This window comes from Mustela putorius, unplaced genomic scaffold (genome assembly GCF_011764305.1).
Source record: "Mustela putorius furo isolate JIRA1106 unplaced genomic scaffold, ASM1176430v1.1 tig00000585_pilon_pilon_pilon, whole genome shotgun sequence".
In the NCBI taxonomy this organism is placed as follows: Eukaryota; Metazoa; Chordata; class Mammalia; order Carnivora; family Mustelidae; genus Mustela; species Mustela putorius.
The window spans coordinates 2,481,691-2,590,024 of NW_025421424.1; the positions used below are offsets into that span (position 1 = coordinate 2,481,691).

Below are 108,334 nucleotides of genomic sequence, written 5' to 3' on the forward strand. Positions count from 1 at the left end.
AGAGCAGGAGCGTCTGGTAAGTGTTCTTTCACTTTTACTGAGAGATACGGAAAGTGCACACCTCAGTGAACTTTCACAAACAGAACACACCCACAGAACCGAGACCCAGATCAGGCACCCTGGGAGCGCCCCGTGCGTCCTTTCCAGTCATGACACTTCCCCCAAAGGGCAACCACCAGCATGACGTTGAGCAGCATCTGTACTCATTTTCGGCCGGTGTCTTTCACTCACCTCTGTGTTTGTGAGGTCCTCCGTTGTTGTTATATAGTGTAGCTCACTTATTCTCATGCCGTGTAGTGTCCCATTCTGCAAATAGACAATGTTTTATTTGTCCATTCTACTGATAATGAACATTGGGGCAGCTTGTTTATTTCCTTATGATTTGAGAAACATTTTACATTTTATTCATTTATTCATTCATTCAGTTATTCATTTATTTATTTTTATGGAGTGATAGTTGACATATAACATTATGTTAGTTTGGGGTGTATAGTAGAACGATTTGATATTTGTACATATTGTGAAATGATCACCACAGTAGGTCTTGTTAACATCCATCATCACACATAGTTACATTTTTTTTCTTGTGATGAGGACTTTTAAGATCTAGGCTCTTAGCAACTTTTGAATATTTCATACAGTATTTTTATTTCATTTGATTTATTTATTTGACAGAGAGAGAGAGCACAAGCAGGCAGAGAGACAGGCAGAGAGAGGGGGTGAAGCAGGCTCCCCGCCGAGCAGAGAGCCAGATGCGGGCTCGATCCTAGGGCCCTGAGATCATGACCAGAGCTGAAGGCAGAAGCTTTAACCCACTGAGCCACCCAGGCACCCCTACATACAGTATTATTAACTGTAAATATCGTGCTCTCTGTTCTATCTCGTGACTTGTTTTATAACTGCAACTTTGTACCTTTTGACGCCTTTCACCAATTTCTCTGAGCCTCTGAAAACCACCACTTTGTTCTCTGTATCTATGAGACTGGCTTTTGGTTTTAGTTTCTACATGTAAGTGAAATCATTCAGTATTTATCTTTCTTTGACAGTGGCTTAGCACAATGGCTTCAAGTTCCATCCATGTTGTCTCAGATGGTAAGATTTCATTCTTATATTTTTTTAATGAGTGATTGTATGAGCATTGTGAGTGAGAGCATGTGTGTGTGAGCACATGTGTGAATTATACCACATCTTCTTTATCCATTCACCTGTCAGTGGATTCTTAGGTTGTCCCCATACACTGGCTTTTCTAAATAATGCTGCAATGAACATGGGGGCTCACGTGTCTTTTGGAATTAGTATTTTCATTTTCTTCACGTATGTACGCAGGAAACTGAATGGAATGGCTGGATCATACGGCAATTCTGTTTTTAACTTTTTGAGGAACCTTCATACTGTTTTCCAAAGCAACCACACCAATTTGCATTTCCACCAACAGTGTGCAAGGTTTCCCTTTTCCTGACATCCTCTCCAGCACTTGTTACTTCTTGGGGTAGTTTCTTAAGAGAATTTTAATTGGTTTGCTGCATGGTGTATAATACAGCCTTCTTCTCTCTCTCCACACAGAAATCTTCCATCAAGGATGTGGGATTTGAGGGGATTTTCTAAGGTGAGGGCAGAGAACTTCCAGGTCAGGTGTCAGGGGTAGTTCAGGGTGGAACAGGGGTCACTCCCAAACCAGCCACCCTAGGCAGGCTGTTTCTTTTTTTAATATCTTGAATAACTCACTCAGAATTTGTTCAACCAAAGTGCATCAAGTCATCCAGGCAGATCTAAAGGAAGAGCCCTACTGGAAATTTTCGCATTTTTTTCTTCTGTTTTTTTTCCTTCTTGAGAAATTCCATATAGTTTGGACTTGCCAGCTATAAAAATTCCACCTACTTATCAAAGGAATGGACATGTGACCCAATATAAACCATTTAAAGTTTCTTTCTCCAAAATTTGAGAGTCAAAATTTGCTTGGAATTGAGTGACCTAATGTGTACCCTAAACAGGTGGTCCATGAAGCCATACTACAGCAACTTCCAAATGGTTCCCATTTTCTACCCTTCTCAGGACCATGAACAGCCCTTCTTTTGAGTCTGCTTAGGGTTCTTTTGTTTGCCACCAAAGAATCTGAACTGTTAAAGCTCCTTTGACCAAAAGCCTCTCCCCTTTTTCCTACCAAAGTCCCCATACTGGTGATCCCTGAGGGTCAGTGAGTGAAAACATGCAAAACTGAGCTATTGTATCAAAGTATTGGGGAAAGACTATCTGCTGAGCTGAAATTAATTTCTGAAACGTGTTGTCATAGATTTATCAGCTTTCATTTAGATCCATAAAGAAACAGTATATAGAATGAGTAATTTGGGGGTTGCCTGGGTGGCTCATTCAGTTATGGTGTCTGTCTTCTGCTCAGGTCAAGATCCCAGGGTCCTGGGATCCAGCCCCGTGTTGGGCTCCTTGCTCAGTGAGGAGTCTGCTTCTCCCTCTCCTTCTGGCCCTCCCCCGCTCATGTCTCTCTCTCTCTCTCTTAAATAAATAAATAAAATCTTGGAAGAGGAAAAAAAGAATGGGTAATTTTGAATGGGGCAGTTGGACACGTGACACCCTTCCAGGTAAAAATCTCTGAGCAACTTGGAGAAAGGTGTGAGGGTAGATGATGTTGGCTGAGTGGAAGGAGGATGTTGAAGAGAGCTATTATCCACATCAGCGATTAGGTTGGTTTTAAGTCATTGTTGGTGGACAGCTATGTGGCCTCCTCTCCAGAACAAATGGTATGGGAAGTGTTTTGTTTTTGTTTTTGTTTTATTTCCCCTGATGATTATCATGTGCAACAGGTTTGAGAACCTTGAAGTCAAATGACTTCTTAGAATAATTTTATGTTGGATTTTACCTTGATACTTTCTTGTTGCTCATTTAGTTCTTTTTTTTAAGTTTTTATTTAAATTTCAGTAAACATACAGTTTTATTTTAGTTTCAGGTGTAGAATTTAAGACTCATTACTTACATATAACACCCAGTGCCCGCTGCAAGTTCTCTCCTTAATCCCCATCACCTATTTCACCCATTCCCAACCCACCTCCCCTCCAGCAGCCCTCAGTTTGTTCGTTCTCATCAAGGGTCTGTTTCATGGTTTGCCTCTCTCTTTTCTTCCCCGAACATTCATCTGTTTTTTCCTTAAATTCCATATAAGTGGAATCATATGGTATTTGTCTTTCTCTGACTTATTTCACTTAGCATTATACTCTCCAGCTCTATCCATGTTATTGCAAATAGGGAGATCTCATTCTTTTTGATGGCTGAGTACTATTCCAGAGTGTGTGTGTGTGTGTGTGTGTGTGTGTTCTTTATCCATTTATCTTCTTTTTTTTTATTTTTATTTTTTTTAATTTTTTATTTTTTATAAACATATATTTTTATCCCCAGGGGTACAGGTCTGTGAATCACCAGGTTTACACACTTCACAGCACTCACCAAAGCACATACCCTCCCCAATGTCCATAATCCCACCCCCTTCTCCCAACCCCCCTCCCCCCAGCAACCCTCAGTTTGTTCTGTGAGATTAAGAGTCACTTATGGTTTGTCTCCCTCCCAATCCCATCTTGTTTCATTGATTCTTCTCGTACCCACTTAAGCCCCCATGTTGCATCACCACTTCCTCATATCAGGGAGATCATATGATAGTTGTCTTTCTCTGCTTGACTTATTTCGCTAAGCATGATACGCTCTAGTTCCATCCATGTTGTCGCAAATGGCAAGATTTCATTTCTTTTGATGGCTGCATAGTATTCCATTGTGTATATATACCACATCTTCTTGATCCATTCATCTGTTGATAGACATCTAGGTTCTTTCCATAGTTTGGCTATTGTGGACATTGATGCTATAAACATTCGGGTGCACGTGCCCCTTTGGATCACTACGTTTGTATCTTTAGGGTAAAGATACGTTTGTATCTTTAGGGTAAATACCCAATAGTGCAATTGCTGGGTCATAGGGCAGTTCTATTTTCAACATTTTGAGGAACCTCCATGCTGTTTTCCAGAGTGGCTGCACCAGCTTGCATTCCCACCAACAGTGTAGGAGGGTTCCCCTTTCTCCGCATCCTCGCCAGCATCTGTCATTTCCTGACTTATTTATTTTAGCCATTCTGACTGGTGTGAGGTGATATCTCATTGTGGTTTTGATTTGTATTTCCCTGATGCCGAGTGATATGGAGCACTTTTTCATGTGTTTGTTGGCCATCTGGATGTCTTCTTTGCAGAAATGTCTGTTCATGTCCTCTGCCCATTTCGTGATTGGATTATTTGTTCTTTGGGTGTTGAGTTTGCTAAGTTCTTTATAGATTCTGGACACTAGTCCTTTATCTGATATATCGTTTGCAAATATCTTCTCCCATTCTGTCAGTTGTCTTTTGATTTTGTTAACTGTTTCCTTTGCTGTGCAAAAGCTTTTGATCTTGATGAAATCCCAATAGTTCATTTTTGCCCTTGCTTCCCTTGCCTTTGGCGTTGTTCCTAGGAAGATGTTGCTGCGGCTGAGGTCGAAAAGGTTGCTGCCTGTGTTCTCCTCAAGGATTTTGATGGATTCCTTTCTCACATTGAGGTCCTTCATCCATTTTGAGTCTATTTTTGTGTGTGGTGTAAGGAAATGGTCCAATTTCATTTTTCTGCATGTGGCTGTCCAATTTTCCCAGCACCATTTATTGAAGAGGCTGTCTTTTTTCCATTGGACATTCTTTCCTGCTTTGTCGAAGATTAGTTGACCATAGAGTTGAGGGTCTATTTCTGGGCTCTCTATTCTGTTCCATTGATCTATGTGTCTGTTTTTGTGCCAGTACCATGCTGTCTTCATGATGACAGCTTTGTAATAGAGCTTGAAGTCCGGAATTGTGATGCCACCAACGTTGGTTTTCTTTTTCAATATCCCTTTGGCTATTCGAGGTCTTTTCTGGTTCCATATAAATTTTAGAATTATTTGTTCCATTTCTTTGAAAAAGATGGATGGTACTTTGATAGGAATTGCATTAAATGTGTAGATTGCTTTTAAAAGTCCTGATTTTGTGTGCCATTGCTCCGCCGCTTGCCGGGAGCCGGCCTCTCCCCCCGGGGTCTATCTTCCTGTCGCTTTGGATTCACTTCTCCGCGGGTCCTACCTTTCAGAAAGTGGTTGTTTTTCTGTTTCCAGAATTGCTGTTCTTCTTCTCTTCGATCTGCCGATGGATTTTCAGGTGTTTGCAATCTTTAGATAAGCTATCTAGCTGATCTCCGGCTAGCTGAAGTAGTCTCAGCCTGCTACTTCTCCGCCATCTTGACTCCTCCCTCCATTTATCTTCTTTATCTATTTATCAGTCAATGGACATTTGGGCTTTTTTCATGATTTGTCTATGGTTGATATTCTATAGCTCATTTTTTTCTTTTCTTTTTTTAAATTATTTTTAAAAATTTTTAATGAACATATAATGTATTTTTAGCCCCAGGGGTACAAGTCTGTGAATTGCCCGGTTTACACACTTCACAACACTCACCACAGCACACACACCCACCCAATGTCCATAACCCCACCACCGACTCCTGACCCCCTCCCTCCAACAACCCTCAGTTTGTTCTGTGAGATTAAGAGTCTCTTATGGTTTGTCTCCCTCCCAATCCCATCTTGTTTCATTTATTCTTTTCCTACCCACTTAAGCTCCCATGTTGCATCACCACTTCCTCATATCAGGGAGATCATATGATAGTTGTCTTTCTCTGCTTGACTTATTTCGCTAAGCATAATATCCTCTGGTTCCATCCACATCGTCGCAAATGGCAAAATTTCTTTTCTTTTGATGGCTGCATAGTATTCCATTGTATATATATATACCACATCGTCTTTATCCATTCATCTGTTGATAGACATCTAGGTTCTTTCCATAGTTTGGCTATTGTGGACATTGCTGCTATAAACATTCAGGTGGACATGCCCCTTCAGGTCGCTACATTTGTATCTTTAGGGTAAATACCCAGTAGTGCAATTGTTGGGTCATAGGGTAGCTCTATTTTCAACTTTTTGAGGAACCTCCATGCTGTTTTCCAGAGTGGCTGGACCAGCTATAGCTCATTTTTATGCAATGATTGTTTTCCTGAACTTTTAGAAGGTAGCATGGTTCAGAGTAGTTTTTCTAACTTCCCAGATCTCCCTCTTCTCATGTTTTCCTGTAGTATTAAAAAATATGGCAACTTGTTCTCTGAGATTTCCTGGCTCTGTTCCATTCTCCAATTTCTATCTCTGCATCTTTTCCCTTTTTTGCTGTTGCCCTTGTCTTTCTGAACTTTGATTCCATAAGTTTCTAGTCAGTATGCCGCCATTCCTGGAAAAGGGCTCTGGTTTTTCCCAGTGTTCATGGTTGGCTCCCACCTTGCAAGTATGGATTGTGCACCTCTCTTCCCGACTTTGTATCCATGTTGGTAGCATGCAGTGAGCCATGATGGGAACATTTACACCATGGGAAATGGCAAACAATGCAAATTGTGTTTTTAAATCGTTAAATGGCACACCACTGACTATGCCATTCCAGCTCTTCTTACTGGGAGACTTCACACTCACTGGCACTGAAGTGGCAAAGCCACTCCCATTTTGAGCCACTTCTGTCTAATTGCCTACTTTCTGGTGGTTTCTCATTAGCTGTTTAAGAATCCTGTTCTCAGATTCTCCAACAGGTCATTGCTGCCCTCTGCTTCCTCCCTTGCAGATGTCACCATAGGTTCTATGACTATAGAACCTCATCTTATCCTCATCTGCTTGTATTGTGGGGCTCCTAGGGACACAATATCACTTAGTTTTATTACAAATGTTCATGAGATTTTGGTTTTGAAACATTGCTGTCATCTAGGCTTTGTTGTTCCATCTAGAAAGCACAGGCAGAGTAGATTTAGCATACTTCTTAAGGCTTCCAGGATTTTTAGAATGGTAAATGAGCATTGACTTCAACTTAAGGTTACCAGCTGCATAAGCCTCTAATAAGAGTGTCAGCCTGTCCTTCAAAGATTTGAAGCCAGCCATCAACTTCTCTCTAAATATGAAAGTTCTAGATGGCATCTTATTCTGATGTAAGGCTGTTTCATCTACACTTCAGTGGAGCCACCTTCACGAATTATCTGAGCTGGAGCTTCTGGATCACTTGCTGCATCTTCTACTTCAGTACTTGCTGCTTCGCCTTCCACTTTATGTTACTGCTTCTTTCCTTAAGCCTCACTAACCAACCTCTACTAGCTTCAGACTTTTCTTCTGCATCTTCCTTGCTTCTCTTAGCCTTCATGGAATTGAAGAGAGTAAGGACTTACTTTGGATTTGACTTTGGCTCTTAAGGAAACGTTGTGGCTGGTTTGATCCTTATCCAGACCCCTAGAACTTTCTCCTCATTGGCAATAAGACTGTTTCTCTTTTTTATCATTTTTATCATCCCTCATTTCACTGTAGCACTTTTAATTTCCTTCAAGAGCTTTTCCTTTGCATTTGCAACCTGGCTAACCACTTGATACAAGAGGCCTACCTTATGGCCTGTCTCAGCTTCAAAACATCTTCCTCACTGAGCTTAATTATTCTAGATTTTCATTTATAAGAAGAGCCAAGTGTCTCTTCCTTTCACTTGAACACTTAGAAGCCATTTCAGAATTTTTAATTGGCCTAATTTCAAAAATGTTTTGTCTTAGAGAATCAGGAGGCCTGAGGAGAAGGAGAAAGATGGTGAAACAGCCAGTCAGTTAAGTAGTCAGAAAACATACACTATTTATAGATTAAGTTTTCCATCACATATGGGCATGGTTTGTGGCACCCCAAAACAATTACAGTAGTAACATCAAAGACCACTGATCACAGATCACCATAATAAATATAATATTAATGAATAAGTTTGAAATATTTTAAGAATTACCAAATTGTGACACAGAGACACAAAGTGAGCAAATGCTGTTGGAAAAAGAGTGCCCATAGATTTGTTCGGCACGGTTGCCACAAACCTTCAATTTGTAAAAAATGCAATTATCTGCAAAGTGCCATAAGGCAAAGTGCAGTAAAGCAGGCACCAGAATTTTAATAGAAGTAGGAGTCCAAAGTCCTCCACTTGAGCAAAGTATTTCATTTTTCTGAGCCTGTTTACTCTGTTGAATGGCTTAATACCTGACTTTTGCTCTAGATCCTGCCTCCCCATAACCAAACAAACATTTCAAAAAGGAAAGGAAAATGTTTCCAATGGGCACAAGAGGAAACTTATTCTGCCTCTTATTCTGGGTTTGCAGGTCAGCCAAAAGCCAGACTAACCCAACTCACCATACAGAGAAAATCCCTTTTCTCATCAAGTTACAACCAAAGATGACCCACAGGTATAATGATTGTGCCCTGATGTCCTAGATCTTGGAACCAGCCAAGTTGCAGGCTGCCAAGTTCCTTCCTTTACAGCCAGATGATTCTTAATTTGTTGCTAACCATTTCATAGTACTTGGTTTTGTACCTTTGACCACATTTTACCCATTATCCCTCCAATGATGAACATCCAAATGATCTCCAACTCCCCATTTGAGTCCAGCTTTGTTTTAGTCCACAAAGTCCATTAGTATTAGCTAATCTATCCTCTTCCAATTGATTTGTGGTGCAGTATGTGTCATAAAAATGTCCATATACATGCAAGTCTGTGGCTGAGCAGCTTACTTTATCCCAGGGGTATATTCTTGCACCCGAACCACAGTGTTTTTACTACTAAGGATTTGTACAACTGGGCAAAGTTTCCCTCACTATTTTTATTTTTTTAAATTTTTTAAATTTATTTTCAGCATAACAATATTCATTATTTTTATACCACACCCAGTGCTCCATGCAATACGTGCTCTCTATAATACCCACCACCTGGTACCCCGACCTCCCACCCCCCTGCCCCTTCAAAACCCTCAGATTGTTTTCCAGAGTCCATAGTCTCTCATGGTTCACCTCCCCTTCCAATTTCTCCCAACTCCTTTCTCCTCTCTATCTCCCCATGTCCTCCATGCTATTTGTTATGCTCCACAAATAAGTGAAACCATATGATGATTGACTCTCTCTGCTTGACTTATTTCACTCAGCATAATCTCTTCCAGTCCTGTCCATGTTGCTACAAAAGTTGGATATTCGTCCTTTCTGATGGAGGCATAATACTCCGTAGTGTACATGGACCACATCTTCCTTATCCATTCGTTCGTTGAAGGGCATCTTGGTTCTTTCCACAGTTTGGCAACCGTGCCCATTGCTGCTATAAACTTTGGGGTACAGATGGCCCTTCTTTTCACGACATCTGTATATTTGGGGTAAATACCCAGTAGTGCAATTGAAGGGTCATAGGGAAGTTCTATTTTTATTTTTTAGTTTAACTTGGTTATCTGGATCTTTATTTTTTTTTTTAAGGTTTTATTTATTTATTTGACAGACAGAGATCACAAGCAGGCAGAGAGGCAGGCAGAGAGAGAGGAGGAAGCAGGCTCCCTGCTGAGCAGAGAGCCCGATGTGGGGCTCGATCCCAGGACTCTGAGATCATGACCTGAGCCAAAGGCAGCAGCTTAACCCACTGAGCCACCCAGGCGCCCCTGGATCTTTATTTTTATTTTTATATCTCAGAAACATATATCAAGTTTCTCAAAAAATCCACCTGAAACTTTTATTGGGTTGCATTGAATTTGTGGATTAATTTGGAAGAATAAAGAGAAGAATAAAAGACTCCCCTAAAAACAATGACACCAGGAGAAAATATCACTGTTTTGAGAATGGAGGTTTGTCAGAGCGATTATCAGAGCATGATGGTCAGTCTGCAACTCTTTTCAAGAACTGGGCGCCAGGATAGGGTTTTTGTGATGTACCTCTTCCTACTGCCGCCTCCAGCCATATTCCACCCCAGGCTTCAGTCTGCTCCCAAACTCATCCCTGCCTCCATCGCTACCCCCCATCAGTGCCTCCACTCCTAGCCCCCATCTCCAACACCCATCTGGCATTCTTCAGACTCCTCAGGGATTGCTCACAGCTTTTTATGAAACTGTTCTTCAGGTTCATGCTTTTACTCACTTTGCTAGTGCTTTCTGGGTTGATCTATGACAGTTTGCCATGTTGCCGAGTAGAAAAAGTTTCAACACAAAACACTATGAAAACATAAAATGGGCTAATTAAGACAAATACTTGATAATTGTCAAAATTCTGAGAGCTCAGAAAAAGAAAAGATTTCTTATATTGATAGGTTATTTTGTGACATATTATTTGTCACTGACACAAAATGACTGTGGGAACATAACTGCTAAAGTATCTGTGAAGATAGAGGTTTGACAATAAACCCAAAGAAGTGATGACAGACGATGCTGGGGTCTGGCTCACTGAGAATCATAGGCAACTGTGCCATCACTACACTGTGTCTCACTCACGCAGACATTGAATCTTCCCCACTTGCAGCTACACATCCTCTTGCTAGGTTTCTTCCCTTGGTGATACGACAAATGCAAGGTAACACCTGGAAGGGTAAAACTCCAGAAACAACAAAACCAACACTCAGGGTTTTTCTGGGAAATCTCATCAGACTCCATGCCCTTTCCCCTATTTTTCTCCAGACCTCTCACCTAATTAGATAGGAATCTATACAGACTAACTTCAAGCTTCAGTGCTCCTCCTTCATGAAACTTGAGACTCAGAAGCTTTGGAATCAAAGGTCTGAATGTCACTCTCTGCAATCATAAAAGGCAAGCCCTGGCAAGTGAGAGATTGGCTAACCAGTAACACAATCACAAGCAGTATTGGCTCCTCCTCTTCCATAGCAGAATCCACAAGCAGATGCAATGAGAGAGCTCTAGAAGTGTAACTGAGCACTGATTTCTACTCCTAGCTATTACCACAAACTAATCATATACCCACCAACCAGGGCACTTCGTCTCTCTAAGCCCCCATGACCTAATCGACTTTATAGAACTGTTGTGAGTATAGATTGCATGGGAAAGCGCTTCAAAACAGATAAAGCACCAGGTATGCTTGTATTGTATTACTGTTACTAAGAAATAAACATGGTTAATTTCCCAAAACATAAAGACATTTCTCTAGCCCTGGGCTGTCCATAGAAATAATTTGCCTAAAATCCTGGAAGCATCCTTCCTTTAGGTTGAGATATAAAGTGCAAATCTCCACTTGAATTTATCAGTCACTGGAACCTAGGGTAAATGCATTTTCCGCACATTTGTTGAGAATTGTGAGTTTCTAAGGTAGACAAGAGATGATATGGCTAGAAGGGTAGATTTACCTGGGAACGTTGTTTATAATTTGCTCTCCTAAACCAGCACTCTTGGTAGAATTACGTAAAAAGCAAACTTTGTTTTTGTAAGACTTTCCCCTGGATAGCTAAACTTTTTTTAATCTATGATAATCAATTTCTCTGATTCTTAATGCTCACCTAGCTCATGACACTCATTTTTGATTAATCAACACTCAGCTGAAAGCTGCAGCCCAGGAACTGAAAATCTCAAAGCAAAAATAGAAGTGTCTTTTCAGTTAGGAAGTATCAGAATGGGACACTTCATTTAAGTGTTTGAGAGTAAATTCTTTAAATAAAACAGCTAGATTTTGTCATCTATTTCCTTCAAAACTTGGGGCAACTAATAGAAAAAGCCAGTTACTTGATTGTACTTAAGTACAATTACTTGATTAAGTCCACTAAATTCCCTTCACAGTGGAAAGCTATGACCTGGTGGTGTTTTGTTCCCTTGTCCTCCAATTTATACTTTACATAATTGTATTCCCAGTACTTCCTGGACTTACAAGTTTCCCTTATTCCAAAGGAACAACTTAATATTAGTTTGAACCACACAAAAGTACTTTTTCAGGTCAAAACTGGTTTGAAGACTGGCTCAGATTCTGTGTAGGTCCAAATAGCTTAGATTCAAAGCCCATTTCGGCCATTTCCTAGGTCTAAAACCACAGATGGTTATGTATTTCTCCTAGATCTCAGTTTCCTCATCTGTATAATGGGTGCTATAATATTATCAGTCTCAGTTGTGAAGATTAAATGAAATAGTGCACAAAAGTACTTAGCACAGTACCTGACACATGGCAATTTTTAAAAATTTATTTATTTTTTTATAAACATATAATGTATTATTAGGCCCAAGGGTACAGGTCTGTGAATTGCCAGGTTTACACACTTCACAGCACTCACCACAGCACATACCCTCCCCAATGTCCATAACCCCACTTAGTACATGCTGACTTCAAAAACAGAAAGGAGTAAGTTTGATCTTTCCACTGGTATTCCCAGTGCTTATCACAGTGCCTGGTTTGTTGTATATCGCCAATGAAGTTTATTCTAGATTGACTGGTTTTGGTCTTCCATGTTATCAGAATGGTTTATTATGTGTCCATAATCCTGTGTGAATATTTGCATATTGGTCTCTGAGCCTAATGTTCTTATTAGTTCTATCTATTTTCTCAGTGACATGAGGAGTGTATGGGAACCATCTGGAGCACTCCAACATTCAGAGAAAAAGCAGCAGGGAGGAGTGGTAGGTGGTATGGTGAAAAACATGGGAATGTCAGGTCCTATAAGGCAAATGAATAGGGTATTTCAGGAAAGAGGGAGTGAGAAGCCTTGCCATACACTCCTGAGAGGTCTAGTAAGCTGAAAGTTTCGACCAACCATTGGATTTGGCAATGACAAAGTCATTAATGACCTTAACAAAAGGATCTTCAGTGGGATTCTGGGGACAAAAGCCTAAATGGATTGATTAAATTTAGAATAAGACCCTCCCATCAACACCACCTCCAGGGTCCAGGCGCACTTGGGGACTCTGTACTCCAGGGCTGTTTAATCTAAGACTGCTGTCTCCAAGCCAATGTGGACACAAGGCTGGGGCCCATGCACTCATTCCTGTCTCTCTCTCTCAAGGCTCAGGGCAAAGGCATGGAGCTAGTAAACAGCCCACTAACCATGCACATGCTGGACACTGCCTCAGGGCTCCAAGCCCAGGGCCTCCACCTCTACCTGTCTAGGTTCGTGGACCATGGGCAGTAGTGGACAGAGCTGAGGAAAAACTACTCCAACTTGGGTGGTCACTGCCCAAGTCTCCTGGCACCAGGCCCAATGAAGGCAGGATCTACAAGCTGTCCTTTGACACCAAGGGCTACTGGAAGAAGAAGGGGTAGGAGAGCTTCCATTCATATGTGGAAGTCACTTTCACCATCATCAATGAGACCCATAGTTTCCATGTGCCCCTGCTGCTGGACCTGTGATCCTATAACACACACTGAGGGAGCTAGTAGCTGAGCGATTGTCTCTGGCCAACTGCTGGTCATATAAGCATCAATCCTATCCCCAAGACTCACTGAGGCATTTCCACAGAGAGCACCAGGTTACACATGCTGTGGGAGTTCTGGTCCCCCAATTTCCAGTAGCACCTGAGTCTCAGGCATCAAGTCAAGTTGGTCCTAGCAAAAAGAAGAAGAAGGGGAAAAAAAGAATGAGGGGTAAGTATGTAAAACACTGAAAACAGACAATATTTTTAATGGCTTTTGCTATAGTGCAGAGCATAGATTTGGCGGTTCACTCAGTAAGACATTTAGGATCAAGAAGGAGTTTTTAAAAACGGGATTATGGGACGCCTGAGTGGCTCAGTTGGTTAAGCAGCTGCCTTCGGCTCAGGTCATGATCCCAGCGTCCTGGGATCGAGTCCCACATCGGGCTCCTTGCTCCGCAGGGATCCTGCTTCTCCCTCTGACTCTGCCTTCCACTCTGTCTGCCTATGCTCGCTCTCGCTCGCTCTCTCTCTGACAAATAAATAAATAAAATCTTTAAAAAAAAAAAAAAAAGTAAAAACGGGATTATATACTTATAAGAACAACCTAGTTAAAAGGGAAATTGAGGGGCACCTGGGTGGCTCAGTGGGCTAAAGCCTCTGCTTTCGGCTCGGGTCGTGATCCTGGGGTCTTGGGATCGAGCCCCGCATCGGGCTCTCTGCTTGGCAGGGAGCCTGCTTCCTCCTCTCTCTCTGCCTGCCTCTGCCTGCTTGTGGTCTCTGTCAAATAAATAAATAAAATCTTTTAAAAAAAAAAAAAAAGGGAAATTGATCAGCAGGAAGAGAGGGGATAACTGCAGGACGACAGTCTTCATGTAAACCAGAGGTGATACAATCAGTGCACAGGTAGTAACCTTGGCCTTAAACCTAACAAGGACTGTCCCTCTAGATAAGAAGTGGAAAGGCAGAGTGTGGGGTATAAATGCAGGCACTTTCCTAAATTTGCTAATGAAAGACAGGTAGTTCCCTTCTGATTATTTCTGTATTCTTAGTGAAACAGTAGTCAAAGTAAGCAGCTAAGAATGAGCAATTATGAGAAGAGAAAATATGATTGGCTTTGTTGGGACCGAAAGAGCCAATGGACTAGGAAAATGTAGTAGGATTGTCGGGCTATGCTGGGAGTCCATTTGAAATGTGTGGTAATAAATTGAAAACTAACAAGTCAGTACAGTACTGTGTTTTTCTTCAGTCATGCTTAGCTGTTCAGATATAGGCACAGAGTAGACCAAACTCTTTCACCAAAGTTGATGGCTTGCTTGGCCAGTCTGGCAGAGAGAGTACATGGCAAGGTGTGTGTAAGAGACTCTTTATGATGATGCACTATGGGTAATCTGAGCTGCATAAAGATAGAAAAGAAATCATTTAGAGCTATGATAAATGGCAAAAAAGTAGAGGAGCCACTGGTGGTCCCAGTGGGAGAAAAAGGTGGGGTTCTTTTAAATGAGTAGGAAAGATAGGGGTTATTAGATATTTAACTGTATGAAATTAAAATTTAGAAGGTGGTATAGACACTGTACTGGTAAGGTCAAGAGTATGGGTTTAGAGTGGGAGGCTAAAGTCATGTGGAGGACAAGAACGTGGAAGTGGGAACTTAAGCGAAAGGCTAGAGTAGATGAATTACCTATACGGAGATTAACATCTTCACGAATGTTGAGAGAATTGATGTGGAGTGGAAGGCAGTGATTCACATCCTCATGAATAAGGGGAGGAGAGCAAGACTGTCAACTGACCTCAAGAATGAAGGGCATTGGGTGGCTCAGAGTGATGGCAAGGGCTTGAAGAGAGTTGGGCTTTTGAGAGAAGAAGAGGAAAAATTCTCTAGCAGTATCAATGTCTTATATGTGCCGTATACTGAGTTCTTATGTCTTATCTTATGTCTTATATCCAGGGGGTAGATTTTGTGGGGCAGGCAAAGAGCCCAACCACGATTTGAAAGCTGTAGGTTGAGACAGAGCAAGAAACAAATGTCATTTTCAGAAAAGGAATTGGAAATAAAGAACTTAAAATTGATGACAGAACTTTGCAAAAGGCTCGGTGGTAGAGCATGGGTGCCAGAGAGAGCTGGGAGATTGGGTTAGAGCAGTAATGCACCAAGGTGTATGGAAACAAGAACCTAAACACGTGAGAAGACCCAGGAGACTTGGATTTCTGGGGGAACATAAAAGGTCTCTGTGTGCAGGAAAATGAAGTCACCTCTGATTCCCCTAAAGCAAGAACCATCTTGTTCTTCTCCATGCCTTCCAAAGAGTCACATTAGACGGGGAGTTTCACTGAGTGAACCAATGAGTAAATGCATGGCACTCATATAAGACAGAGGAAGACTAGTACTGTGAGAGAGGGGTGGAGGGAGCAATTCACTAGCAGATCAGATGGCAGGAAACTTTTCACAAAGAAGTAGAAGAGCAGAGTGGAAAGACCAGAATCTGGAGTCAAAAGACAGTCCCTTAGGTCTTTGGGAAAGTCATGTCGTCTGACTACATATCACTGGCCTCATCTGTAAAGTGGACCTTTCCTCCTCAGGAGAGCCCTTGTTACCCCTTTGTGACTCCTGTACAGCTCACTAGGAGGTTGTGTACAGCTATACATAAGAGTGGCAATAAAGAGAGGAGAGGTACGGTGTGCGCCACATCCCTCTACCTGCGTGCCTTTGCCTGTGTGTCAATATCTACTCCTAACTACATAAAAGACTGCTATTAAAAGATTCATCCTTTCAGTTTTGAAAGATGTTCCAAAGTATGCATAATGTGTTAACATAATAACAGGCAACCCCACAGAGAGCATTCTGGAACAGCAAGCAATAGTAACCCCGATGAGGAGCTAGGGTCCAAGACAGGCCAAATGGGGTTACCCCAGGATGTGTGACAACAAGGAAGATCATAGCCGTCCAAGCTGGTTGGCCGTAGGAAAAGCTACCACAAGAGCCTGAGAAAGGAATCAGAGCCATCCATTCCCTCACGTGCCTAGGATCAGGGCAGCTGTGTACAAGTTGGAGGGATGATATTTTCCTTCCACTTGCCCATGTTCTGAGTGAGAACTTTGGCCCAGTTTTAGAAGTCATCTGAGCCTCGATAAGCAGGGGCGGGGCTTCCAGAGGCAGGAGTCTCAGAGCTCTATAAAGCCCAATGGGGCCCAGCTGGGCAACTCTCCCAAGGGCTGTGAACTGTTGGCTTTGTGCTCGTTCCTTTGGAAATGCAGCGGCTGTTGACTTCAGTGAAGCGGGTCTTGCAAGTGAAGACAGCAATGCAGGACGTCTTCATCTCACCTGCTAGCCATCTTCCCACAGCCCACCAAAGGTGAGTCATGTTCACAGGGACTGTGCAGGCCACACTTTGAGAAGTGTCATAGAACCAGTAAAAGATAGGTAGATAGAAATCCTGCCATAAAGAAAAGCTCATTAGGGCGCCTGGGTGGCTCAGTGGGTTAAGCCGCTGCCTTCGGCTCGGGTCATGATCTCAGGGTCCTGGGATCGAGTCCCATATCGGGCTCTCTGCTTGGCAGGGGGCCTGCTTCCCTTCCTCTCTCTGTGATCTCTTCCCTTCCTCTCTCCTACTGTGATCTCTCTCTGTCAAATAAATAAATAAAATCTTTAAAAAAAAAAAAAAGAAAAGCTCATTAGAATCCCAGTGAAATGTTGGCGAGGCTTGTACACAGCCTTACATGATCAAGTTAACCTGTTAGGTTTTCAGTTACCTCCTCTCTAAACAGATGGTAGGTCTCTCTCAGCTAGAATTCCAGGATCCCAAATCTCTGATACCTGCTGTTCATAGATGGTGACATCTTTCACTGCCCAGCGGCATGAAACAGTGGAAATATCGGTTCCAGGGCCCCCGGCATTCTTCTTTCCACCACCGTAACCCCTTTACCTCCAGCTCCTGCCAAGACCCATAGTGCTCTGTGCCAATGGCAGTGTTGGTCAAACCAGCTGCTTCACATCATTGCAGCAAGATTCCAAACGGGCTGGGGATCAGAAGCCTGTTCCTCTGCCCTCTGATTTTGTGAAAGGGGGAATGGGGTGTTAATATAAGAGTGTATGTCTGTGTGCAATGTGTTGTGCACAGAAGCACACATGCATGCCTTGTATTTGTTTTGTTTGTTTGTTTGTTTGTTTTCATGCCTTGTATTTGTAAGCACTCCTCAGCTTGGCCCATGTGCTTGGAGCCTCCCAACACCGATGGTAATAGCTATAGCTAGGGCCTTCAATCTCCGAACCATGCACTGTACCCTGAGACTAGCCATTTCTCCCACTTCCACACTGCACTCTATGACGGCTTAGAAAAATGACTTTGACTCAGTGTCTTCCCTTGCCTGGGATCCAGACCTGGCTTCATGAATGTGTGGAGTAGGGGATGACGCTCCTTAGCCTTCTTATTTTCTTCCTCACTCTCTGCCATTGTTCATACCCTCCTTCACCCTCTTTAGACAGGCCGAATGTCCTAGCTCAGCATTTGACCTGTTCTTGCATCTGAGAGGAAAGGATTGACATGGGGTTGCTTGTTTCAGTAAGTAACAGTGGGCTGCTGCCCAGCAAGACAAACCTCAGAACTCATCCAACCTGCCCCTCCTTCAGGCATCCTTGGCTGACATTTTACCCTTTTCCAGTGTACCCACAGCTCATCCTGTTTTCTGTGGTCTGAAAGAGTATTAAGGATCTTTCCTATGAGTCTCTCTTTCTCTGTATATCGGTCTCCTCTTCTGCAACCTGCCTCAGCTCTCAATCCAACCCAAGAACTGCTCCCATCACATGGTTAACGATGCTTCCCTGCAGGTTAACGAAGAGTGGTGCCATCCGCTTGGCGGTCCCCACCTGCTTTTCACATGTGCTGTGTCCCTAATCACCTTCACTCTCCACTCTACCTTACTTGCTCAGTCATCTCCCACTGTGACTACCACCTCCTCCAACCCCGCTCCAGTTCTTTACCAGCAGAAGTTCCGCTCACCCATCAAAGTCTGTCTCAAATGTGGCCTCTTCCATGAAGATTTTTCTGAGCCTACCAACCACAGGAAATCTCTGCTTCCTCCAAACTCCGGTGTGATTTTGCCTATATTCCTCTCGAGGTCCTTATCACATTCTGAGTCCCAGCTGGGGTATGCATGTATGTGCCCTTTTATTACTCCCACTGGTCAAGGAAGTCCTCAGATCATTGACCTCCTCTTTTCTTTGTCAACTCTCTCCACCTCGGCAGCCTCTCACTCGCACGGTGCCTGGCATGTAATGGTGAATTTTGAAACAGAAGGAGAATTGGAATAAAGAAAGAAAAGCTTAATGCATATTCTTAAACCAAGCAACCTCAGAACAATACTGATACTAGATTAAATAAAGTTTCCTAGAGAAAATATACAGATAAGAAGAGCACTCTTAACTCCAGTGGTCTGATCTTTCTGGAAGCCTCTACATGCTAACTCTTCTTCAAGGCTCTAGAATCCTTTTCCAGAAATAGCCCCCTATTAAGACAGTTTCAAAAGTTAACAGGTGACTGATTCTTGGAGCCTCTCCTTGAAAGCTTAGAATTCTAACTGGAAAGAGAGGAAGGGAGAGAGAATGAGAATGCAGAATTGAGAACGAGAAGACAGAATGATAATGAGGCTGAGGGGAGAGTCAGCCAAGTGCAGGACCTCTGCTGGCTAACCATTAGCTCCAACATACTGGGTAAGATTCTCCACAAATATTTGAGAGTACAAACTCCAATTATCTGGGGAACACCAAATAAATAGGGCAGATAACTAAATTCCAAACCTCTCTTATCAGATATGGGTGAACATTTATACTTTGCCTCATTGTCTTATGATCTTGTGATACACTTTGTCTCAGCGACCTTTCTGATGGGAGAACTGGGATTTACCAGAAGTCCAGAATCCTCAGGGTGATTGACAGACACACTCAATCTGAGCTACAGTTCCTGTGTCATAGAGCTAAATGCGTAGGCCTGTGGAGCCATCCTCTCACAATGGTTAGGCATTCTATAGCTAGGTATGAGTCAAAGGACTCTGGTGGCACTCACGAGTGCTTTGGTGGCACCCAAGGTAGTGAAAGGACAGGCTATTTCTAACACATGAGTAACCATGAAGGTACTCTGAGCACAACACTTCACCAATGCTTGCCTTGATTTTTTTCACCATCTGCAAAATGAAGAGTATTAGTAAAGTAACCAGATTTCAGGTATTTTCATGTAGGAACAGTTGGAGGTGGACCTGGTGATTTCTGTACTTAAAGCTGGATGGAGAAACTCCAGAATTTCACCAAGATATTAGGAGTCAGGTATTAGGAGAGAGGTGGGTAGGTCCAGGAAAGAAACGGATTATCTTTTCCCTCTTCCACTGACCCCTCCCCCATTTTCTCTCTGCTCCCATGTAGAATTTTTCTCTGTCCTCTGTATTCGCACAGCCTTTGTTTGTTATACCATGTATTTAGCTGTTGAATATCTGCCTGTTCCCTTAGACTATGCTCTCTTGGTGGCCACAAAGGATGCCTTCTTCTCTACTGTGCTTCTGGAACCCAACACTGCGTTGGATGTGCTCCATAAATATTCGGAGGCCCAATCAGAAAAGGCAGAGAGGATGGAATCAAGCAGGAAGCTTCCTTAAAAAGTAGAAAAAACAATAGGTGTGTTCTTGTGTAGTAAGAAGAAACAAGGAGAAAAGGAGTGATGAGAAGGGCATTTTCTTTTTTGAAAGGAGCACTTTAAAACTGAATGAGATTTTTCAAGTTATGTCCTATGAGGTTTATAACATGTGTAGAAGTAAACCACATAACAACAATAGCTCAAAGGGACGGAAAGGATAAAGGAAGTTAAAGTATGGTTTTTCACTGTTCAAAAAACAGAAGTGTTAATGTAAATTAGATTACAATAAACCAAGCATGCATATTGTAATCTCTGAGATCATTACTAAAAGAAAAAAAGGAGAGAAAATGGAATAATAAATACTTGTTTAATCCAAAAGAATGCAGGAAAGAAGAAATAAACAAAGGGCGTGTGAGACAAATGGAAATAAAGAGTGAGACAGTAGATTTAATCCCATCTATATTAGTCATTACAATAAATATAATTGGACCAGTTACTCCAGTTAAAGCACCAATACTGTAACAAGGCTTGTTAAAAAAACAAACAAAAAAAGACTCTAACTATGTGCTGTTTAGGAGAGATGTGTGTTAAATATAAAGACCTGAGAGGTTAAAAGTATAAAAGGACAACAAAAGATACACCATGCAAACAGTAATAATAATAATAACAATAATAATAATAATAACTAAGGCAGCTTTCTTAATATCAGGAGAAGTAGATTTTGTGACAGGAATATCACAAAAATGAATTAAAAAGGGACATTTAATAAGGTTAAAAGTGCTAATTTAACAGAAAGATAACCACCTCACATTTGCATTCATCTGATAATATAGCTTCAAAATAGACAAGAAATGAAAGAGATGATTGCTGTATTGTATTTTGAAGAGACTGGCTGGACACCATTAATAGGATTTTGATTGTTATCTCCATTACAGGTTTTCAACCATCCCTGCTGTCCCCTTGGCCAAAACAGATACTTGGCCAAAGGATGTGGGCATCCTTGCTCTGGAGGTCTATTTCCCAGCCCAGTATGTGGACCAAACAGACCTGGAGAAGTTTAACAATGTGGAAGCAGGGAGGTACACGGTGGGCTTGGGCCAAACCCATATGGGCTTCTGCTCAGTCCAGGAGGACATCAACTCCCTGTGCCTGACGGTGGTGCAGCGGCTGATGGAGCGCACACAGCTCCCATGGGACTCTGTGGGACGGCTGGAAGTGGGCACTGAGACCATCATTGACAAGTCCAAGGCTGTCAAAACAGTGCTCATGGAGCTCTTCCAAGACTCGGGAAACACTGACATTGAGGGCATAGATACCACCAATGCCTGCTACGGTGGCACTGCCTCCCTTTTCAATGCTGCCAACTGGATAGAGTCCAGCTCCTGGGATGGTATGTGCTTCCCGAGACCTTATGTAAGAAAGGAACTGGGTTAGAGGCTGAATCCTCAGTTTTGTTTCTCCATTTCCCCAGTGGTCTCATCAGGGAGGGAAGGACAACTTACTCACACAGCTGTTATTGTCATCAACAACCATAATGATGATTACCACTTAGACTTGTGTAACTGTATACTGTTAACTAGGTAGCATGGGCACATAGTTCATTTAGTCCTTCCAACAGCCTAGGAAGTGGGTGTTATGCCTGATTTACACATGAGAAAATGGGGGATCTGATATCTTAAACAGTGTTTGGCAGGAGTGAGATGCCAAACCAAATCCAATATATTCCTATTTCTCATAAGGCTCTCCTAAGCCTCTGAGAGAGAGTTAAACAAGTTTAGGTATTAAGGGGAAAACATGCTGGTAGGAGGAGACCCAAAGAATCACAGAATTAAAAAAAAAAAAAGAATCACAGGATAGACTATTATACAGAGTATATATTCTCTTACTCCCTCGGCTACTTGCTAGGAAATTGCTTTTTGCTTAACATATTTATAAAAAGATTTTATTTATTTATTTAATTTGAAGGGCAGAGGAGTAGAGGGCAAGGGATAAGCAGACTCTGTGCTGAGCGTGCAGCCTGATGCATGATCCCACGATTCTGAAATCATGACCTGAGCTGAAATCAAGAGTCAGACACTTAACCCACTGAGCCACCTGGGCACCCCATGGTTTTTGCTTAACATATTAACATTACCTTGTTTCTTACATCTTCTCTGGATGTTATACTGGAGGAAGAACCCCCTGTTGTGATAGCAAGAAAGATCCAACGGAAACAGTATAAGTTGAGAGTTCAAAATCTAGCTCTGTTGATAACTGCTGACAAGTCCCTTAACCACTTCAAGCCTCATAGTTTTATTAGGCAACCTCCCTTGCAAGGCTGGTAAAAGGACTGTACAAGAGATCCACAGAGATTATCTGGGCAGTCAAGGCACTTTGTATGCTAAGTGGAAACTGGAATTTAAAACTGTAGAAGCCATAATTAACATTAATTATAAACTCTTAATGTTGGCAGGAACCTTGGAGATTATCTAATTCAATATTCTTTATTTCAAAGAGAAGCCAAGAAATGTTGGACAGTTTGCTGTGCAGTGTAATTCCACACACCTATTTAGTATTTTTTTTAAAGGAGGCTCCACACACAGTGTGGAGCCCAGTGAGGGCCAGAATTCAGGAACCTGAGACAGAGACCTGAGCTGAGATCACATGTCAGATGCTCAACTAACTGAGTCACCCACATGCTCCAATTCATTCAGTATTGTTTTGGAATGCCTTGAATAGCCTCACCATCAACAGTTCCATTGATTTGGAATGTTCTAGTCTCTACATCATTAAATCTGTTCTTAGAGCACTTTTCCTGCTTGGTAACCCCTACTGCCATCACCACCAATATTTCCAACCACGCAATTAGTTGGGAAGTAGAAATGAAGGGCAAGAGATAGTCACCAGCCTTTAACCAAAAATCAGAACCTTGTTTGGGAACATCATCAGCTTTAATTATGTCATTTCCAATGAGTAGATTCTGCTGAGAGGCAGGGTATTCCTTCTTTAACAGGATGTCTTGTTTAGAGGGAGGAAAAAATAAACTATTGAGATGTGAATCATCAGTCTGTACCAAAACAAAAAGCATATTTAAGCTTGAAGCTAATGGCAACCACCAAGACCAAACAAAGCCAGTGTAGATGGGATGTCTGCTTTGATCTGACCAACCATCCAGCTGGGGTTTCTCGGATGAGCAAAGGCAGTTTTGGGACTCACCAGGAAGTTCCAAATCACCCCATAGAGACAGTAGGTTTTGAGGAAAGGAAAAAGTGGCACAGCCTCAAATTGTCCAGAAGACTTCATTTTTCTTGTCTTTTTTTTTTTTAGTGGAAGTAAATGAAATGCATAGTTGAAATAAATACATATACACAAATGAGTGTAAAGCAAAGAAAAAGTTCTCTTTTGACACACTATTACCACTTTCCAGAATTTCACATTAATGGTTTCTATGTATTCTTCCAGAATTTTTCTTTGTTCTTGCAAGTATACACATATATAACTATTCAGTTTGGGTTTTTAACATTGTACATATTTTTCCTCACCTCCATGATGTCTTAGAGGTCATCCCATACCAATATGTATAAAGTCTATCTCATCTTTTAAAAGCCTTACAATATCTTTTGATGAATATGCCAAACTTTATTTAATTAGTTCCATGCTGATGGATATTTAGGTTCTGTATATTTTTTGCAATTATTAAAAAATGTTTTAATAAACATTGCATAATAGCATTACATGCTTGTGAGAATGTGTTGTAAGAATAGATTCCTAGAAAAGGAATTGCCAGATATGTTGATATAAAAGCTTGATAGAATGTGCCAAATTGGGGCACCTGCATGGCTCAGTTGGTTGTGTCTGCCTTTGACTCAGGTCATGATCCCAGTTCCCTGGGATGGAGCCCCAGGTTGGGAACCCGTGCTCAGCAGGGAATCTACTTCTCCCTCTATCTCTCCCCGATTGCTTATGCTCAAGCTCTCTCTCTCTTTCTCAAATAAATAAATAAAAATCCTTTTAAAAAAAGACTGTGCCAAATTGTTCCTCGAGATGTTGTACTAAAGTATATCCCTACGATAAGTATTGTTAAGTTTTCTAATCTTTGTCAATTTAATATGGAAAAATAAGGATTTGCCCTGTTTTCATTATAAAAATGCTTCAGTATTTTTGGATGTTCATTGACCATTTTCCCATTACATACTTTGGGGATTTTTATGAGATTTTTATAAATGAAGGAAAATAGCTTTTTGTTGGTTGTAAGTATTCTAAATACTTCCCCAGTTTGTCCGAGTTTGTTTCTGTAAAAAGTTGAATTTTTAGATTGTCAAATTTACTAATCTTTTCTTTAACAGCTTCTAAATACTTTTCTATAGTTTCCAAACTCATTCTCATTCTCTCTCTCTCTCTCTCTCTCTCTATATATATATATATATATATATATATATATATATAAAACAATACTTTTTGTCGGAGTTGAAGTTGTTACAGTACTTAAAAGAAGATTCTTGGGTTTCAGTGAATTTGGAATCCTGACTCTGAATCCTAACCATACCATCTATTAGCTGGGTGGCTTGGGCCAAGTTACTTAAAATCTTTGGACCTCCATTTTTTTGTTGATGAAGAGAGAATAACTGTGCCTGATATATAGGCTGATCATGAATGAAAGGATTTTTTTTTTGTTCACTGTTCTATCTTCAGTACTTAAAATTGTGCCTGACTCACAAGAAGCACTCTGTCTACTCGAGATTTTGGTCGTGATCTCAGGTAGAGATAATTACTTCTTGTTCTCTCATTACAGGTCGCTATGCAATGGTGGTCTGCGGAGACATTGCTGTCTATCCCAGTGGTAACGCTCGCCCCACAGGTGGGGCTGGAGCTGTGGCCATGCTGGTTGGACCCAAGGCCCCTCTGGCTCTTGAGAGAGGTCTGTAGTAAACTGTGGAAATGTGGTACCAAGAGATTGTGAACAGCTAATGCATAGTTCCCAATCCCAAGTTGGCATACCCCCTACATAGGACTGAAGTGTGGATTTGAGGATGACATCACATGCCTTCAGAAGGCTGGACTAGGGAGCCATGGGCAGGGAGGAAGGGAACAGAAGGATCGTCAAGATTTCCTCTTCTTCACCATCACATATTGGAATCATGATGCATAGAATGAGTAACATTGTTGCCGCAGACCAGGACCTTTAAGGTGCTAGACTGGCAATTGAAGATGAAAGAAGATAATTGGGTATAAAGAGAAAGGTTCTCCTTTGAGACTTTGGCATCTATTCCAGATTTTGTTAAAGCCTTAAAGGTATGGAAAGGGAAATAATAGATCTCATTTATATAAGAGCAACCATCTATTCGATTCCCTTTGAACGTGGGCGGGATGTTGAGTGGGCTCAGGCAGAGAAAAGCCAGGGAAATGTTAGTAGATGTCTCCCTATCCTCTCTGTTCCATGGGGGCTACATCATACAGTCCTGAATCCCCCTGTGTGCCTTGCCAGGGCTTAGAGGAACCCACATGGAGAACGTTTACGACTTCTACAAACCAGATGCGTCTTCAGAGTACCCGATAGTGGATGGGAAGCTCTCCATCCAGTGCTACCTACGGGCCTTGGACAGATGTTACACGTTATACCGTCAAAAAATCCAGAACCAGTGGAAACAAGGTATGGGGCTCAGAGGTCAGAACATGGGGACTCTATTACTAGGGGACAAAGAGTTGGTCCTAAAAGCTTAAGACAAGGTTTCTTCTGTCCTTCAAAAACGATCTCAAGAGCATGGCTTCATGTCCCCTTCCTCTTATACCCTTTCATGGGTCTATGCTAAAAAAAAAAGTCCATCTAGAAGCTTCCAATTCAAGTATGAAGCTGCCTCTTACTTGAGCTGCATGCAAGAGATTAAACAAGCTAGGACCAAAGCCATCAGTAGGAAACCAGTGACTGTGAGCCACCTGGGGAGGTACTGTGGTGAGTCAGTGTAACCATATCCTACTGGGGCTAAGATTTGTTTCTGTTGAAGTCAGGAGTGATTTAACTCACCATTTGTAGTTTGCTGCCTTTTAAAGCCTGGCCGTTGTTGAGAAATCTTATCTGTATTTTCAGTATAGTAAAGTGTTGCTGATTTTTCTTTGGATGATAATGTTACAAGTTAATTTTATTTTCACCTTTAGTTTCTGAGTTCTCCCGCTAAGAAAATATGGGCTGCTTGCATAATCAGAAGGGAAATAAACTTTATTTTAAAAGTTCAGAGCACTCTAAAAAAATCAAAGAGTTCTTATTATGACCAGAAGTGCATCTGTGACAGGCAGTTTTCAGTGGAAAAAGGCATGTGTGGAAGTGTCAGAGCATGGATGCTTTAGGGAGTGGCCTGAGGAGCCACTTCTTGCCCCTTTCCACTGCTCTGAGAGGGCTGCCAGCCACCACGGCTGGCCCCTACAGGTAGGCAGTGGACTTGGACTTCCCTACTTTCCATCCACTGTAAACTTGCTCTTGGCTAACTGCTCTCACCAGCTCTGTATTCTTTCAGCATTCTCATTTTGCTCCCTAACCTTATGTAGAATTTGATTGATGCTGCTTTGGCCCTCAGCTCTAAGAGACAGTCTGGGGTGTCTATAGAGTCAGAAACATCAGAACCTAAATCCAAAGCCAGCCATTTTCAAGCTGAGTAAACTTGGACACATGACCTAGCTTCACATTTTAGAGACTCTGTTTCCTCTTCTGAAAAACAGAGAAAGTAACACAACACTAGCTTGATTTGGAGGAATTATCTGTCATAAAGGTTGGCAATAGTAGACAGGAAGAAAATGCTTGTTTGTTTCCCGTCTTTCTTCATAAGTAGAGTGCTTAAGTGAATGAACAACTTACATGTGTTTGCTGAAGGTAGGAGCTGGTTCCCTGGGACACCTCATGTCCCTTGGAACACTTCGGTCTTGGAGTGTAGGTCTAAGTGGCTCATTGGCCATGGCACATCCTTGTTTTCACACTTCCTCTTCCAGCTGGCATCAATCGGCCTTTCACTCTTGATGACTTACAGTTCATGATCTTTCACACGCCCTTCTGCAAGATGGTCCAGAAATCCCTGGCTCGCCTGATGTTCAATGACTTCTTGTCAGCCAGCAGCGACACGCAGACCAGCCTCTATAAGGGGCTTGAGGCCTTCAGGTGGGTCCTCTTCGGGGAACCCTGGAGGTTCTTGAGGGCTGAGGAAGGATGAGATTTCCTTACTCCTTGAGTCTGTACCACCAGCCAACCATGGGGGTGAGAAAAGAACAATCTTCCAACACAATAGAAAGGACACCAAGTTCATACATGACTTATTGGGTTATGGTCTACATGGGGTTCCCCCATCTTTTATCTCAGGGAACACAGGGAATTTACCAGCACCTCTAGATCAAGTGGCTGGCTATCAGAAGCTTCAGAGAATAAGAAAAAGGGGAAAGGGAGTATAGCTAAAACATTTAGTCAGCAAACATTTTATGAACATCAACTATATGCCAGGCTTCATACCTAACTCTAGGGATACCATAGTAAATATGACTCCATGATATTCCAGTCTGTATAGACAGAAATACCTAGAAGTGAATAATCACAGTACAGGATGGCAGCTTGGGAGCATCAAGTCTCATTCTCAATGACCATTGTTGAATTAATGTCTTGCCTGTTGCCTTATTTTCCCGGATCTATGAAACAGAGTTAGTCCAGCTCCCCCTCTTAGAAGAATACTGTTTATTGAGAAATTACTCCAAGACATTTAGAATAGAAGAATCTTCAATACACAGTTCCCAATGGGAAGAAAATATTCCCTTTTGGTATGGTAGCTGTTTAGTTCAAGTTTTGGAGTATTCTACCAACATCTGCCCCTATTACTAATTACTACGAAGCCTGCCACTACCTGAAACATCAAAGTGAGCATAAACACTATTACGAGACCTGCCCCGTGAAAGAAAATTCTAATATATGCCAAAGATAATAGCTTAACATCTTTAACACATGGAAGTCTCATCCATAACCGAGACCCTAATAGGAAAATGAGCAGAAGATATGCCCCAGAAATTTCCTCAAAGAAGAAATGCACATTATCCCATTTGCAAATGTGCTTGCCCATTAGTAAAAAATTTAAAGAAGCTACCATTTTTCTTACATAGCCTTTTAATTTTTTTTTTTAATATTATTTATTTATTTATTTGACAGGCAGAGATCACAAGTAGGCAGAGAGGCAGGCAGAGAGAGAGGAGGAAGCAGGCTCCCTGCTGAGCAGAGAGCCTGATGTGGGGCTCGATCCCAGGACCCTGGGATCATGACCTGAGCCAAAGGCAGAGGCTTAACCCACTGAGCCACCCAGGCACCCCTCACATAGCCTTTTTAAAGATCTGAATAGTCAGATCTTTAAAAAGGAGGAGGCTCTAGGAAAATGGACAACAGTAGATGTGTGAATTGACACAAGGGCTTTGGGAAGAAGTAGGAAAACACAAAGCAAAGGCCTTAAAGACGTGCACACTTTTTGGTTCAGCAACTCCATGTGTAAGAGGAAAGAGGCAGAGTTTTAACTGGTGAGGACAGGATGGGGAGATTGGTTCAATTAGGGCACATCATATCATGACTCATTCTGCAGCCTTTAAAAATATTGCTAGAGAAGTTGATTTAATGTCATAAAGAAAATTAGTTAGGGAAGCATGTTGGATGGAATATATAGCATGATTTTATTTTCTAGTTAACCTCTGAGGGCAGGGATAGATTCCACAAGAACAACTGACCTAAGGGCTCTCTCTGAATGGTACAGCTATTAGTGACATTGGTTTTTTGTTTTGTTTTTGTTTTTTGTGCTGGTCTGTATTTCCAAATATTCTGTAAAAAACAAACAAACATACCAAAACAAAACAAACATGTGCCTAGAAGTCTCTGCAGGAGCTCTGACTTTTCCCCTTGCTGCCTCCCTCCCCTTCTGAGGTCTCTCACCTGGCCCATGCCTCTGCTTGCCTCCCAGGGGGCTAGCGCTGGAAGAAACCTACACCAACAAGGACATGGATAAGGCACTTCAAAAGGCCTCCCTGGACATGTTCAACAAGAAGACCAAGGCCTCTCTTTACCTCTCCACGCACAATGGGAATACGTACACCTCATCCCTGTATGGGTGTCTGGCCTCTCTTCTGTCCCAGTGAGTACTGCCCCTCACCCGATGGTCAAGGTCAGAGGGCTCAACCAAATTTGGTTCCTCTTCCGGTTCAGAAATTCTTAAGGAAGGAAAGATAATGAAAGAAACTTCTTTCAAAGGGACATGTGTAGACAGCTCTACTATCAGGATTAAGTAATGGTCTCCAAAGTGACAATGTATGATGTCAAGGAATGTTTAAGGTGTGCTTGGATGCAGCAAGCATGTAACAGAACTTCAGTGCATAGTTTTATCTCATCCATTTGAAATCTCTGGCCTTAGTAAAGCACAGTGGTTAAGAGAGTCTAGCTTTAGAACCCACAGCTGGGGTTTCAATACCACTTATTAGCTTTGATCTTGGAAAAACACTTCATCCCTATGTGCTTCATTTTCCCCATCTATAAAGCATATGCACGTCCCTCCTAGAATTTTGATGAGCGCTCAGTGGGTAAAGGAATTAAAACACTAGAGCTCAGCAAGTGCTCAGATACTGGTTGTTATTTCTATTGATACTCTATTTTCTGGGGTTTATAGGAAATACTTGTACTATAGTACCTGCACATAACATAGAAGATAGATATATATGAACTCAATCAAACGATTACCGATGAGGATATTGCTGAAACATTACCAGAAAACATGGAAGCCTTGAAGTGGTCTGACCTCCAAACACCAGAGTTCACTGAATTCATCTTGTCCCCATAGGTGACAAGAAGCTCCCAATTGTGTTGTGCTCAATGGGTCTTCTGTATCTTGGATTTTAGCCACTCTCCTCCTGATAAGTTTTCTTCTCTCTGGGTCTATCCCCAGGGTCTTCCAAAAGCCCCTCTTTGTGCAGGGTGCCTGGAGCCCATTTCTACTTGCAAGAGGTTGACGAGATTGGAATGTTAGGTTGGTAGCTTATTTGAAGGGCAGAATTATGCCAGCGTGCTTCTTGGATTTTGCTTTCTTTCCCCGCAGATACTCTGCCCAAGACCTGGCTGGCTCTAGGATTGGGGCCTTTTCTTATGGCTCTGGCTTGGCAGCAAGTTTTTTTTCATTTCGAGTGTCCAAGGATGCTTCTCCAGGTGAGTCCTGTCTTTTTATTAGGCCCTTCTGGTGTGATTCATCTGGTCAAAGAAACCACTCTCTTCCTCCTCACTACTGAGGCTCCCATATGGGCAGAATTATGTTGTGATTAAGAATAGAGGAACTCCCAGAAGGGATTTAAGCAATGGAGTAAGTTTGTCTCATTTATGGAGTTGAAGCATTTGGTGGGCTACTACTTGGAACTAGATTGAAGAGAAATGAAGGCGGAAGTGGGAAACCAGTCAGATTGTTCCAGCAAACAGTTCAGGCAGGAAGTAATTAATGGTGGTTTGGTTGCAATTAGTTCAAGGGAAGTTTATGGATTTGAAATTTTCAGTAAATATATGTTGATTATTTTCTGTGAGATGTAATTGCGGGTATGCACCTAAACACCCTGCGGGACATTCCTTAACTAAAAGAGTGTGTCTGCCAGTAGGTTTCAGTAACATTATGTTTGATGACCTCTATCATTTCTCGACATTCCAAGCCACACACAACACTGCCCTCCAGGGTTGGAGCCTCCACAGCACCTGGCTCTCTATCAAACTTGTGATTGGCAGCAGTGACGATGACAGTGACGCAGATATAATGATTTTGCCTTTGTTTCCCAGGATCCCCCCTGGAGAAGTTGGTGTCTAGTATGTCAGACCTTCCAAAACGCCTCGCCTCCCGGAAGCGTATGTCTCCTCAGGAATTCACAGAAATAATGGACCAAAGAGAACAATTCTACCATAAGGGTAAGAAAAGGATGAGAAGAGAGGAGATGGAAATTTTCTAAGATTCCATGCTGATGGCAGAGAGCCGGGGATTCATCAGAAGTCTGGACTACAGTGGTCCAGAGCGAAGATATCTAGACAATATGATTGGGAGAGAATCTGTTAGGCCCAAAGGGGCAAGAATTGGGTAGGAAAGCAGGAGGCAGAGTGGAGAAGAGGTGGGCAGTAGCATGTGGCTTCCCAGTATAGATTGTAGCTAACCACTCAAAACAGGATCCTGGAAAATGCAGTCCCAAGGACTTCTGGCAGATGGTCTTTAAAACTGCTCTCTATGCAACCGCTGAAGTAGACCGGACTTTGAAGCTGGATATTCAAATCTAAACCAACCTGTGATCCCCAGTAGCTCTTGGGGAAATCATTGATGTTTTCTCAGTTGTCTTATTTCTAAAATCATACCAACTTTGCAAGACTGCCACACAGATTAAATGAATTCATGTACATAAAAAAGTTCTATTATCGACAGATATTACTGTCTCTGCGCACCTGCCCCCCTTTCCCTACCGAACATAAAAGCAAAATATTGCCCAGTGGGGCACCTGGGTGGCTCAGTCAGTTAAGCATCTGCCTTTGGCTCAGGTCATGATCCCAGAGTCCTGGGATCAAGCCCCACATCACGCTCCCTGCTCAGTGGGGAGCCTACTTCTCCCTCTGCCTCTCCCCTGCTTGTGCTCTCTCTCTCTTGAATAAATACATAAAATCTTTGAAAAAAATATTGCCCAGAAAAGCAACAAAGGAAAAGGAGACAAAATAAAAGTTATGACTGGAGAGACCAGATGGTGGTTTTAATACCAAAACAAAACATATTTTCTTAAGCAAAACTTTGGACACGTGGCTTGCAATGGGATCTGAAAGGGAGATAGAGTACGTGGATCTGGGAATGTTCCAGAAAACCTAGGCCTAGTAGTCATCCATCTTCTCTGGAACAGGGACATCTTAGGTCAAAGAGGAAAAACAATTAAAGTAAAAATAGGACTTCTGAGATGAACTATGTTGAACAAAGAACAGAAATATGACAGTGAATCAGAGCCAGGGAACTTAGGGCTAAGAAGGAAGTGTCTGTTAGAAGACAGGAAGCTCTGAGGTATACATACCTCAAGGCAGGTATCCCCAGCAAGAGAGCGTGGTGAGGATTTCAGGAGAGGAAGGTCACGTTTAATGTAGGAACACGTCATACTCCTACGGTAAAATTTCTCATAACTGAGGCTTATGTACTAGATCCAAGATGACTGCCTCTGGTTCTTGGGCTGGTCCAGTGCTCTGCTGGGGCTAGGGCAGGTGGCCAGCCTCACAGCCAGGAGAGCTTCACGGTGAAGGCATCCCTGGCACTCTTTCCTCTTCCCAGCCTCACATACCTCTTTTTTTTTTTTTATTACAACTGGATACTTTTTATTTTTTTTTTTTTATTTTGCAAATTTTTTAAATTTATTTTTTATTTATTTTCAGCATAACAGTATTCATTATTTTTGCACCACACCCAGTGCTCCATGCAAACTGTGCCCTCTCTAATACCCACCACCTGGTACCCCGACCTCCCACCTCCCGCCCCTTCAAAACCCTCAGATTGTTTTTCAGAGTCCATAGTCTCTCATGGTTCACGCCCCCCTTCCAATTTCCCCCAACTCCCTTCTCTTATCTATCTCCCCATGTCCTCCATGCTATTTGTTATGCTCCACAAATAAGTTACGTACCTCTTAGTAAGTATTGCTCCTCCTCATGCCACAGTGAATTTCTCACCACCTGGCGACACAAGCAGTCTTTTCCCCGGCACGTGGTACCTGGAGCGGGTAGATGAGCTGTATCGTCGCAAGTATGCCCGGCGACCAGTCTAAAGGTGGTAAGTGACATTCTGTAGGGTTAGTGATATCAAGTTTGTCCTCTGGGAAACAGATTCAGTTCCAATAGTGTAACCAGGCCAGACAAGTTCTATAGCTCGGAAATGATTTGGGGGTGGGGAGTTTGTACCATGAGGACCACCCAGAACCGTGGGGCTCTTTGCCCTGGAAAGACAAAAGCTGGGGGAGGGGCACGTTTTAAACTCTGGAATGCAGGGAAAAGTCAACTTGTTTACCTGATCTGCTCAGGATAGGAAGCTCCCCTAGAAATGTTATAGAAACCAAATTGGCATCTATTAGGGAAACCTACAGAACCCATTCCTCCAAAGGGGTAAGGTAGGAACAAAGATGAATGACTTTAGAAAAGGTTCCTACATATTCACGAAGAAATGCAGTGTTGGGGATTCTGTTGGGGCCAGAAGCCTCACCTGGGTAAAAACAGTGAGGTTTGGAAAATCAGTGAAGGGGTTTTGGGGGTGGTTTCTTGCAAGAGGACTGCCTGAAGAGGAGATGGGAGACTTGTTGGGATACTTGTTAAAGGAGAATCAAGTGTTTAGAAGGAGAATCTTGGGGGTGTCTGGGTGGCTCAGTGGTTTAAGCGTCTGCTGTCAGCTCAGGTCATGATCTTGGAATCCCGGAATCAAGTCCCGTGTCGGGTTCCTTGTTCGGGCAGGGTGACTGCTTCTCCTTCTCCCTCAGCCACTCCTCTGTTTGTGCTCTCTCTCTCTCTCTGTGTGTCAAATAAATAGATAAAATCTTAAAAAAAAAAAAAAAAGTGGGGGCAAGGGTTAGAATCATATAGTTCATGGACCCAGACATCTACCTTCAGTTTATCTTCTAAGTTGCTAAAACAAGCAGAATGGAGGCGTGAGAAGCCATTTCTTCAACAACCTGTAAATCTTAACAAATACAGTCCCCAAATACTTCCTTTATATGTGTGTGTGTTTATTGCTTCCCTTCTCTGGATAGGTAAAGGGTAGAAGGTTTGCTGAGGGTGGGATATGGAGCTGGGGAGGAGGAGGAAGTCCACGGGGAAAAGGAGATACCCAGACAAAGCAAGAAGACCACGGGGTAGGCCGGATGCCCTCGGCCCCACGTGGCCTCCTCTAATGTGATGTTAAGTGCTCAGCAGGGTGGACAAGGGGCCTGACCGGCCAGGGCTGCAGATGTGGTCGGATTCCAAGCTCAGTATCCAGGGCTACAGACTTGGACACCGCCCCTAAGTCATTTGTGTGCCTGCTGGCTTGTAATAGGATTCTTAAGGGCAAGTCAATGGCAAAGAGGGGGCAATTAGATGTGTCAATGGGTAGTTCAGTCATCAGAAGGAGAGAGAGAGAAATTTGGGATTTTCAAGGGCAAGTTTCTAAATCAGGCTCCCTCCCTCTCATGGTCCTCAAGCATTGTACCTCTGAGGAGGAAAGCTGGGACTCTGGTCCTTATCTCGTGCTGATGGCTCACACAAGCAAGGACCTCACAACAATGAAATCTTAAACGAATGAAAGGTTTTCTGTCAGTGTGCCACTCTGTGGCGGTGTCTCTTCACTGTCCAGCCTATCCAACCCTCTCTTCCATTAGGCGGAATGTATCACAGGGTCCCTGCCCCTCTCCCCTGGCTCCTGTGACGTTGGACGCAGGTGGCTCAGGCATCCAGGCATGGAGCTGGGCTGGCAGCAGAGCCTCCCAGACCTCATGATGCAGACAGGAGATCCCTCAGCATAGTCTTACCTCAGACAAGACACAGGTACTGGGAGCACGGCCGGAGGGATGCCTGGGATGAGGCTCACACTGAATGTCCTTTTTTTTTTTTTTTGTCTCTTTAATTTCTACAGACCACGGTTCCTGGAAGATCTACAGTAGCAGAGTTTGTGCTCATGGATCCTACTTTTAAAAAGCCCACTCTTAGATGGAAATGAATTGGATTGGACACCATAGTCCCCAGAAGCAGCAGCCTTGGGGAGTGAGGGGCCGTCCTTAGCAGTCTTTTCTGCCTTTCTCAGGGCTAATGGTGGCACAGGGGTCCTCTGTGGAAGAGGGGATGCGAAGAAAGCCTAGCCCCGAAATCTTGCCCTCTGGAACTGGGAAAACAATCCAGATAACTTTGCCTGTCACGTTCCCTTGTGGCCATTATTATCATTACTAGATTTCTGTGCTGTTGTATCTTTACTCATTTCTTAAGTTTTTCCATCAGTTTCTAGATGTTACAGCTGGAACTAAGCCCATACAACACAACCCAAAAGTTAGAGAAGGAGGCAGTCCCTCACTGCATTGCTTGGGAAAACCAGGGCTCAAAACAGGCACCAGCTGACATGCTGAGGAGACCGCCAGACCCCCAGGCTCTGAGGGCCCCACTCTCCGTGACCCCCACCTGCCCCCACCACTGAGTGCTCACCTCACACACCCCGTCCCCATTCCATTCCATTCTCCAAGAAGCACAGGAGAACAAAGGTGGGGACACACGGCCTCTGCGCCCAGCTTCCTTCCCTGTTCTAAAGACGCCACCTGTAGACCCGGCCAGAAATGCCCTCAAGGGCGGCTGCAGCTCCTTGCCCAGGCCTTGCCAGTGTCTCTGGGCAAATACACACCAAGCACAGGTTAATGTAGCATGCTCTTGACTCCTCCAGCCAAAAAAAAAAAAAATGCATTTTGATACCTAGCAGGGAATTCTTCTGCTAGAGATTGCTTTGTCTCCCTTGGGTTAGGCCACTGCTTATTCCAGCACCCTCTTATGAAGTAGCAAGGGTCCATGGCAGTGGGAATTGAGCTGGGGAGGGGGGTGGGAGGGGGAGGAAGGATACCAGGTCTTTTAAAAAGCTTCCTCAGCTGCCCCGTTTTGTAGAAAAGCAGCTGGCTTCCTTTGGTGGGAAACAGGGCTGGCTTGGAGGGGGGTTGCCAGAGATAAGGGGGCACGGGGCAGAAGGGAACGAGATGCTGAGCCCGCCCACTTCACGGCTGGCCCAAGGCTGTTCATATCCCCACACGCACCAGAAAATCCAAGATAAACCCGATCTGAGTTCAGAACTCAGGAGGAGTTCAGCTGACTTCCCCAGTCCTCTCTCCAGGTGCGTGCTGAATGCCTCCTATTCCATCAACTGCCCATCTCTGCAAGCTGTAGCTCCTCCCCTGCGAGCTGCCTGGAGGCCCTTAGCCTAGATGGCATTCCCACAAGACAGCATATGCCTTCCCTAAGCTCTCTGGTGTGGTGTCAGAGTCACTGGCAAAAGCCCCTATTCACAATAAGTCTCTGGGCCTTGCCACCTATCCATACAGAGCTCACTGGGGGATCTTGGTGCTGAAACTGCCTCCATCCGCCTTAGCAACCAGGCCCTTCATGTCACCCAGTGTCTCCACTCAGGAGTCCTTTGGACACGATGTGGGAATGAGAATAAGATCTGACAATGAGGGTGTCAGGGTGCTGACGGGTTGAATGGATGCTGCCCGTGCCCCAAGTACGCCAGGTGATTATCAGCCCTGGTTCAACTCCAGGCACTCAGAACGCCATCGGTCATTGCCTCCACCGCGCAGACCGAGATTCCTGGCCCACCTCGGGTCCGATTCTTCACCAGCTTTGGTACTGAGCCCTAGGCCTTCCTATGGCAGCTCTGGGAGCACTTCATTGAAATGGATGCCTGCTGGCTGCTGAACAAAGCCCTCCCCTCCGTGTAAGGTCAACATAGGAGGGAAGGATTTCCTGTCACCCTGTCCCATGCTCACCCTCGGGCCTGCTCCTACCATCTGTTTCCTTGTCCAGATAACACTGACAGGCAAAGACTCTCCCTGCAAGGGCGTCTGGGTGGGTCAGTCGTTAAGCGTCCGACAGTCACGATCTCAGGGTCCTGCTCAACGGGGAGTCTGCTTCTCCCTCGGCCCCTCACTCCACTCGTGCTCTCTCTCTCTCTCAAATAAAGTGTTAAAAACAAAAAATAACAACAACAACAAAAACCCTCCCTGCAGGGGCAAGAAGTCGCCCTGCCTGGCTGACTTGGGGCTGGGTCTAAGAGGATGAAAGGATCACCAGCTAAAGGCGCTGAGCCGCGAAAGAGAGTGTATCACATGTCCTATTAAACCGGACGTGAAGAAGGGCCAGCCCACCACTTCTGTCACAGCTCTGCTTCCTAGCCGAGGTACATGGAATGACATGGCACTCTAAAGTGAGCTACGGAGGCAATGCCAGAGGCCCCAGAGCAACACCAAGGAAACAGCCCCCTCTGTGGGGCGCCAGCTGGATTGTGAGAATCTTGCCCTTTTTGGTCTCCGAGTTATGTGGACAGCCAGCCACAGGACGAGAGGGATGCAAGGAAACTGTCCCGGGCCTGCCTGTGCCACCCAAGGCTAGGAGGCTGTTTGGAGATGCTCAAGTAATTTGAGCCCCCAGAACTGGCTCTGACCACCTCTGAGCCCCAAGTATGGTGTGTCCAGGGAATTTCGGAGAATGAGGCCAAGAGACTGAATATTGAGCTCAAATTTTATAGGACCAGTGGCCTCAAGGGAAGGTCTCCTTAGTGCGAGGGACTCAATGAGAGACTGAGGGAGACCTGCTGTCCACCCCCAAAGGGATGAAACGTTTTAATCCCTTTGTCACTGGAGCTCTGAGGCACCCCATCCCTCTTACAGATGAGGAAACAAAGGTTTAGAATGAAATATTCTTTGAAGGCCACCCCTGCTTCCAGGTCTGCTACAGCCAGGCCAGAACACGCCCGTTTCTTCAAGGGCACTGCAGACAAGGTGCAGCCGCTGATTCCTGGTGGTTCTGGTGGACCTTTTGCTCAATCGCAGCACAAAGAGGCCAAAGTGGTGGGTTTGCACCCGCCATGCCCATCAGCTGCCTTAGTCCAAACTTCTCCGTCCAGTCGGGAGCCTCGAAAGCAGATGCCATTCAGCCCAAGGTGGGGATGGATCATCCCCTACTAATGGGGGGAGGGGAGACCCTTAAAAGCTGACGCCCTTCGGTTCAGGCGTGCCATTCTGCCCTGTTTCAGAAAAATCACATTTTTTTTAATGTCAAGTCATATACTGTCCAATCTATACTGAGCTGGCTTTGTGAGATAGGCAAATATTCTCATGCACTTTCTCTCCCTTATGAAACCTTCCCAACATCTCAGACACCATCCTCTGCTCCAATCACTCCCCTGGACTCAACAGAATTCACACACCCCACCACACCCAGGGGCCTCTGTGTGCGGTCCCTCCCAGCGGACGGGGACGTCACTGGGAATGGTCTGGGCTTTAACCCTCCTCTGGGACAAATAACCCAGCCCAGGGTCTGGCATGAAGGGCTGTGCCTCTTTGCTGATACATTTATTAACATGCGTGTATACCCCCAGAAGGAAGGGATCCGAAACACCACAGGAATCGGAGATACTGAGTTGTGCTCCCATAAAGATGCCTCTGAACAACCTGAGACAGGCAAGAGAGAGATCCCTCTTCTGAGCACACACCTAGGCGAGCTCTTTACCCACCCCTATCTCCCTCCACATCGCCAACCCTCCTGCCCTGGAACCTGCTGCAACAGCCCACGGCTGCCCTCTGGTGGATCTGCAGGGTAATAACAGAGAGACGCAGGGACTTTTGGGGCAGGCTCTTTATTAGGTGGTTATTGCTGCATTATGAAGGTCAGCCAAGGCCTGCAGAGTAAGCAGCTGTCAGCCTCAGGAACGTGGATCTCCTCTGTTGATCACAGTGGGCAGGTTTCTTCAGAAAAGCTCCCCAAAGCTTAGAAGTGGAACTGGAAAGCCTCAGTCACATGCTGCTTCCACGTTTCCAGGCTGGGCAGCAGGGAGGAGATGCCCATGACGTGCCAAGTCTCCCCATCTGACACCACCGAGGTCTGGTAGGACAGCAGCTGCACGCCTGCCTCTGCCAGGAGGCCTGGAAGTAGAGAGGAAAACCGCTGGTTGGCAGAGGGCACAGGGGAAGGAGAAGCAAGAGGCTGGGAGCGGGGCCGGAAGCCTTGGACCCCTGTGAGCAAAGATGCAGTGAGGGGTGGCGAGTGATGGTCTCAGAATCAGAGAGCGAAGAGATGGAACAAGAGGGCACCTGGCCAGCTTCTTTCACTATTCAGAGACTCTGTAGGAGCACCCTGACCATCGGGTCAGCAGGGAAGGAATGATCCAGCCACAAACTGCTTAGAGTTAGAGCAATCTCCTGACTCGCCCGTCGTAAGTTTCATCCAGACCAAGAGCAAAGGAGCAAAGCAGGGCAAGGTTCCTCTGGTCAACTGGCCAGGACGGTGAAATTAGGCCTTTTGAGGTCTGTGGACACATTCTTCCACACCTGGAAGTGCTCCAAAATGCCCAGGGCTCCAGAGTCAGGGTCCTGGGGCAGGTCCACGATGTCCGCGGACACCCTGACATGGCAGGCAGGCTGGCCCCCAGGGCCCGCGATCGGAAGAAGGAAACCTGCACTCAAAGACTAAGAGTTCCTGGGACACAGCCCTGCAGGCAGGTCTGCACGGTGAGCTTCACGACGGTGAGCAGGATGGTTAACAGGGGCTCTGGGGTTCTACCCTGCCACGTGGCTCTGCTACCTCTGAACTCTGTATCCCCTTCCCAGATGGTTCTGGAAACTGGCTTGACAGACCCTCTGTATGCTGCAGATCCAGAAATACCGAGAGACAGAGCTAAAGGAGGCCAAGGCCCATGGAGTCCAATCCCAGGAGAGAACCCCTTCTGTCACACACACCCACACACACACTCGCCCCCTCTTCAGGGACGCAGGCAAGCCCCACAGAGCCCTCCTCACCGATCATGGTGGGTAGCATCACAGGGTTAGACGGCTGGGCCCGGAACAGAAGCAGGGGCAGGCCCCTGCGGAGAGGCACTTCCGGTCTGAAGACGGCTCCGTTGAGCGCCTGCAGCACGGGCGTGGTGCCCTGGACCAAGCCCACAGCCTGGTAGGGGGCACCTGCCAGGGCCACGGTCAAGAGGCCTTCCCCAGAGCCCTGCTCCCCTGGCGCCGCAGGGTTGTGGGAGGTGGTTACCTGCAGGGAGAAGGAAAGGAGCCGCGGTCAGTCCTCCCAGCTCCATGGCCCCCACCCTCTGCATCCACCCAGCAGCCGACTGGTAGGGCTGCGGCCGGGCCAACGTGCTCATCAATTCAGGGCCGGAGAAGAGGGCAAATGGGCCAAGCCTGGGGGTCCTGAGCATCAGCTTCCTGGGACAGTGCATGGCCTCCCTCAAGGGAAGGCCAGGAGGGGTCTGCCAGGTACAGGTGAGGGCTGGGAGCTGGGAAGGAGCTGGAAAGGAGGCAGGCCTGTCCGAGGGGCTGACACAGCCGGGCCCCTCCAGCTCACTGCTTCCTGACCAGAGTCAGTGGCCTGGTGGAGGGGGGAGCAGAAGAGGGGAGACATGAGGGCTCTGCTGCCCACAGTTCCTGCTGGCTCCCACAAGCTGAGGGATGCAGACTGCGATCTAAAAAGGGAACCAGAGGGGAAGACATCGAAAGGTCAGCGTGAGGGCAGCAGAGGCTAAGAGGACACACTGCTGGCTTCCGAGGCGGCAGGCTGATTAGGGGCCTGGGGGCGGCAGGAAACAGAGCCCTGCATGGGGTCAGGCACCGCCCGCTGGGCCACCCCCCAGCTTCCCACCAGAGACAGCGCGGCTCCTCACGCTCCCCAGCCGTAAAGGGCCTCTGCTGCCACCACCTCGCACGCGCAGGGCACTTGTGCACAAAGCACTTCCACGAGCATTCAGTTCACTCTAGCAAGGCTCAGAGCAAGGCCATGCGTCCGCTTGGCAGATGGAGAAATCCGAGCTGCCCGGCCCAGACGGACCACGTCAACAGCAGGAGCTGCGCCCAGGGCTCCCGGTCCACAAGCAGGGCTGGAAGCCTGCTCTGAAAAGGCAGGGAGAGAAGGACAGCGCCGACAGGAGAGGCAAGGGGGCAGGGGGACACGCACATTGAGGCCGGCCTCTTTCACCAGCAGCTTGGCGTTCACCAAGTTCACATCCGCCTGATCGGCAGTGTCTTTCAGGAGGCCGACAATGACCGCGGGGCTTAGGCAGTTGCCAGCATTCTTCAGGGATGTTCCTGGGGACAGAGAAACTACCGTGAGGTCACTGTTGGTTAGCAACGCTGGAGCCGGCAGATCACCATCACCTAGCTTCGGGTCACAGACTCCTGACTGCCTTGGGGGCGCCAAGCCCAACTGGCCGAGGCTGTCCTGCTTCCCTCTGGAAGGCAGACAGACAGTGATTGTGCCCCATTCCCTGCCTTGTTTCTTCTGGGGATCCCCCAGCTCTGACTTGTCCTGTCACTGGCAATGCCCAGGGTCTCACCATCCCTGAGCTCAGATGCCCTATGGACCACAGGGAGGACAAGCCTCCACAGGGTTTCGGGAACTAGAGCCTTCCCCAGTCTCTCAACTACATCTGCACAGGCTGGAACCACTGTGAAAGTGGTGGGAGCCCACCCAGACCCTCAGGTCAGACATTTAGGGCCCTGTCCTCACTCCCGCTCGCCAGCTGAGCAGAGGCCCCCGAGGACCACCCACCTGCCCGAGGACCCGCCTCACTACGTCACAGAGTACGAACTGTCCCACGGTCGGTCTAGCACAGCCATCCCAACTCTCACTTTAGACACGAAGAGCCCCAAGTCAGAGAAGGGGAAGTCACGTGGCAGGTAAGCAACAGGGTCAGACCCAGCACCAAAGGTCTCATCGCTTATCTGGGACTCCCTCCACCCACCAGCTGCCTCTCCCATGAAAACTGTCTCTCGTGGAAGTTTCTTTTTGCACCCAGCACATGTCTATCTTAAAACACTATTTAAATGTGATTTATGAAAATCACATATTTCCCAGTGATTTTCTGTACCTTCCCTGTGTCCCCACTGGGTAGCAAGTGAACCACAGATAGACAGAATGTGGGACGTGGAATCACAAGGACCAGGGTCAAGTCACTTGCCAGCCCCTCACAGTGACCTGCGGCAGACACAACCCTCTTCCCCTCCCTCTGCAGCATCCCCAACTCACCCTGTGTTACCACCTGGATGGTCCCTTTGGGGGATCCAGCCCAAGCTCGCATCAGGGTCCCCAGAGCTTCTGCCAGACCAATCCAAGGCTTGGTATGTGGAGAAAAGGCACTCGTGAGGGCCTGGGCATTCACCTGCACAGAAAAGGGGAACAGAACTGAGGTCAGGAAGAGGCTGGCACAGCTCCACCTGGAGAGCAGAAGGCACAGGGCCATCCTTGTTTCGGGTGCCTGGGGTTGGGGAATGTGGAGACAACGTCCATCAGGCACCAACAAGACAATGACTTGTGCCTTTAGCTTGAGAGAGCTGTAGAGCAAGGAAAGAACACAAAAGGCTAAGACCATTCCAGATTGCCAGAAGCAGGAAAAAGGCATTTCTCTCCCCCACTGAACTGTGCCTGCTTCATGCCCTCCACAGAAGACTGGTTTTTCCTGTGCTGGGAAAGGTCTGGACAGCACAATACGAAGGTGGGTCTCTGACATAAGAGGGATATTGAGTCGCAGACTAATGGGACCTACGCTAGGTCTCTCCAAGATGCCTTCCTTTTTATTTATATGTCAACTAAAAAAAGAGAGTATGTGTTTACAGTGTCATTAATCACTTTGGCCAAATAGCACAATTTATAAAGCTGGATTCACATAACCTCAACGACCCTATCACTCTTCAAACATTGGCCCACGGGAAGTCCACCAGGAGGCATGCTGGGCAGCCGACAGGGACCAAAGCCACATGTCCTTCTAAAGTTGTTAGCTCTAGGTTCCAGACAGTTGGATCCCCACCAGGGGCTTGGTAACAAAGCCAGCTTGTCGCAGGTCAAAACTGCAATTCCATTTTGTGGTTCATGATGGTCTGGCTTCAAATTAAGCATTAGCCACTTTTGTGAGTCAGTGTGTAAAGAGAACCTAAGGATCTAAGAAGGATTTAATTCGAAACACAGGGTTTGATACAAATCAAACAGGCTGCCCATGTTGAAAACGGTCAAGGGGGCAGGGCTTCCCAGCAGACCCTTCTGTGTGGCCAGCCGCCTTGCTTGAGGGCTCCTGCGGCGGGTCTCCCCTGCTCCTCTCCAGAAGGACACAGAAAGACCAGCAGTGAACCAGGAGGTGGGATGAGGGCAGGCCAGCTGCTGGAAGCAGAGATGCAGGCCTGAGTGCCAGGGGGCTGGGCTGAGGCTACAGCAGGTGGAGGGAAATGACCTCCAGACAGCCCCCGTGGAACCTACACTGAGGATGCTCACGGCAGGTCTGGAAAGCCAGCCGAAGGGCTGCAAGAGTCAGGCGCCGTTGAGTGCATTTGATCCTATGTTCATCTGCGTCTAAGGTTCTGACACACAGAATGAGAGATTTCCCATGTGACACAAATGTCTTTCTTTCTAAAAGCCTACTGTAGGACAACCAGCCACTCTGGCCAGAGACTGAAATCTGCCCAAGCTTAATGACTTTGACTGAAAGATTTTACCTCTGCTAGAGGATAGATAACAGTCTAGTTTCATCTGGAGGAGCTGGTGGCAAGCAATCCCCTTCACATGCCACCCACCACAGTGACTCCCAAGGGCTGCAACAGTGAGGGCAGAGGCCTGCCTGGCAAAGGGCCTTGGAGGGAAAGGCCCAGCCCTGACTGGCTGGCACTGGGCACAACCCAAGCCTCAGCCTTGGTCTCAGCGTGTCACCTGGGGAGAGTAGCTCAGAAGTGATACGGGCAAAGGGAATGAAAGAGTGTCCCATGCTCTGAGGAGCCAAGAGACGTGGACCAGAGAGGGGAGAGGCACACAGATGGGCAGGCCAAGCATCATCGTCATCATTGTCATTGACCACCATCCTGTAGCTGCCACCAGGCTGGCCCTGAGGGGTCCTTCAGGGGAGGAGCTGGCTCCCTTACTCTCCTGGGGGCGGGGTGGGGGGGCGTGTTTAGAAGGCATGGTGGCCTGGGGAGCTGGGCCATCACACCAGGGCTGGCAGACTGAACAAAGCATGCTGTGTCTCTCCTACTATGGTTCTGTCCTCAGCAATGAAAATCCCCAGCGGAGGGTCAGCCAGGAAGCTCACTCACCAGTCTCAGCCCCGCCCCCGCCTCATGCCCCCGCCTCATTCCCCCGCCTCTCTCCCAGAGAGCCACACAGCTGCAGAGACGCTTACATCCTGGGCTTTTTTTGACCTCAGAGAATTCAGAATCTAAAGACACAAACTCGGGAAATCTTAATAAGAGAGAATGTGGTTCATTGCAAAAGGGTGGAGGCGGCTGGGAAGACCAAGCAAGTCTTTGTGAAGGGGTGGCAAGCCCCTAAAGGAGAGCTATGCTTGGCTTACTCATCTGTGTCCCCGAAGGGCTAGGACAGCATCTGGTACCCTCTGGAGCTTAAGGAACATCCAAAGACTGAATGGAGGAGACAGGCCTGGAAGTATAGGTCAGGTTAAGCTTGGGGAAGAAACATGCCAGGAAGGGTGCGGTGTGAGCTAAGACAAAAAGTAAGGACATTAGGCCATGATCTGAGGACAGCAAGGGGGCCTGGAGGGTTCACTGTGGGGGCTGGGACTCGCCCTGCCCAGAGTTATAGGATGGATACTGTAAAAGGAACGTTCAAGCCTAGGAGGTGAGAGAGGGCCCTGACAGGCTTCTCCAGAGGCCAGCCCTCCACCCGCCGCTCCACCATCCGGCGTCACCCAAGCCACACTCCTTCACTCCCAAGGCATGTGGAGAACAAAGGAGCCTTTCTCTGAAGCCTGGACCCTGGGAAAAGCCACAATCTCGGCAGCAACACGACAATACAGCAGGGCCAGGCCGCTCCCTGGGGCTCCCCACCCCCCACCACCGTTAGCCAACCCACAGAGGGCTGGCTCCAGAGGAGCGCTTATCTCTGGCTCCCAGGGCTGAATCTGGTCAGCACACCACTGCTTCCCAGAGTTGTCACCGTTTGCCAAAACCCAACGCCCTCCCCTCCCCTGCTCCTCCCTCTGCCCTCAGGGCCCCGGCCTCACTTGGCCGGGCTTACCACGCCTGCTAGAGATTTCCCCTTCACCATGTCCACAAACTGGATGGCGATCTCCTCCCCACAGCGGCTCTGGGCCTCCTTGGTGCTGGCGCCTAGGTGGGGGCAGCTGATGACGCTCTCGTGGTCCACCAAGGCTCGGTCCCTCGGGGGCTCCTGCCCAGGAAGAGACACCTCTCCGTTGGCTGCCGTCTCTGGTTTTGCCAGAGACGTCACGGGGTTTGAGCGACTGGCTTCCTCGTCAGTGTCCCTCCACAGCCCCGTGGACAGAGCTAGGGACGAGATTTGCCTCTCAGGTCCCCACTTATACCTATGTGCCCTTGGGTAAATTGCACCTCTCTCTGCCTTGACTTCCCCATCTATAAAATGGGTTAATACTACTCATCTCGTATCACTTTGTGCACACTATGATACGTGTAAGAACAGAAGGTTCTCAGCCCGTGGAAGCTACTGTTTCTGCTACTGGTTTTTCCCTCGAGTCTCCCCTCACCCGTGAATCCTGCCGGCACTTAAAGCTCCTCACGGTGTCAGACTTCACAGGCCCTCTGCCCAGCTGTCCCAACCTGGCTCTCACCACGACAGGTTGGCCCCTGAGCACCTCTGCCCACCCTCCAGTGTCCTCTCCATCCCTTCTGCTTACTGGGCACCACGTACTGCCCGTGAGAGGGTCACTCGGGCCCCTCCTCTGGCCACCTGGGCCTAAAAGTGCTGTCCACACAGTACCGTGGGCCACAGGAAGGCCAGGGACAGCAAGGGAGGGGTTGAGCCAGGGAACTCTTTCCCCTGGATCTGTGATGCTGGTGGCAGGACTTTGAAGAAAGGTCAAGAGGATTCGAGTGGACGTGCACTGTCCATCATTCTCTTTGGTGTAAGCAAAAGAGCAGGCAGGGAAACAGGTGAGCAAAGACGGAATCTCTGGCTCCGACAGAAAGGCAGGGACAGCAGTCCACACAGGACGCAGGAGAACGCTTCTAGCCATTGTCCTCAGGCTGCCTTTCCTCCCCACAAGAGAGGAAGGCGGGGAAAGCCAACGGAAACTGGGTAGGATGTCTTCTTGGCAACAGGATTCATTTCATTAAAGACCTGTATCAACACATTAAATCCTGCCCCAAATCCTCCACCTCAGAACAGATTTGCTTCACCTCCTCCATGAATTCCCACATGGCAGCAGTCCAGGGAGCCTGAGACCAGGGACTGGGTCCTATTTAAAATCTGGCTTTGCTGAAAGCCAACATGGCTGCCTCTCCAGTTTGCTATGGATGCTACTGCCCTTAAGCCGGAGCCCTTTGTGCACACTGGGCCCTCTGCTCAGCGCTCCTCTCCCTCCTACAGGCACTCACCTCTGTAAAGACGTCCAGCGCGGCACCAGCACACTGACCAGACCGCAGGGCCCGGAGCAGGGCCCCCTCGTCCACGATCCCTCCCCGAGCACAGTTCACCACGCGCACGCCCTTCTTGCACTGGGCGAAGGTGCTGTCGTTCAGCAGGCCTGGAAGGAGGGAAGAGCTCTCCTGCGGCCCGGGTGCCTCGCCTCTTCTCCTTCCCCACGGGCCCACAGCCTCTCTGGCCTCACCTCTCCCTTCTCAGCTGGCTCTGGGGCCAGAGTCCCTGTTCTGGATTTAGACCACTCTGTTTAGAAACATCCTAAATGTCCCTGAGCTGTGAGTGCTTTGAGTAGATCCTGGAACCAGGGAGGGAAGCAGTGGCCCCAGGAAAAAACCATGGGGTCACTGTTTGTGCACATCCAACCCGCTCCTGTGTTTCCAGCTAGCTCATCTTCCCTCCATGTGGGGCAGGTAAAGCCAGCAAAGCATCCTTCCGTGCTCGACGGACCTAGTCCCCAGGGTGTGCGGAAGGCGCAGACGGAGGGCCCACCCTTACCTGGGCAGTGGTTTCGGTGGCCAACCCACAAACCGCGACACACCTACCTGTGGTGGAGGGCAGGAGAGGCGTGTGCACAGTGATAAAGTCACAGAGAGGCCAGATCTCCTCCAGGGGCAGCTGCTGGACACCAAAGGAGGCCGAGACCTCCGGCGCAATGATGGGGTCGTACCCTACGGTCTGGCCGGAAGCGAGAGAGAGACTAAGACACAAGTGAATGTCGCTGTCCCTGATCAGTACTGGTATTATTAATAACGGTGGCTATTATTTGAGCATCTACCAAGCACTACTGCTAAGCCTTTCCAAATTCCAGCTTACAACTCACAGTAAGGGCTGCTACCATTCTGCTTTCGAGGTGAGGAAAGTTGGGCTCACACATTAGGAGGGGCAGGCCCAGAGTGCGCAGGGAGGTTTGTTTACCTCTAAGCTCTTAACCACGAACAGACACATGAGGAGCAAGTGTGCACGTGTACATGCGTGTGCGTGTGTGCGCGTGTACACGTGTGTGGCTGGATAAGGTGGAGCTCAGGAGCCCTTAGCAAGCAGGGAGCCCAGGAGAGGCAGGACAGCCACGTGGGGAGCAGCGACATGCTCAAAGGGTACGACCAGACGGGGAAGGACAGGCTGGCCACAGCTGAGACCCTGCGGGCCAAAAAGCAGGCAGGGCCCCTGACTTTTTTCACAGAATGAGAAAGAAGCAGGAGGGAGCAGGGGAGCAGAGCAGGCTTATCAAGGAGACCAAGCCCGATCGCTAGGAAGGGGGCATGCTGACACAACAGCAGGCGGAGTCTGGTCCCCTCTTGACGTTCCTTTTAAAAAGGCTTCATTCAAATGCACCCAGTCTTGGAAGGCCTAACTTGGGGGCTAGCCACATGGAGGTCTAAAGGACTAAGGATAGATCTTTTCTTTTTTCTTTTTTAAGGATTTATTTATTTATTTGACAGACAGAGATCACAAGCAGGCAGAGAAGCAGGCAGAGAGAGAGAGGAGGAAGCAGACTCCCCGCCGAGCAGAGAGCCTGATGTGAGGCTCGATCCCAGGACCCTGAGATCATGACCTGAGCTGAAGGCAGAGGCTTTAACCCACTGATCCTCCCGGGCGCCCCAGGATAGATCTTTTCAATAAAGCAGGTTTGGCGGGGACAGGGAGCAAGCACATGAAGAAGAGGGAAAGGCGAGGCATAAAGGCACCATGGATGGGGAAGGACCCAGAAGGAAGCTTATTCTGGGCTGGCCGGGGAGGAGGGACCTCTCTAAGGCTGCGGAGAAGGGAGGGAGCAAGGAAGGCCGGCAGGCAACTCTGGGGGTACAAACTCCGTCAGCCTCACGGAACTCCGGGGGTACAAACTCCGTCAGCCTCACGGAACTCCGGGGGTACAAACTCCGTCAGCCTCACGGAACTCCGGGGGTACAAACTCCGTCAGCCTCACGGAACTCCGGGGGTACAAACTCCGTCAGCCTCACGGAACTCCGGGGGTACAAACTCCGTCAGCCTCACGGAACTCCGGGGGTACAAACTCCGTCAGCCTCACGGAACTTGCCAAAGGTCATCCGATACAAGCGAGGGCAAAAAGGAAAGTCGGGAAGCCAAAGCTCAGAAGAAAGGTCATGTAGTTGTAGCGATTAATGGCAAACATTCCTTTAGCATTTACTGTGTGTTAGGGGCTTTCAACTCAGACCCAATGGATTAGGCCCTAGGATTTCCCCGTTTTACAGTTGAGGAAACTAAGGCAGAGAGGTGAGACGATTTAGCCAAGGTCGCAAAGCTGGGAGATGGTCAAGGGGGGACAAGAACCACCGTTTGGCCCCGAGAGCCTGCACCCCGAGTGCCCATCCCCCAAATGTGGGGCGAGGTCAGGAGGCTCCCAGCCCCACCTGAGAAAACAGGGGTGCAGTAGATAGCAACAGTCTTGGGTGCCGGTCACACATCTCCCCAACAAGGGCAAGGCATTAGAGATGACCACGTCCACACCAGCAGCTGGGAAGAATCCATAACCAGCCAGGAAGTATCTGGACCTCTCGTTACGGCAAACACTTAATCCACTTTCTGTGTGGCCTATGGGGGAGGCTCCCCCCAGGGCTCTCTCCATCAGCTGGGTCCACGTCAGCCACACTGACTGCGGGGACAGAGGTGGGGAAGCATTACAATCTCAAAGGCATCACTCTCCTCAAGAAGGCAAGACAGCCAACTGACCTGGACAGAACTACAGGCGCCAAGGTACAGACACTGAACCAGGAGGCCCAGACCTGAGTCCTCAGTCCGAAAAGTAAAGGAGCTGGCTGAGTGATTTCAGAGTCATCCCCTGCTCCGACACTCAACAACTCAGTGTTCCTTGAAAAGGCAGTTCCCTTAACTCTAAAAGGTTACAGGTGAATCCTAGAATGTTCAGAGGTGGCCAGGGATTGAACAAGAACAAACCAACCCCACAGAAAGCAGGTCATCTCTGTGTGGTGGAATTCATTTTTTTTTTTCTCCCTTAGGCTTTCCTGGGGTTTGAAACATTACCCCTGCTCATCCTGATTCTCTTTGCTGGGGAAGAAAAAAGTCAACTTAAAAAATAAAGGCAAAGAGTATTTCTATGTAAAATTCAGCCCTTCCAGAGAGGACACGGATGTGGTTATGAAGGAGGTATAGCTTTTGGACCATAGGGGGAGAGGCTGTAGGATCTCAAGCTCCTGACCACCACAGTTCCCGTGGCCATTCCCCTCAGCTGTAACCCACTCATTTCAGCTGGGACAATGAAGCGTCCAGGCGAGGAGAGAGGATCCCAGGACCCCTGCCCGGACTCCTCCATGTCGTCTTTGGCCACCGGCTCAGAGGCCGCCCGGAACAATGGCCCCCTTCATCTCTAATCCAGATGTTCTTTGTTCATGTGAGTAGGAAGAGGAGGGGAGATACCAGCAGAGGTCACAAAGCCGAGCCCGATGGAGGCGAGTCCACCCTACTCTGGGTCTTCCAGGCTCTCAGGAGCCAAGAAACAACATGGAGCCACGGAGAGGAAGGGTCCTGAGGGCCGAGCCGGGCCCGGTGGCCCAGTGGCGGGTGCCTGCAGCTAATGGGAAGCACATGGGCCAGAAGGAGACACGCGTCTCCCACAGTGGTCAAAAGGCTGTGACTCGGCTTGCTTTCTCTTGCTCACCTGCAGAGAACTGCAGGGAAGAATTTGACTGAGAAAACTCTTTTCATTTTTCACTGGAGATACCCTGAGCAGATGGGAGCCAAACACCGCCAGGAGCTGGGATTCTTACACCAGGAGACCATGTTGCAGAGACTGGAAAGAGTAGCATTGGGCTCAGGAGACCAGTGTCTGAGTAGGGTCCTGACATGTCCTGGGAAGGGTCAGAAGTCCCGATCCACGGAAGGTGGAACAATTGCGGATATGGACCATCCGAAGACTATCCTTATAGAGAAGCCTAGGGAGGCCCACGGAGGGGTTCCCCACTTGAACCCCAGCCTCAGGACAGACTCCTGATGCTGGGCAGCCGGGGAACCCTAGCTTTTCCAGAGGTACTCCAGAGCCACCTCCTAGTTGGAATCGTAGAAAGCAGCCTTGAGAGGCTGACCACGGCTGCCCTGGGCCCTCTGGCTTGGCAGTAGATGCCGGAGGAAGAGGGGGCCTTCATGGTAAGGAGGCTCCAACAACGGAGCCTAACTATCATACCCTCTCACCACCTCTGGTCAAGTCTTTCGGCTTAGGATTCAAACTCTCTCCCCTTCACACAATGAAATCTTAAATGGAAACCCAATCTAAAAACTGACCAAAGAGGCAGAGGTGAAGGCCCAGAAGCCCCATCACCTACTATCTTTCTCTAGGGTTCCCTCGCTGTGTCCCTAAGGTACTTTCTAGAACTTGAGGCTCTGGGACGAACTTAAAAAAAAAAAAAAAAAAAAAAATCAGTACTCGAGGGCAGTAGGAATTCTAGTTACCAGACTAGGTGATAGGAGCTGCCATCCTGGGGAGCTACTATCCTGAGTAAGGCTGAGCACAGTGACCTTTTAACCAACGTGCATCAGGAACAAAGACGGTGGTGGTGATGCAGGACAAAGGGTACCAGACGGGAGGTCAGGAGACCTGGACTTTAAGCTGGATTCCATCATTTACCAGTCCTATTATCTTGAACCTATCGTAAAAGCGTCCTGGGCCTCAGTTTCCTTGTATGTAAGCCTGGGGTAAGGATACTGACCCCACACGGGTCACTGTGAGCACAGTAACTGACACAGCAGACCTCAGTAAACACTGCTGGGCCTGAAAGAATCAGGGCCACCTGGCATCTCGGCCTCAATGTCCATCCCTCTGGGCCTACTTTGGATTCATCACAACACTGGCCTCCAAGAAACTGGTAAGAGATGCTGGCCTGCTCCTCACAGAAGACCTTCGTAAGAGAACACAAGGCTCAGCTCCTGGCTGGCTTGGGCCTGTTAGCTTAGGCCAACACATTCTAGGGGCCATGCCAGCCTGCATGAGCTGTGTCTTCAAAGTGTAGAACCTGTTCTTCAGCAACATGATTGAGAAAAAGCTTCAGGCAGAAGGAACGCCATACGGCCTCAGGCTCGGATGACTCAGACCACCAGCAGGCTACAGGCTGCCAGAATCCTCCTGAAACCCACATCTGGGCCATGTGGCTCAGAGCACGCCAGCAGGTGCTCTCAGATGGCCCATGAAGATTCCTTTCCAGGCCTGTGCCAGTTGGGAGGGGCAGCCTCGGTAGGCTCTCCTCCAACCAACCCCACCACACACCCCGGATACCGCTGGGGAGCTGGGTGGCTAAGCTCCCTAGCAGAGCTAAGGCCTAGGATCCCTACTTCCCTGAGGGACTGGATAGTGACAAAGAAAGAACAGGGGGTGGGGCACCTGGGTGGCTCAGTGGGTTAAGCCTCTGCCTTCAGCTCAGGTCATGATCTCAGGGTCCTGGGATTGAGCCCCACATCGGGCTCTCTGCTCAGCAGGGAGCCTGCTTCCCCCTTTCTTTCTGCCTGCTTCTCTACTTGTGATCTCTATCAAATAAATAAATAAAATATTTTTAAAAAAAAGAAAGAAAGGCCGGGGGGGCAGTCCATCCCCAACATCTGAGCACAAAAGCATCTCTGCCGATCGCTCCTGTCGCACAAAGGGGTCCACTCTTAAATCACGGTACTCTGGAAGGGGTCAGATGTTAGTCTCCCATTAACAGACTTACTAGAGATTAACAGCCTGGGTGAGAGCCTGGGGGAGATCCCAGGGCCAGGAAGGGAAGAGGGTAATACGGATGACCTTCACGTGCTTTGCAGCGATCCCCGAGCCAGAACGACTCAGGGCTCCCTATGCCGCCTAGGGATAGGGAGTTCTCCCAAGTTTAATTACAGAGTTCTCCCAAGTTTCTGTAACAAACCACAGTCCTTAATAATTTTGCTCTATTTCCTATGGCCACACCGAGAACTCGCTGCTAAAGACCATTTCACAGATAAAGAAACCTGTAGCCCATAGGCAATGATGCGTGCTTGGAGACATCAGAGCTTTCAAGCCACCTGCTTCTTCCTCTCTGCCAATGCTCACTGCTCTTCCTCACATGCTGGCCAAGTGTTTAACCAGGCTCGGGTGGGACACTCACTCTCTCCGTTCCATCTGGGGCCAGCTCTGGCTGCAGCTCTGTCCCCAGCTCTGTCCCCTCTGCCTTATACCTGCTGGTCCTCCTTGGATCCACTCCTCAGACGTCATGACTCTTCTACAGACTGCCCGTTAGCTATCTATCAAGTCACAATGGGGCTTCAGTGACCCCAGTGCCTTCAACCTTCCTTAGGAAGTAGACAAGAGCTTCTCACCACCACCTTCCATCTCCGGAGCTTGCAGTCTCACAGAGTATGTGAGAGTCTGACATGTACAGAGCATGAGGAAGGTCACCTTCCTTGTTCTGGAAGCCATACTTCTTTTAATGTGGCCAAAATTCACATTACCTTTTCTATCAGCCATGCCACCATTAACCACACTGCATTTTTGTCAACCAAAGGTCTCCTGCCCTAGGAAAACTTTTTAACAACACCTCTATATCGAATATGTGTTTAGTTGCTGTTGGGGCTCATTTTAGGGCACTTATGGGGATTCTAGCTAAATTTCTTATTAGCATCGCCAATCATTCTAGCCTTCTTATCTCTTAGGATCTGATTCCACGCTATTAAGAATTACCCACTTCTACCTGCTTCCTGCCCCCCAGGCCGTTGATGAAAACAGTGGAGAAGGCAGAGCCCTGCACTGTCCTATACCATCTCCCTCCAGATTGAGACAGAGCTATCCTTCAGCCAGTTACTAATCCTTTAGCACCAAGCTCATAGTCTCCATCTTAACCTCAAGGGTATCATGAAAGATCTCATCAATGTCTTACTCAAGTCCAAATTTCCAAACAATGTAAATGTCCATTCTTGAGGAAATGGCCAAATAAAAAGCAATTTGTCCACACAACAGAATTCCATGCAATAGTTTACAAATATGGTAAATTTATTTGTTCTAAGACATACATTTTTATCTTAACACCATAAATATTCTATTTTCTATAGGCATAGGATCCCTCTAAAGGCAAAGCACTGTATGCATTCCATGTAAATGCAGAGAAAAAAGTCTGAGATGATACACACCAAACTGGTGTTACCTGTGACACCAGGACTAGGGTGGTAATCAAGGAGATAAGAATCTATATTTCAATTTTTGTGAGGATTTATTCACATCTTACGTGACTAAAATACAATTTTAAAGACTTTATTTATTTCAGAGAGTACACAAGAGGGAGTAAGATCAGAGGGAGAAGCAGACTCCCCACTGAGCTGGGACCCTCATGCGGGACTCAATCCTGGGACTCCAGGATCATGACCTGAGCCAAAGGCCAGTTGCTTAACCAACTGAGCCATGCAGGGGCCCTAAATCATCCAGTTATGAAGTTATAAGAGCCCTAAGAATGACCCTGATCAATCAGTTTAATACTGGTTTTCAAAGAGAGAACAAGGGCGATTTGAAACAACCTGAGCTTAGCAAACACTTATCATTGTTTCCTGCCTGGACACTGATAAACCATCTCTTTCAAGATGGTTCAAGAATCTTCCTCCCTTGCCCTTTAGAAAACCTTGCTCTTCCCCACAGCTCAAATACCAACGGAGGAGCTCTGGATGATGTCATTCAGTCATCCGTCTGCCCCGAGGCAAAATTCATCTGGACCCAGAAAGGTTAGGGAGCTCAGTCAAAGTGCCACCTGGGCCACTCCGAAACGACCAGGACTGCTGGCAGGGTCGGGGGGTGGAGGGTGGTGGTGACCACTCCAAGGCATGTTTCCCTGCCTTACAAAGATCACATCCCAGAAGCAAGACAGCCTACAGTGAACCCCCCGGAGACATCTGGACAGAAGAACCCGCAGGGAGTGGCGAGGTGCTGCGGTGGACAAAACCACCCACCCCCTCAAAGCCGCGCCGGGAATGTGGTTGGGTGGTACCTGGTCGGCCCAGACACCAGGATTCACATTCAGGAGCAAGCACCAGACCTCTCTGAACAGAACACATGCCCCAGGGCTGAGGACCCGCCTCCCTCCTTGGGCCACTCAGAAGCCCGCCGCAGCTGCTGAGTTGCTAGCAAAGAAGGTGACCAGTCACCTCCACAACTTAGGAAATGAGGTGAGGCTTTCTTTCTGGGTAAGTCACTGGCCCAAAGTTTCAAGTTCCTGAGAATAAAGGCTCCCAGGGAGCCAGCAGAAGCCGTGGGGAAAGGGGAGCCGTGTCTTCCCCCAAGTCTCTGTGTCCTTAGCAAGGCCCTCCCGTTTGTCTACTGCACTCGGAGTGTACTTAACCGCAGGCCTCTGCTTTTTGAGGATCAGAATTCTCTGTGAGCTAAGCCTTTCCCTCAATCCCTCACAAAAGAGGAAGGAAAAGCGCTCCTTGTGAAGCTGGGCACCTGGCCAGCCCTGCACAGGAGGGCATGGCTTTGGTTTGTCCTCATGATCAGTGTGGATCCTGCGGGGCCTCCTCCCCCTCTTCCAGGGATCTAGAAAAATGTGCTGAGGCTGAGGAAAGTGGTCTGGCCAGCATAAATAAATGTGGTGGGGGAGCAGGGACAGGATGGGGAGGAAGATGCTCAATGCGGTATCACGGGAAGCCTATCTGGGCTCTTGTCTACCTTCCATTTGCTGGAGGCCTGCGCAAGAACGGACCAACTGCCGACGTCAATATAAAATTAAGGATTAATCTCTAAGGTTCCTTTGAACTCTTATGAAGCTGGGCCGACACGTAGAAAGGGAGGAAGAAGAGGAGAAAGGGGAAATGCCATTGCAGCTCTATGTCAACTTTCCTAGAAATGATCTAGTGTCAAAACTCTTCTTTCTGTTTCACGAAAGCCTTCCCGGCCGCACTTTGAACACACCATCCCCCCAAGAGCGAACAGCGAACCAGGAGAGAACAAGGAGATGTCCACAGGCACTCCTGGCCACCCCATCACCGGCCCCAACGGGTTGTCTCCTGTGGCTCTACGGCCTCCCCCTTTGCAAGGTCTCCTGAATGGGCCTCAGGGGGTGACAACCCTCCCTCGACCAAAAGAACCACGGAGTTCCCAGAACAGGATGAAAGCGGGTCCTAGGAGGAAACGAACGGGTCAGGGAGGATTTCTGAGCAATAGGTGAGGTGATGGAGCCACCACACCTTAACACCATCTCACAGCATTCACACCATCACCGCTCTGTCCGTCCGCACCGTGGCACGGAGCTAGAAGATGGATGAAGGACTGCTCTGCCAGAAGGCTGCACATTTGCTCCTGTTTCTCTGAATTATCACAGGCAACAGACACAGGCAAACAAAGAGCCCTTGTGGCAGGCGAGGAAAAAGATGGGCAGGCTGCATGACCCCACAGCTCTGCTGGGACCCAGAGCTGAGGAACCTCCCCCAAGCGCGCCCAGACTTTGAGTTCAGGTGTCCAGAACGGCAGCCAACACTCCCCTCCCCAGCGCCCACACCGACTTCATCAGGGACTCTGAAGGACGGTCAGAGCCTCCGAGGAAAAAGCCTTCACCTTCTCTCAAGCATAGCTGCCCCTCCCCAGGAAGCCCCAGGTCCGAGGGGTTCACCAACCTCTTACCTTCATCCCAAAGGACTGCATCCGGGTGGCCACCTCTCTTCCAATTCTACCCAGGCCAAGAATTCCCAGGATCTTTCCATTTAGCTCTGTTCCCATGAACTGCAACCAGAGAAGCAAAAGGAGAAGTGGCTGAAGTGAGCACCACGAGTGGGACCTCGGCCGCTGAGCCGGGAGGGACAAGGCAAGGCTGGCCACTCACCTTCTTCCGTTCCCATTTGCCGTCCTTCATGGAAGCCGTCGCCTGGGGAATCTGCCTGCAAGGACAGACACAGGCTCAGTGGGCCCATGCAGGAGGCTTGTGACATGAGGTCTGCACAGTGCCCCCCTCTGACGGTCATTCCCCCAAGCTCAGGCTGGGTCTGCAGCTCAGGGGCAGAGACACGGAGGAGGGTCAAGGGAATTCAGCAGAGGGAAACCCATCAGCGAGACCTGATGTGGAAGCCCTAGAATTTTTGTCTCCAGCTCCCAGGGGTCTGGGACAAGGCTCTGATTCTACCCCAACCACTGAGTGACTCCAGGCTGGTAAAAAGAGCCAACCCTCCAGGGCTTGTGGGTTAATGAAATGGGGGTACCGAGGGGCTCTGATAACATCACGTGCTCCAGAAGTCCAAGGATTCTTGCTTTGCTCTTCCATCCAAGGCCGCAACCTACACTCTCCACTGTATCAGCGGACAACTGAGAACTTACTCTTCCTTGGGAGTTTCTTAAGCCCCAGCGGTCTAAGGCTCAGCTGGGTGGGTGGGTGAGTCCCAAATCCATAGCAGCTCCTGTCCCAAAGCAGCTCCCTCCCCAGCCCATCTCCTCCTCTTGGTTAACATGGGGGTCCTAATGCCTGCTCTATTTCAGACACTCCATGAGAAATGCTTAAACACACTTTAGCCCATGTCAAGCTCACCCCAACTGCACGGAGAGACAACTGGGGCTTCAACCTTGTACAGCACCATCCCACCGGAAGTAGCTGAATGGACCCAGAGCTGAGGACGTCCCTGGCACAGTCAGCCTCCCAAGTACGTAAAAGCAGTCCTTCCTCCCAGCCACAAACTCAAGGGTGGCACGTGTACACGTATGTACACGTGTGCGTGTGGTAAGGAGGGGGAGACTCCAACATACTGTTTCCATGCTCCATCTCCCTGAGATCTTACGTGGGGAAGAAGTTCCATCCCGTTGCTCTGCCCATCAGGCCCCAGGAGAGGGTCCTTGTGTCAGCCATGTCCCAAGCGCAATGACTTGTCGTGAGGAAGTGCTCCCTGCTCAGCAAAGCGAGCCTGCTCCTCTGCCCCTGACCAAGGGAGACAGGGCCCAACCGCCTCCTCCCAGGCCTGGCTCACGCTCTGCCCTCCTGGGTCCACAGTGCCATCTGAGAGGGCAGGTGGCACTGGACATCCCCAGCTCCCTCCAGCTGCTCATGGGTCCTCTCCAGCCCTTAGCACTTCAGGGTGCTTGCTCACCAGGCCTCTGGGGAGGACGATGAGGTGGGCAAGGGGCTTACCGAGAACCCAGTGGCAGCCATCCTGACTTACAGAAAGAGAAGGTAAAGCAGGTGAGATGAAAGCTATGTAGGTTGCCTTCCCTTCTCTCTCTTTCTGTGTCACTGTTGTTCCCCTGCACTCCAGGAGCTTCTGCCGTCTGTTCAAAGTCCCCCAGTGTGAGGCCCATCCAGGCCCTCCCTCCACCCACATTGCTCAATGCTCTCAAGCTTCCAGCCACAGCGCCCACTCTGCTGTCACTGCCCTGCTGGGAAAGCAGTCCAAGCAGACACACGAGAAGGTACGACAGACTGGCCATACCTCCTTTTATTTATTTATTTGTCAGACAGAGAAAGAGTGCGCACAAGTAGGGGGAGCAGCAGAAGAAGGAGAAGCAGACTCCCTGCTGAGCAGGGTGTGGAGCATGGGGCTCGATCCCAGGACCCCTGAGATCATGTCACGACCTGAGCTGAAGGCAGATACTTAACTGACTGAGCCACCCAGATGTCCCGAGGCCATTCCTACTTAATAAGGTGCTTGGTTCTTAATTTTGATGCATCTCTGATGAGTGAAATTGTTGCATAAGAGGTTAGAAATGGGGCATTTCCTTGAAATCATTCCACTTTATTTTTATTTTTTAAAATTTTATTTATTTATTTGTCCTATATAGAGAGAGAGAGCACAAGCAGAGGGAGCAGCAGGCAGAAGTAGACTCCCTGCTAAGCAAGGAGCCCAATGTGGGACTTGATCCCAGGACCCTGAAACCATGACCTGAGCCAAAGGCAGATGCTTAACTGACTAAACCACCCAGGTGTGCCCTTTACCTATTCTCTTAAATAAAGCTGGTCCTGGAATAGGACAAAAATCATTCCTGGCTCCCAAGTCTTCCCTTCCATCTCCAGAAAAAGAGTAATAAGAGAATTAATGAGATGGAGAGCTACAGATCAGTCACTCAAAAACAGAAACAAAAACACCACTGAATTTGACAGCACAAGTGAAACCAGCGCTTGAGGCTTCTCCAGGGGAAATCCATCCAGCCCAGATGTTCTGGAAGATTCACACAGCCAGCTCACGGGCCCCTTCCAGGCTTGGTCCCTTCCACTGTGCACACTGGCCCTGCTCCTCCCTTTCTCCAGTTTCCTCTTCTCTTCACAGGATGGTGAGTAGCAGTGAATACTCAGGAGCTCAGGTAGAAATCTTGGGGAGGAGTTAGAACAAAGGTCAACTCCTGCAGACCCTGTCCCTGAAGGGGGGAGAACAAGTCTCGAGAGGGGAAAAGAATAATTTCTCAGCCCCAGAAGTTTCAGGCCCAAGAGATGTAGAGTCCTGGTTGCCTGGGTCCCTCCGTTTAAGGACTGAGGGTCTGTGAAGGGACCTAGCGGACTCCCTGCCCTCCCCACTGACAGCAAAATGGTTTATTCAACATCAGTCCTCAATACAGTCATTCTACTGTCCAATACGAGAAGACTCACGCCCATTCTGTGCCATACCCAGTGGTTCCTAGGCTGTCCCCCTCTACTCAAGAGGCCGACACCCCCAGAATTCCTGCTGCAAGAGCAAGACATTTGACCATCTGGATTCCCTTGTGTTAAGAATCCACAAGTAGGGGGGCGCCTGGGTGGCTCAGTTGGTTGAGTGACTGCCTTCGGTTCAGATCATGATCCTCAAGTCCCAGGATTGAGTCCCATATCGGGCTCCCTGCTCAGCGGGGAGTCTGCTTCTCCTGCTGACCCCTCTCTTCTCATGCTCGCGCTCTCCCTCTCTTTCTCTCTATCAAATAAATAAATAAAATCTTAAAAAAAAAAAAGAATCCACAGGTAAGTACAGCTTTTACTCCATTCTATCACAATAAAGATATGTAAAGCCAGCAACAGAGGTAAGCCCTGGAAGTCAGGGCAATCAGTGAGGGACACGGCCCAGCCAGGGAACCCAGAGAGAGCTTCCTAGATGAACTAACAGTCAGTCGAGCTTAATCTTGAAGAATAAGAGTTACCCAGGGGTGCCTGGGTGGCTTAGTTGGTTAACCATCTGCCTCCAGCTCAGGTCATGATCCCAGGGTTCTGGGATGGAGGCCCGCAACCAGCTCCCAGCTCAGCGGAGAGCCTGCTTTTCCCTCTGCCTCTGCCTGCCTCTTTGCCTACTTGTGCTATCTCTCTGTCAAATAAATAAATAAAATCTTAAAAAAAAAAAAAAGAATAAGAGTTACTCGGATAAAGATGATGGGGAAGACTGTAGTTAAAAATCATGTATCAATAACTCAATGTTAGTTCATTGACTGTGGCCAATTTACTCTACTAATGTCCGATATTAATAATAGGGAAGACTGGGGATGAGGTGTGTGGGCCCTTCTACTATCTTTACAACTTTTCTTTACATCTAAAGCTCCCCCCAAAAAAAGTTTATTATAAAAATCCCCATGCCATATTTCACTCCATCCCAACTAAATACAAGTTTCTGGGGTGCAGGCCAGGCATGAGCATTTTTTTAAGCTCCCAGGTGATATCAATGTGCAGCAAAGTCTGGGAACCTCTGGGGTATGAGAAGTCTCTGAGGTACAGAGGCTGGTACCTTTTGGCATTAATTCACTCAAAAATGTTCCGAACTAAATAAAAAATGTTGAGCGCTGTTTCTGTTTTCTACCTACGTGAAGTTGGATTTTTAATAATGAGTATGATAAAAATAAAGTACTGGAAAGACTCAGGGGAAAAAAAAAAAAAGATGATGAGGAGGAATATTCCAGGGAGCAGAAACCGCATGCTCAAGGTTTAGAGGTTCAAGAAGCCAGAGGATGGCGTGGACCGCAGGACATGCCTGAGGAGGAGGAAAGACAACACCACAAAGGAGCAGCCACGCCAAGCGCCCCTCCCCCACCCGATCCCTTCTCCAGAAGCCACCTGACCTTCGTGTGCCAGAACAGGGTATCAAGTGTTTCATAAAGGACGGGTGGCCTGGAAGGTTCTTGGCAGTGCACACGGTGCCCAGCCAAAGTGTTTCCACCCTTCTCCAGGTCATTTTGTTTGGGGACACAGGGACGCACCAGAGGCTGGTTCTGCTGGGAAGACGGGGACTTACCTAGCCAGGCACATGATCATCCCGCAGGTGAGCTCCGCAGCACTGAGGCTGTTCCCATTGGGGGTGCTAAAGATGGAAGAAGGAACGAGACATCAGTGGGTCCAGACCCCATATTCCCATTCCTGTCCGGACGAAACCCTCACCCTAAGCCTCCTACCTGGGCTCTCTGATGGACACCTGCCCTAATCCCAGGGCTGGAGGGAAAACCCCCACCCTGGCTTTATGTTGTCACGGCCGAGGGACTCCAGTTAGGGAAACACAGCCGGCCTCTCTCCCCAAGCTCACTTCTCCCAAGGCAGAGAAGTGCCTCACTTGATTGGGAGATACATGTGTGGCTCAGCATTTTGTTTTCCTCCTGTTTCAGGATCCACTTGCATATGGGGAACACAGATTCCCGCTGCTCGGAGCCGTCACTCGTCCTGAGGCCGCGCCCCTCTCAAATTCAGGTCAGCCCACTGCCCACACACCTTCAGCAAGCTGCCCAGCCTGGGTTCTGTCAGCAACAAAGCTGGGATTTTTATCTCCACCTGTCTGACTTCTCCTCCTATCTCTCAGCAAGTTCTGAGGCGAGAAAGCTTCCTAACACCTCACCGCGCGGGGCCATGCTGACTCGGCCCACTTCACAGAAAGGAGAGTAGAGCTGAAACCCATGAAATTATTTTCCCTTTCTCAAAGGCTCTTTTGTTTGTTTGCTTGTTTTGGAATAATTTATTAACAGACATGTTCACCCTCCTTTTTCCGCTATTGGATCTTTTCACCTCTGGAAATGAAGGTTACAAGGAGCGAAAAGTCAAGAGATCTTATCCTCCCCCCCAAAAATAAAATAAGGCAAGAGAAAAGAAAAGAGAAGTCCAACATGGACTTCTCGGAGTCCATCCTTGCACCTAGCTTCCTGTCTAACCCTGCGAGCCGGCTGTCCTGGGATGCAGGAGGGGTTGCAGCGCTGGGGGGCGCTGCCTCCATACCCAGGCCAAGAGGGTAGGAAGGGCTGCCATTCCACCTTCCCTCGGCTGGGTATTCACCTCAGCCCCAAGACCAATGAACTCCTACGCTATAGGAGAAGTGGAGGCAAGGGAGGGAACGGTTTTGAGGACACTGAGCCTCCCAAGGGAAGAGGATGGGCTTGGGGACCAAGAAGCGGGCTACAATTACCTTGCCACACCATCTACGTGCCAGACGGGAACAAGCAGACGTGTGGGTGAGGCCTGGCGTGCAAGTGACAACCTCTGCACTGAGTTTCTGCAAAAACCGTTCTAGGGAGGACGCTTTCCCTCTAGATACCGGAGTGTGAAAAGAAAAATGGGGGTCCTGGTTGCCGAAGGGCGAGGGGCCGTGAGGAAGGGAAAGAATGCAGAGCCACTCAGAGGGCAAATGCCGTGTACCTGCCTGGGGCAGGTGACCAAGCAAGCCAGAGCTAACCGAACACCGGGCTCCAGCCAGAAAAACAAGAGTGCTGGGGCAGGAAATGCAGCTAAATTCACTAATGTTCTGATTCCCAACCAGGCTGCAGTTCAAATGTCTGCAGAGCAGGTTTGTGAAGGGATCTGAGATCACAAAGGGAGCCTCCTTGTCTAGAACCTGGGGAAACCCAACACTGTGAGCGCGAACCACCTCACGCTAGACTCAGCCTGGCCCAGGCATCCTTGTGGATGACCCCGCCTTCTCGAATCGAAGAGCTCCCCTCCCCCTGCACAGTGAGCCTCCACCCTCACCCCTGCTGAGCTCCACGACTTACTTCATGACCAGGACACCCTTCCTGGTGGCAGCCTCCAAGTCCACGTTGTCCACGCCCGTGCCCGCCCTGCCCACCACTTGGAGCTTCTCAGCGGCGTTGATGACATCCGCAGTCACCTTCGTGGCCGAGCGGACGATGAGGCCTTCACAGTCCTGAGGCAGAAGAAACATCTGGATCCACAGTGGGTCCTCAAGACCTCCTAGCCCCTCTTTGTCCAAAGTGAGTGTTCCTGCATGCTGGCTGGGTGGATAGCTTCAGGGAAAGGAAGCAGATGGCAACCACACCCAGCAGGGATGCCAGCAGGCAGGCCTGGGGTCAAATCCAAGCCCCATCCCCTATGAGCTACGACCCTGAGACGAGGTCTCCTCACTTGTGTGAGGAGGAAATGAGAAAGGACAGGTACAGCCAGACACGCACTCTGCCTCATGCCCAGTGGACAGCACCTCCACCATCGGACACGGTGAAGCGGAAGGGGTGAGGTGGGACTGAACTCTACTTTGAAAGCCCCAATGACCAGCACACGGAAGGCACTCAGTAAGTCCTGGCCGGCTGAATAACTAAGACATGAACAAAAGACAAACTGTTGAAAGAAAGACACTTCCTATAATAGAGTCCGAAGTAAGGGCGGGAAGGGAGAACAATTAAACTGGTCTATAGCTGCTCAGATACGCCAGCAATTTTGGACTCAAAATATACATATGCGAAAAATAGGTACTTTCCGGATTCATCATAGCTGCTTTTCTTGGGCTAAGCTAGCCCCCAAGACAGTCTTTCCTAGGCTGATCCAGAATCCAGTGACATCTTCTCAGAATAAGGATGTTGTTGGACTGAACACCCAAGGAGAGTCCCCAAGAAATGGAGAGCAAGCAAAGACACGCTCTGTCCCAAAATGGCTGTCCAAGGTTGGTAAGGAAGCAAGTGTTGTTGCAAAAGCAGCAAGTCCTGACCACCGGGACGCTGGGGTTGTGGTCACGGTGCTAAGTCACCCCACCCCCACCCCTCGTCTTCATTTATAAAAGAAGAGGGTTGGAACCCTCGGGTCATTCCCACATCTGATCTGACACCAATGATGTAAACACATCTCTGCCATTTCCACAGAGAGCCAGATGCAGGACCCCTCCCAGTCTCCCCAAGCCCTTTCAGGACTGCAGTTCGGAAACAGAGCCTCAGAACGTGACGCTCCAAACAACACTGATAAGCCTCTGGTCCGACTCTGGTCCGACTCCATTTCACAGATGAGACACTGAAGCCCACCAAGATTAAGGATGCCCATGTCCCCTGCTCCTGCCCTTTCCACACCCTCCTGCCATCTACTAGGTGTCTGATCAGTATGCATCCGGCATCATGCTAGACTCGTCAAGCCAAGATGAAGAAGTCACAGCTTACCCTTCAAGAGGCTCACAGTGCCAGACACCCCAAAACTCACAAGTACACATGTATGCTGTGACTTCAGAACATACAAGGCCACGGACATGGAAAGTTTAGAGCAACCAAAGAGGAGCCACCCCATCTGGGCTGACTGCCAACACTGGCCAAGGCCAGGGAAATCTTGAGGGTGCTTGGAATTCCTCCCTATAAAGCAGCCTAGTTGAACATCAGCCAATGCCTGGGCAGCCGGGGACACTGCTGACTGTTCCTGGGCAGCCGGGGACACTGCTGACTGTTCCACATTCAAGTCCACCGCACTTGGCTCCAAAGAAAAGGCTCCTCCTGCCTGGCCCCCTACTACCAACTTGGCAAGGCACAGTCAACTTCTCTTCCATGAAACCTTTACCAACAACTCTGGACTCAGTATTGCACCCTCCCCTCACCTTTCAATCATCTGTTTCACGTTCGGGTGTCCTCTGTCTGATCTCCAATTCGGTCTCCTCATCTATATTTTATATCTCTAAAGCAGGATTATCTCTGTAGCTGATGCTAAAACACTGCACTGAATACATGAATTCAGCGATTTGAGAGGCTGGTGGAAACCTACCCTCATCATTCTCCACACACCACCTTCCTTCCCTAAATAATTCAAACACGTAACATGATCAAAAATCAACCATGGGAAATACCTTCTCTTGACTGTGATAAGGAGGCATCAGATCTATATGACAGCACTCAAGAGTTTTATGAGCATAAGAATAAGGAGTGAGACAGGAGAAAAATGTTCTGAAACTGACAAATTGATCAAGAGAACTAGATAGGCACCTGAAAAACAGACCCATGTATGTCTGGGACAGACAAACAGACCCATATATGCCAAACTGATGGGGAAAGGAAGAGCTATGCAGTAAAAGGTATTAGAAAAAAACTTCTCCACAGATTTTTAAAAATCCAGAAGAATTAAAGAATTTTTTTAAGTAATAAGCATTAGTAGAAAATGTAAGGGTATATTTTTATGATCTCAGGATAGGTAAGCTTCATAAGGAAGGCATAAATCCCAGAAAGCATAAAAGAAAATACTGATAAATTTGATACTGATAACTTTTCAAATGTCAATTTTTTTTTCTTTTTTAAGTAAGCTCTAGGACCCATGACCCCCAAAGATCAAAGAGTTGCATGCTCTAGGGGCGCCTCGGTGGCTCAGTGGGTTAATCCTCTGCCTTCAGCTCAGGTCATGATCTCAGGGTCCTGGGATCAAGCTCTACCCACATCAGGCTCTCTGCTCAGCGGGGAGCCTGCTTCCCCCCTCTCTCTGCCTGCCTCTCTGCCTACTTGTGATCTCTCTCTCTGTCTCAAATAATTAAAATCAAATCTTAAAAGAAAAAAAAAGAGTCGCATGCTCTACCAATTTTCAAATGTAAATTTCTCCTGGAAAAGATCCCATAAACAAAGTTAGACAAGTGATAGGCTTAAAATGGGGGAAAATCCTTGCACTACACATGACAGAACAAAGACTCATCACCAAAAATAATCAAGGCTTCCTATAAATCATTTCTTTAAATGCTGAGGATCCCAGTGTAAAAACGGGCGAAGGTCCAAGTAGGCAATACAAAGAAAGTAGGAGAAATACAAAGTGGCCAGTAATTTATAAAGACACTTAAACTGCTAGATATCAAGAAAACAAATTTTGGGGGCACCTGGGTGGCCCAGTCGGTGAAGCGTATGCCTTCGGCTCAGGTCATGATCCCACGGTCTTGAGATCGAGTCCCAGCATCAGGCTTCCTGCTCAGCGGGGAGTCTACTTCTTCTCCTTCCCAGTCATGGTGGGTTTTTTTGCTATCTCTCTCTCTCAAATAAATAAATAAAGTCTTTTAAAAATAATAAAATGTCGATTTTAAAACGTGGGATTTTTCAGGCATCATATTGACAAAATGAAAAATGGTAATAGTCAATGTTGGTGAGAGTGCAGGGAAAAAGGATTATAAATTGCACAACCCAGAAAGAGCAATTTGGTGGTGTGCGAGCACATTTTCACGGTGCATTCCTTCACCGCCAGCTCTGGCACCTTGGGTCACTGGTAACACACTGAGGATGTCAAGCTTCCTTGGAAATGATCAGTCCAGAACCAAGGGCCAACTGACAAGAAGCAGGCCTGGAGCAGGACCACCCAAAGGGTCACGATTTTCTCACCTTGGCGCTCTAGTATCAAGTTCCTGAGCCCAAATCTGAGGCCCAAGTCCTATTCTGAGGGGCCCCAAGAATCTGGCCTCCTTGAATGCTTTCTCCAAAAGCCACCACCACCCTCCCCAAACCTTAGGAATCTGTATTCCAAAGTGGGGGCTGCAGGCTCTCCAGGACCCTACCACAAGCTCGCAGGCCTAGGACAAGCACAGAAATGTCACGACTAGCCTTGAACAGGCCCAGCCTTGACGCTTACTCTGAAGTAAGCTTACTTTGAAGCCAGAAGTCTCAAGAATCTCCAGTCGGACCAGTAGAGATGTTCATTCACATCTCCCCTGTCCCAAGCAGGGAATCTGTCTTTGGAGACTCCCCTTCAGTCGATCTGGACCCACGCTGAGCGTGACATCCCACCTGCCAGGACCCACTAGCTTTCAAGGTCTCCTAACACTCTGCCATCCCCCAGCTCATTCAATTGCATCACCAACTGATACATGCGATTAGCACATAGTGGTGACCCCTCAAAACACGTTCCCCCTCCCCCCATACCATACCCTCCTCAGGTCACAGCATCCATCCAGGCTTGGCCCCAAGCTGCCTGCTCCTCTATTCTACTTATGCAAACTGTGGGCCTTGGCACACCCTCTCACATCCTCAGTGCTGTCTGCGACTTTCTTTTCCCCGTGTCCTGCAGGCCATTTTGGCCCCTCTCAAAACCTCACCCATTCTGCTCTCAACTGCTCTCCGCAGCTGCCTTAGAGCTGGAAAATGGCCACTCTTCTGCTGGATCTATAGTTGTTCCAGAAAAACTATGCTAACTCAGTAGTAGAAAGCCCTTCACATCTCTCAAGTTCAAACACGCTTCCTTTCCCAAGGACGACAGACTTGGCCCTGAGGGGGACTCCAGCATGGCGGGTGCCTCTAACTTAAATCAGAGGCAAAGCCAAATTCTCCAGGTCATTGTTACCCAGCTAGGCAATGTGGGAAGCAACTGTTTGGCACAATATGCTTGTTTCTGATTTAGTCAATGTCTATTTAACTTCTGCAAATTAAGCCCTAGTGCAAGGGCTCAGAACTTGCTAATTTTTTTCAAAGATTCATTTATTTTTAGCTTGGAGAGAAGGAGAGTGCACACACTGGGGCAGGAGCAGGGGCAGAGGGAGAAAAAGAATCCTCAAGCTGAGAGTCCAAGAGTTTTGTGAATTCTGAACACGATGCTCCACTGTTCCAAGTCACTGTTTTCCAAACTTTTTTGACTAAGACTTATAGTAAGAAACTTATGTTTAAGTCGTGATTTTTATACTCACAAAGCACACAGGCACCACCACTACCCATATAACTGAAATAAATTTCAGGGCACCCTACTGAGCCTATCTGCCTCACTTCCAGATAGTTCTTATTTTGTTTTTTAAAATGCTAATCACGACCCAGTGAACCAACATCACTACCCACCAATGTGCGATGACTCCCTTGGAGACTGAAAAGCACCATTCTCAACTGGGGGGGCGGGGGGTGGGGGAGGTGTAACTGTACTTCCAGACCACAGAGTGAGCGAGAGCAGACCGTATCTGCCCAGAACACCGAGGTGTGGGAACAGAGGCCAGGCCTGGGCAGGCAATGTGCTCAAGAGTCCAGCAGTATTAAAGATTTCAGTGGGCAAAGGCAAGGGGCACTAATGCGGACACCTCTCCACCCAGAATGAAAAGACAGTGTGGACATGTGGCCCCTCCAGCAGGCTGCCCAGGTAGGCTATCCTGCATTCTGAAGCGAATGTTTTACAAAGACAGACGGAAGGCTGGGGGCTCCCCTCACAGCCCAGCCATGACACCAGCCAGCAGACAAACACTCCTTCCTCCTCTCCTGCTTGGAGTTTTCAGTGCCTTTAAAATGTCCTCCAAGTTGTAGGCCAGACTCCAGCAACCCATCCAGCCAACTTTCCAACTTCATGGACCCCCCCCCCCACTGCTGGAGAGGGCTCCCTTTCTTCTCAGTTCTGCCTTTATCCCACCTGCCCACCCCCCTATAAACCATACAAATTCAGATTTCTAATTTCCACAAGAAAGCTGCAAATCCCCAAGTGAAGCCACTCTCCCAACCTGGTGCTCTGGCGGAGGTGAGGGTCAGAGGCAGCTCTAGAGGCCAAGGCACTGCCTTCTGGCCATTGCCCTGAGCCAAGGCCACTGACAACACGCATACAAACGAGGAGGGGACAAGCAGAAGGTGCCTGCTTCCCATCCATCCTACTCCAAGGATCAGGTCATGACCCCGTCTTCCCCCCCAATTTAGGTTAATCATCCCCCTTTTCTCTACTTTTAGAGCAGCAGAGCAGGCAGGGGCTAGGCTGCTGGGTGGTCTCCCTTGGCACTCAAGTACTGTGCCACCTGTTCAATCCTGGGGTGTCCTGGGGGTGTTGGTCAGGCTCCCTAACTAGTCCACAAGCTTCCTGAAGGCAGGGACTCAGATGCTTCTCTAAGTACAGGGCAGTAGGGGACTTACTCTCTTAAGTACTCAGATACAGCACCATGGCGGTGGAGGGGGTGTGGGTGGGGGGCCGCATCGTGGAGAAACACGGCAGCAGATATAAGGGAGCACAGTTTCCACGTGGTTCCGGCACAGCTGCCTCTGTGGTGTCATTCAAGGGGCCCTCTGGGAAGAAAATGGAGGGGGTGGAAGTGGGCGGGGTCGAGCGAGGTTGGTAGTAGGCGGCAGAGCAGGGCTGTGGGAGAGAGAATCCACTGAACGTGGGACATCAGCCCCCGGCGTGCTGGGTGCGGGAACTGGAGTCACGAGCTCACTAAGTAAATGTCCTGCACGAGGCCACCTTACAAACATGGGAGAGAAACCTCACAAGTCTTACAAACAGGACCCTTAGAACAGGGAGAGAAAGATCTGAAGTAGAGGGCGGCAACGATGCAGCACGACAAACTGATACATGCCTGAGAACGATTTGCCAAGAAACATAATTTTCCTGGGGGCGTTTGGGATCGGAGTCTGATTCCTGACCAGCCACTGAGGCCAACGGTGGGGCAGGCGGGCAGGAACTAAGCCCGAATCCCTGAGAGGGGGCGGGAGGGTGCTGCGTGGGCGGCCAGGGGACCTCCGGCGCCCCTCGCCTGCCCCCTACCCCCACTTCCTCCGACGACTCCCTGGAGGCCGAGGGGCGGGGAAAACGCGCGGCGGTCTTGCATCAGACGAAAAGCGGGTACGGCGTTTGCTGCCCTAGCCCGGCCGCCTTGCCTGCAGCCTCTCCAGCTGCCACGAGACAGGCTGGGGCCCCTGGGAAAGCTGGACTCGGCCAGACTAAGGAGGACTTAGTCCGGGAAGGATCGCGGGTCCCTGGGCTCCCCGCGCGGAAGCCCCTTTGGTGCCCCTTCCCCCCGCCGTGTAGGGCTGCCAGGGCCACTGTGCGCGAAGGCTCCGGGGAGGCGCGCGCTGGCATCCCGCGGGCAGCCCGCGAGGCCAGCTGGAGCAGCCTGCACTTTGCAGCGCTCGCGGGAGGCCAGCTAACGTGAAACACGCGGTTGCAAACTGAACGCAAAGTCTGCATCCTGCAGCTCGCCGCAGTTTGCTTCTCCCTCCCCCAGCCCCCAATCTCGGGAGGCCCCAGGATAGACTGGAACCGGGGACGGGGAGTGGGGGCGGGGCGCGCTGGCCCCGGCGCGGGCCGGCGGGTTTCGGCAGGAGATGCCAACGAACCCTTGTCCCTCTCCCGCTCGTCCTACCTGCAGCTCGGCTATCAGCTCCTCTTTGCTCAGGTTCTGCTTCTCCACCACCTGCAGCCCTCCATCTTGCAGGATCTTCCGGCAGCAAGGGTCCAGGCTATCACTGATGAGCACTTTCCGCAGATTTGCAAAGGCCATTGCTGGAGTCGGCCTCGGAGTCGGCCGCTTGCTCGCGGGGCAGAAGCACCTAAGACGCTGTAGTTCCGGTAACTGGGCAGGATTCTTGAGCTCCCGCTCCCCTTTTATCTCCCCCTTCTGCTCCTACCGCCTCCTTCTGATTGGACGAAAATACTCTAACTCTCGGAGACTCCGCCTCCTCCTCGAGGCTCGAGCCTTCAGTTCCCCGCCCACTTTATTATTCTCCCGCGATGAATTTCTCAATCTCAGCGAAAGCCGTTGCCTACACCTGGTGAACATGGAAACACAATTTGCGCTGACTAGCTGATTCCTATCTCACCCTGAGAGAAATGTTTCAGGTTCACTTCTTTCTTCCGAAGAACGTATTCAGTAATTCCTTCACAAGCGTTTACTCCGCGCATCTGTTATGTGCAAGGCACCGTCCTGGATACTGAAGGGGCTGGGACATCCTCCGGTGGGCTGACACCGAGGGTACCAAAGGCAGACCGGAAAATTACATAGTGAAAACCAGTAAGAAACTCCCTGAGACCTCACAAAGCAGTGCTTAATTACAAATGAAGGATGCCTTGAGAATTATGCGTTTGAAAGAGAACAGGGACCAGGATGCATTCAGAGCAGCCAGAATTTGCGTTCAAGCTCCCCAAGTTCCTCTTCCTCCACTTTCTTTCTAATTAGGAAAAGACAAAAGGATGTATGAAGTCAGTCTGATCTAATTTGTATATGACCAAGGAGACACTTCCCAGCTCTTAACTCCTTTATGTTTAAACCCCACAACAAAACGTGCCTATCCTATGCCCCTCTTTCTAGAAATACTAGCCGGGGTGGTGGTGGGGGGAATCCATTTGGGGTTATTTAAGGCCCTCTAGGATCAGAAGCAGAGGAGAAGCAGGCATGCTCCTAGGTGAATGAGAATTCAGTTTATCCAGCAGTGAGCTGTCCTCAGCCAGTGTGCGCCCTGGTCCTGAGAAACACCCAGCTTCGCCTGGGAGCACCAAGAAGGCTTCCAGCAATGCTGCCTTTCATAAGACACTCTGATGCTCCTAGAAGGGCAGGTCTCTGAGAAGACCTGAGGATATGGTGATAAGTAAAATATTATCTGCCTTCAAGCTGTTCTTTGTCAATTGTCTAATCTTGAAATAACCAGGGAGAGAAGAAGTGACATTTACAGAGGCTCAGGGCGTGAAGACTAGCTGAAGGAGATGCCTAGGGGTCCCAGAAACCAAAGTGCAGAAAGGTCAGGCTGCCCAGCAGGGGCCTTGCCCTGGGAAGGAGTTGAACCTCACTCCAAAGTAATAGAGTGGCCCAAGTGACTTTTTAGGTGGGATCTGCTTACACTAGCTGAGCTGAACTCTGGCACTGCTAATGGAGATAATATCTCTCTGCACCGCTCCCCTTCCTCCACCCCATTCCCACCGTTCACCCCTACCTCCAACATCAACTGTAAGTGGAGGATTTTGCTTGTACAATCAGCCTAGGAGCAGAGGAAATATTATCTCCCCCACCCCATGCTATGGCTTCCATCCATAAAATAGGAACTTTGGCCTTCTTGGAAGTATTGAAAATAACTCTGCCATTCTTTTAAGACCCCTCACTCCCTCCCCTCCCTGAGCCCCAGGCCCTTGGGAAGAGAGACATTCTGATTAGTGAGTTTAGGAGAAAGGTCCTAGTGGCAGCCCAGGCCAGCTCCTGCTTAGTTCTGTCTTTTGGAGCTGAAACCCACAAATAATGTGCCTGCTTCCTTGCATAGTGGTGAGCCCACCAGGCCCCACCACACACATCTGAGGGGGCAGGAGCCACAGCAGCCTAGCTACTCTGTCTTTATAGGATAAGGTCCATGGGAGAGAAGGAAAGGGGAAAGGTAGGAATCCTATTTTTTTACTTGGAGCCCGGCAGTGATCTCCAAAGTCACATTAGGAGTAAATCATGTTTTGATAAGTAAGTGATGTATTGTCATCTGCAAAACAGGCACATCTGAATTTGAATCCCAGCTTCTGAAATTACTGATTAAGTGACCTTGGGCAAATTACATGGTTTCTCTTAGACTTAGTTTTCTTCTCTGTAGTATGGGGCTAATAGGAGAATGCATACTTCATAAGATTGTTGTGACAAAATGCAAAGCACTCACATCAGTTCAATCTGTAATGCTTGGCATTCATTCATTCATTCATTCATTCAATCAGACAACCAACACATATTTATTGAGAGCCCGTTAGGTGCCGGGCACTGCTGAGGGTGCTGGGAATGAAGCCTTGAAGGGGACAAACATGGTCCCTGCTCTCATGTTCTGTTTGGAGCCAGAAAATAAATAAGTGAAAAATGGAACAAGATAACCTCAGGATGTTTAAGTATGATGAAGAATACAAAACAGAATGACATGATAGAGAGGCTGGGATGTGGGGGCATTCATGTTAGACTTTACAACCGGGAAGGGGCTTTCCAAGAAAAAGATACTTCTGCTGACACTGAAATAAGTCACTTTGCAAAGAGTGGAGGAAAGGGAATTCTAGGCAGAGGGTAAAGCAGAACAAGTCTGGCACATTCAAGGAACTTGTTCCCAGATATTCCTGTAGCACTTACTGTGTGCCGGGCGCAATGCCACGGCCCAGGATAACAACGCTGAACAAGTCACACTCGGTGCCTGCCCTCCGGGGACTTGTGGTCTAACACATGAGTGTGTGTGCTGTGTGCAGCCCAGTCAGACAGTCAGGAAAATATCTGAGAAGAGCAGCACTTAAGCTGAGATCTGAAGGTGGAGGAAGAGCCAGGGGAGAACATTTGGAAGAGTATTCAGGGGGGAAAAGGACAGTAAGAATAAAGTCACTTGGGTAGGAAAGATCATCTGTCATACAGAGATGAAAGGGGGAATGAGGCACGAGATGAGAGACAGAGATCAAGAGATGACAGAGCGCTCGGGCCATGTAAATAGTCTGAACTTCTGTGGATACAAATTAAAAACTCAGTTTAAACTGGTTCGAGGTGTCTGAGAAGATCAAACGTAGACAGAAATGAGCTCAGACTGGTGTCATTGGCAATCTGTCTCTCTCCCCTTCTCTGCTTTATCTGACTTCGCTTCATTTCCAGAAAAGCAAGATGTGGCAAGAATGTCCCCAGTTAACAAAGACTGTAAGATTCAGTCAAAAATTCTAAGCAGTTTTGCAATCCTAGAAGATTGTACTCGTTTTCTAAGAATTGCCACAATATTTTCTTTCTTTCTTTTTTAATATATTTATTTATTTATTTGACAGAGAGAGAGAGAGAGAGAGAGAGAGACAGCCAGAGAGGGAACATAAGCAGCAGGAGTGGGAGAGGGAAAAGAAGTCTTCCCATGGAGCAGGGAGCCCGAGTCGGGGCTTGATCCCAGGACCCTGGAATCATGACCTGAGCTGAAGGCAGACGCTTAATGACTGAGCCACCCAGGCACCCACCACAATATTCTCATACCTGATCCTCATTGGTCAGCAGGGGTCATGGTTCCATCCCTGAACCTATCCCTGAGGCCGGGGGAATGGTTATGCTGACTGGTCAGTCCTGAAGATAGCACCCACTTCACATCTGAGGAAAGTTCCATCTGGAATATATGCAAAGACTGAGAGGAAAGTGGGTCCCCTGAGGAAGCTTCAGGGAGCTAAACCAAAAGAAGGGGAGTGGGGATTGGAGGGCAGCTGGTGACACCCACAGCTGACCACTCCACCAGGCTGAGGGGGTTAGATTTTATTTGAAGTAGAATGGGAAACCACTGAGGTTTAGTTATAAGGAGGGGAAGGTATTAAGTTTTAAAATGATCATTCTATATTTTACACCAAAAAGACTCCTTTTTACAGTGCTGTTTCGATTGTTATTATGATAATGATGACAGTGAAAATCATGGTGACAACGATTAGCAGAGAGGTGGGTCCCTTGTTGGGCACCTGGAATGACTCAGGAAAGCACAGTCAGAACTTGAAAAGGCAGTTCTCAAACAGTGAAACTAGCAGGAATCAATGAATGGATGAAGTTAACCACCTGAGAAAGGAACCCATCCTGAGAGCCGGTAAATGTCTGAAAAAGTTTTGGGAACAACCAGATCAAAATTAAGAGAAAAATACTCCTTCATCCAAATACTACCAAATATTAAAAAGAAAAAAAAATCCTCTTAGCTAATCAATTGTATTGTAATTTTTCCGCAGGAAGAATATATTAATGGAAAGGCTGGTCTGCGTGTTCAAAAAGATGGTCCAAGGTGAGTCTTGGCTTTTACCCAGCACTGTTCCAGAAGAGAGGGAGACTGCATGTGACAGACAGGTGTGGTCAGTAGCAAGGTGTACTTTGACTTGGTACAGGGAGAATTCTCCAGATTTAATCATAGTTTGTATAAAAAAAATCCCTTCTGATTCTGCAACTCCTTTCCTTTGTTGTTCTTCTGAATACCTATTTTATTTTCCAGATACCTTGATTTCAGTAAAGGATTGCTGAGTGGATCTGTTTCTCACCAGATCTCATTGTCAGGTCCTGTGGCAAAAGGAGAAACAGGCAGAAGCCAAAAGGCTGTTTTCTTTTTTAAAATATATTTTTTTATTTTTTATTAACATATAATGTATTATTAGCCCCAGGGGTACAGGTCTGTGAATCACCAGGTTTACACACTTCACAGCACTCACCATAGCACATATCTTCCCCAAAGTCCAGAACCCAACCACCTTCTCTTGACCCCTCTCCTCCAGGCAACCCTCAGTTTGTTTTGCGAGATTAAGAGTCTCTTATGGTTTGCCTCTCTCCCGACCCCATCTTGTTTCATTTATTCTTTTCCTACACCCCCAAGCCCCCCAAGTTGCCTCTCAACTTCCTCATATCAGGAAGATCATATAATAATTGTCTTTCTCTGATTGACTTATTTTCCTCAGCATAATACCCTCTAATTCCATCCACATCGGCCCAAATTGCAAGATTTCCTTCCTTTTGATGGCTGCATAGCATTCCATTGTGTATATATACCACATCTTCTTTATCCATTAATCTGTTGATGGACATCTAGGTTCTTTCCATAGTTTGGCTATTGTGGACATTGCTGCTATAAACATTTGGGTGCACATGCCCCTTTGGATCACTACATTTGTATCTTTAGGGTAAATGCCTAGTAGTGCAATTGCTGGGTCATAGGGTAGTTCTATTTTCAACTTTTTGAGGAACCTCCATGCTGTTTTCCAGAGCGGTTGCACCAGCTTGCATTCCTGCCAACAATGTAGGAGGGTTTCCCAAAAGGCTGTGTTTTTAAGGGCTCCTGTCAGCAGGAGAATGCTGTCAGGCAACAAGGGTTGAGGGAATTCGGCATAGTCACTAGATACACAACCTCCCTGTTCATGAACACAAGAGTAAGGGGGAGCAAAGTATTTGACCCCAAAACATGCACTATGGCATGTGGATTATTTGGAACTAAAGGCAATCAGGGCCCAGCAGTCTCAAGAAGAAAAGGATTATTAGCAGAAACGACTTCTTATCTGAAAGACCTATCCACATGGCAGGACAGCAACAAATTACAAAACATTTGCTCTTCTTACCATCCTGTGAATTACCCTCTTCCCCTTTGAAGCTCAGGCCTCTACCCTATTCCTTAGCTCGGAGGGTATATAGTCTGTCGCATGATTTGACCTTGGGTCTCATATTCTAATAGGGCTTTGACACATACATAATTACATTTTTTTCTCCTATTAATCTGTCTTATGTGAATTTAATTACTAGGCCAGCCAAAAGAATCTAGAGGAATAGATGAAAAATTTTCCTCCCCTGTAGGAGAATTTGGGTTTATATTCTTGTCTCTTGTGAGTTAGGCTAGTGGTAGTCTCTAAAGCTCTGATCAACATAACACTAACTTCCCTCTGAGATCTCAGGTTCTCTTCTCAATACTTTTAACTACAATGTCTCAAAATCTCTTTAGGTCACTGAACTCTATAAGAAGCTGAGGAAAGCTATAAAACCACTCACCTTCTAAATTGTGCATACAGTTTTTGGAATTCACATACCTTTTATAGCCTACTCCTGGGCCTCCTAAGATCCCTCAAAACTCTTGTGAGATGTCCATATTTACATGGATTAGGCATGGTAACAATGTGAAAAATAGTCATAGTGATAATACAAATATTTATTGATCATTTTAAAGTGTTAGCTAAGTATAACTCAAGAAATCTTCACAATTCTGTGGTATAGGTGCCACTATTTTTTGGTAAGTCTGAGACACATATTTAGCCCAGCTTTACAATTTAGAGAAGTAAAATGACTTACCAAAAGTTACATGACAATAGGTTGTAAAGTTATGATTACAGCATTTCTTAAATCTCTAGTCAGACTTCTAATTGTGCTGTCCTCACGTTTTTAAAAATAAAATAAAAAGTCCTCCTTTCTCTAAAATAGTATACTCAATTTAGAAATAACAATACCGGTGTGCCTGGGTGGTAAAGTCAGTTAAGTGTCTGATTCTTGGTTTTGGCTCAGGCCAGGTGTGGCTCGGTCTCAAGGTCAGGAGATCCAGCCCTGCGTGTGTCCCTGCACTCAGCGTGGAGTCTCCTTAAGATTCTCTCTCTTCCTCTCCCTCTGCTCCTCCCCACCCCATACTTGTGTGCTTTCTGTCTCAAAGAAATAAATAAATCTTAAAAAAAAAAAAAAGAAACAATACAGTAGGCTTTCATGTTGTAGCTATTTTTTTTTAAGTAAACTCTACTCTAATGTGGGGCTTGAACTCATGACCCCAAGATCAAGAGTCACATGCTCTATCAACTGAACCAGTCATCCTTGTGGGGTACTCTGATTGGATGGGGGGGGTCACCAAATGTGGGGCATCCCAATTGGGTTGGGGCTGGCAGGACCAGTGGTGAAAGAATTCGCTGGAGGCAAAACCAAAGAAAAAGTTTATTGAATATGCCGTAAGGGAGCAGTGGGCAGGAGAGCTAAGGAGAGACTATCTACAACCAAGTCGTGGTGAGAGGCCACTGCTCTACGGCAGAGTGAGACAGTATGGGGATATAGGGAATCTCCCACTTCTTTGGTAATTCTAGGAACTCTGCCTGTTGTAATTGGTTCAATGGCCATTTTGAGGTGGGTCGTTTAATGAACCCCTTGCCTTCAGCTTGGTGGTTACAGTGGGGCCTTCTGCCTTGCTCAGGTGTCCATTGCTCAAGCCTGTTTCCCAAAAGTGGCCTCTTCAAGGCGCCCCTCGAATGTTAAAACTATTGACGACAGGCAGAAATCAGGATTCTGTGTTGCCTGAGAAATTGTCCGAGATGTTGATATTTACCGAGAAGTGTGAATCTTGATCTGATAAGCTGGTCTGTGATGGCTCCCCAGAGATGGCCACACCCTAATGCCCACAACTGGAAACTACCTTATATGGTAGAAAGGACTTTGCAGATGTGATTATGCTACAGAGTTTGGGGTGGGGGGAAGATGATCGTGGATTGTCTGGGTGGAGTGATGGAATGACAAGGGTCGTCACAGAGGGACACAGGGAGACCCAGGAGAGAGTAGCTGTGTGGTGATGGAATCAGAGATTGGAATGACGTGCTTTGAAAATGGGGGAAGGGCCTCAAGCCAGATACACAGGAGGCCTCTAGAAACTGGAAAAGGCAAGGGCATGGGCTCTAGCCTAGAGCTTCTGGGAGGAACCAGCGCCGCTGAGACCTTGCCTTCAGGCCTGGGAAACTGATTTCTGTCTTCGGTATTCCACAATTCCAAGAGAATAAACGTGTGTTGTTTTAAGCCACCAATTTTGTGATGATTTGTTAAGCACAACAGAAAACTAGCACACTTGGAGACCACGGGAAAGGAAAAGAACAAAATTTCATCCAGACAGAGAGATTAAGTAGCAGTGAAGCACAAAGAAATTTTAGAAGCCAGAAAGGGTAGAAGGAACAATAGTGGACCCTCCCCATCTTGTTTCTCATTAACCAGGGAATGTAACATTAAAACAAACAAATAAACAAAATTCCTAGGTAGTCCTAGTTAAGCCTAAATGAGATCGGGTGGATGGGATTTGAGGTGTTTCTTACCTTCTCCTCTCACTCCTCAAACATCTATTTCCTGGTTAGCTGATAAAGGATGCCGGAGGCCAGAGAGGAAAGAGGATATGAAGGAAGGGCAAGGTACTGCCCATCCCCAGCCAGGTCCAGGGCTGGTTGTGAGCCATGGGAGAGCAGAGCCTGTCAGGCGTACCTCCAGTGCCTTCCAGACCTTTGGTTGCACCACTGGTAGAGACTCTGGCATCATCATGCTGAGCACCAGCAGCCTAGTCCAAGGGAGGTAAGGGGGCAAGAACCAGGAAACTCAGACTCTCAAATTTTAATGTAATGTAAGACCTGGAAGCTACATTTATATACAGAAATCTTCTGGGGCTTTCAGTACAGTCTTCTGACACACCTCTGAAGATTCAAGCACTGTGACCAGTGCCTAGAGAAGGTGCAGTTTGATCCCTCAAAGCCACTAGGGTCTTGGCCGACCTGGGTGGGGAGAGGACCCTGGCACCATCACTCTTGCTTATTGCCATGCACACAGGTAGTGGCACTGAAGACGAAACAGGCATCTCTAAATAGACACCAGACAGAAACTTTCATCCCATTTACTCCTGTCATTATCAAAATGAATCGGAGACCTGTGGAGGACAGAGCTACTTTCCTGATAATGCCTCAGTCAGCTCCGGCTACTACAGACTGCATGGCTGAAACGAGAGTTATTTCTCACAGTTTTGCAAGATCGGGATGCCACTATGGCTGAGTGCTTGGTGAGAGCCTTCTTCCTGGTTTACAGACGGCTATTTCTGTGCTGGCCCTCACATAGCAGAGAGCATGATCTAACCCCTTACCCCCTCATAAGAATATCAGTCCCAACATGGGGGCTCTGTCCCCATGACCTCATTAAAATCTAACTGCCCCCTTCAAAGTCCCCATCTCCAAATACCATTACTTTGGGGTTAGGGCTTCAATATATGGATTGTTAGGAAGACATAAACATTCAGTCTATAGCATGCTCCAAAATCTTAGCACAACCCTCTCCCGCCCCCCCCCCTCCGAAAAACATGGGCTCCAAGGTCAGATTTCCTCAATAGCTATCAAACCCAAGGATCATTCTACAGCACAACACCCAGGGAATTTCAGAATCCAAATATATATGGGAGACATAAGTTACAAATTCAGAGTCTCCATTTATTCACTTTGCATTGGCTGCACTGTAGGAATTAATCTTTCTTTTCTCCCGGTTCTTCATTTCATTGCTCTTCCAGACAGCAAACTCCCATTCATAACCCTGACCTTGGAATTACTCTTCTCTCTTCTTACGTCATCTTCTGATATTTTCAGGCCAGAGCTGCTCTCTCTCCCAGACCTCAAATCTTCAAAGAGGTAGTATTCTTTTCCACTGAGGTCCAGTTCTTTTACCTTCTCATAGAAACATTTAATGTTGTATTTTAGGGTAATCTGGAATAATTCATTAACTACTTTACTCTTATCTAGACTTATGCTTCTATATAATCTTTATCTTGTATTATAGAGAGTATAAATGCCTGGGGAAAAACCAGGTTGTTATCTTTAAAGCTAGTGTCAACTTTGAATCTGTTTGAGTAAAATCTCTGATTAACCATTCTCACTAAAGTGCAAATGACTGATACAATCATTTTTTTTTAAGATTTTATTTATTTATTTGACAGAAATCACAAATAGGCAGAGAGGCGGGCAGAGAGAGAGAGAGAAGGAAGCAGGCTCCCTGCTAAGCAGAGAGCCCGATGTGGGGCTCCATCCCAGGACCCTGGGATCATGACCTGAGCCGAAGGCAGAGGCTTGAACCCACTGAGCCACCCAGGCACCCTGACTGATACAATCTTAATATTACTTCTCTCACAGTTATCTGTATGCACATTTCATCTTTCCAAACAAGATCATATACTTATGTAGGAACTGTGTAGTTCATAAAACTGTGATGACTCAATAAGGCAGAACAAACTGATATTATCAACGCCATTTCAAAGACAAACAATTGAGGTGCAAAGAAGCTGCATAGGACTTCTGCTGGTGGCCACCATGGAGTAACAGGGTCCAGGTTTACCCCTTACCTGAAACAACTAAAACAAAAGACAAATACGTGGAACAATGGTTTTCAAGACCCTGGATGTTAGAACAAAAGACAGTGATCTCTGAGAGTTAAGAAGCCAATAATGAAAGCCTTATGGTTGCCTCAGCTTACTGTCTAGAGAGAGATTCCAGGCCAGGGCATAAATGGGGAAACCAGGTAAAGCACAGTAGTCTTAAATAAAATCATTATTCTTTCATAGGACAATGATTTACTGGAGGCTTCGTTATGAGCTGTAGTCAGCGCTGACAATATGAAAACTAGTAAGACATTGTGTTATTATTGTTATTATTAAGTACCATGGACCATATGTTTGGTGGTTTGCTCAGAGGTGGACTAGATAACTGGGGACTATCATTTCTGGAAGACTTCATGGAATGGTGGACCAAGCCTTTAAAAAGGGGTAAGATAGGATAGGATAGAATAGGATAGGACAGCAGGGGCAGTGAAGCAGAGTGAGCCTTTCTGGAGGGTTCTAAGCACAAATGTGGAAGCAGCAATGGGCATTAGAGATTGGCGGAGGTGAAGTTGGGGAGAGGGCGGAGGTTGGTCTGCCTGTAGCAAATGCTTTCTGTTGGAAAAGATAGGAGATTCATTTGGAAAAGGAGGTCATGGTAAAACCTTTTATGTCACAGAGGGGTTTTTAAAGATTGACACAGGATTCAGGCTGTTGATAGGGAGGAAAAAAAGATAAGCTAACTGGTAAATTTTAGAGTCAAGTCCACGAGTATATGCTCATTAGCAATTTGCTCCAACCATCTATATAGCAAGTTATTAGACAATGTCTAATTTATGTGTATAATCATTTATGTGTCTGTGTTCTCTGGAAGGCAAACAGAGACTCTTTTTACCTTCTCTTCTAGGCAGAGAAGGTATAATCAGCGAGCTGATCATTAAAGTTGATAGACTTTCAGTTTGGCCATACAGTGGCTATTGGATCTGTGATAAATCACTTCTCCTCTGCACAGCTCATTGTTGTCATCTGAAAACAGAGTCATCGTGAACGGGTCCTGAAAAAAAATAAAGGGAACATGCTTTGAACGCAAGCATCCTAAACAATTGTTATTTGTTATGACTGTTCCGTGATGAGAAAATACAGCCCCTACTGTACTGGGTGTGTTTGAAGAGTACATACTTGATTTAAAAAAAAAAAAAAAAGGCCAATGTGTTCAAAGGTGACTGTTTATTTTCTTGTAGTCTGGAACTGTTTTCATTGAAACTGTTTTTCTCGTAGCGTTTTACTCATTGCTCTTTCCTTTATCCCATGTCTCTTCTTGCCTTGCCCATCTGTACAGAGTTATGAAAGTCATCCCAACTACAAGTCAAACAAACCAAAGAGTTGAAGCATATTCTTGTAAATATTATTCATATATTTGTTTATTCAGATTTATGGCTTCAGTAAAATATGAAAGAATCCGTAGCTTTGAGGAGCTAGCAGTGAGTTGGGTAAATCAGTGACTCTATTTAAAAAAAAAAAAAAAGATTTTATTTATTTATTTGAGAGAGAGAGAGTGCACACACGTGCATGGGAGCAGAGGGGAGGGGTCGAGGGAAAGGGAGAAGCAGGCCCCCCACTGAGCAGGGAGCCCCATGTGGGGATGTGGGACTCAATCTCCCCGACCCTGGGATCATGACCCCAGCCAAAGGCAGAGGCTTAACCTACTGAGCCACCCAGCCTCTGCAATCAGAGACATTGTTGCAGAAAAGTGTGGGAAGTGCTCTGGTGAACAAGATCTCAGAGGTACTGGTAGAAACCAGATCAGCTGGCACGGTTGTAAGGCCCGGCCGAGGACGTCCCAGTGCTGGGGATGTGGAGCTGAACACTGAAAGCCCACAGGAGCAGTCTAGTAAATACATCACACTTTATGCAGAGGGAATGGGATGCCTAAAAGTACGAGTGTGTGATAAACCATGACGTGTTCTGGAAAGGGCAAATAGATCTGTAATATCGGAGCATAGGATGGGAGGGGAAAGTGATTTGTAATGAGCCAGGAGGACGGACACTGGCCAGGTCAGGAATAGCCCTGCAATCAAGGAGTGTGCATATTATCCCAAAAGAGGTAGGGAAGCAGGGAAGGGGTAGAGAGTTGATTCGGTGGTGGGTTTTATCTGGAATATAGGAGGGACTCTAGGTGTGGACAGCATTCAGGTATGGAGCCTTAGATCACCTTTGTATTGTCTGGTCCTTTTGCTTCTCTCACTGGCTGTTGTTACTGAATGTCTCTGGACTATTTCAATGTGGATAACCTTCGGGACAAGAGAGTAGGGTGAGGAAAAAGATAAATTAAGCCTGTGAATAAGGGAGTAACTGTACCACTGGTCATCCAAATGACTCGTGCTGAGGGTGGACTGAATAGAATAAGATGGAAGCAGCTTGTGAGCAACAGTGCCCACCAAGGGTTAGCTATCATTATTATACATATTTTGTGTCTAGATACTTCGTACAGAAAGGTGATAACAGGCAGCATCTCCAATCCATTTGAATAATCAAAGGGGTATTATAAGTAAGTCTGGCAAAACCATGAGGCAGGACAGGAAATTTTCTGAAAGTGCAGCTATAGATCTGTGAATGTTCTAAAATGAGTGCCATGGGTAGTCATGAGTTTGATACAGATATATAGTAGAGACCAAAGGGACAGCTTATAAGCTGGAAGCTTACCCAACCCCCTGAGGGTCAACAGAAACCCACAAATAATTAACCTCAGAGAGTGGAAAAACTAGCTTGTTGAAGTTCAGGGGATATTAATAATGCACTGTTTCTCCAGTGATCCTTTCCCCTTGGGGGAACTAGAGTGCTTGGCAAGCAGCCTCATTACTCACAATCCTGCTTCTTCTGGGGCTGGCAAGCTGGGGAGGCATCGTTAGACACACCATCATCACGCAATAGCAGTAGTGAAAGCTGAGGATAGTATTCCTCAGGCCACCCTAGGGAAGTGAGGTCCATTCACCAATCAAGAAACATTGACAGAGGCCATACAAGTCTGGCCCTCAGTAAGTGTCCAATAAAGTCTCAGTTATTATAGCCCAGTGTCTAGTGTATAGTAGATACATGGCATAAAGATTTATTGTGGAAGGATCTAGAAATAAACTTAACCATGCTCCTAGGCTAGATAGAATTCCTGCTACTACATGTTCCTTCTCAGTCCCCTGTTGCAGGCCCTGTTAGCTGATCATCAATCCTGTTCTTCTCTAGGACACACTATCCTATAGGTACACAGACAGACCACATTTTCCAGCCTTGTGGGAGTTAGGCGTTGTCACGTGACTGAATTCCAGCCACAGAAGGCAAACAGAATCTATGAGACCCCACTCCAGTCCTGGTCCTTAAAATCTCCTTCATAGGGTCCACTTCTTGTAACGAGAAATGAAGATGCTACAGGACCTCTCCCCCACCCCCACCCGTAAAACATCTATCAAGTCTGAACATTTCACGGCTATCTGAAGAAACTGGAAAGTACTGGATAATGAGGAGTGCACTCTTTGCTTGTATCCAGAATATATAAAGAACTCCTACAACTCAATTAGGATAATGAGAAACCTGATGGGTTAAGGCTCTGCCTGGTGATGGTCATGATCTCAGGGTCCTGGGATCGAGCCCTACATCGGGCTCTCTGTTTGGCCGGGAGCCTGGTTCCTCCTCTCTGTCTCTCTGCCTACTTGTGATCTCTGTCTGTCAAATAAATAAATAAAATCTTTTTTAAAAAATGGGCAAAAGATTTGAACAAAACAAAACATACAAAAAGTAAAAAAGCCTGTGAAAGGATGCTCAGCCCCTAGTTGTTAGCAACAATCTTGGTCTTTGGTTGGTTGCTGGAAAACTCCATACCCACTAGAATGGCTAGAATTAAAAACACTGACAGTTTCAAGTATTGGTAAGGACATGGAACAACTTAGAGTCTCAGACATTACTGGTGGGAATGCAAGATGGCACCGCCATTTTAGTAAACCCTACAGCGATGTCTTACAAAACTACTGGGACCCAGTGGGTCCCACTCTGAGGTACTTACACAAGAGAAATGAAAATCATATGTACACATAAAGATGTATACAAATCATGGCAGCATTATTCCTAATAGCTAAAAATTGGAACTCATTCAACTGTCCATCCACTGTGAACGGATTAGCAAATCATGGTGTATCCGAGACACCGTCAGTAATAGAAAGAGACACTGTCAGTAATAGAAAGAAGAAACGAGACACTGTCAGTAATAGAAGTGAACAACTAATCCAATCTTCAGCATGGGTTATGCTGAGGAAAGGAAGCATGCCACAAGATATTACATGTTGTATTTCCTTTATGTGGAATCGAAGAAAGGGCAAAATTTATCTTTATTGGCAGAAAGTTGCCTGGGGCTAAGGGTTGGGAGAAGGGACCAGACATAAAGGGGCACCAGGAACTTTTCAGAGTGTTGGAAATGTCTATATTTTGATTGTCGCAGTGGTTATACGACAGTACACAATTACCGAAAGCTCCACCAAATGTATCATTTAGAGGGTGAATTTTATTTTATGATACATGAAACTCTCTCCCCTACTCATTTGCCATCTGAGATCAGAGAGGCTTTGGAAGTCATGTGTTGACAATAGTAAAGCCCCATCACTCAGGGTCTTTAGTGAATAAGTGGAGCAGAACCCCCCAACCAGCCCCACACTACCCAACATTGCTGACCAAAGGATACAAACAAGAATTGAACATGGCTCTTGACATTGAAAAACTCAAACTGGGATTAAATAATATTTGGAGAAGCCAAGTGTTCCTTTTTTTACCTGCTTAAAATTTGACAAGTCCAAGGGGTTTGTATGGTGTGAGCAAATGTTGTTTTATTCCATTACCTTGTGAATTTTCCCAGTTGTTTCTCCCCTTTGATGGATTAATTCTTAGTCTTCATTCTTAGGCAGACCCTTCACATTCCAGAAACCAAGACCCAACTATATTAGGGCCAAATCTCAGTAGGTCCCTGGAGTCCTATGTTTACCAGCAAAATCCAACCCAATACTGTAACCATGGTGGACCATTTCTTGAGCACCTCCTTGTCCAAGAGATTTCATTTGAGTCTCAGAATTCATATTGAGGGGGCCTGAGTCATAAATGTGTTCAGTTTCTTTATTATATTTCAACATACACTGTATTTATTGTGTGCCAGACACTGTTATAAGCACATTCATCCATTACTCATAACAATGCCATGAGACGGGTACTAATATTACCTTCTATCCTGTAATAGAGACTCTATTAACCTCTCTATGAGGGATCTAGAGATTTTTAACACATGCCAATGTCTCACAACTAACCTCGTGGCAGAGTTGAGATTTAAGTCAGGGATTCCACCTCCAAAGTTTATGTTGATAACCACAACACTACTATTTTTCTACTTACTTTATGGAAAACAAAAATTACATAAAACAAAACAAAATCCCCAGTCTAAATACTTCTGGTTTAGGGTATGTTCCATGCTGACTTCCCACTCTAATTATTATATAAATTATTACCAAAGGTGGGAATTCTGGTGATAGTCCTTTGGTTTTTGCCTGGCTCTCTGTCCCCTCAAGACCTTTGAGACCCTCTAGTAAGTACATTTGGTCCCCACTTTTAGAGTCAGCCCCATCCTTAACTCAGAGATGAACTGATACCTAGGAAGGATGTAAGGAGCTATAGACCAAAGCTCACTGACTTAGAAGCAAGTCAGTCTCCTGTTAGCCCTGCTGGGAATCTATCCTTTGGTTTGTGGAAAATGTGCTTAATTTCTAAATCACCACTTTCTAGTGTAATACTGGCAATTAGGTGTCTGTTTTGTTCCCCTGTGTCTAATTTTCTGCCTTGGCTCCAGCTTTGAATACTAGTTCCTGTCTTGCTTCTCCAAATCCTAGAGATTATAGTCCTGGCTATCGCCCTCGCCCCGCAAGGACGACAAGAACCCTGGTTCGGATGCATCTTCTCTCTCTTTATTTCCGCAAGTCTACACACTTATATACGCTTACATGACCAATCAGCGAGCAGGGTACAGGAGGGAGCGAATCAGGCTGTGCACCTAAACGAACAACTTCGCTAGCAACCAATGCTGTTTACTTCCTCTTTGGGCGTTCCGCTTAGTCTCACGAGGCAATCCTAACCTGGCAACTAGCCAGGCGCCATCTTTTAATGGCGGAGGCCGCCCTGGCCAGGGGCCTGCCTCCGACACCTGGCCAGACCCTTCGTTCCCTGGCTAGGTTCCTGATCCCGCCAGATATCCTGAGGCTTTCTCAAGTCACCGCTCACCTGCCTGGTTACTTTCCTGATACTAGCTCCAGGATATCCTCACATTACCCTATTACTGAAGCCTATCACAGCATGGTAGAATGGTCAGGTTTGGGGGTATCAGCCTTCTCATGGTTAGCCCAACACTGATGCTAACAGATCCCTGGTTCTGACCCAACCCCATCCTAATCCAGTGGAGGGAAGAGAGATACAGTAATTGGAGGAGATAGGACCCAAGCATAAAGTTAGAAATAGGAGTTCTTAGTGGTCAGATAAGATCTTAATGGGCTATAAAGGCACAGGGAAGCTTTGTATGGTACAGGACCCCAAGTTCTTAAGACAGTATAAAAAGTGTGTCTTGGAATCCTGCTTCAGTTTTGCTGGAAGGTGGGATGTACTTTTGGAGAGTTTATGGTCAACAGGTTTCAAATTAGATCTACAGGCTCTGTGCAGTTGCCTTACTCCTCATTCATCTAGCTGGAGTTCTTGACCTGGGGAATATGTATTCCTAGTGATCTATGTGCAGGCATTGGGAAATGTATGCCTATGAGTGTTTTTTTTTTTGAGGGAAGACTCAGTTGCTTTGGTCAGATTCTCTTAGGGACTTGTGCCTGAAAACTCGAGAAACATTCCCACAGTTATCAGCAATGTAATTGTGAGTTAGGGGTCAGGGTCAGACATTTTTCATCAACTTTTTCCTTCCACATTGAGTTCTCTAGAACTTTCAAGCTGTGAATAAGGTGAAAACATGTAGTTTAAATAAAACAGAAACAATTATATACATTCATTACATGTAATCTATAATGTGCATGCATATATAATTATATGTGTATTATATTACGTGTGTGTGTGTGTGTGTGTCTTGGGGTCTACATTCAACCCTGCACTTTTTATTCCATTTTTTAAAGATTATTTATTTATTTATTTATTTGACACAGAGAGAGAGAGAGATCACAAGTAGGCAGGCAGAGAGAGAAGGGGGGAAGCAGGATCCCCACTGAGCAGAGAGCCCCACGTGGGACTCGATCCCAGGACCCTGAGATCATAACCTGGGCCGAAGGCTGAGGCCCAACCCACTGACCCACCCAGGTGCCCCAACCCTGCTCTTTTTAAAGACCAACTGGCAAAATGATGCAATAGCCTTAGCACACAGTGCTTGATTGAAATTAATTTGATTAATTTGACAGCATCATAGGCTTCTAAGTAAATGAAAACAGAAAATTTGAAAGACCGCACCCTGGGAAAAAGATGAGAATGCAGAGGCTGGATCTAGTTCAGATACACAGCGCAACATATTGCAGAGATGTGCAGCAGAAAGAAGCACAAGAGACAGCTGGGTTTGGATAGGGTGGTGTTAAGGGGTAGGGAAGGGTTGCTCTGGGAAATATCCTACCCAAAGAGAAAGGACCTGTTGTTTTCCTTAAAGAGAAGTTCATCGTCCTGAGACTTCAAAGAAAGAGCACTTCTAACCTTGAGGTTCACACTGAGCTAGGATTATCAACTGACACTATTTAAAAACCAGCCATGCATCTATGTGGGCACGTCGAGTCAAAAGAGTGGAGAGAAGCTTAGAGATCTTCTAGTTGATGGGTCACTAACACTGGCCAAAAACACATTTGTTTTTTGGCCCGTGGAGTGTTTCAAAAGTAACTTGAGCCAGTGTTGGACAATTCGGAGATTTCGTGTGATAATCAAGATTTGCATTTCTTTTGAGAAATCTGAAAATGTTGCATCACTGGCCATGCATACCTCCTGGGTCCACTATTGGCAGCTGTCCCTGATACAAGGGAACATGCCCATTGGTTTCCCTGGGGCCCACTGTCGGGGGGGGGGTGGTGGTGCAGGGCAGAGCTGAAAAAGCAGGGGTGAGTTAAATCACACACAGTACAGCTGAGCCCCTCGTGACCTCTTACCCGGGGTGGGCCTGAGTCCCCTCTCTCAGAAGTTGCCTAGAGTCCCTGAGAACTCGGCTGGGCTCCCTGTGTGGGCCGCAGAGACTCCCGGGCCTGGTTTGTTTTATTCCTCTGTGGCAGGCAACATACTCACCCTTTACAACCCAATCGCCTCCTTCCTGATTTGCAGCTGCTGCTTCCACCAACGGTTCCAACTTGACTACAGTATCCACTCTCAGTTTATACTGCAACAGAATATACTCTTTCAACAATTTCTGGTTGCCTATAATCTGTCAGTTGCGCGAGGTGCTGAGGAATTGAAGACAAGACGGAATGCCACTGCGAGAGGAGCTTAAAGTGTAGACCCGTGGCTAATGGAACTGGAAATCTTTGTAGGGAAAACGGGAGCCACGTTTGACGTGTTAATAGACATCTGTCCGCCAGATGGCGCTCAGGAGAGTCCAGTGTAACAAAAACCACAACGCGAATGGGCGGGGTGGGGGGCGGGAGAAGGAGCAAAATGTATCACGCGGAAGGACATTGCACCGTGACTTCTATTACACATGTACGCTTATATCCTATCAAACCTCCAGCTGTGGCCTTCCCCAACCTCCAGGACTCTAGGTGAGATGTTTGACAGGGAGGAGCTCCAGCTCCCACACCGCCCGGTGCCCTGTCAACCCTATTCTGAAAGGGGAGCCCTGCCAAGTGAGTTTAGGAGAGAACTGCCCCTTCGGGAGGTGTGCTTTCCGGCGCAAACACCTCCTTTTGGATAGAAGGCTGTTTCTTACCTGAGTTCTTTAAACAGTTCGGCAGCGTCCTTTGGGAACAAGCCAGGTCTCTCTTCTCATAGCTGTTCTGGTCTTGGTTCCTGGCTGTTCATCTGCTATGTCATTGGATTAAATATATTGATATTTTGAATGTGTCATCTATTCTAACTGCTTTTCAAAACACTTTTTCTGATGATAATAAGTTCATTAAAAGAAAGGCAAAGAGAGAAATGAATGATTTAGAAAGGGTATAATTCCAGTACACATAATTAAACTCTTGGAGATACTCACTGTGAAGAGTTTGGCATATATTTGTCTAGAACAGGGTTTCTTAACCTTGGAACTACTGGTATTTGGGGCCAGGAAATTCTTTGTTGGGAGGATTGCTCTGTGCATTGTAGCACATTCAGCAGCATCCCTGGCTTCTAATCACTGGATGCCAGGAGTGAATCCCGCCCCCCACCAAATATATCCAGTCGTTGCAACATGGTTTCATACTATACATGCAAGTTGCTTTTTTTTTTTTTTTCAGAAATATCAATTTTTTAATTTTTTAATTTTTTTAAAATTTTTAAAATTTATTTTCAGCGTAGCAGTATTCATTGTTTTTGCACCACACCCAGGGCTCCATGCAATCCGTGCCCTCTCCAATACCCACCACTTGGTTCCCCCAACCACACCCCCCCTTCAAAACCCTCAGATTGTTTTTCAGAGTCCATAGTCTCTCATGGTTCACCTCCCCTTCCAATTTCCGTCAACTCCCTTCTCTCTAACTCCCCATGCAACTTGCTTTTAAAAAGTGGGGTGGGTAGCGACGCCGGGGTGCCTCAGTCGTGAAGTGTTTGCCTTCAACTCAGGTCATGCTCCAGGGTCCTGGATTGTGCCTGGCTCCGTACTAGGGGGTGGGGAAGGCTGCTTCTCCCTCTCCCACTCCCCCTGCTTGTGTTCCCTCTCTTGCTGTCTCTCTGTCAAATAAATAAATAAAATCTTTAAAACAAACAAAAAATTTAATAAGCACAATCTTAGTCACCTTTCCATTTTGGAATATCTGATTTCTTACATTCTTTAATAATCATCATAATAACAATACTGATACAGAGTGAAGCTTAATTGATTATATCTTTGCTTCAGACTAGATTTGTGACCTTGGGCAAGTTAATTTGCTTTCTAAGTCCTGGCTCCCTCCTCTATACGATGAAGATAATCATAGTACATGCCTCATAAAAGTTATGAGATGTAATTAATTAATGGCTGAAGGGTTTTAAGAAGATTGAGAAGCACTTACACAGTACCTACTATGTAACATGCATTCACCTAATATAGGTATTATGATTATTATCAAAAGAAATTATTGAATTCTATTTACCTTAAGTTTGGCCATTGTATTTTCTGTTTTCTTACTTCTTTTTTTTTCCCCAGTTTATTTCTCTGAGCTCTTTAATGGATATTATCATTTGTAAATAGTAATTCTTTGTGTTCTCCTTTCTAAAAGGAAATTTATTTTTGTGTTCTGTGTTGGCCAGAACCTTTAAAATGATGACAGTAATCCAGGAGATAGTAGATATTACAAGGGGATGACCTTCAGTAATTCACCAGTGAATACATTGTTGACTTTTGGTCTGAAGTTAGATTTTTTAAAAATCATTTTTAAAGAAGCATTCTTTTATGTGTAGCTCCTTTTTGAAATACATTTTATTTTTTGTGAAAGTTTTTAGATTCACAGAAAAACTGAGCAGAAAGTACAAAGAGTTCCCATAGACCCTGCCCCCCAGCACACACAACCTCTCCCACTATCAACACCCCACAACCCGCACCAAAGTGGATTATTGGTGACAATCTTTGGACCTACACTGGCACATCATTATCACACGAAGTCCTTGGTTCACATTAAACTGTTGTACCACCTTTGAATGACATCTTTCTTTAAGGTCTTTATCGAGAATGGACATTTTATCAAGTGTTGTTTTAGCCTCAACTGAGTTGGTATGGTTTTTATTTTTGACTTACTATTGACATTAACGGACTTTTTCATAATACTTTTTCCTTACCTCCTTGGTAATTAAACTGTTTTGTTCTCATGATTTTTCAATTAGTGGTAGTGTCACATTTGATTCATTGGTATTTTTGGTGAAGATTTTCATATGAAAGTTCATAAAATGGATCGGACTATAAATTTTTATTGTGTTCTGTCTCATCAGATCATGAAAAACCCTTCCAAACATCTGAGCCACTCTTAATTTGAGCCAGTCTCCTTTCTATTAAAAAATTCTTTTTCTGACGAACAATTAGTTTGTCCCTTTCAGGTTCAAAGAATATGGTTCTGGCAAACATTGAAAAAAAAAAAAAAAGAATTGATACAATTACTTACAATTCTTCCAGAACAACAACAATAATAACAATGACAAGGGGAGAGGAGGGAGTACTTCCCACATCTTTCTATGGGGTAATACCCCAATACCAAAACCAAAGACATAAAAAACTGGAGGCCAATATCCTTTACGAATCTAGACACAAAAACCCTCAATGAAATACTAGCGAGTTGAATCTAGAATATGTAAGAATAATTACACACCATGACCTAGGATTCCCTGGGATACGAGGCTGGTGCACCTTTAGGTAATATCTATTTGCCCTCCCTTCGGCCCACCATGGACAGAGATATGACCAGATGTACAATCTGGTCAGGACAGAATGTCAAGAACTGTTGTAGGAGCAGAAGTCTGGTTAAAGTAATAGACCTAACGCTTGCCCTTGGAAATCTTGCCTACCTACCCTTAACCTCATGAAGTACTGATCAGCTACTCCTTGGTGCCCCACTGGGGGTGTACCCCACACATCTATCCATGATGGACAACATGAGGCCTCAGCAGAAAGTATAAGGTGTCTCCAAGGGAGAAGAGTTGCCAGGGGTCTGAGAGTGGGACTTGTCAAGTATTCCCACAAAGGTTACTGGGAAGGTCTGACAGTGGGAAGCCTCTTGCCATTCCCAGCATCTGACAGGTGCTTAGTGTGTTTTTCTGAATGAATAACTAGTCCCTGCCTTCCAGAGGCATGTAGTCTGACTGGGGTCAATCGTACATAATCTGTAACATTAACATGTGGGAAGAGGCAGTCCCTCGGATGACCACTGCGGAACCGTGTCCCTAGTTTGCTCCCTGCAGCCAAACGCAGACTTTCCCAACAGACTTTATGATACCTAAGTGATCCTGAGGAAAATCCTAAAGACAACATAACCCGTAAATGTTTTTCAGCTAACCTCTTTCCCATGTCATTTCCCGTGCTTCCTCATTAAATGCTCACGGGTTTTTGCTTACAGTTTCTTTTTTTAAAATTTTAATTCCAGTATATTAATGTACAATACTGTATTCATTCCAGGTGTACAATATGGTGATTCACCGCTCCCATGCCCCACCCAGCGCTCATCACAAGTGTCCTCATCATCGACTTCAGCCATCATCGACGTCAGCCATCCCTCCTACCCGGCTCCCTGCTGGTGACCATCTGTATGTTCTCTAGAGTGAAGAGTCTGTGTCTTGATTTGACCCTTTCTCTCTTTTTCCCCACCTTAGCTGGTTAGTTTTATTTCTTAAATTCCACATATGAGTGAAATATCATATAGTATTTATTTTTCTCCGGCTGACTTATTTCATTTAGCATTATACTCTCTAGCTCCATCCATGTTGTTACAAATGGCAAGATTTCATTTTTTTTTTAATGGGCGAATAATATTGCATTGAGCATATATACCACATCTCCTTCATCCAATCATCTGTGGATGGATCTTTGGGCCACTTCCAGAATTTGGCTATTGTAGATACTGCTGCTATAAACATCAGGGCGCATGTATCCATCCCTCTGAATTACTGTTTTTGTGTTTTGGGGGTAAACACCTAGTAGTGAAACTGCTGGTACTGGAATTACCCTCGGCAGAGGGTGGATCTATTTTTAACTTTTTGAGGAACCTCAATACCCATTTGCATTCCCAAAAGTGCAAGAGGGTTCCCCTTTCTCCACATCCTCTCTAACACTTATTCTTGCTTGCATTTTTTTTTTTAAATCGGGGGAGGGACAGGGAGAGAGAGAGAGAATCTTAAGCAGGCAGGGGCCTGATGTCGGGCTTGATCTCATGACCCAGAGATCATGACCTGAGACAAAATCAAGAGCCAGCCACTTAACCAACTGAGCCACCCAGACACCCCCTCGCTTATAGTTTCTTAACTGTCCCTGTTACTAGCCTGGAAGAGTGAAGGCTGTTTTGCACAAACACATAAATCTGTTTTCAGTTTATTAAAAAACCCAACATGTTATTTTTAGGTCACATTCCCTTTCAGTCTTGTCCATGCTCTGATATACAAGCCCAAGTACGCTAATATTTTAGAGCAAACTCAGTCAATGATTAATGTAAAGGGGGAAACTGTTTGGCAGAATTCAAGCTCCCTAGGCCAAAGGTGGAAACAAACACAGAAAGCCAAACATCCACATTTTATATATTGATCTCTAAAGTAGAGACTCGTGAAACCCCCAGGCTGCCCCAGACTTGTTTTGTTGTCTGTAATTTGGTTCTAACAGATGCGTTCCACTTAAATTAACACAGCTGCCCTTAGAGAAAAGGTCTATGAGAAAACAGTCTTCCCTTTCAAGATCAATTACAAGGAAAACCTGCAACTCTTCTATTCATACTGGCTGTAGGTCTCCAGCAGCAATCTTCTCCTCTCTGAGATGTGTAGACTAAATGAAAGACCCATATGTTATGTCACAGTAGCCAAACATCTAAAAAGATGATGCGTACTCCAGTGAAGCTATTAGCATGGAGTCTTCCTGCAGGTGTCTTATTAAAAAACCAGCTCAGGAAGAACAGGAAAAGTTCTTCCAAGACCGCCTTTCCATCTGCCCTTCGTTTTGTTCTCTTCGGGTTTTGCTCTCGCATTCAGAAAGTGAAAGGACCAAGAGCCTTGAAAACAAGGGCGTGCGTTTCCTACAAGCTATAAATCTTTTTATAAACATACGCAGAAAGAGAATTTATCTCAGAGATTCATTTGGATATTTATAGCGAGGACTTCAATTGGCCAAATTCCAGAAAAAAATCTTGATACTTGGGAGGCGCAGTCCAGGGAACCTGCCAGATCTGAAAATGAAACCAAGAGTTTTATGTATATTTTACACCCACCAGAATGGCCAAAATGAAACAAAACAAAAAGAAAGAACAAATAAGGGGAGGCCAAGTATATAAACCGACTAGAGCTCTCAAACATTGCTTGGGAGAGTATCAGTGGCATGACCACTTTGGGAAACTGTTTTGAGACTATTGTGGAAGGCTGAGCGTACATATATGCCCTATGACCTAGCAGCCCCTCTAAGGTGAATGCTCAGGGGAAATGCATCACGTATTTACCGAAACGCATGAGGTCGAAAGACCATGGCAGCCCTATTCATAACAGCCTCAAACTGGGAATAACCCAGATGCCCAACAGAGGTAAAAGGGATAAATAAATAGCGGTATATTGGTAACGAAATTCTACACAGCCATGACAATACGTAAATTACAACCTACACAAAACATGGGTGGACTTCGTAAATGTAACATTGGTTGGAAGAAGGAAAACCAGAGAGTTAAGGGCACTTCCAATTACAAAAACATTCAAGGAAGGACACACAGAATTAACGTAAGGTGTTCGAAGTCAAGATGGCAATTACTCTTAGGAAGGGGGCAGTGACCGGGAGGGGGCGCAAGTGGGCTTCTGGGATGATCATAACATTTTGTTCGGAATCTGGATTTTGACTGCACAGATGTGTTCTCTCCGGGAAACTTCACAGGGCTTGTACTCCTGTGATTAGCGTGTTTTCCATAAGTACGTGCACTTCAGTGGAAAGTTTACTTTAAAAAGAAATATAATGTAATTATAGTCTGTATCCCCCAAGCTTTATTAGGCAGTTTTATGTAATTATAGCCCATGGTCCCCTTTATAAGCATAATCAAAATCTTGATCCTTCATGCCCACCACTGCTGACTAGCTGGAAGTCTTTTGTTTTTCTCACTGTTCATTTCTCCAGCTCTTTCTGAGAATTCCCCAGAAATGTAGAACTTCAGTGGAATCACCAGGTTTTGGTGGCTGATCCCTCTGAGATCTCCAGAAGTCAGACCATCACCTCATATATCATCAGAGCCCCTGCCAATCCTCTCCTCTGTTGTCTAATGTCACTTTGATCACCTTTGCGTCCTGGTCTTGCCACTGCTGTCCTTCTCTGGACATCAGAGTCTCTCTCTCTCTCTCCCATTCTTCTATGCTCTTGTTTCTTTGGCCAGGACATCCACACGTCTAGTCCTTTTAGGAAGACCCCCACAGTTGCACTCTAGCGTGTCCACCCTCCTAGGACTCACAGGTACCCGGGAATGATGAAGGACTGGGAGGAGAGGTAGAAATAACTGTGCTACATGATGGATGGAACAGCTGCTCCTTCTAACTCCAGATGCTACTGCTCAGACCCTATCCTAGACATACTTCCTTATTCTAGGTCATTTGTTCTCTAGGGGCTGGTTGAGAGTTCCCACTGTTCTGCCTCCCTTAGGGTTCTCCAGTTCACTAGATAGCGTGTTTGTTTCTGAACCCCAGTTACAGACAAGCTTCCAGTTCCTTCCAACCGGTAAGGTAACCAACTCATCTCAATGTGCCCAAGATTTTCCCAGTTTTAGCACAGAAAGTCCCACGTCCCCAAAGCCTCCTCAGTCCCAGACAAACTAGGATGATTGATCACCCTACCAACCTGGCTTCAGGGATCCAGAATAGGCTCCACCAGAGAAAGCTGGACATCCGTTTTAATTTTCCCCCAATTTTCCATGGCATTTATGAAGATGATCCACCCAGAGCACACACAGGACCTTTAGAGAACACTTTTGCTTATCACTACGAGCAAGCCTATTGGCTACAGCTTGACAAGAAAATTGAGAAATGGAGACTTAAAAGAAACTTGGACCCACAGTCAACTGAAAAGCCTGTCTTAAACCTGGCAGACCTAATTCTTCCCGGCCAACAGGAAACACAGCTAGCCAGCTCTTGAAGAGTCCAAAGCCGGAGAGTCAGTTGACTTTCCACACTGGGTCACATTCATAAAGGCAAGACTCACAGGAAGTGATCCAGATGATCAGAAAGTGAGCCACAGGCCATCACCAAAGAGAGGTGATTGGATATTGGCTATGGACAGCTTGAGCTTCCTGACGATCCATAGGGAAAGATCCTGGCATCAGATGGAAGACCCAATTTACAACGGGTATCAATGAAGCGTTGAAAATTCTCCTTCCATTAGCTGCAGGGTGAGGTAAACAAGAGGTTGAATTGGCTAAAGTGCATTCAATTGGGAGACTCCTTGTCGTTAGACAAAGCTAAAGATTAATAAAACAGTAACTAGCTCATTGTTCTCAGATAACACACTGGGAGCATGTTGATTTTAAGCAGTGATCCTTAAATAAACCCAGACAAGGAACAGCCTGAAGTCAAAATACTCCTCATCAAAACGAACGAACAAAGCCAATAGCAGTGAAAAACCACCCTCTCCCCATAAAAACAAACAAACAAACAAACAAACAAAAAACATAAAATACTGCCATAGGAAATATTTGCTCCTGTAATACTTTTGTGCTGATCCTAGAGTTTAGTATAAGTGAAAGATAAACACTTATGGATAGAATTGAGAATTTTACCATTAGTCTTCTTCTGGGGAAATGACACCATTTGGTTCAAAGTCAGTTCAAAAAACCTTCCTGTTTATGGAAAAAGTAGGAGCTGAATTTGAGAACCACTACCTTAAGGAACGAGTAAAACTCTGGGATTTGTACTCAGCTTGCTACAGACCTGTTATCTTTTTCTTGTTTTTGTTCCAGACCCCTTAAGTTAAACATTTCCTATCACGATCTTGGTCATGCTCTTCATTTACCTTGCAAATCCTGTTATTCAAACAGTTCAAAGATGAATCAGATGTGCAATTTGTTAAGATTTTACTGCAGGGAACAGAGCTGGTTTCTCTCCCTTTCGCATTGTCCTGCTTACTTCTTGCCCCTTGTGCTTCTGGTTCTTTCCTAGGTGACAACCTGAAGACTTGGGACTGGCCAGGTATACTCTGCAATGCCTGAACGTAGTTCCATAGTCAACAAAACTCATTCACCACTAAGCAAGTGACTTATCATCAAGGAGGGAAGGGTATAATGAGCCAGCTGCAAAAGAGTGTCTCTTGACTCCAATGACTTAGGTAAAGAACCACAAGGTCATCCCTGTGGTGTAGTTGCGCTTATCAGCTGCACGGCCCCTTAGCCTAGAGCCTATCAAGCTTGATTAGAACTCTTCTGCGCTGGGATGGGCTTCACAGAGGTGGGCTGATGGTTTCTAACTGTAGTTTAATTTGTCACGGTGTTGGCCCTTGGTACAACTGTGGGGGTGGGCAAATCTCCCACTATGTGCTCTGGTAAGCCTCTTCTGGGTCCATCCGCAGCACCTATCCTCTCTCTACTGTTTCACCTCATGGAGTGTGACCTTAACTCAGTCCTTAACCGTTTATTTTTTTTTTTGGTTTTTTGTTTTGTTTTGTTTTGTTTTGTTTTTTCAGTTTCCTCCAGAGCAGAATCATCCCACAACACAGTTGCTGATCAGATGAGGTCCTATGTGAGGGGACATGTTAAGAGTAGACACTTTATGGGGCACCTGGGTGGCTCAGTAGGTTAAGCCTCTTCCTTCCGCTCAGGTCATGATCTCAGGGTCCTGGGATTAAGCCCCGCGTCGGGCTCTCTGCTCAGCGGGGACCCTGCTCACCCCCTCTCTCTGCCTGCCTCTCTGCCTACTTGTGATCTCTCTCTCTCTGTCAAATAAATAAATAAAATCTTTTTTAAAAAGTAGACAGTTTACAAAGTACTTTCATCTTGGTTAATCCTGGTTGGAATAGTCAAACAGAATCCACCAAGTTCTGCAAATCTCCACCAGGGGGCACCCGTTCATTCCAAATTCTCCATGCCATTCTAGTCTGGATTCAGCAGGTGGAATGCCCGTGCTTTTTTTCTTAGCCTTAAGTGGCAAGAAAAGGGAGGGTACTGCCTCATGCCCTCTCAGATTTGAGACTGGATATGGCTATCATTTATGATTAGGGCCAGAAAGATCCCTTTCCTTTATGCTCTTAGCAAATAATGCCCTAAATAATCGATTAGTTTTGAAGTCCATTTTTATGGGAAAATTTTATGGTCAGCACTGCAGAAAAAGAAATCAAAAAGAATCAACTACATCAGAGTGTGGTAATGGAGGGAGAGATACTTTGGGGGGCAAAGTCATTGGTAGATGCGGGAACGGTTATTTAAAGTCTATCTTGTTCTAGATGTTTTACAGATATTACTTCACTTGTCCTCAATAACCGGCTGGCAAACTATGACCCACATGTCAGATTTGATTGACTGTTTTTGTAAGTAAAATTTTACTGGAATATGGCCACAGTCATTTGTCTACGTATTGCTATGTGCCTTCACCAGACATCAGCGGTGACCATATGGCGTATGTTGTCTCAGGGATTTACAGTCTGGCTCACAACAGAAAGGGTTTGCTGACTCCTGCTCTATAACCATGTGAGATGGGAACTATTTGCATTACACTGATGAATAAATGGAAACTCAGAAGAATTAAGTAACTAGCCAAAGTCTCCTGTTAGTAAATGGCACACCTAGACCTTGACTCAGAGGCAACTTTCTTTCCAGATCCCTTGCTTTTACTGCCCTAAGTGTACAACAACCTCCCAGTTTATCCAGTGCCCACATGGGCTTGGTGTTTTATCTTGTGGATCTCATTTCTTATCATAAACCCAGATTACTTTGCAGTGTTTCTGGGACTGCACAATCTAATTTCAGCTTGCCATTCCTGTCTCCCTCCTGCTCCTACCCTGGGGAGTGTCACGAGAGTGGAGCAGGTGCTCCCACTGCTTCCAAACACACCCTTCGCTTCTTCACGCCAGGCCTCTTTTTTGATTCCACTGCCTCCAGGTAAATACCCTCCCCTGCCTTCAGCTACTGTCTCCAGGAATCCTGGCTGGACTGCACATTCAGGCATGATCTCTCCCTCTTCCATCCTGGAGAGCAGTTCTCTTTCCTGTTGATTTAGTATTTATCATATGCTGCCTTGGACGATCTTTTAGATATGCACGTCTTATCTTCTATGGGAGGTTATAAACTTCCTGAGCTCTGAGCTCTAGGACTGTCCACACCTCGCTCCACACCAGGGAGGGTTGCGGGGAGACTGTGTCATCCACGTTGGTACTATGTAATGGCAGGTCCATTTGGCTGATGAGCATTCTTGCATGGAAAGAAACTCTGTTCACCCTTCTCCACAACTCAGCACGTCACTGAAAGCACAATCCTGGTCCATCTGGATATGGGGTGTAAAATGGGATCAGATGAAGAAAACTGGGGAAAAGCTGCAAAGAAATAAGCATCCTTCCCTTATTTTTTAAATCGAGGACTGCATTATTAGATTTCCCTTCAGGTGCTTTTCCTAGGACAACACAGTGATTAACAGCCTGAGATCTAGAGTCAGACCCAGTTTTGAAGTCTAACTTTATCACTTACCAGCTCTGTGACCTTGGGCAAGTTACTGAGCCTCTCTGAGCTTCTGTGTCCTCGAATTTACAATAGAAAAAGTCGTCATGCCTAGTTGGTTTGCTGTGAGGAGTAAATGAGGAGATACATTTAAAGATACATCTTAGCTCAGTCTCTGGCGAATAGGAAGCTCATAACAATCACCAGCTATTATTTTTCCAAAGCTCTGTCCCTAGGTACCAGAGGGAAACGTTTAGGGCACCAGCTCTAAACATTTAGGACTGACTGGACCCTGTCCTCCCACTGCTGTGCATGAACCATCCTTCCTGACTGTGTCATCAATACCACAGAGTGGCCCACGGTGATCTGAGGGGTTACCAAGAAAGTAGATGATGGATACCCTGCCCACAGCACCTGCATTTTAATAGCAATGCATGAAGCAGAAAAAACAGATATTTCTTCTCATTCCCTTCTCTCCAGACACCATTTACAGCAGACATGTGGTTTCAAACGGGAGACAGAGTTGAGAAACAATCCTGAGTCCTAGTCTGCTGGTGTAATGCCTTGGGGTCTCTTGGGTAGGAAACTCTCTTGGTTAACAATAGGTTCCTTCATCTGCTATCTCCAAGAGAAACTGCAACTCATTTTTAATCTATGGTATGGTTACCTTGGGGCTGGAGGTTAGTCCCTCCCAGCTATTCCTTTTTTCTCCATACTTCCGCAGCTCTTTATTCTTCCAGAACACACCTGAGATTTCAGATTTAAAAACTGACTCTACTGCAGAATGAGCAATTGGGTTGATGTGAACAACATACAGGTAGAGAAGTTTACTGGTATTAACCATGGGCATTTAATCCAGGCTGGTTCGCTGAACTCTGGGTTCACAGCTCCTGTCTCTTTTCCCTCTGTATTTGGTGAGACAATTCAATATGGCCCTTGGAACCATCTGGTGTTTTCTGGTGACTGTGAGGTTTTATCCCTGGCTTCTAGTGAAGACTGCATTCTACAGGGAGCTGTCTGAATTCTTAGATAGTTATTCCCGGGGCGCCTGGGTGGCTCAGTCGTTCAGTGTCTGCCTTGTTTCAGGTCATGATCCTGGGGTCCTGGAATCGAGCCCCACATCAGGCTCCCTGCTCAGCAGGAAGCCTGCTTCTTCCTCTCCCACTCCCCCTGCTTGTGTTCCCTCTCTCACTGTCTCTGTCCCTCTGTCAAATAAATAAAGAAATAAAATCTTTAAAAAACAAAAAAGAATAGTTATTCCTCTGGTTTCTGTGCCTTCAAAATCTTTCATATAATCCTTAACTTTGAGACCCCAGCCTGGAACACACCCTTGTTCTGATTTTCTGGCATCTCCAAATGGAATCAACCCAAATATCCCAACAGATAATGTCTCAGGGCACAATCCCAATGAACTATCCACCTCCCACCTGGCACTGCCTTCCACTCGCCCTCCAAAAAAAAAAAAAAGGTCTTGACATAAGATATAATAACTCTCCATAACTCGTCCATTCATTTTTAATGAGTCCACAGATGGACTGCGCCCTTTTTCAGCTGACCTTTTAGAGCTGTTAAACTGGTTTGTTTATATCCAACAGCCAAAGCAAACAACCATGAGTAAAATCTCACGGCGGGGGGGCGGGGGGGGGAGTGCACTATTTTATCTCTAGAGTTACAGATTCTCTTCCAGGCAGGAGAACACGCAGGTGTAATCAAAACACGTAAGGCACAGCCATGCCAGGAAAGAATTTCCCATTCTTCCCCGTGGGCTGGTGTGGGTAATTGGTATAAATAATTATAAGTGTTAATGATTACAGCAACTATTCAAGAGTCCATTCGTAACAGATTAAGGGCCTCCGGGAGCAGCCAGAAGAAACAGAAGGTCATACAGCGAATCCCGGAGTAGAAAGAGGAAACAAAGTTAGCGAAATAAGAGAGAAGACTGTCTTTGAAGTCCTGCACAAAGGATTTCTGGCTTGAAAGTGACCAGAAAGTTAAGCCAGGAACTAAGTGCAGCTGGAGTACGAACTATCGGACCAAGGAAAGTCTACTTAGGGAAGCAGCACCAGCAAAGAGGAGTGAGTTTACAGAAGAAAGCCCACAGGGCTGAGAGCCGACCGAGACTGACTGCCATGCTGGGAAGACATGAGCTCTCCATCTGCTCTGGGCGGTGTCCGTGTCGCCGCTGACTAGTTACTCGGAGTTCTGTGAAAGGGAGGGGGGCGGTTACACAAGTCCTTGTGCTTCTGAACCTACTCTGTGCACAGGGCAGTGCTGGCATTCAGTGGGGGAGGTAGGTGAGGATAAGAACAAGGCGAGATTCCTCCCCCAAGAAGCTTCAAGGCTAGCCTGGGAGACAGAATCAAGAACTTGCACGAAACATCTCACGAACCAATGGAAACAGCGTGAAATAGACTGCAGTCTATCAGTAGATGAATGGATAATCAAGATGTGGCATGTGTGCACACGTTGGAATGTCACTCAGCCATAAAAGGAATGAGAGCTTGCAGTCGGCAGCAACGTGGATGGACTTAGAGGGTGTGAGGCTCTGTAAAATACGTCAGCCTGAGAAAGACAAATACCATATAATTTCACTTATACGTGGCACCTAAGAAGCGAAACAAATGAAAAACGACAACAACAAAAATCCAGAGTCTAAAACACAGAGAACAAATGGGCTGTTACTGGAGGGGAAGTGGGTGGGCTGATGGGCAAAATGAGTGGGGTGGATTGAGAGGTACAAACTTTCAGTTATAAACAAAGAAGGAGGAAGAGTACAGCCCTGGGAACATAGTCTAAAATTTGTAATAGTGTGATATGGTGACAGACGGTGACAACACTCATCGAGGTGGACATTGAGTAGCGCACAGAATTGTCGAACCAACATATTGTACACCTGAAGCTAATATAACATTGTATACTGATTGTATTTCAGTTTTAAAAATCTGAATGCCATAGAGCGTGAGTGTTCTGTGGCTCCGTCTATCAGGTCTCTGGGCATCTGGGGTGGGAAATATGGGAAGGGAAGGAGCAAAGAATTTCAAGGAAAAAACAGATGGTAAGGGTTAAAGAATGGAGCCTCAGCCTACAGACTTGAGGCCTGGAAGGCCGATCTAGACCCTGATTATCTGGCATCCCTTCAAATTTGGAGTCTTTAATAGGGTGGGCTGGTGAACCCTGATAGTTAGTTACGTTTAGAAAAACCAAATCTCTCTTTATGCTCAAATAAAGGGATTTATTATATGTGCAAACTACAGCAGACTATTTTACTTGTTTGGAATTATCTTTTGTGGAGCAGTTTTCCCAGCATCCGTAACTGGAAAGCATTAGTCACTCACACTCACCAAAGGCAGAGATATCTTAGTTGGATATAACTGTACAGTCTTGTTCAAGATATATTTCCTAAAAAAGTATTTTTCTCAAATCACTGTGGGAGTAGCAAGACCGCCCGTGGTATGTGAAGAGTGACTTTTCATTTTTCATCTGAATACCTTATTGTTCTAATTCCTTAATAGCAAGGATGGATTCACACTTCTCTTGTATCATCTATAACCCAAACATATTTTTGTACATTTCCTTTCTATTACTTATTCATTGACTTCAACACTCATGAAACACTTACCGCATTTCTGCAATCTTTGTTTTCTCTTCCATTTCCATTTCCAATTACATGACTCCATGGGAGGTATAAAGAAAGGATTTAAATTTATACTTAAAAAAAGCTCTCATTCCCTATGCTTTGTCATACACTGGCTTTAGAATTCAGCTGCCAGCCTCAGGTTTTCTTGGGGTTGGGACAAGATTCTAGTTACACCAAGAAATATGCATATGTGTAGCACAGAAAATCTCCACTAAGGTATATCCACAGACCTGAGAGTGTTTTTATATTTTTATCCAAGGACACTTACTCCTTGAGTGAGAATAGAAACAATTCACATCTCATCACTTATGTTGAGAGTGTTGGTGGAAATCTGAGTTAAATGGCATGGAATCTCTGGTTAATTCCCGGGTAGTTTCAGTGCCTCTGTGGATTGTGGCTGGGGCCACTGGCCATGCCCTCCTGGCTGTTTGTCACCATGCTCATGTCACTGAAATGCTAAAGCTCCATTTCCTCATCGGTGTGGAGATTAATATCTACAGAGTCTACCTCATAGGGCCACTTGAAGCTTGGATGAGATAATGAACATGAAAACATTTTTGTAAATTGGACAGTGTTGGCTTTTTCTAGGCTGTTATCTCGTGAGAGGGGGAGAATATTAGATTGCTCATGAAATGGTCCAGTGAGAATCCTGACTTACAGCTCCGCTTGGCTTCTTGACAAACACTCTGCTTGAACCTGTGATTCAGGAGACCTAAGCGAGTGGGGTGCTATTGAAAAGAGCACTGACTGGGAAGTATGTGATTCTGGGTTAAGTCCCCAACACTGCACTATACTGAGTTGTATGAATGTGTGTAAATCACTTAACCTCTTTAGTTTCTTTTTCTGTAAGATGAGATGCCTGGACCAAAAACTTTATATATTCTACAAATATGAAAACCATGGTTCCAGACTTCTAAGATATTCATGATATGCTGAAGTATGCATAGTGCAAGGTCACGGACCTGTCTTCTACACTGAGGTGTCCTCTGGTGTTATATACTAGGCCTGACATCTAGTAGGTACTCAATAAATTCATGTTGAATTTAAGAATGATGGTTCAGCCACGGTAGTAACTGACTTGTAGGGGGTAATTTTACATGTATTTTAATGCAATTCTATTCCTCTCAACAAAGATGAAAGTTTAAATATATAACTCCATGTGGTCAGTAAGAAATATTTTTCTAAGACATTAAATGAATCCACAAATCCAAAAACATGATTTGAATTTTGGCTTCGAAAAAAGAGTCATCCTGTCTTGAAAGGGATATGATATATGAACTCGGGATTTTCTGGACCTTGTCCATAATCTGTTCCAATGTCTTGACTACATGTTTTCTTCTAGCACCAAATGTTAAGATCTAGGTCAATCAACTGCACTTTTATTCCTCCCTGCCACCACTGTCACTCTCTCATCCAGGCCTCATTTGGCCTTTCAGGATGCTTTGTGATGGGTGCCAAGCTGTTTCTGGACCCTGAGACTTTACACTTATGATTTCTTTGGCCCAGAGTCACCTCCCTCCTTTTCTCTGTCACCTGGCTAGCTCCTACTGTCCCTTTCAGGTTTGGCTGGAAAGTTTTCCAGAAAATGGCTCCTGACCCCGAAGGCTGGGTTAGGTACCAGTAGTACCCTGAATGCTTCTCTAATGCAACATGTCTACATCATGTCATTTATCACACTAGATTGTTGTTAAGCTGTTAAAGTGAAGGGGAGAAGTCACAGACACTAGAGCTATGCTGTTGGGTGTCCCAAGCCCACTAGTCAGGTAAGATGGCAGGGATACCTCGTACAACCTGCCTTATAGTGTTGTCCAGAGAATTAAATGACTTGACAGATTCCTGTGTGGGAGAACACAAGTTGACACAGAGTATCATATAATGTTTTCCGATTCTGGTGTTATTATCTGTTTGGTCAACGCAAGCCCATAAGCTCCTTCAGAGCAGAGACCATATTTTATTTACTGTGGTATCCCCGTGCCATAAACACTCCGTAAACATTTGTTGAATGAATGGATTTTTCTTTTATTGAAGCTATTTTGGGGGACCCTCTTGCTTGACTGGAGATGAAGCCACAAGGATCGAAGAGAAAAGACGATGAGTGGGGGCGGGGGGTACTAGCCAAGTGGGCGGGAGGTTTAACGCAAACTTATTCAGCATAGGATAAAGTTTTGGTAACACCCTTTAAAAAGCTGTGACTGGTAGTAAAGGACTGGAAAAAGAACACGACAATGGAAGTGATCATTGCTGGCTGTGGAGTTGGCAGACACAAAGACAGTAACCCCACTTCCTCCTTCAACCTGTGAGGGCTGAGCCATGTTCTTTCCAGTCTGTCTGCCCTTAGAGATGCTTCTTTTTTAGTTTGTCTCATTACCCCAGTGCTGCATCCACTGTCCACACTCTAACACATGACCCACAGTGACATTCAGGAGCCAGGCCCGTGCCTGATTCTCTAGCCTCTGACTCCCTGCAGGACCATCCTGCCCCACCCTCTCCCGTACGGCACCTGGGTGTTTGTCCTTGCTGGGAGCGCCCCCCCAATCCTACTTCTCTTCTCCAAGACTCAGCGGTGGTGTCACCCCTGGGAAAGCAAACTCTGACAAGCCCAGTCTCTTCTGGGCCCCGATTGCTTGCCACGTAAGCCCAGTCACAGAGTTCTCTCCCCGTGTGGTTATTGTTCCTTCACCAGATTCGCCATTACTACCTGTGGCTGCCATTTTGGTGTCCCCGATGTGGAGCGCTGGGCACAGAGGGTGCAGGCATGGCTGGAGCTCTGCTGGGTGGAGCTTCCCGGCTCTGTCCTTTACACTCCCACACTGGATGTTCTCATGCTTGCTTCATGGGCTTAAATTCAGCCTCTGAGGCTTACTTCTGAATAACCTCGGTCTAATGTAGCCATCCGGAGCCTCCTTATTTGTGAAATAGAGCCTATTTGTGAATGTTAAATAAATAGATGGTTTCTTGTTTATGATGAATTCCATGTAGATGATCAGATCATCTGCAAATAACAGCTTTGCTGCTGCTTCTTTAACGTTCATGCCTTTGATTCTCTTGTCATCTGTGTTGGGATAGATTTCCAGTACCATTTTGAAGAGTAGCAGTGATACTGGCCATTCTTATCCAGCTTCTAATCTTAGGGAGGGGGCATCTAAAGTTTCTCCATCAAATCAGATACAGATTTGTTTTAAGAACTTAGTGAACTTGGGGTGTCTGGGTGGCTCAGTGGGTTAAAGCCTCTGCTTCAGCTCAGGTCATGATCCCAGGACCCTGGGATTGAGCCCCGCATCAGGCTCTCTGCTCAGCGGGGAGCCTGCTTCCCTCTCTCTCTGCCTGCCTCTCTGCCTCCTTGTGATCTCTGTCTGTCAAATAAATAAATTTTTTTTAAAAAATCTTTAAAAACTTAGTGAACTAAATAACTTTCTAGTTTCTGAAGTACAGAGGGGACTGAAAGATATACCTTAGCCTACCTTAACCTAATTTTTCCCAGTACTCACAATTTATTTTCCTCACCTCCCCATCCATGAGGGATAAGAGGTTCTAGGCTATTTGGAGCCCAGCAAGGAAACAAAGTCTTGGGCTCATGCTGGGAGAAACATATGTAGGAAGCAGATTGTTCAAGACCTAACCCTCAGCCAAGTAAATCCCAGCAAAAACATCCCCTTCTCCTCCCTCTATTTCCTTTGATCAGATGGAAAATACTTTCGCTTATCCCATCCCCAAATTCTGCTCTAGGAAATAAGATAGTCTTTGATATCTGCATACTTTACTTTAATGAACTCTTCATTTTTTAATACATTATACTTTAGTAAAAAGTTTACTTTAAAAAAAGTGGATCTGGGAATGCCTGGGTGACTCAGTCGGTCAAGAACCTGCCTTCAGCTCAGGTCACAATCCTGGGGTCCTGGGATCAAGTCCCACATTGAGCTCCCTATTCAGTGGGGAGCCTGCTTCTTCCTCTGTCTGCTGCTCCCACTGCTTGTGCTCTCTCCCCCTCTCTCTGACAAATAAATGGATAAAATCTTTTAAAATAAATAAATAATAAATAAATGGATCTAAGAGAAGTTGCCCACAGTGAACAATAATACTACTCACAGGTGCTTAAAAAATATTTCTTCATTAAATGCATTCACCAAATACATTTTGAGTTCCTATTGTAGGAGCTGAGCACTGTGCTAGGCTCTTGGGACAAAAGTATGAATCAGAGAGACAGAGACCACACTCTGGGAGTTTCCATGCTAGCTGCAGGAGAGAGACAAAACACAGGAAAACAAAGTTTATTAAAGTGTTTCAAACATGAAGAAAACAAAGGACTGAGAAAAAGAAGGGGAGTCTACTGTAGACAGAATGGTCTGAGGAGGTCTCGATAAGGAAGGGACAGTTAGGTTTAGGGTGGGAAGTAGTTATCCACAAAAACATAGGGACTGACAGTGGAGATCCAGCCAGCTCTGGGCAGAGGAGAAAGAAAGGCCTGGCTGTGGGAATGCAAGTTTTCGTTAGGGCTTGAGAAAAAGAAGATAAATGCCACCAGAAAACAAAACAAAGCAGAGCTGTATGTTATCTAATAATAAACAAACCAAGTTACACAATAACTGCAAGGGCTGAAAATCTTTTGTTTTTGTTATTTATTTTTCAGCAAACATATCAAGACAAGGATGAGAACATGTCTCTTCCAAGTTGGGCACTGACTGATCCTTGTGTGCTGTGTCAATCCAACCCTAGAAGGCGGTCGGTCAGTTTCCCACGCACAGTCCTAACCAGCCTGGATGATGGAATTAGGGAGCCGGTACAGGTGTCTACTGAGAAAAAGAACATTTCACTGATAAGCTGCCCAGGTGAGCTCATTCTTGCCTCCCACTCTCCTCCGCCTTGCCTGAGAATTTTCACCATGAGAAACACCAAAACACATTCTCGGAGGACTTGAGTTAGAACTATTTCTGTTGAAGTGGGTAGACATCCAATTCAATTAGAGAGGTAAATAAACACTGTAATGGTTAGGGATATTTAATCGCTCATGTAACTGACAAGTACAGGGATAGAGTGAGTTGAAGACCTCAAATAAACTTCTCTTTCTTTCTCTGTCTTTCCCTCTTCTCCACTCTTTTCTGTTTTGATGCCGCATTCAGGTTCCAACCTCTAGCCTCCCTTCTCTAGCATCTTCAGGTTTTTGCGGTCTTTTCCATTAGCAGCTCCAACAGAGAAAAAGGGTTTCTTTTTTTTTTTTTAATATTTTATTTATTCATTGGACAGACAGAGATCACAAGTAGGCAGAGAAGCAGGCAGAGAGAGGAGGAAGCAGGCTCCCCGCTGAGCAGAGAGCCCGATGCGGGGCTCCATCCCAGGACCCTGGGATCATGACCTGAGCTGAAGGCAGAGGCTTAACCCACTGAGCCACCCAGGTGCCCCGAAAAAGGGTTTCTTTAACCTTAGCTTCTGGGTCAGTTGCCCCTTCTGGATCCCTCCCTGGTCTATGGGAGTGCCGACTGCCTGGTTGGGTTACAGACCTAGCCCTGGAGTTGCATGATTAAGAGGTAGAGGTGGGGAAGGTGAAAGGCTCTTCTAGACAAGACTAAAGCTGAGAGACAGTTTCTCTGAAGGAAAATTAGGGCATTTATTCTAAGAAGGGAAATGCAAGCTGAGCTAGCCAAAAATAAGAGCTGGGTCCTACAGTGTATCTCTTGCTCGCTTTCTTCCATACACTTGATTTAAAACATGTCCCCACCTAATAGCCTGTGATGATTCTAAGCATACATGAAAAGCTACTCACGCACACTCCAAAGGGAGAGAACTTTACTTTGGGTCTAGTTCCTGGTCCTTGACCGTTAAGTGATTTCTGTTCTGATAGCTCATGGCTAAACTACAGATCTGATGATGCCCCCGCACAGTCCGTGTAAAGTGGTAGAAGAAAAAATAGGGCAAATCAACTTGTAGCAAA

General features: G+C 46.4%; 2 protein-coding genes across 2 annotated transcripts; one reads left to right on the forward strand and one right to left on the reverse strand.

Moving 5' to 3' along the window:
- The first annotated feature begins 16,423 nt into the window (after positions 1–16,423).
- On the forward strand, positions 16,424–34,785 carry HMGCS2 (3-hydroxy-3-methylglutaryl-CoA synthase 2). The gene is made up of 10 exons (XM_004771040.3): positions 16,424–16,591; positions 20,794–21,248; positions 24,630–24,755; positions 25,323–25,487; positions 26,816–26,981; positions 28,804–28,974; positions 29,929–30,035; positions 30,648–30,773; positions 32,535–32,646; positions 34,474–34,785. Exons 1-9 carry the CDS (start codon positions 16,488–16,490, stop codon positions 32,639–32,641), a joined length of 1,527 nt encoding a protein of 508 aa, XP_004771097.1. The 5' UTR covers positions 16,424–16,487; the 3' UTR covers positions 32,642–32,646; positions 34,474–34,785.
- A 3,422-nt stretch (positions 34,786–38,207) lies between these two features.
- Positions 38,208–69,330, reverse strand: PHGDH (phosphoglycerate dehydrogenase). The gene is made up of 12 exons (XM_004771041.3): positions 69,096–69,330; positions 61,828–61,979; positions 60,093–60,158; positions 55,754–55,808; positions 55,555–55,653; positions 46,523–46,655; positions 45,935–46,083; positions 44,598–44,750; positions 41,610–41,742; positions 40,539–40,669; positions 39,383–39,620; positions 38,208–38,509 (listed from the first exon to the last, which is right to left on the reverse strand). The coding sequence occupies exons 1-12, from the start codon at positions 69,231–69,233 to the stop codon at positions 38,355–38,357; spliced, it is 1,602 nt and encodes a 533-aa protein (XP_004771098.1). The 5' UTR covers positions 69,234–69,330; the 3' UTR covers positions 38,208–38,354.
- Between the last annotated feature and the right edge of the window lie 39,004 nt (positions 69,331–108,334).

Excerpts from the sequence above, each read along its gene's own strand:
- HMGCS2 (XM_004771040.3), top strand. The coding sequence starts at position 16,488 with ATGCAGCGGCTGTTGACTTCAGTGAAGCGGGTCTTGCAAGTGAAGACA. Across the intron at positions 21,249-24,629 it reads AGAGTCCAGCTCCTGGGATG|GTCGCTATGCAATGGTGGTC; the intron begins GTATGTGCTTCC and ends CTCTCATTACAG. Across the intron at positions 30,036-30,647 it reads GTCCAAGGATGCTTCTCCAG|GATCCCCCCTGGAGAAGTTG; the intron begins GTGAGTCCTGTC and ends TTTGTTTCCCAG.
- PHGDH (XM_004771041.3), bottom strand. The coding sequence starts at position 69,233 with ATGGCCTTTGCAAATCTGCGGAAAGTGCTCATCAGTGATAGCCTGGAC. Across the intron at positions 60,159-61,827 it reads AAGGGTGTCCTGGTCATGAA|CACCCCCAATGGGAACAGCC; the intron begins GTAAGTCGTGGA and ends TTCCATCTTTAG. Across the intron at positions 44,751-45,934 it reads CGCTGGACGTCTTTACAGAG|GAGCCCCCGAGGGACCGAGC; the intron begins GTGAGTGCCTGT and ends CTTCCTGGGCAG.